The sequence below is a fragment of the Paramisgurnus dabryanus genome, chromosome 3 (genome assembly GCF_030506205.2).
Source record: "Paramisgurnus dabryanus chromosome 3, PD_genome_1.1, whole genome shotgun sequence".
Lineage (NCBI taxonomy): Eukaryota > Metazoa > Chordata > Actinopteri > Cypriniformes > Cobitidae > Paramisgurnus > Paramisgurnus dabryanus.
In genome coordinates this window covers 50,362,306-50,506,484 of record NC_133339.1, presented here as the reverse complement: position 1 = coordinate 50,506,484, position 144,179 = coordinate 50,362,306, and the positions used below count along the sequence as shown (strand labels likewise).

The 144,179-nt window shown below is 39.2% G+C and overlaps 3 protein-coding genes, 4 long non-coding RNA genes and 1 pseudogene across 9 annotated transcripts in view; 6 read left to right on the top strand and 2 right to left on the bottom strand.

The window, feature by feature from the left end:
- LOC135761064 (uncharacterized) overlaps positions 1–5,294 on the top strand; it is a 6,788-nt gene extending 1,494 nt beyond the window's left edge. Inside the window, exons 2-5 of the long non-coding RNA XR_010537691.1 lie at positions 4,322–4,381; positions 4,471–4,561; positions 4,660–4,739; positions 4,927–5,294. This is a non-coding gene — a long non-coding RNA (uncharacterized lncRNA). The remainder of the gene's footprint in view (positions 1–4,321; positions 4,382–4,470; positions 4,562–4,659; positions 4,740–4,926) is intronic.
- Positions 5,295–14,565: 9,271 nt separating this feature from the next.
- LOC135761057 (uncharacterized) lies at positions 14,566–17,024 on the top strand. The gene is made up of 3 exons (XR_010537686.2): positions 14,566–16,359; positions 16,449–16,514; positions 16,730–17,024. It is a non-coding gene; the product is annotated as an uncharacterized lncRNA (long non-coding RNA).
- Positions 17,025–21,969: 4,945 nt separating this feature from the next.
- LOC135761062 (uncharacterized) lies at positions 21,970–24,338 on the bottom strand. The gene is made up of 3 exons (XR_010537689.2): positions 22,635–24,338; positions 22,480–22,545; positions 21,970–22,264 (listed from the first exon to the last, which is right to left on the bottom strand). It is a non-coding gene; the product is annotated as an uncharacterized lncRNA (long non-coding RNA).
- A 4,772-nt stretch (positions 24,339–29,110) lies between these two features.
- On the top strand, positions 29,111–32,538 carry LOC135761060 (uncharacterized). The gene is made up of 5 exons (XR_010537687.2): positions 29,111–29,398; positions 30,941–30,997; positions 31,138–31,201; positions 31,489–31,550; positions 31,710–32,538. It is a non-coding gene; the product is annotated as an uncharacterized lncRNA (long non-coding RNA).
- A 1,034-nt stretch (positions 32,539–33,572) lies between these two features.
- Positions 33,573–51,365, top strand: syngr2a (synaptogyrin 2a). The gene is made up of 4 exons (XM_065249943.2): positions 33,573–33,790; positions 47,752–47,989; positions 49,633–49,769; positions 49,986–51,365. Exons 1-4 carry the CDS (start codon positions 33,692–33,694, stop codon positions 50,187–50,189), a joined length of 678 nt encoding a protein of 225 aa, XP_065106015.1. The 5' UTR covers positions 33,573–33,691; the 3' UTR covers positions 50,190–51,365.
- A 3,034-nt stretch (positions 51,366–54,399) lies between these two features.
- cant1a (calcium activated nucleotidase 1a) lies at positions 54,400–79,295 on the top strand. Of its 3 annotated transcripts, none has more exons than XM_065275149.2 (4): positions 54,400–54,558; positions 74,819–75,480; positions 76,027–76,230; positions 78,330–79,295. In XM_065275149.2, the coding sequence occupies exons 2-4, from the start codon at positions 74,841–74,843 to the stop codon at positions 78,719–78,721; spliced, it is 1,236 nt and encodes a 411-aa protein (XP_065131221.1). In that variant the 5' UTR covers positions 54,400–54,558; positions 74,819–74,840; the 3' UTR covers positions 78,722–79,295. The 3 variants fall into 3 exon arrangements, with proteins under 3 accessions (XP_065131221.1, XP_065131223.1, XP_065131222.1); XM_065275151.2 differs by having other exon boundaries at positions 54,401–54,558; positions 78,351–79,295; XM_065275150.2 differs by lacking the exon at positions 54,400–54,558 and adding an exon at positions 72,697–72,840.
- On the bottom strand, positions 59,856–63,171 carry LOC135761076 (E3 SUMO-protein ligase ZBED1-like). The gene is made up of 3 exons (XM_065275163.2): positions 61,869–63,171; positions 61,245–61,461; positions 59,856–61,070 (listed from the first exon to the last, which is right to left on the bottom strand). Exons 1-3 carry the CDS (start codon positions 62,981–62,983, stop codon positions 60,633–60,635), a joined length of 1,770 nt encoding a protein of 589 aa, XP_065131235.1. The 5' UTR covers positions 62,984–63,171; the 3' UTR covers positions 59,856–60,632.
- Positions 79,296–98,773: 19,478 nt separating the features above from the next.
- Positions 98,774–98,890, top strand: LOC135761085 (5S ribosomal RNA; annotated as a pseudogene).
- The last annotated feature ends 45,289 nt before the right edge of the window (positions 98,891–144,179 follow it).

Sequence of the window (144,179 nt, the reverse complement as noted above, 5' to 3'; positions counted from 1 at the left end):
TAAAACCTCACGGGTTCTAGTCCAGGTGCGACGACACCTCTGAACAAATGCGTGAGCAGAGGGGACCGTGACTTCGGATTCCAGACTGGGAAAAACAGGTGGTTGGTAACCTACACTACACTGAAACGGCGACAGGCCCGTAGCTGATACCGGTAAAGAATTGTGGGCGTACTCCACCATAGAGAGCTGTTGACTCCAGGATGAAGGATTCTTGGAAACCAGACATCGCAACACTCTCTCCAGATCTTGGTTGGCTCTTTCGGTTTGACCATTGGTCTGGGGATGAAACCCGGAGGAAAGACTAACAGTCGCCCCTAGCAACTTGCAAAACTCACGCCAAAATTTGGACACGAACTGGGGACCCCTGTCGGAAACCACGTCTGACGGGAGGCCATGTAAGCGAAAGACGTGGTTTACGACAATCAACGCTGTCTCCTTGGCTGACGGTAATTTGGGCAAGGGAATAAAATGAGTCGCCTTCGAGAATCGGTCCACCACTGTCAAAACAACCGTGTTGCCCTGGGAGGGCGGGAGGGCGGTAACAAAATCTAGAGCGATGTGGGACCAGGGTCTCGAAGGGACGGGCAGCGGTTGAAGTAACCCATCAGGAGGACGATTGGAAGTCTTACCACTGGCGCAAACCGAACAAGCCAAAACAAAACTGTGAATGTCTCGAGCCATACGTGGCCACCAGAATCGTTGCTTGACCAAATATCTGGTTCGACTAACTCCGGGATGACAAGCAATATTGGAACAATGACCCCACTGAATGACATTGGACCTTAACCTCTCCGGCACAAATAAGCGATTCGGTGGACACCCGACCGGAGGCGTTACCCCTTCTAGAGCCGCTTTGACTCTCGATTCGACCTCCCATACGAGTGCGGAGATAACTATCCTCTCCGGTAAAATACACTCGGGAGTAGACAGGCGTTCGGAATGATCAAAAATGCGTGACAAAGAATCGGGTTTGATGTTTTTAGAACCCGGACGATACGAGAGAGAAAAATCAAAACGACCGAAAAAAAGTGCCCACCGAGCCTGCCTGGAGTTCAGTCTTTTAGCCGTTCTAATATATTCCAAGTTCTTATGATCGGTCCAAACGATAAAAGGTACCCCGGAACCCTCTAACCAGTGGCGCCATTCTTCCAATGCTAACTTGACGGCCAGCAACTCTCTATTACCAATATCGTAATTACGTTCCGCGGGGGACAATCGATGTGAAAAAAACGCGCAAGGGTGCATCTTGTCATCTGAGGAGGTGCGTTGTGATAACACTGCTCCTACCCCCACCTCTGACGCATCGACCTCGACCACGAACTGACGTAAAGAATCAGGGGCAATGAGAATAGGGGCTGAAACAAAGCAACCTTTCAGTTTGGCAAACGCAGCCTCAGCTGCGTCTGACCACCTGAACGTAGTTCGTGGAGAGGTCAAGGCGGTCAGAGGTGCGGCTAGCTGGCTGAAATTGCAAATAAAACGTCGGTAAAAATTGGCGAACCCCAGAAACCTCTGCAGGGCCTTACGGGAATCTGGACTTGGCCAATCTACCACAGCCTTAACCCTTTCAGGATCCATACGCACTCCCTCAGTAGAGATGATGTACCCCAGAAATGGTACCGACTGTGCGTGAAACTCGCATTTCTCCGCCTTGACAAAAAGCCCATTCTCTAGCAACCTCTGAAGCACTCGTCTGACGTGTTGCACATGTTCCTGGAGAGATGAAGAAAAAATCAATATGTCATCCAGGTAGACATATATGAACTGGTCAACCATATCTCGCAACACATCATTGACGATTGCCTGGAAAACTGCTGGCGAATTTGATAATCCGAAAGGCATCACCAAATATTCAAAATGGCCGCGAGGGGTGTTAAAAGCAGTTTTCCATTCATCCCCCTCCCTTATGCGGACCAAATGATAAGCATTACGTAAGTCCAATTTTGTAAAGACGGATGCTCCCTGCAACCTCTCGAAGGCTGAAGACATCAACGGCAAAGGATAAGTATTCTTAACCGTGATGTTGTTCAACCCTCGGTAGTCAATACAAGGTCGCAGAGTACCATCCTTCTTCCCCACAAAAAAGAACCCCGCCCCCGCCGGAGAAGAGGAAGGGCGGATGAACCCGTTTGCTAGAGAATCAGAAATGTATTTCTCCATAGCCTCCCTTTCGGGAATCGAAAGCGAATATAACTTGCCTTTAGGCGGAGACTTACCTGACATTAACTCAATAGCACAGTCATAGGGACGATGCGGAGGGAGAGAAGCAGCACGAGACTTACTGAACACTTCCTTCAGGTCGTGGTACTCCGCGGGCACGTTAGATAAATCCACTGCCTCCTCCTGAAACACAGACAAAGGCACAGACGAACAGGCAGAAACAAGACAAGACTCATGACACTTAACACTCCAAGCACACACTGAGTTGCTCTGCCAGTCCACTTTGGGGTTATGAAGCCTTAACCAGGGGTGTCCAAGTACAACGGGTGCCAGTGGTGAGTCCAGAATGTAAAAAGAAATTATCTCTGTGTGATTGCCAGACGTGATGAGTGTGATGTTCTCGGTGGAAAAAACTATGGTGGGAAGATCCTGTCCGTTGAGTGCATGAACTGAAATCTGTTGTGAAAGAGGTCTGAGTGGTATGTTGTGTCTGATGGCGAATGAATGGTCCATAAAATTACCTTCTGCACCCGAATCCACCAACGCCTGGCAATCGTGATGATGTGCTGGCCACCTCAGTCTCACCGGGAGGAGCGTAGATGTAGATGAGGACTTCTCGGCTGAGACCCCGCCCGATAGTAGCCTCAAACTTACTACCGGGCTGGGCCTTTTACTGGACAGTTGTAAGCAAAGTGACCAGTCCCGCCGCAATATAAACAAAGGCCCTGGGATCTCCGCCGCTCCTTTTCCTCCCGGGAGAGTCGGGCTCGACCCACCTGCATGGGCTCGGGATCGTTGGCATGGCCGACCGCGTCTCCACCAGTGACTCTAGGCCCCTCCGTTCTGCTGACGCCGGAGCTGGGTGTGACTCTGCGATTCATCCGAGACAGACGGGAATCGACTCTCAAGGCCAGTTCAATGAGTCCATTGAGTGTAGTGGGTAACTCCGTGGTGTAGATCTCCCTATGGACGCGGTCAGCCAGCCCATGCAGGAACATATCCCACTGCGCCTCCTCATTCCATTGACACTCGGCAGCAAGCGTTCTGAACTCAATCGAATAATCCGAAATGGATCTCTCCCCTTGCTTCAACTCCGCCAGCAGACGAGCCGCTTCCCTACCGGCGAGAGCCCGATCGAAGACTCGCTTCATCCCCGCTGAAAGTGTCTGGAATGAGGCGCAGCATGGATCTTGATTCTCCCACACCGCCGTTCCCCAGAGCGCCGCCTTACCCGTCAAAAGGGTTAACACAAACGCCACCTTGGTACGTTCGTTGTTGAAGGTTCTAGGTTGCAAAGAGAAATGCATAGAGCAACGTGTTAGAAACGCTCTACAAAAATTCGGCTCACCAGCATATGATTCAGGCACAGGTAGGCGGGGCTCCGAGGACGTGTTGTTTTCCGGTGGTATGGGCTGGACGGGCGGTGTGGGCGGCGCAGTGGGCATCTGTAGTTGTTGAAATTGTTGGGTGAGCTCCGATACCTGTGCCACCAACGCTTGGACAGCGCGACCCGTCTCACAGAGATTGCGTTCTTGGGACTCCATACGTCGGTTGCTGCGATCAAAGAATTCCTCCATGGATGTAATATTGGAACTCGCTGCTTCCATCAGTTGGTCAGATCGTTCTGTTATGACACACGAGAGGAAACAAATGCGAGTTAAGAGGTTTATTAAACACAGAGTAAATAGGTGGATGCAAACAGCAGAGCGGGTGACACAGGCAGTTGAGGTGGCCAGCGTGGAAACAGGAAAAACTCCGGTCTGTGGAAATCCAAATCCAAAATCCAAAAACACGACACGAACACGAACAAGAGAGCTGGAACACCGGAACACACAGCACGAGACCTCACTGACATCCACAACGATCTGACAAAGAACATGAGAACTGAGTGAGTATATATGGGTGAGATAATGAGCTGCAGCTGGAGCGAGTTGATGACAATCAGGTGCGCTGGAGGTAAGTGCCACACACACCCACACCCGCACACACAAACACAACACAGCCATGTGAATCAGGAAGGAAACAATGCATTCATAAACCGTGACAGAGATAACCTAGATGCTTATTGTAAAGAAGCTTGGAGTCATAATATATTTAACGTTATATGTTTGCTGTTCTTCTTCTTTTTAAATATGAAGTCTATTCATGTTTGTGTTTACAGAGGTCATGTACACTGTGGTCAACTTTGTGGACGATGAAGAGGTTTCTGGGTAAAGATGATGTATGTTTATTCATTCAATTTTTAAAATCAAACATGTTAGATAGTAAACAGATGTATGTGATTTTGATTTTTAATTCTGTGCTTGCCAGAGAAATATAACGAAGTAACAGTGGAAGCTAAAACATCAGACTGATCCAGACACTGAAGAAATTGATGTCACTGCAATCTGGCCAAAATGATGTAAGTTTAATAATGAAATTATTAAATTAAAGAGGTTAAATAGTTAATAGATGTGTTATGATGTATGTGATTCTATTTTTTTATTCTGTGTTTGATAGACAACAATATTGAACTAGCCTACTGTAATGAAGCTGCAGAACAACACAGAGACTCTGAGGACATCAACACAGAAAATGAAGTAAGAAGATATATATTATGAAGTTCTTTGATCATATGTTGTTGTATCTTTGTACAGTTTAATGTAAACTTTCTAAAATGTACAACTTTAATTCTATGTCATTTGATTTGTCGTGTGTGTGTGTATGTGTATGCGTATATGTGTATTAGTATTATGCCAAATACAATGTACTTTTATATTTCCAAAGGGTTCCAAAGAGATGTCTGTCCAGATGAGGGTGCATCAACTTTACCTTTGCTGACAACAGTTAACTTAACTCAAACCATTTAAGGAAATCGGTTGCCTTAAACCATTAAGTTTTAAAAAACATACATTTGAGTACTGTGAACTTAAGTCTTGTGCAATTATGCACTTATATTTAGGTAGTGTGAACTTAAATATAAGTGCATAACTGCATGTGACTCAATTTTTTTAAGTTCACAGTACTCAAATCTATGTGTTTTAAAACTTGAATGGTTTAATGCAACCGGTTTTCTTAAATGTGAGAAATGACAGTGTTACAGTGAGAAATGTTTGATTAATTCCAAGACAGAGCTCTGCTATTGAATCTACACTGCAAAAATCACTTTCTAACTTAGGATTTTTATCTTGTTTTCAGTAGAAAAACTAAAAATTCTTAAATCAAGATGTATTTTCTTGATGAGCAAAATTACCTTAGAAAATATGTGTAGTTTTTAGACAAAAATATACAATTTAAGTAAATTTGTGCCTAAACAAGCAAAAATATCTTAACAGTGGAGTGAGAAAATTGTGCTTAAATAAAGTTTTTATGAAAAAAGAAAACGTAAGATTTTTTTTCTCACACCATTGGCAGATATTTTTGCTTGTTTTAAGCACAAATTCACTTAAAGTGTGTGTGTGTTTATTTATTTTGTCTAAAACTAGACTTATTTTCTTAGGTCATTTTGTTCATCAAGAAAAAGCATTTTAATTTAAATAATATTTCTACTAAAAACAAGACAATAATACTATGTAAGAGTCATTTTTTGCAGTGTAGGACTGATTTCTTAAAGCAAGATCAATATAGTTGTTGTTCATTTTATTTAGGTATTTACTACATTACAGTGGCAGCTGGTGACCTGTTTTTTGTGAGCACTTGATGCGAAGTTTGTCACAACATGTATACAGCCCGTCATTTGTGTGGTTCCCAATTTCAAAATATGTGTTCTGCGTGTCGAGTGCGTGTATGTGCATCACGTGTTTTGACTAAACACGTGATGCACATGGTTTACATGAAGCAACAAACACATTTTAAAAACACAAGCAACACACATGACACTCCGAACACTTATTTTGAATTTGCAACCGCCACTGCTACATTACATTGTACTGCTTTGAATGTAGTTTTCATTGTTGCTTTTATTTTGTTTTATTTTACTCTAATATTGCTTTCTCTGTCTGTATATTTATAAGTTTAAATAGTATTGTTTATGTATGCAACTTCTAATATTTATGTGTAATATTATTTTGTGATTGTGACAATTGTGGATTGTTCAGTTTTTTTATTAAATAAACATTTCAAACTCAATTCAAGTTTTTTTTTTAAGGGTTTTGGGCATGTATAGTAGGATATAGTGGGGGGGATTGTAGTCTATCTGCATAGCAGGCAAATAACCAATCAAGTCACTAAACTATGAGGGCTTGGGTTGGGCTAAATACAAAGTGTAACCAATCAAATCATCTCAACTGGAAAGTTTCAAAGTTGTGTCCCAATAGTTGTCAGAGTTTTGGGAGGGGGTTTTAAAAGCAACCAATCAGTGTTGGGATCAAACACCAATGGGGACACTAGAATTGTGCAAAGGTGTGAAATCCCAGTACCTCTGAAGGTGTGAAAATGTCCCCTAACAAAATCTTCAATGGGATTATTTGCCATGGCAACAAATGGCTGCATATACCACAGGAATATCCCCTTAGCAAGATACATCCGAATTGGTATCATTACGGGAGTTTCCTAACTTGGTGGAATTAGAAGTTTACCCTCAGTGGAACTAGTAGATACTTCCGAAAATCAGTGGTGTTTACAGGAGTTTCCTAGTACGGATACACCTCTTTTCATGCAGTGTGTAGAATATACTGTAGCATTCCAAACAGTGAACAACCTTGTCAAATTCCTCTGTACACTCTGAAAGGGGTGCTTAAACCACCATTGATTTTTAGTAGACTTTCAATGTCTTGATAAAACCAAAGGCAACAAGAGTCCTCCAAAGATACTCATGTTCAACCCTATCGAAGGCTTTCTCTTGATCAATAGAAATAAGACCCAAGTCAACACCTAAGAAACCTCCAAAATGTCTCGTATCAAACAAACATTATCTACTATTGACCTACCAGGCACACAGTAAGACTGGTCAACATGAATGATCTGCTCCATCACATTCCTCAACCTATTGGCCAGAGCCTTAGAAAAGACTTTGAGGTCGGACCATAACAAGCTCACTGGTCTCCAATTCTTAATTTCATATAATTCACCCTTTGGCAGTAGGGTAATTACAGCTCCTCTGCAGCTCAAGGGCAATTGACCCTCGGTCAAGCTCTCATTGAGAACTGCTAAGAGGTCGTCACCCAGCACTGCACAAAAAGCTTTATAAAAATCCACTGGCAGTTCCAGGAGCCCTGCCACTCTCCATCTTCTGAAGAGCAGCATAAAGCTCCTGCCCAGACAGAGGACTCTCCAGTTCAGCCTTGGAATCTTTACTAGCAAGGCCTTCCAAAAAACAAGCACACAGCTCTTTGTCATCTGTGTATTGACTGGTGTACAACAGCATAATACTGTACAGCCCTTTGCCTCATAGCAGAAGGTTCTGTCAACTCTTGCCCATTTTCAGAATGTAAGGAGTGAATAAAACGACTCTGACCATGTTTCCTCTCTAGGCCAAAAAATAATTTAGATGGAGCATCCATATGTGTGACATTTTGAAAACGGGATCGCACCAACGATCCTCGTGCCTTAATGCCTAACAGGTCAACAAGATGAGACCTTTTAGAGTTAATACTTTCAGTAAGTTGCTCTCCAGTGATATTTGATAATTCTTGTAACTTTAAAATTTAAAATTCAAGCTTTCTCATAGACTGAGTGATGTTACGAGAGACATTAAAAGTGTACTGCTGACAGAAAGACCTTATTTCCATTTTGTCATTATCCCACCATTGTCGCAAATCTGTAAAAAATTGCTTTCTCAACCTAAAATTATTCCCAAAAAAAATTTAAAAACGTCTTTAAAGTTAACATCATTCAATAAAGAGGTGTTAAAATGCCAGTAAGCACTCTGCACCTTTAAATTAGCAATAAAAATCTGACATGTAACTAGACATAGATCTGTGAACCCAACTGGAGTAATAGTAAAATTTTTTAACAATGTTAACAACCCTTGATGCAACATGAGGTTCCATGTGATTTCTATCCATGACATCATTTTCAGTACAGTTAAAATCACCACCCAACAGATTAATCATCAGAACCACAGATCTGCAAAATTGTACTAACATTTTTTAAAAAGCAGACTCTTTCAACATCATTATTTGGAGAATACAAATTCAAGAAAATAAAAGTAAACTTTTCAAATTGTGCCCTTACGGCAATAAGTCTGACTGGAATCACATGTTTAACTTCATAAGTAACAGGTAAGAAACTTTTTGCAAAAAGGATGGCCACCCCTCCTCTTGTTGAACTCAAATGTGTAAACAACACCTCCCTGTCCCATTCTTTCTTCCATTCGATTTCATTAAAGCAGTCACTATGGGTTTCCTGAACAAAAGTTTCATGTCAATTCTTTTGTTTGATTAAAACAATTCAAACAATAAAATTAAGAGTGCCCACATTAACTGCACTCATGAGAGAAGTGATGTAAAAAAACACAAAAAGAAATAGCACTAGACTATTGACAGAGAAAAGCTCATGTTGTTTCAAAGCCATCGTCAGCTTGCAAATCAAGTCTCAGTTTTAAGACAAATTTCTTGAGTCTATATGTTTCCTGAGCTGTAAACTGTTCTTTCCCTTCACCTCTCATAAGCATTGCAGCTGACTCAAGAAACATCCTGCATTCAGGAAAATAATCCACTATATGGACATTCTTCATGTTTTTAGTCTTCTGCAAAGAGGATCTTATTTTATCAAAAGTATAGGCTTTCTGCTGACTTCGCAAACTCCTAACGTCAGCTACATCGCTGTCAGAGTCTTTAACTGTGCTGGAATGTCAAATGACTTAGACCTTTTTCTCGTGACTGGAGGCATCTAAAGGGTGTTCCATCAGTCATTTGTTCAATGTCCATACTCTCCTCTTCCAGCATTGCTTCAGCCAAAGCAACCACCTCATCAGACTTTATACCAGACCCTTCTCCCCCACTTATAGTTTGGAACAATGCAGCATCCATAACAGCATTCTCCACATTTTTCTTTGAGCCAGTAGATTTAAAGCAACACTATGTAGTTTTTTTACCTTTAAATAATGTCTCTAAAATTATTTCAGTGATAGAACAACTTTTAACTGGACAAACTGTACTGTTGCTGCAACCTGAGCAGCCTCCTAGCTGCTACAAGCACACTCTGAAAGTGGCGGTGGAGGGTAGAGCACACAGCCCCGCCCCTCCCCCTGCCTGCAGAAGAGTGTCTGATACCAGGCACTGTTGCGCTTTTCAACCACATGGTGGAGCTGTAAGTCATTTTTACATGGAAACTACATAGTGTTGCTTTAATGGCACTATTATCATCTCCTGCAGTGTGCACCTGTACATTTGCCACCGCCTCAATAATCACTTCAGAAATAGTCACATTAGGTCCTCCATAATCAGCATTACCATCCACATCCATTCTTACATTGTTAGCAGGATCAGCCACATCAGTGTTTACATTAACAGCAACATCAGTGATAGCAGATCTAAAATTGGCAAAAGTTTCAGTCACATCAGTTCTTATATTTTCAGGTTCAGAATCAGAAGCATTAATCCGTCCAGGGGCAAGAGCGTCTAATATGGCCTTCCTGTCCGCACTCAAAACATTTCATAGTTTCAGAAGATGCAAAAACAACGTAGTCAAATCCATCAATTTTAAACTTAAAAGCCACATTTAGATCCTCAATATCATTATTCAAAATCATAAAAACTTGTTGTCTGAAACAAACAACGTGTTTAAGTAGAGGTGATTTGCAATTCAAAGAGATCTTCTTCAATTGCGACACTATCTTACCGTGTCTTGATAGTTCTGTGGTGAGCAGTTCATCCTTAATGAAAGGAGGGACATTAGACAGAATGATTTTCTTTGCGGGTTGAACTAGAGGCATTACCGGCGTGAACGTATCCTGTATGACTACACCGGTTTGCACAACACTGTTGACTTTCTCAATGCTGCTCAGGAAGATGACAAACACGCTGTTCATATGAGATGCCGACAAAATACTGTCATATCCAACCACGTTTCCAATCGGCAAACGGCACTCCTCCACAGAACACTTCATAACAGGCGCGACTTTAACTCCGTGCCTGCAAGAAATCTGTTCAAAACTTGGCCGCACCGGAGCCGCCATTCCGACCAGCGAATGCTGGTTGACGGCAATCCTCCGTCCAAAACTTTTCGTTTCAAGAAAAAAAGCGACTAGCAAATGAAAACTGTATAGCACACTAAAAAAACACTGCAGGAGGAAGAAAAACTTACTTTGAAATGCTCTCACTCACAAACTCACACGCCAACTTCACTCACTCGCTCCACAAATGCGCAGAGAGAGAGAGAGAGACAGAGACAGAGAGAAAGAAAGAGAATGTGCGTGCGTGCGTGTGTGCGTGCATGTGGGTTTGACAAAAATCTTCTCTGCATCAGATTTATGAACATTTATTATGAACCAAAATGCAAAAACAACATCAAATAAATTGAACAATGAAGCAAGAGTAGAGGATGGATGGAGAACTAAACAATCAAACTAACTTTCAGTGTGTATGTGTGCACGTGTGTGTGTGTTCAGTCTTTTCAGCAGGGCTTGCAGCATTATCACTTGGTGCTCTCTGCAAGTGTGTCCACCACAACAGATGCAAGTCCTGACTGTTCTTTTTTTGTTCTGTACACCACTTGCATGTTCCCCCCTTCACTCCTGAGCTGCTGTTGCCTGCTGTCTGTGTCTAGAGGGACAGCTACAGGCTGAATCTCTCTCACCAGTGCAGTACAGTATCAACTGGTGAACGAGGGAGGTGATTCTCAATACTAACCCCCCCCCCCCCACACACACACACACGGTCATAAGAGCAGCATCTGACACTTTGTGTCTGGTCAGAAACTAAAGAAAATAGCTCAATAGAAAACATCAGATTTAAGTGTAACCAGATACATTTAATATATATATAAGATTCTTGTTTGACTTTAAAGAAACTTTTTCATGTTACAAAACAAAAGTTTAGATTCAACAATGCACCCCCGCTGCGAGACACGCTGCGCGTTTGAGAAGCGCAGGGGCGAGAAGGGAGGGGGTGGTAGAGAGACCGCTCATAAAACATGACAGAAACTGGACAGTCTAAAACAATAAACTTTTTTGACAGCAATAAACATGACAACATTCGCATGACAAAAAACACACACGCAGGAAAAACCAGAGATGTTCACAAGTCTCTGAGCTCGAGTCCGAGTCAAGTCTGAAGTCTTTGACCTCGAGTCCAAGTCAAGTCTGAAGTCTTTGAGCTTGAGTCCAAGTCAAGTCTGAAGTCTATGGGCTCGAGTCCAAGTCAAGTCTCAAGTCTCATTGTAACAAATAAAACTCTAATAACAAAAAGAAATTATAAACATTTATAAAAAAGAACAAAGTTGCACATAAAGTAAGGTCAGTGGTGTAGTCTAGATTTTTGTAGTGAGTATACTCTGATTTTTCCCCTCTCACCCTTATGCTCACTCGTCCCAGCGCAACGCACCACTCACACTCACAGATGCATACAGTATGAATCTTCATGTAACAGAGCATTCTGAAAGTGTACTCATAAACACATAAACTGAATGTGTTATCAACATGTCAATTTATTATAAGAAAAAAAAAAAGAGTTTAACAGCCAATGGGTTTACAGCTGGGGAAACTGGACTGATTTTTAGACTGGTTAAGTGTTAATTAACATCTAACTTGGGGCCAAAACTTACTCAACTGTTAATTAAAATTAAATAAACAGTTTACAATCTTCAATCCGTGGCTAACACACGCATTGAAGAAGAAAAATATCCACTCTTTCAATAGCTATTATCTGACAACTATTGATAACATTACCATGTGTAATTTAATGGTGTAAATGTTTTTAATTAATACACATTTAAGATGACCATGAATTAACTCTAATTTGCATAGTCATTGATATAAAAAGCTTATTTTTTGCATATAATAAAAGCATTGTCTAAAAATGAAAATAGGCTTTTACTTTTATTATTACAAGACCATCATGTAGCCTAATATTAGACAGCAAAACCAAAGTGAAGAAAATTATCTTTAATTTGCAAGTCTGAACTGAACATCAACGCAGACATGAATTTCCTCACAGAAGTTTAAGATCATATACATCTTGAACGTAGATATATAAATGAACACAGAGAAGGGAAGTTTAACACTGTGAAGCACAAGCAAACATGCTGAAGGCAGCTAAAAACCATCAGGATATAATCACGGGCTTATTTTATTGCACTTGAAACCTTATCTATTAAACTGGACTGATGATTTAAATGTTGTTTACTCACATGTGCGTTGTTAACTCTCGGATTTCATGTTGAAGCACTGCTCCACTCGTTCACTGCTCCATATGGACAATTCCTGTTTGTTTACAGTGTCGCGTGAGCAGCTACACTGCAGGTTCGAGTTAATTTGGCGCTAAGCAGACCTCTTGGTGATGTCAAAGTACCGCGAGGGCGATTCAAAGCAGAGTTCTCCATGTGATAACTGAAATCGCTTTCGCGGTACTTTGTTGTCACTCGCCTGTGGGTTCTTGTGGCGCCACAGCAGTCTGCTCCCCAGTCACTCTAGATCCGCTATAGTATTAATTTGATTTCATACGCCGATCGGATCGCGCAGTTCGGCAGGTACAGTATGACACAAAGTAGCGCAACTCTGGACCTGACTGGAGCCGGACCGGATACACTGAACCGCATGTGCGTACAGAAATCTGCTCACTTGAGCCCCTTTTTGCATTTAAATTGTTTAACCATTTAAGCAATTGCAAGCCTTAGAAACACGTTAATGATAAACTTACCCTATTTAAATTGCATATTAATCCGCAAATCGCATGCGAGCTGAACCGTGGATCCGTCACAGCACTACCCATAGCTTCAGATGAATGCCACAGCAGCAGCTGCCTGCAGGTACAGTCGACATGTATGTTCGCGGCCGCGTGCGCGGAGCAAATACGTCACGTGTTACGTCGTGGGCAGGTTGTAGGTAACGGAGGGAGCTATGACAGCGAGCTCATCAGACGTTTCCTAAAAATAAACATTGTTCACGAGTCGCGCGGCTCGAGTCGAGTCTGAAGTCTTTGAGGGTCGAGTCTCAAGTCGTGTCTGAAGTCACTGTGTGTGCGACTTAAGTCGCCCTCGAGTCCGAGTCTCAAACTCGAGTCCCCATCTCTGGGAAAAACAACGCGCTGATTGACACGTCGTAAAACATGCTCCGGACAGTCGCTGTCTAAAAGCTATGAAATACGACTCTCAAACCTGGACGGCATGTACAGCTGGTTGGGTACCACCTGTCAAAACCCCACCTGTCAAGGGGGTCATAAATCATACTTTGACGAATGGTGGCCCGCTACAACTACTGCTAGGGGTCAAACAACTAAAAATCAAGTCAGGAATCTTGGTGTGATTCTGGAATATGACCTTACTTTCAGTAGTCATGTCAAAGCAATAACTAAATCAGCATATTATCATCTCAAAAATATTGCAATAAATAGATGCTTTGTTTCCAGACAAGACTTAGAGAAACTTGTGCATGCTTTTATCACCAGCAGGGTGAATTATTGTAATGGCCTCCTCACTGGCCTTCCCAAAAAGACCATTAGACAGCTCCAGCTCATTCAAAACGCTGCTGCCAGGATTCTGAGCAGAACCAGAAAATATGAACATATCACACCAGTCCTCAGGTCTCTACACTGGCTACCAGTTACATTTAGGATTGATTTTAAAGTATTATTAATGGTTTATAAATCACTCAGTAGACTAGGACCTCAATACATTGCAGATATGCTCATTGAATATAAACCCAACAGATCACTCAGATAATTAGGATCATATCAGCTAGAAATACCAAGGGTTCACTCAAAGCAAGGAGAGTCAAAACACATCTGTTTAGCTATGCATTTACTGAATGAGCACTATGCTGTGTCCGAACTGATTGCACTATATTTTATATGCACTATTTTAATTATTTTTATTTCTCTTGTTTTAATTCTTATTTTTAACTGTTTTATACTTTTATTCCTGTTTTATTCTTTTCACACATTTAAACAGTTTTTATTAAAATCACATTTATTTTCTTTTAATTGATATTTTAAATTCATGTATCTATGATTTCTTGTTTTCTGATTTCTATGTAAAGCACTTTGAATGACCTCTGTTTATGAAATGTGCTATACAAATAAACTTGCCTTGCCTTGCCTATGAATCCATTGTAAATTGAGGCCATTGTGATTTCATTTACATTGTGGGAATTGTTCATTTAAAATTTTGGATCTGTAATAAAAGTGCCAGCTGTTAATTAATTGAATATACTTTATCCCAATTCTTTTATTCTTTTAAAATCCCCCTAGAACCTAGGCTTTACTTAAACATTTGTTGAGTATAATATATTGAATACTTACCCATCTGAGTAGTTGTATGGGGGCAGCATTCGTCAAACTTTTATGACCCCCTCCCCCACCCGGTGACAGTTGCTGTCTGACAGGTCGTTTTTATGACCCTTTGACAGGGGGGCGGGACCATCAATCAAAATCTGTACAAGTTGTCAACTTTAGACAGAAAGTATTTAATGGTTTTATTGCCGGTCATTTAGAGTGATTGTTTTTCCTGAGTGTGTTTTATGTCAAGCGTATGGTGTCATGTTTAATGACGGCTCGTGTTTCGACATTTACTGTTTATTGACATTTGATGTCAGATCTCAACCATCCTCCCACCTTTGCTCGCCCCGTGCGCTTCTCAATACTGACTTTCACACCGCGGGTGTGTTGTTGAATCTAAAGTTTTGCAACAGCATAAGTTTATTTAAAGGCAAGCACTAATCATATATATATATATATTAGATGTACCTGGCTACGCTTAAAGCCGATGTTTTCTATCGAGCTATAGTTTCTGATCAGACACAAAGTCTGAACTAAATAAAATTTTAAACGGTTCACGAAGTCCGGGAATCTTTTCATGACCTGGTCTACAGTTTCACGCGTATTAAAGATCCGGCGGTGTCTGACAAAGCCTCGGGTGATTGTTCATATCTGTCATTTAAAATAAAGTTAATAAATGTAATTCTGTCCACTATGGCAAAATAGGAATTTATTTTAGATTAGGGGAATCTTTAACCATGTCTCTGATTAAAACTTTTGATTGTAACATCACAAGTTATTTAATTAAATATTCTGTATACGGGTATAGTTTAAGCAATGACCTGAGCCATTACCTTCGGAGCCGTCAATACTACATTCTTTAGACGATAGTCTAAACTAAATAAATTTTTAAACGGTTCAGGAATTCCGTGAATCTTTTCATAACCTGCACTATAGTTTCACGCGTATTAAAGATCCGGCGGTGCCTGACAAAGCGCCGGGTGAGTGTTCATATCTGCCATTTTAAAATAATGTTAATAAATGTAATTCTGTCCACTATGGCAAAATAGGATTTTATTTTAGATTTAGTGGAATCTTTAACCAAGTCTCTGATTAAGACATATGTATACGTGCACAGATGGTGACAGAGAAACTTATATATGACGTTAATAATCTTTTAAATGTTTTTAAGACGTATTCACCCCATTTTGGGGTTTTATTTTTAATTAAAGGCTTCTTAAAACATGTGTGAATATGTGTATATTATACAAAGAGTCTTATATTGTCTGCTCTGACAAAAATAAAGTATTTTTTAGGTTTAGGGGAATTGACTGCGTGTGTCTTATAAATACAACTTGATAATACGTTTGTTTTGTAAAGAGACTTCTTTAAAGTCACGCAAGAATAAAATATTTTAGTTGTAACTGGTTAAACTTAAAGCCGATATTTTCTATCGAACTAGTCTATTTTCTGTTCAGACACAAAGTTTTCTGATGCTGATATTATGTCAGTGTGTTTGTGTGGGGGTCGTGTGATGTAATCTTTGAAAGTTTATGACCGAACCTTTATTGGGGAGCGACAAGAGATCTCCCGGAATCAGTTTGGATGGAGCAGAGCTGTTATACTCAAGTCTATTGGTATGTATGTGTTTCGCTGTGTTCGTTCCAGTATTTTGTATGATTTATTTAAAAACTAAAAATTCGATCTCTGGTATTGCAGCGAAATTGTCTAAACTGGTATTAACTATTCCTGGTAAATCGCGGAGAAGAGTGGCCTGAACAAAAAAGTCAGACCGAGACTAGAACCTCCCGCAGCGTAACACGGAAATCTTGGAACAAAAGAGACGCCGACTGGCTCGTGTTGTCCGGTGTGTTTTTATTTAATCCTGTTACAATAGATTTAAACAAACTGGTTTGGTTTAATATTTTCTAATAACATGTGTTATCTGTTTTAAAGGTTTGGATATCAGAGGCAAAGCGAACGTTGTGTGTACTATTGCAAAATATATAGCGGATCTCCACGGTACGTTTATCTTGCATAAGAAAATTGTTTTATTTAGATATTTGTCCTAATAACTTGTTTTTATCTGTTTTAAAGGTTTGGATATCAGAGGCAAAGCGAACGTTATGTGTACTATTGCAAAATATATAGCGGATCTCCACGGTACGTTTATCTTGCATAAGAAAATTGTTTTATTTAGATATTTGTCCTAATAACTTGTTTTTATCTGTTTACAGGTTAGGATACAGACCACAACGCTTTGGACGTATCTTTAAAAAAGATTAAAATCAGAGACTTTTTGGATTTGTCTGGGGACATTTTAAACATTTTGTGGCAAATTGGATTTAAAACATTTCGGATACTGGATACCTAGTTTGATTTGTCCACAGAGCTTGTTTAAGACGTTTTCACCGCATTTTAGGGTTTATTTTTAATTAAAGGCTTCTTAAAACATGTGTGAAAATGTGTATATTATACAATGAGTCTTATATTGTCTGCTCTGACATAAATAAATTTTTATATTAGATTTTAGATCAATTGACTGTGTGTGTTTTATGTCAAGCGTATGCTGTTATGTTTAATGACGGCTCGTGTGACAGCTTGTGTTTAGGCATTTGATGTCAGATATCACCCTTCCTCCCTCCTTTCGCACAAGACCTGCATTCTTTCACAGGGGTGCGTGTTGTAAAGCGATTAAAGATTTCTAAAACTCAATGTTGGTAAAACAATCCCCCATTACGGTGTCAAAAAAGTAAAATGTTTATTTTAGATTTAGACAAATCATGAACAATGCTACGATTAAAACATTTGTTTGTAACATCACAAGTTATTTAATGAAATATTCCGTATACGTGTATAGTTTAAGCAATGATCTGAGCCATAACCTTCGGAGCCGGCAATACTATAATCTTTAGACGAAAGTCTAAACTAAATAAAATTTTAAACGATTCATGAGTTCCGTGAATCTTTTCATGACCTGCTCTATAGATTCACACGTATTAAAGATCCGACGGTGCCTGACAAAGCGCCGGGTGAGTGTTCATATATGCCGTTTTAAAATAACCTTAATAAATGTAATTCTGTCCACTATGACAAAATAGGATTTTATTTTAGATTTAGGGGAGTCTTTAACCAAGTCTCTGACTAAGACATGTGTATACGTGCACAGATGGTGACAGAGAAACTTATATATGACGTTAATAAACTTTTTAATGTTTTTAAGACGTATTCACCCCATTTTGGGGTTTTATTTTTAATTAAAGGCTTCTTAAAACATGTGTTAATATGTGTATATTATACAAAGAGTCTTATAGTGTCTGCTCTGACAAAAATAAATTATTATTTTAGATTTTAGGACAAATGACTGCGTCTATCTTATAAATACAACATGATATATACGTTTGTTTTGTCAATAGACTTCTTTAAAGTCACGCAAGAATAAAATATTTTAGTTGTAACTGGTTAAACTTAAATGTACTATTATCTATTTAACTATAAGCTATATTTTCTGAGCAGATATTTTTCTGTTTCTGATGATGGTCTTATAACAGTGTGTGGGAGATGATGGCTGTTCACAGCAGGTGGCGGGTTGTAAACCAGGGTCTTTTTAAAACTGTTTATTTAATGAAATATTCAGTATGTGTATAGCGATGAACGGTGTCAAAATCACCGGGGTCCCAACAATACTATAGTCTTTAGACTAAAGGGTATTTATTTTAATATAAATAAAATCTTAATCTTTTCGTGCACAATATTCTGATCACGCCATTAGATTGTGTACCAGCGTTTACAATAGAGAACATACGCGGATGAGTGTTCATATACACCGTTAAGAAACTTTTTTTAAACGATTAAAGACATTTTCAAATCATCTTATGGGGTTTTGCCCCATTTGTAGATGTATGCATCTTAATTTATATGTGTTTTAACAAACGCATCCTCTCTTGTTTTGCGTTGTTTCATCGCATCTTTGTTGTTACATACAAAAGACTCTACACTTTGTGTTAAAAGGTTTACTAAATAAAAACCTAATCAATCTTTATTATTTTACAGACTTTGTTATGTACAACACGCTATTGGTGGTATCACCTGTTACAGATTCAAACATATTGCTATCCTAGTTTGTTTTGATGTAAAAGATTTATCAAGTAAATCTAAAATACTTTGCATTGTTGTTTTAAACAGATAGTACTACCTTTAAGAGTTTGACAAGGTGTTACATAAACTACAGAAATGAATGAGTTTTGTTTGAATCTGATGAGTTTACAAAATCTCTGTCATTAGTTGACGCTAACAAATAAAAACTATGAACAACTTATGAAAAGACAAACGTATGAACACTGCCTAAGTTTGAACAGCAACATGTTTGTTTAAGAAATACACACGTAAGACCATCTGTTGAATTTACAAAATCTCAGACATCAGTTGACACTAGCTACAAGAAACTTTGAACAAATGTATGTAGAGACAAAAGTATGATGACTACCTGAGTTTGAAAAGCATAAATTTGTTTCAGAAAATACACCTGTAAGAACATATGATGAAATTTACAAATCTCATACATGAGTTGACACTAGCGAAGAAAAACTATGAACAACTTATCGAAAGACAAACGTATGAAGACTGTCTAAGATTGAAAAGAAAAAGTTTGTTTAAGAAAATACACAAGTAAGAAACATCTGATGAATTTACAAAATCTCAGACATTAGTTGTCGCTAGCGAAGAAAAACTTTGATCAGGTGTTTGAGGCGACAAACGTGTGTATCCTAACTAAGTTTGAAAAGAAAAGTTTGTTTCAGAAAAAATACGCGAACCTAGCAACATCATTAACAAACCATAGTTAAAATATAATTTCATGTTTGCTTATTATGCACTGATAGATGTTGACCTTAGTTGTACCTAACCCCACAGGCATACCAAGGGTCTGCTCCACTTCATAAAAATCCTGTCATTGGGGGTTTTGTGCTGTAAGTTGTAAAGCTAAAGACGCTGATTGACCTTAAAACCTAATCTAACCTAATACCAGGTTAGGATGTTCGAATAGTATATTTTTATTTTTATTATTAAGTCTAGTGTGTCTCTGTAAGCCATGGCAATTTTGTTAAAATGTTTTGTCTTTAAATAAATGTTTGTTGTCACGTTAGTGACATCCTGGCTTATAACATCGTCAACTTTGATAAATAATATTTGCTAACATTTTATTGTTCCCTAAATGGATAACAGAGGGTTTTAAGGTTACATTAATTAAAAAACAACACCACAATGTGAGATAAAATGTCTTAAACCTTTTAAGTTTCTTTAAATCGCAAATAATGCATAACATGATTTAATCAGTATCTGTGTAATAAAGCCTACATCTAAAAACCCTTACTTATTGTCAATGAGGACACAGACTTAATATCAAAACTTTAGTAACAAACAGAGACATCATAGACCCCCATGCAAACACACACACACACACACACACACACACACACACACGCACACACACCTTGCAAAGACACAGGCTCATAAACACGCCCACACATAAACAGCCTGGATGCACACACACACACACAGACACATGCGCGATTTGGTGCTGCTCGTGTGACATTAGATATAATCTTACTCATACACACCTAGTTGTTTAATTATGGACTGTGTATAAAACTTTTGGATGTTAAAACAAAAAATTAAGATCGAATAGCTTTTGTCATAAAAGTCACATGGCCGTTTCATTTTAAAACCCTCATGTTTAAATCAAAGGCGTTCTAAATTAGAAATGCTGACAGAATTGCATTTGTTGTATAATAAACACATAGAGGTTGGGATCCACAGCGGACACAAAACCAGGAAATGGGGTCAAAATGTCTTAAACAATAAAAAGGTTCTTAACGCCATAAGAGCGCCTCAGCGTACGTTCTCTGGCAACTGTGGTTCGCGCATTCATGTGTTTTAATCAGAGCCTTGATTAAAGAATTCACTAAATCTAAAATTAAACCCTTATTTTGTCAGAGCGGCCAGAATTACATTTTATTGTGTAATAAACACATATCCCCTGTTGGTTTTAAGATGTCATTAATTTAAAACAAACCCCATAAGATGATTTGAAAATGTCTTTAATCGTTTAAAAAAAGTTTCTTAACGGTGTATATGAACACTCATCCGCGTATGTTCTCTATTGTAAACGCTGGTACACAATCTAATGGCGTGATCAGAATATTGTGCACGAAAAGATTAAGATTTTATTTATATTAAAATAAATACCCTTTAGTCTAAAGACTATAGTATTGTTGGGACCCCGGTGATTTTGACACCGTTCATCGCTATACACATACTGAATATTTCATTAAATAATTTGTTACAACCAAATGCTTTATTTTTGTCAATGTGCTATTACATTTTTTACCACTACAGTTTTAAAAAGACCCTGGTTTACAACCCGCCACCTGCTGTGAACAGCCATCATCTCCCACACACTGTTATAAGACCATCATCAGAAACAGAAAAATATCTGCTCAGAAAATATAGCTTATAGTTAAATAGATAATAGTACATTTAAGTTTAACCAGTTACAACTAAAATATTTTATTCTTGCGTGACTTTAAAGAAGTCTATTGACAAAACAAACGTATATATCATGTTGTATTTATAAGATAGACGCAGTCATTTGTCCTAAAATCTAAAATAATAATTTATTTTTGTCAGAGCAGACACTATAAGACTCTTTGTATAATATACACATATTAACACATGTTTTAAGAAGCCTTTAATTAAAAATAAAACCCCAAAATGGGGTGAATACGTCTTAAAAACATTTAAAAGTTTATTAACGTCATATATAAGTTTCTCTGTCACCATCTGTGCACGTATACACATGTCTTAGTCAGAGACTTGGTTAAAGACTCCCCTAAATCTAAAATAAAATCCTATTTTGTCATAGTGGACAGAATTACATTTATTAAGGTTATTTTAAAACGGCATATATGAACACTCACCCGGCGCTTTGTCAGGCACCGTCGGATCTTTAATACGTGTGAATCTATAGAGCAGGTCATGAAAAGATTCACGGAACTCATGAATCGTTTAAAATTTTATTTAGTTTAGACTTTCGTCTAAAGATTATAGTATTGCCGGCTCCGAAGGTTATGGCTCAGATCATTGCTTAAACTATACACGTATACGGAATATTTCATTAAATAACTTGTGATGTTACAAACAAATGTTTTAATCGTAGCATTGTTCATGATTTGTCTAAATCTAAAATAAACATTTTACTTTTTTGACACCGTAATGGGGGATTGTTTTACCAACATTGAGTTTTAGAAATCTTTAATCGCTTTACAACACGCACCCCTGTGAAAGAATGCAGGTCTTGTGCGAAAGGAGGGAGGAAGGGTGATATCTGACATCAAATGCCTAAACACAAGCTGTCACACGAGCCGTCATTAAACATAACAGCATACGCTTGACATAAAACACACACAGTCAATTGATCTAAAATCTAATATAAAAATTTATTTATGTCAGAGCAGACAATATAAGACTCATTGTATAATATACACATTTTCACACATGTTTTAAGAAGCCTTTAATTAAAAATAAACCCTAAAATGCGGTGAAAACGTCTTAAACAAGCTCTGTGGACAAATCAAACTAGGTATCCAGTATCCGAAATGTTTTAAATCCAATTTGCCACAAAATGTTTAAAATGTCCCCAGACAAATCCAAAAAGTCTCTGATTTTAATCTTTTTTAAAGATACGTCCAAAGCGTTGTGGTCTGTATCCTAACCTGTAAACAGATAAAAACAAGTTATTAGGACAAATATCTAAATAAAACAATTTTCTTATGCAAGATAAACGTACCGTGGAGATCCGCTATATATTTTGCAATAGTACACATAACGTTCGCTTTGCCTCTGATATCCAAACCTTTAAAACAGATAAAAACAAGTTATTAGGACAAATATCTAAATAAAACAATTTTCTTATGCAAGATAAACGTACCGTGGAGATCCGCTATATATTTTGCAATAGTACACACAACGTTCGCTTTGCCTCTGATATCCAAACCTTTAAAACAGATAACACATGTTATTAGAAAATATTAAACCAAACCAGTTTGTTTAAATCTATTGTAACAGGATTAAATAAAAACACACCGGACAACACGAGCCAGTCGGCGTCTCTTTTGTTCCAAGATTTCCATGTTACGCTGCGGGAGGTTCTAGTCTCGGTCTGACTTTTTTGTTCAGGCCACTCTTCTCCGCGATTTACCAGGAATAGTTAATACCAGTTTAGACAATTTCGCTGCAATACCAGAGATCGAATTTTTAGTTTTTAAATAAATCATACAAAATACTGGAACGAACACAGCGAAACACATACATACCAATAGACTTGAGTATAACAGCTCTGCTCCATCCAAACTGATTCCGGGAGATCTCTTGTCGCTCCCCAATAAAGGTTCGGTCATAAACTTTCAAAGATTACATCACACGACCCCCACACAAACACACTGACATAATATCAGCATCAGAAAACTTTGTGTCTGAACAGAAAATAGACTAGTTCGATAGAAAATATCGGCTTTAAGTTTAACCAGTTACAACTAAAATATTTTATTCTTGCGTGACTTTAAAGAAGTCTCTTTACAAAACAAACGTATTATCAAGTTGTATTTATAAGACACACGCAGTCAATTCCCCTAAACCTAAAAAATACTTTATTTTTGTCAGAGCAGACAATATAAGACTCTTTGTATAATATACACATATTCACACATGTTTTAAGAAGCCTTTAATTAAAAATAAAACCCCAAAATGGGGTGAATACGTCTTAAAAACATTTAAAAGATTATTAACGTCATATATAAGTTTCTCTGTCACCATCTGTGCACGTATACATATGTCTTAATCAGAGACTTGGTTAAAGATTCCACTAAATCTAAAATAAAATCCTATTTTGCCATAGTGGACAGAATTACATTTATTAACATTATTTTAAAATGGCAGATATGAACACTCACCCGGCGCTTTGTCAGGCACCGCCGGATCTTTAATACGCGTGAAACTATAGTGCAGGTTATGAAAAGATTCACGGAATTCCTGAACCGTTTAAAAATTTATTTAGTTTAGACTATCGTCTAAAGAATGTAGTATTGACGGCTCCGAAGGTAATGGCTCAGGTCATTGCTTAAACTATACCCGTATACAGAATATTTAATTAAATAACTTGTGATGTTACAATCAAAAGTTTTAATCAGAGACATGGTTAAAGATTCCCCTAATCTAAAATAAATTCCTATTTTGCCATAGTGGACAGAATTACATTTATTAACTTTATTTTAAATGACAGATATGAACAATCACCCGAGGCTTTGTCAGACACCGCCGGATCTTTAATACGCGTGAAACTGTAGACCAGGTCATGAAAAGATTCCCGGACTTCGTGAACCGTTTAAAATTTTATTTAGTTCAGACTTTGTGTCTGATCAGAAACTATAGCTCGATAGAAAACATCGGCTTTAAGCGTAGCCAGGTACATCTAATATATATATATATATGATTAGTGCTTGCCTTTAAATAAACTTATGCTGTTGCAAAACTTTAGATTCAACAACACACCCGCGGTGTGAAAGTCAGTATTGAGAAGCGCACGGGGCGAGCAAAGGTGGGAGGATGGTTGAGATCTGACATCAAATGTCAATAAACAGTAAATGTCGAAACACGAGCCGTCATTAAACATGACACCATACGCTTGACATAAAACACACTCAGGAAAAACAATCACTCTAAATGACCGGCAATAAAACCATTAAATACTTTCTGTCTAAAGTTGACAACTTGTACAGATTTTGATTGATGGTCCCGCCCCCCTGTCAAAGGGTCATGAAAACGACCTGTCAGACAGCAACTGTCACCGGGTGGGGGAGGGGGTCATAAAAGTTTGACGAATGCTGCCCCCATACAACTACTCATCTGTTTCCGTGTTACATAAAGACTAATTTTAGACCTTACTTAATGTGCAACTTTGTTCTTTTTTTATTTTTGTTCTTGATCTATGAGTTAACATTTTAGTCAAGTGTACCTAAACTTTTGAACAGTACTTTCCTTTAATCTAACTAATGGGGAGACCGAATTGAATAGCAGCTATAGCTATAGCTCATAACACTGGTCGGAAGGGCCTCCTAGGAATTTTTGCTTAGGGCCCCCATAGACTCTAGAATCGCCTCTGACCCTGACTATAACTGTCCCCATTTATAAGTCATTTAACTGTATAGCCTATTATTTATTATTTTCCATAAAAACCTTTCCTTTATAGGTTAACTCATTCAGTCAACTGATGTTTGTTTAGGGTCACCCTGACTATAACTGTACCCATTTATAAATCATTTAACTGTGTAGCCTATTATTTATTATTTTCCATAAAAACCTTTCCTGTATAGGTTAACTCATTCTGTCAACTGATGTTTGTTTAGGGTCACCCTGACTATAACTGTACCCTGTATAAGTAATTTAACTGTATATTATTTATTATTTATTTTCCATAAAAACCTTTCCTTTATAGGTTAACTCATTCTGTCAATTGATGTTTGTTTCTCAGTACTGGTTTATCATTGTCATTAGGAAAATATTGGAAAATAATTTAGGAAACAATGGTTATTATTAAGCAAAGCTCTTAATTTCTTCTGTATGTCACCATTCCCTCTATCCATCTTATTTTTGATGTAAACGTGGGTGCAGGCATCTTTGAGCTCTTTTGTGTAAGACTTTCACTTATTATAAAATCCAGAAAGACTGGCATAGTTTGTGCAGTTAGGGGTTCTCATAATAGCTGATACAAACACAGTAAATCTGTCACGGTTAATCCGTGTCATGTCTTGTCTCTGTTCCGATTGTTATCACCTGGACATTCATTGATTAATTACCTGCCTCATCACACCTGTTTGTCATTTAGTCTGTGTGTATATATACCTCTGTCTTCTGTTTGCTCACTGCTGGATCATTGTCATTGCTACCCCGTCTGTTCCCTGTCTTGGATGTTCCTGTGTTCACTGTATTCACCATCTTATCCATCGTGTTTTATTATTAAATGTTATTTATTTTTGAACTTTGCGTTTGCGTCCTAACTTCCTCACTCCTGCATCTCAGTCGTGACAGAATGATCCAGCCAAACTGGACGCAGCAGGTTCATGGAGGGCGGCTCCCCCAGGAGTTTCGTCGAGGGGGAGTAGTGACATCGGGGTTCATTTCCCATCAGCCCCGATGTCTCTTGGGGACCACCGTGAGCGATCGCTCACTCCTGCGGGCCTGCGGGAGGAGGATCGGCCCAGGCGGTCTCCCAACGGTTGAGTCGTCGTCGACGGTCCCTCGGAGGACCACCATCCTGCTCGCAGGGGGATCCGGAACGGACCACGCCCGATCATTTCCCCGGGGTGGCTACCGAGGGTCTCCGTTTCCACGAGGGGATGGGAGATGATTTCCGGGGGCATCTGATCGTCGACGATTCCCAGGAGGGGGGTAATTCATCTGCAGGGACGGACTGGGGCTAAAAAACAGCCCTGGACTTTTTCCCAAATAGGCCCATCATCCGGCCATTCGCCCCTAGCCGTGCGCAACAGACACAAGGATGTCCTGATACTATGCCACAATGTCAGACTATTAGACAAGGATATTTAATATTTTGTCCATGTCATATTAAACTTTGATGTATAATAAGGCTGTGAAATAATGAAAATAGCTAGGCCTATTAATTTTGTCTGTACAGCTTTCACAAACAACCACCAGGTCTTTGCCAATTCCACAATACTAAACACAAATATGAAAGACAAGGAAAAACTGCACTCTGATGCAAGACAGACAGAAAGTGCAAGCTAGGATTTTTTGGTTAAACTAATATTTGGTCAATTATTTAGCCCCCTTTCTTGTACATTAGCACGTTTAGAGTGGTTGCAATGCATGCCTGATATTTACCCGTTTAATTCAATACCTTAGTCTTTATTGTAGCAGAAAATGTGAGCTCACTACAACCTCTCATATACAATAAAGTCAATAAAAGAAATGAAAACCAATGCAATACGATGAATGTCCACCCACAGACTGTTTTTAAACGGGGTTGGATAAATATTTTTTGCTTTGATGTGTGTGATTTTGGTTAGATGACAGCTGTAGGTTACAGTTTGACAAGAGTTTACAGTTTAACAAAAGCAAAATGTTTTGTTTTATTGCGACTGTATACAAATATAAGCAAACACTTTGCCGTTTGAATGATGTCCCATATGAACAAAATGACAGAGTATGTATTGTTTTTATGTTTCCACTGTTCAATCGCTCCCGCTCCTCTCTCTCACACACACACACACACGCGCGTGCGCACACAATCACATCACGTCTCTCTCTCTAACACTAGTTGCGCATTACGTTCATTTTCACGCGAGTTTTATTCATTTTTATATCGTGTACAGTATATTATATTTTAATGTCACATGTCCTGCTACTACTGGCACTTAGCTCTTGCTGATGTGAAGTTAACTCGGTCTGTCCCTCATCATGACCAGGCTGGATGCTCAGGCTCGCAAAAATAGACACTCGCGAATTCCGGGAATCCGTGGACCAATCACGGCTAGTAGGCCGACTCTTTTTCCTTGTTTTTTTACACGTAGCAGCATATAAGTGATCGTATTAGTGCCTCTGCTGTTGGCTGTTCATATTGCGTTATTAGACTTTTTTTGCCATCGGCCGGGCGACGGCCCTCCATTGAACGGCCGTTCTGGACTTTTCCAGAACGCACAGATTGCCAATCCGTCCCTGTTCATCTGCCTCGGTTCTCGGAGCGATCGCTCCGGTTCTCCTGGCGCAGTCCGGCCAACCGTCCTGTTGGTCTCATCCCGGCGGCTGCCGGCTTCGCCAGGGTCCCCAAGCCCTCCATCCCTCCCTTGGACTCTCGCTACCAGACTTTGTTTTTGTTGTGTTTTATGTGAGTGTCTGGTAGCCACTCGTAGAGGGGAGGGTAATGTCACGGTTAATCCATGTCATGTCTTGTCTCTGTTCCGATTGTTATCACCTGGACATTCATTGATTAATTACCTGCCTCATCACACCTGTTTTGTCATTTAGTCTGTGTGTATATATACCTCTGTCTTCTGTTTGCTCACTGCTGGATCATTGTCATTGCTACCCCGTCTGTTCCCTGTCTTGGATGTTCCTGTGTTCACTGTATTCACCATCTTATCCATCGTGTTTTATTATTAAGTGTTATTTATTTTTGAACTTTGCGTTTGCGTCCTAACTTCCTCACTCCTGCATCCCAGTCGTGACAAAATATTTGTTTTAACCATAATCCACACACACGTGCAGCCATGTTCTCTATCCACACATCCATCCAGTAAAACCTTTCATAGACGCTGCCAGTGAACAATAACAACTAATATTATGCTGATAAAAATATGCAGATTTAGCTGGTTTATTTATTCTGCTAGTATATATTATTTAAAAAATATGATTACATAACCAAATATGACATAAACTGCTTATTAGTTACTGTTAATTTGTTTGTGCATACTTTTGTCATATTTAAAAAGAAAAAAAAAGTTTTATATGTTCATTGTTTTGTTCAAATAACTTACAATGTGTTGAATGAGAATGATGCTACTGACTGTCGTGACATGTAAAGCTTGATGTGTTGCCATAAAAACTCAATCAAGAGTCAAGTCAATTAAAAATTGCAGATTAACAAAACCTCACACCAAAGGGACAGTTGTGACATTTTAAACCATCGCCTGAAAGGTTAAAAACACAAAGTCTTGATTTATTCCATGTACAAACACTCAACTGTCTTTCCCATTGTAAAGATACTGATATGCCCCTGTGCTTTAATATTTGTGCATTGAAGACCCGTCACCCCCGAACAACAACACGGAATCATTGAAAATATCTTCATGGGGTGGTTTTGCGGACAGGGATTATCTTAACCAGGACTAGGCCTTAGTTTAATTCGGAAATATAACTAGTTTTAACAAACATACCTTACTAAAAACATTACTGGTGTGCATTTCGAGGCAAAACAAAGGGTACTGATGTATTTTAAGACATGTTAGTGCAAGTTGTTTTCAGTTTGCACAGCTCTTATATTTATTTTAGTCTATGACTAGTCTAATCCCTGTGCAGGAAACCACCCCCATATGATCTATCAGGCCACTTCTGGTGCACACTGGTTTGTAGATGGCAGGTGTAGTAAATATTTACCATAACTGTTTAAATCATGTTTTATGCATGCTCCCAATACACTTTTTTCTACGGGCTGGTTATTGAAATTGACATTTTGCACAAAGAAGGGAAATACGTCACATGACCTACTTCCACATTTGAAAATAAAGAGGATAATATATGAACATGTTTCAAACCCTTTGTTTTCAGTAGACAGAGCCAGAAGTTAATTCATAGTTTAGAGTGGATGTTGATGCAAGTTATAAAGAGGCTTCATACTGACAGACAAAATGGGTCTTTGTGGTTGTGTACATAACAGCATTTCTTTCTTCCTATCTTTATGTACTATTGTTTTAAACATCACTTTTGAAAGGATGGCTATGTCCACGAGTTATAAAAATAAACTACCATCCACCATTGTAATGCACTGTTAGATGTCGCTGTAGATTTAGCAGTACTTTACTGTAAAAATCCACAGTACTATACTGTATGTGTACATTACAGTACAGTACTGCAGTTCATAATGCATTCTGGGTAAATTTGTTTGAGCGGGAAAATTTTACAGTATATTTTGGTCTTGATGTAACCTTGCTGTAGCCATTGCTGTAATGTGCCAGGTGTACTTGCAATAATCAGAGAAAGTGCGCCAGAGTCAAATCACACAGACAGCACAACTCCTGGCTGCAGCTGAAGGAGGACGATTGATTTCTGGCAGTTCGGTAAGTTTGAAATATTTCTGTTTCATGAAAACTTAATTTTTAGTTTAAGAATGTTGTCAATAGTTTGTCACAATATTGTTTTAAACGTGCAATGAGAGAGAAAAACCGTCGCCAACAAAGTTTCAATCTCCCCCAGAAAGTAAGCTTACACACAGATGTCTACCGCTGCTTTAACTCGCTTTACACCTTTTTTTAATGAATATAGGGTTGTTTTAACTAAATTATGAGGGTTTTGGTGAGTTTATATTGTGTTGAAAGTGTGGTGACAATGAAACTATTTTTAACGAAATGGACAAAGACAACCCGCCAGCGCGGTCTTGCGGTCCCAGCATAACGGTCGTTTATCTCGGCGTTTCATCCGTTCAGTTAGCGTCAGAGAAAAGTATTAAGTTCGACTGTTTGGCAAGGCTGACTCGTGGTTGTAAACAGACAGGACTTGACACGCCGTACACATCATACTGTAGTACCGCAGTCCTCCTCCACAGAAGTGAAAACAAGAAACCTCATATTTAACTGGATACATGCATCGATTTCATTGCAGCTTTAACTTCGACCAAATATCAATCAGACCTGGGCTCATCTTAATATCAGATGAACGAAAGGGATTGCCGCGCTTATTGTTGTTGTTATTATATTACTGTATATCAGCAAAAGCAGAGAATATCTTCTCTTAAGCGTTTTACACTCCCAGTAAGTTGTCCAATACATTTTTATGGCATATTGTTTCCACCACTTCAGATGCATACATGCAGTATATATAAGTTTCCAAAACACATCAAATCAATGCACGAAAAGAGAATGGGCTCCGCATTTACGTACCTTTGTCTTTTCGTCTCTGTCATCTGATCCTTCATCTCTGGATGTAAAATAGTCCATAATAACATCGTGTAGGAAACTGGCATCACCAGGATTGCTCAGATTTAGGCGATCATGTTTATCTTTAAAGTGAGCAGCTAGCTACTAACGTTAACTTGTTAAAAAACTTTGCGTGAAATAGTGTTACACCGCAGCCGGTCTGGGTTAAACATTAAAGGGACAGTCTTTTTACCTTGTCACTATAAATCGCTATTTTCTGCACTAAACGAGACATTTTTAGAGATTTTCTGTAGACAAGATGTTATAATTAAAAAAAGACTTATTTAGATATTTATATATAATATATAATATAACAACTAATATATATATATATATATATATATATATATATATATATATATATATTTGTTTTACAACTGACTTAACACTTACAGTAATGTTTTATTTGTTAGCATAGCATGATATTAGATTTAAACACTTAATACATTTTTAAATCAATCAATTTGTCTCTGTTTACATTAGTTAATGCACAATGAACATTATCAAATATTATTAATGTTGTAAAATATATTGTTCATTGTTAGTTCATATTAGCTAAGGCATTACCAAATGTTAAGGAATAAACTCTTATAGTAAAGTGTTACTAAATTTTCTTTTACCATTTCCTTCACAATGTCTATTTATTTCTATGGCTAACAGATCTTGTAACATTTGTCTTTTTTACAGTCTTACCATTGCTTGTAAGCTGGATTGGGTAAGATGGATCATCTTTAAAGGCACCAGGCAAGTACATGATGTACAGTTACAAGTCATGTATTTTTTCGACTGCAATATTAAATGCTTTCACGTCACATGCAAAATTACACAGGAATGTGGCTGACTTTTTATTTGTAGTTTACATGAGTGTCCTTGCACTTTATCAGGAGTTAAGGCAGATGTGGAGGCACAACGGGTGATACCAGACACACACCAAGCACATTATGTTCGGTAAGTTTGCACTTTACCACTACAGCTTCTTTAAATACCCATGTATACACTCATTCACAATTCCCACACACAACACTGTAACACGACCATACACAACATGTACACAATTGTCTTAGTTTGCCATGTAGAAATATACAAACAGAAATATTCAGACTTTGGTTATAAGAAATTTAATTTAATAATTGTATTTATTGAGCAGAGGTGTCCCTGGACTTTATTGACAAAAGATTTTGTTTTCAGAATAAAAAGCTGTGTCCAAATCAGTAACAATTGTACTTTCTGTTCAGGACATTCAATCATGACATGATCCAGGTGGATGCTGTCCATTGAGAAAAGAGTTTGTTCAGCTGTAAGTGAATCTTCTGTATTTTTATGTAATTAGGTGTGGAACAGTAGAATAAGAGTAAAAGGTTTCAGAATAGGAGTAAATTCAAGGCTGAGTTTAATTTTTTAAGAATCTTTTTCTATCTTATATTTGTTGACTTAATGTTTATGATATTTCTAACAGGTTTCTGGATAGAATTAATTCCAAAGATGGGAAAAAGTGCACATCCAGACAAGGAGCAAGCAAAAAGACAAGGAACTTGGTGCAGAGAAAAGCTGTGGCCATTAACCCCCATGTGAACAGCTTCATGCAGTCCCTGATTGAGTTCGAATGGACGACTTCAAAGTAAAGGCCACTGTGGTCTGTCTGCCACAGTTTAATGCATTTATTTTTAGTGTTAAATGAAATTCAAGTAGAATATTTAAAACTATGGGCCAGTGTTGTTTTTACCACAGTGAAAAGTTACCTTTTAGTCGATGATGGACTTTAAACTGAAAACTTCAAACTATGGAACAGTGTTCTATTTGCCAGAGTTAAATATGTTACAGCAGGGGTCTCCAAACTTGTTTATACTTGTTGATTTTATTTTATGTTACTTGATTATATGTTTATTATTGTTTAAAATCTTGTTTTAAATATGTTTGTTTCAATTAAATGTTTTTTTTTAAATAAAATTTTGATACAAACATTGCTTGGATTGCCTTTTAATTCATTATGTTTTAATTTAGCATTTTTACCATATTAATAACTATAGATTTAAACCTAAATCTCTAGCTATTTTATATAATATTATTGTATTAATTGTAATAAGTAATAAATAGTATTTATGGGTCAATATAGACATTACAGTAAATTACTGTAAAAATAGACTACTGTAATAAAATATTGTAAAATTACAGTACAGTACTGCTTTGTAACTATACAGTACTAGTTTGTGTACTGTAAATGGTATTACAGTACAGTACTGTAAAACCAAAATACAGTAACTTACTGGCAACCGTGCTGCCAGTACCGTACTGTAAAAATACAGGGAAATCGTTAACAGTGTGCATATTGTGAAGCATCTCCCCTACAACCGTACAATTCATTTAATATTTCTTTTGAATTGTATTCAGATCAAAAATTGTAATCCTAATTATTAAGATGCAGTGTTTTGCTAAAAATTGTATTTCACAATTTATGTTTTCTTTTTAAAAGGGGCTATGGCTTGTTTTTTATGTTATTATGTGTTTTATATTGTAGGCAAATCGGCGTGCAATTTGAAAAAGTGTGATAAAATACACAGAGGTGAAGTCATGTGTCTTTCCAGATGCCCAAATCAGTACCCTTTAAAACGTAATGAAGTAATAGTGTCATGACAAAACATGAAAACATTCTTAATTCCTTTAAAAGATGTACTTGGGCCACAGTTGTATTTGTATTTCAAACCAAAATATTACATTTATGTTTCCATACTTGTGAAATATGTTTTCCTTTTTAGAACTTAGAAGCTATCAAATGCCATGATAGATGCAGTAAGATGAGCCTGAAGAGGAGATTTGGGAAGATCTGCAAATAAAGACCAATACAAACTGGAACCATCAGAACCAATACAAAACCATTAAAAGTGTAAACAAAAATAAATAAATGCGTAAACAAAGACCAATACAAATTGTAATGGAAACCTATACAAACCAATAAATCCTAATGGGATGTGTCCAAAACACACTACGTTCTGGAAACCATTTGGTAATGGTTTTAGTGGTTAATGGCTGATGGTTTGTAAGTGTTTTGTAATGGAAACCATTCGAATTTCTTTTATGGTTTCTATTGTTTTTTTTCACCAGGGATGTTTTCTGGGTTCGGACTAATCTCCATAGACAGATGAAAAAAAATAAACCTTCAGATATGATCGTAAATGGCCATTGTGACAGCTAGCCCCGCACAGGAGACACTAAAGATTTTCAGTGATGAGGACAGGTGATGAAAGGTTTATACTGAATATTGTGACTGGATGTCCAGCTTACAGTAGTATGTTACCGAGTAACTCGTGACGTGTACTTCCTTGAAGGGCGGCGCGCTGCATTCAGGAAACAAGTGTAAAAGTAAACAGCAGAGGATCAAACTCCCCGCTGCTGAAGATCTGACACATAAAGACACAAACACCGAAATAAACACCGCCAGAGATGGACACCAGCGCGTACGGGGCTTCGCTGGCCGGCGGAGCTTTTGATTTCAGCAGCTTTATTAAACAGCCGCAGACGATCGTGCGGATTTTCAGTTGGGTGAGATCACTAATCGTTAACTAACTAGTTCTAGTACCAGACGGACAGGTTTATAGAGACATTTCTGAAACTAGCATTTGTTAAAGAAACGAATCGCGCAACATAGCAGAGAGCTTACGGCAGAAAGTTTGCTCAGATCTGGGACACGTGACTCAGCAGGAGTGACATCACACTTTTTAATACATTTGGTGAAATGCAGCGAGTTTTGTTTGTGTGTTCAGCATGACTGTTTAGGACTTTACACTTAAATTGTGGAAATGTTACATTATTACACCCCAAAATATCACAAATTACTATTTGTTTTTAAGTTTATAATTATGACAGAGATAATTCAGATCATAACTGATGTTCAGCTTTGGTTTGAATTACTAAAGTAACCATCTACTGAGTGTACCTGGAGATGGCAGCAGTGGTGTGTTCAGTCTCTTTCCTCATGACCATTCACTTCTGAAGGCAGATTAGTGTTTCCTGTAGGAGGCACTACTACAACACTACGTATTTTACACAACTCTTCCTATACAAACACCCCTGACACCACTCATCAGCTCATTGATAGAGATTTCAAGATGGAAATTAATGTGGTCAAGAAAGATGTGGGAGATGTGCAAAATGTGCACTGTTGGTGTGCCTCCTGGAACAGGGTTGGGGAATGCTGCTTTAGATCATCATCATATATAAATGTGACACAGCTTTCTACATAAAATCATTCTACATGATGTAAAAAGCATTCTGTAAAAATATCAACTTGATCTCTTTAACATTGGCTAGTGAGTAAGATCATGTTATAGATTGAAATCAAATTTTGATGCATGATTATTATGAGACTTTAGAATCCCTCTAAAACCAGCCCACTAACCCAGCTTAACAAACTAAAACCAGCCTGCGAGCGCAGCCTAACAAACAAACTGCTACCTTTCACATCATATCTCATGTTAGACTCTAGTAAAGATTGTATGTGTTTCGGTGGATCACCATTGTCATGACTCATGATGTCAGTGTTCTTGTGTAATCGTGTACACTTTCAGGGTGTGCTGTGCAAGCAAAGCATCTGTCTTTCAAATAAATGTTAATTATTCTCCTGGACTTCTCTTACAGTTTATCCTGAGCTGTGATGATGTGAACCACAGATATAAAAAAAAAAAACATAAATTACTGTAACTGTATATTTACGGCATCTGTGAACTGCTAAAGTTAACCTTGATCTGTTTGGTCAGTTCTGCAAGATATTTCTGTGGTGCACAAACAGTCAAGACATAAGAAACAGCTGTATAGAAAAATGACATAGAATACATGGTAATATATGAAGAGTTTGGTTCCAAAACACAAAAAACCCATTTTGACAAATTTAGGTAAAAACATGTTTTCTATACCAAGAAAGTGACAAGATCAAAATCACTATTTTCTATTACAAACTTTCACATAGCGTCTTTAGGTTATAAAAACATTACAAATTCTAATCCATAATTTGATTTTCAAAGATTTATTATAAAAACTGATAATTTTTTCACAAAATGCAATAAATCTATCAAGTCATTATAAAAGTTATTTTTAGGTAAGTTGATCGGCATATGACAGCATCTGAATTTGGTCAATACTAATACCATATACAGTATACAGGCACTGGATCAAAAAACATTCATCACTCCCAAAATGAATTCAACAGGTCATCTTGTGAATGCTATAAATTAATTACAACAACAAAAGAAAATGTCATCATGAACAAGAACAAACATCACATTAGATTACAGAATGTACAAAATGACATTTCCCTTACATTAAACTTCCAAATGTGCATTTATCTTTGCCATGTTATATTCATTTAGTTAATGGTACACGTTGATAAAAAAAACATTAATGGCATTAATCAAAACCAAGGCTTTGAACAGAACGAAAATGAAACCAGAAACTTTTGATGTTTTGCAAGGAACAGAAACGAAACCAGAAACTAAAAAAAAAATAATATATATAATGTGTTCCGGAACAGAACCGTTTATTGAAAATAATGGTAACCGGTTAATCGAGGGTATGCAAATGAAGTCACCGTCGGCTAGAGGGACTGTGGTTACGCCCACTGAGTGGCAAAAGACAGAGCGGCTGCATTTGAGTACAGTGTGACATCAGCGAAAACACAGTGAAAAAAATGCGTCGAAATGGGAAAAAGCTGTTGTGCGATAGACTGTAGGCTACTAACAGATTAACAAGAATTCGGAGCTATCGTTTTACAGACTGCCAAAAAACACCGAAAGGAGAAGTAAATTGATCGTTCATGCCAACGTCCACATACCACAGGTCGGTTGATAAGTTGCAAGGGTCACTATCAAGCAGAGGCTTTACTTTCTACTTAAAAGTATTTTTCAAGTATTTGTATTTTATCCGTGTTTTTCTTTAGAAAACATACATTCCAAAGCATATTATCATAATTTTTATTCTATGACATTTCATAAATACAAGTTTTTGTTTTACATTTAATATTTAAGTACATTAACATACTTTTACTCAAGTAAAAGAACACAATTTAAATCTGCCCTACAAAGGCAAAAGACCTTAACTCGCTAGAGTGTAGAACTGAGAAAATTACTTTAAAGTTTAGACTTTTCAGTGACTTTAGTTGTCAGTTATTTTCTTGATTTTTATTTTCTCAAAAAAAAAAAAAAAAATTGATTCAAGATACTTATCCACATGATAAAGGATGTCTTGAATGTCCCAAAAATATCAATAACTAATTTCCAATCAAAAACGAAGTTACTGCCTTTTGCCTTTGTAGGGCAGAAATGTAATTAAGTATTAAATCAATTTTAATATGCAATATAAAAGAAAAAAATTTTCCAAGACAAACATCCTAATAAAGCACAGATGTGACTGATGTCAGCGCCATTGCTCCTGGTACTTCCCATTCCCCCGCATACTGAACTTCAATTCCTATCATGCACTGTGACCCGCTGATTACACACCAGCTGCAGCTTATTAGCAAGCCTACTTAACCTGGGACTCAGCCTCTCTATCTTCGTGAAGTCTTGTTTGCCCCTAGCAGCATTTCTGAGCGTTTCCCTGTGTTTGCTTCCTGGTGTGATTTGGACTGTTTCTTGGATTATTGATTGACTGCCGCCTGCCCTGATCTCAGACTGTATACTGGATTTACGTTTCTGATCGATATCTGCCTGCCCCGACCTCGGATTGTTACACGTTTATGTTTATCTGGATCTGCCCTCTGTTTCCTGTCTGTTTATTGTGTGTTTACATCAATAAAGAGTTGCAAATGGAACCTAACCTGTCTGCTTCGTCACAGAAGACTTCGCCACAGCAGGATCCAGCAACCTTGGCACAATTTACGGGCGAGATGTTGTCACAAGCAAACATCCTGGCAGCTCACCAACAACAGTTGGTCCGGCTAACATCTCTTATGGAGGAACTGGTCCGCTCTGTTCAGAGTTTAGCTGCATCGGCTAGCACCGCCGCTGCTCCAGCTCACACCCACACCTCCTACGCTACGACCTGTAGCCACGCCCCAAGCCTCAGCGACACCCCGCCTGGCTTTTCCTGAAAATTTCGATGGCACCCCGGACAAGGGGAAGGGTTTCCTGATGCAATGTTAGCTTTTCATCGCCCAACAACCCAACATATACAACACAGCGGTTGGTAAGATTTGCCTGATTTGTTCCCTGCTTACCGAAAGGGCTTTGGAGTGGGCTACGGCATTATGGGCAGCAGGCAATTTCAATCATTGTACCTTTGACGAGTTTAAGAACACCATGCAAGAAGTGTTTGAACATCCAGCGGGAGGCCGAGACCCCGGAGAACAACTGTTCAATCTTCGCCAGGGACGCCGCACGGCCACTGAGTATGCACTCACTTTTCGCACGCTCACAGCTCAGACCAACTGGGTGGAGGACACTTTGAAGTTACTGTTTCGCCAAGGATTAAGTCAAGATCTCCAGTCTGAACTGGCCTGTCGTGATGAAGGGAGGAACTTCGAGGAATTCGTCGCCATGTCCATCCGAGTTGATAACTTAGTACGCAGCCGAAGACCAGTTCGAGGATATGAGACCTCTACAGCATTGTCGTCCAATATGTACGAACCCATGCAAGTGGGAAGAGGCCGTCTCACAATGGAACAGAGAGAACGCCGTTTCCGTGAACGACTATGTCTGTATTGTGGTGTTGCAGGCCATATCCTCGCTGCCTGTCCTTCACGACCCTCGCAAACACGTCTTGGGCGGGTGAGTGCATCAATTCCTCTTACTACATTTGATTGTATGGAAATACCTGTTACGTTGAGATGGCAACAATCGAACATACCTTCTAAGGCACTACTCGACTCAGGGGCTGCGGGAAACTTTATTGATGCTGGACTAGTAAAATCTCATGGAATTGCTGTAATTCCTTGTGTACCCCCTCTCTCTGTCGCAGCGCTAGACGGTCGACCACTGGGCTCCGGTCGAGTAACTCACATCACGCAAAGTGTTACGCTTGTCTCCGACACTAACCATACTGAAGATATCACTTTCTATGTCATGTCATCACCTCACAACCCAATCATCCTGGGGTTTCCCTGGCTCCATCATCACAACCCGCTCATTTCCTGGAAGGAAAGGCGCATTCTGAATTTGAGCGATGAATGTCTGAATTCCTGTCTAAGTAAGTCTCCCGAGCTCTCCATACGTGTCTTTCAGATTAATCCAGTAACCAGTTTACCTGAAAATGTTCCCCACGAGTATGCAGATCTGGCCATCGCATTCAGCAAAACCAAGGCTACGCAACTACCACCTCACCGACCCAATGACTGTGCCATTGTCCTACAACCTAATGCAGTACCACCCAGGGGGCGCATCTTTCCCTTATCCGAACCCGAACGACAAGCCATGAAGAAGTACATCGAAGAAGAGTTAGAGAAGGGTCACTCTACCTCTCCAGCGTCTGCAGGGTTTTTCTTCGTGGGAAAGAAGGATGGTGGTCTACGCCCTTGTATCGATTATCGTGGGAGAACGATATCTCTGTGAAATTCCGCTACCCTCTACCACTAGTACCAGCTGCTTTGGAACAGTTACGAAACGCCAAGATCTACACTAAGTTGGATTTACGCAACGCCTATAACCTGATTCGTATTCGGGAGGGCGATGAGTGGAAGACGGCTTTCTCCACCAGTGACGGTCACTACGAATACTTGGTGATGCCCTTCGGTCTCTCTGTCAGTCCATCTGTATTCCAATCATTCATTAATGATGTTCTCCGAGACATGCTCAACCGCTTCGTAATTGTCTACATCGATGACATCCTGATTTATTCTGAGTCCCTGGAACAACAAATCTTACACATTAGGACAGTCCTACAACGCCTTATTGAACACCAGCTCTACGCTAAAGCTGAGAAATGTGAGTTTCACCAGACTTCAACATCTTTTCTGGGGTATGTCATCAGTCCTGATGGAGTTGCCATGGACGAGAAGAAAGTGGATTCGGTACTGCAGTGGCCCAGACCCACCACTGTGAAGGAACTTCAACGCTTTCTGGGTGTTGCCAATTTCTACCGACGCTTTATTAAGAACTTTAGTATCATTGCAGCTCCTTTAACCTCCCTAGTGCACAAGTCCAACCACAAGCTCTCCTGGTACCCTGACGCTGAATCCGCTTTTAAGGACCTAAAGACTCGCTTTACCTCAGCCCCTATCTTGCATCATCCAGACCCCGAGAAGCCTTAAATAGTTGAGGTAGATGCCTCAAACTCAGGTGTGGGTGCTATAATTTCAAAGAGACAAGGTAACCCAAGTAAAGTGTATCCCTGTGCCTTTTATTCTCGAAAACTGAACCCAGCCAAGCGAAACTATGATGTAGGGAACCGAGAACTTCTGGCGATGAAGGCGGCTCTGGAAGAATGGCAGCACTGGCTAGAGGGCGCCAAGCACCCATTTTTGATCCTCACAGACCATCGCAACCTGGAGTATCTAAGATCTGCCAAGCGTCTCAACCCTCGACAAGCTAGATGGGCGTTGTTCTTTACTAGATTTCAGTTCACCATTACATACCGTCCTGGTTCCAAGAACACCAAAGCAGATGCCCTGTCTCGGATGTATGATGCTTCACCTCAAACCATTAGTTCTGAGCCCATCATCCCACCCTCCCTCATTGTAGTGCCTGTTTAGTGGAACGTCGTGCAAGAGATCAATCAGCTCAACAATCGCAATCCACCACCAGTTGAATGTCCTGCAGGCTATATTTACATCCCTCCTTCCCACAGGAGGCAAATTATTCAATGGGTACACACATCTCTCTCCTCCGGACACCTTGGCATTAACTCTACTCTTCTGATGTTCAAGAACAAATTTTGGTGGCAGTCCATGTTGCCTGACGTCAGCTCAGTGGTTAACGCATGCACCACCTGCGCAGCCAGCAAAACCCCGCATCAGAATCCGGCTGGTCTCCTACAACCTCTTGTGATTCCACAAAGGCCATGGTCCCACATTGCTGTGGATTTTGTGACTGATCTACCCAGATCTGAAGGTAACACAGTGGTGCTTTCTGTTATTGACCGTTTCTCTAAAGCCTGTCGTTTTATTCCCCTGCCCAAGCTACCATCTGCCATGGAGACCGCAGAGCAGCTGCTTCATAGTGTGTTCCGGTACTACGGACTTCCCGAAGACATTGTATCCGACCGGGGTCCACAATTCACGTCCAAGGTATGGAAAGCATTTTTCAAAGCTCTTAACATCAACATCAGTCTCATTTCCGGGTACCATCCTCAATCTAATGGCCAAGTAAAACGTCTCAATCAGGAACTAACCAAATTTCTCAGACTTTACTGCAATAAGAATCAGCATGACTGGTGTTGCTTCCTACCTTGGGCGGAATATGCACAGAATTCTTTGAAGAAAGCCTCCACGGATCTCTCTCCCTTTCAATGCGTTCTTGGGTATCAACCACCCATGTTTCCCTGGGATGATGAACTCACAGATATTCCGGCCATAGATGCATGGTTTACTCGCAGCCAAGAGACCGGGCAACAATCTCACGTTCATCTGTCCCGAGCCATCAAAAGAGTCAAGGAAAAAGCAGAGCGTCACAGAACCCAAGAACCCAACTATGAACCCGGTCAGCTGGTGTGGCTCTCGACCAGAGACATAAAACTTCGTCTTCCCTGCAAGAAACTGAGTCCCAGGTATGTTGGCCCTTTCAAAATCATCAAACAAATCAATTCTGTATCCTACCGTTTAGATCTCCCTCCTAATTACCGTATATCTCCCACTTTCCATGTTTCCCTGCTCAAACCCGCTGAGGACCCGGGAGCTGCTGTAGATTCCGGAGGATCGGGGCCCCTTCCCATCATAGTGGACGGTGAAGAGGCCTATCTGGTCAGCGAGCTGCTGGACTCCAGACGACAGGGCTCCAACCTTCAATTCCTCGTCAACTGGGAGGGGTATGGTCCCGAGGAAAGGTCGTGGGAGAGCGCTAACAACATTTTGGATCCCAACCTCATCCATGAATTCCACAGACTACACCCAGATAAACCTGCCCCGAGGTCGCCCTCATAAGAACACTTCCCGCGTCTGGAGCCGCTCTCAGGGGGGGGGGGGGGGGGGGCTCTGGGACGGATGTCAGCGCCATTGCTCCCGGTACTTCCCATTCCCCCGCATAATGAACTTCAATTCCCATCATGCACTGTGACCCGCTGATTACACACCAGCTGCAGCTTATCAGCAAGCCTACTTTACCTGGGACTCAGCCTCTCTATCTTCGCAAAGTCTTGTTTGCCCCTAGCAGCATTTCTGAGCGTTTCCCTGTGTTTACCCGTGTTTGCTTCCTGGTGTGATCTGGACTGTTTCTTGGATTATTGATTGACTGCTGCCTGCCCTGATCTTGGACTGTATACTGGATTTACGTTTCTGATCGATATCTGCCTGCCCCGACCTTGGATTGTTACACGTTTATGTTTATCTGGATCTGCTCTCTGTTTACTGTCTGTTTATTGTGTAACTTAAGTTTTGTCCACCTCTGCTATCAAGTCCAACTAAATTCAATTTAAGCTGATAATAGTCAGTTTAACTGGCATTTTCGCAGCACCCGCTATGAAAACCAGCTATTTTGTTGCACGTTTTGCCACTTAACCGGGAGAGCTCTCGCATGGTCACGTGGAAAAGTGCCGTCAATGCATACCCTCTTTACCATTACTTTTTCCGTTCTTTGACAAGATTTCTGTGCAATACTCGATGAAGTTCACTTCCGGTCGTCGTTGACTCATTGGAAAAATGAGAAGCTTGCCACCATCAAGTAGCCTACTCAAGTCCAAGTCTCTAATGCTCAGAAATAAGAGGTAAATATTGTAGGCTACCAAGTATCTCAAGATGTTTGTTTTAATACTAACTAGTGGTGTAACGGATCGCAGTTGATCCGTGATCCATTCCTGACATATCACGACCCACGGTTTGGCTCGCATGCGATTCATGGATTAATAAGCAAAAAGTTTATGATTTGCACGTGTTTCAAAGGCTTGCAAATATTAACACTAAAGTGATTTTAAACAATTTAACCACAAAAAGGCGCTAAAGTGAGCAATTTTCTGTATGCACAGACGCACATGCGGTTTAATGTGTCCTATGGAATCAAATAAGAGACATAACTATTTGAAAGGCATAAATAGATTAACTTTGAATGAATATATCAAAAGTGATGCAGGGGTATAGAAGATTTACTGAAAAGATAAACACAAAACCCCTTGACAAACACTTAAAATATTAACAACAGCAGTACTTGTCAACTTGTTTATTCAGATTGTATTTATAAGCTTGATCATGGTTTCTGTTAAAAGTGATTTCGGACTTTTAATGACAAATGTCGAGAGGGCATTATTGTTACATTAAAATGATGCGCGAACCTCTCAGCTGGCGGGTTTCCTTTGATTTTGTGTGCATTCAGGTATGCGCTGAATTTCTCTCCGCTCTTGCCCTGAGAATGTGCACGCAATTTATATCTCTTCAATCACTTCCATGCAATTGTTTTATCTTTCCCGAAGTGTGCACAGCAAAATCAACAGTGTTAAAGGAGACATATCATGCTAAATCCACTTTCTTAGCTCTTAAATGCATTTTGTTGTATATTTGTAGTGTTTAGAAGTACATAAAAGTTGAAATTAGTCTCTTCTGGTGCTTTGTTGATATCTTTATATTCTGTTTTGGTCATATTTTCCAACCTGTTCGGATTTTTCTATTATCTATGAAGTTTTTTGAACAATTACGTCACAGTATTTGCAGCGGAACTGCCAAATAAGGACATCAACACTTCGAGCAATCCGCCATTTTTTATTTCTCGCTGCGATATTGTAGTCCAAGCTCAAGAATGCAGAAGTTACGATAGAGTAAGAAATGTACCCACATCTGTGGGTAAAGTCATTTTTGTGTGCCCGAAGCACTTAAAGGATAACTACTTCAACCAATCTCCAACAGTATAAAGAAGGATTTGCCGATAGACTTCGTCTGATTGAGGGGTCAATTACTTATATCTTTAGAGACGACGAGCAGAGCACTTAGGTAATATGTAAATAACTTTAAAAAAAGTAAAGTACACGGTGGTCATGGTTTAGCAGTGCCGTTTCTCAATCCGAAGGCTGCAGCCTGCGGAGATTGCTTTTGGTCATCAAGCCTGGTTTATTTAAGTTAACTGAGCATTACATTTCCAAGGCAAAAAACTTACGATTAACTAAGAATAATTGTCAACTTTATAATTGTTAATATTCTGAAATAAGACCGTCTTGATGACGTATGCACCCTAGAAATGCGACCTCCGGAGGCTGCAGCCTTCGGTTTGACAACAGCAGTAACACACCATTGCGATACCTCCATATCAAGACGTTGTTCTGCAGGTTCGTTGTCTTCATTTTCATCTCGCTCCGTTTCCGACTCTGGCTCGAACATGTAAGGCTGGATGGACAAGTCTTCCGTTGTTGACATTTTGTGAATAACGAGTGAATAAAAAGTTTCTGTGCCGCTAGATAATCGTATCTCTGCTATAAAACTACAAAAATGGCCGAACGGGGTGGAGTTTAACCGATTGTCACCTCTGCAACCTGGAGAGGGGGCGGGGTATGACGTGTATTTAAAAAAAGAGCACCAAAATGAGTTGCTCTCAGATGCACATCTAAAAAGGGGGCCTGTGGGGCTATAATAATGAGGAATTCAGACCCAAGCATTGCAGTTCCGCTGTATATAGACCACAAATAGATGATTTATATGTAAAAAGGACCGATTTAAAAGCATGATATGTCTGCTTTAAATCTACATTGTTAGTGTTTATATGGGTACCACCAGACCAGGCTTGCCGCGATAGTCGGAGAAACGGTTAGATCACTTGCCCACAGCGACACCGTCTTTCACCGTCGTTTTGATATTTTCGTTTAATTAAATCATTTAGTTTCGTTAGAGAGAGCAAACACTTACAACTGAATGTGTCTGCTGCCTGAATTCAGAAGAGCTGAACGCGCGTCATGTCACAGAGCAGCAGGCGTCAGATTTTTATTTATTTTTGTCAGAGTTTGTGAGGCGAACTGACCGACCAGACGATGGCAGAAGCCGCGTGCTTACTCGTTTTTGTTATAATATACATATATAATGTTTAATATAAGCAAGATCATTTTGTTGTTGTGTTTTTCATCTGCATGCACATTTATAAGCCCCTCCCACCCGGTGATACCGGGATCACCGGGTTTGTGACGCGCTGATTAACCGGTGGGAAAATTACGTCACCGCGGCAACCCTACACCAGACCTGGTGTTACACATATATACACCATGAGTGTACATTTAACACTGGTGATTTTGCTGTGTGTATGCACTCAGACTACATCCTCTTGAGCATTCGCAAATCCATCAGCTCCCGCGCACTCTCTGTTGCACTTTTGTCCGCAACGCTCTGCTGATCGCGCGCGCGTCTCAACAAACGGTCTGTGCATTGCGCTGGGTGCAGGGAGTACTCATAGGAGTTGTAGTTTCCCAGTGTCGCATTGCTCATTGTTTATCAATTCACATAACTTTTAAAGCTCCACTGTGTAGGATCTACTCCCATCTATCGGTGAAAGTCTATATGACAAGCAACTGAATATTACTTTCTAGCCCCCCCCCCATTCGGAACGCGTTTTAACTCGTACGGTGGCCCGGCCGTGTCATGCCAAGGTTAACATGGCTTCCAGTAGCTACAAAGCAAAAGCAATGAGAAAAAAATTAACAATTTGCAATGTCCTTTGCCTGTGATCCATCAAAGCACACAGATTTATGTTTAACATGAAAAAAGTCTGATTGTCATGATATGTCCGCTTAAAATCACATACAAAAAGCAACCATGACGGGTTTAAATGGACGCGAACTAATATTATGTCAAAGTACAATGCTTATGTTTTAATTAAACGTTACATGTCCGTGTATATGTAAGAGCTTTCTCTCATATTGGTGAAAAAAGATCGCGCAACTTTCACAAGCTTGTAAAATGAAACGAAAGACGCGCAGATCAGACGCTTTTATCAATGAAAGGCTAAAAATAGCGCTGTCACCGTGTGTTTGTGCTAGAGGTCAGAAAAGATGAAAAACATTTATCTCAGTACCTCAGATTACATAAATGGGCGGAGAGACGGCATGTGTCTGTTCGAACACATTAAACCACATGCGTGTTTACACTAACAAGTGTTATGCATAATCATGCTAAAGTTAGCCAAGGAACTATAAAACTTCAAGTTTACAACATGGACTGTATAGATGTAAACGAATCTGCTGAATTACCTGTGGAGAATATAGAAAGTGCAACTTCAGTGTCCCTTGAGCCCCATCTTGGAAAACTAACTCCAATAGTGACTTTGGTCTTGATGTTTTTCCTGTCACGTTGTCGTTTAAAATCCCAGTTTCGCATCCTTGGCGATTTGTTTTAATGTCCTCGAGAATATGTCTTCAACAGGCTTTCAAATCAAAGCATTAGATCGCAGGTTCATTACGGTGTGCGGTTGTTGTAAAATCCGAAGGATTCAGCTATGCAGGTCACAGGCTGGATACGTCATCAAGCCTGGTTTATTTAAATCAACTGAGCATTACATTCGCAAGTCATACACATATTACATCAATTTACAATTAACTAAGAATAATTGTCAGCTTTATAATTGTTAATATTCTGAAATAAGACTGTCTTGATGACGTATACCGCCTACACATGCAACCTCCGGAGGCTTCAGCTATCAGCCAGCGTGAGTGTAGAGTGAAAGCGCGAAAGGCGGAGCTTGAATTTCAGGAATGTCCCTCGTCGGCGAATGTATTTCAAAGATGGAGGCACAACATGGATTCAGCCAGAGAGCGCTTCGACGGTATGCATTTTAAATAGCAGATTCTACACTTACGAGAATACTTTGATTAGTGGGTGGGAAGTAATTACACATGAATGAGCACATACTTTTGAAAGAAAACATGGGTTTTTGTTAAGAATTAACTCAATAAAGTACACAGTAGAGCTTTAAGAAAACTACAATAAAAAAAATTATATTCAACCTGCCAAAGTGGCTAGTATGATAACCAAACAATACACTCTCTGTCTCTCTGTACTAAAACTGAATATAAAAGCCAACGGTGACAGAGTTTTCTGGATTCATCGCCGTTGCAGTGGATAAAGCATCTTAAATGTACAAAGCGGTAAAGAGAAATCGCTAGACACTTGTGTAAAAGCTGTTTTGTCAGCCTGTCCACATAGTGACACAGAAAATCATAACTCTGCTCTTCGTCAACACGCGTGTGCACCACCTGCTGGTGAGATCGACTAACAGCAGATGGAGATTATGCTCGGTACTCTACTGCTTTTCCTGCCATTCCGGATGTTACCATGTGAATAATTAACTTGAATTTTTCGATCTGAATGTAAGCAGTTGAATTAGACTACATCAGTCTAATTTGACTGCTTAAATTCAGATCGAAAAATTCAACTTAAATATTCACACGGCAACATCCGGAATGGCCGAAAAAAGTAGTAGAGTACCGAGCATTCAAATTTGATCAACCTGAATCTATTTTATCTGAAATTCTGTAAGCTGATTTTTTTTGTATCTGTGTCCGGTCCAACTCCAATCAAACTAGAATCCCTATGCCCTTCAAAGATCAGAACTCTTGATGTATAAACTTGAGAGAGAGTTGCGCTACTGTGTCTCATACTGTAGTCCATTAAAATACATTTGGCAAATAAAACACTGAAAAACAACTTATTTTCACTTTATTTGGAGCGACTGTTTATGCTGCATCTTCTTCCCGCAGCGCCATTTGAAATTCATCATTGAAATTCATCCTCTGTCTGTGTGTGTGTGTGCGTTTGTTTAAGTGCACTCAACAAATGTAGGCATGTTAGAATTACAGTTATGCCGCTTACATAATGTAGCCTTTTTGTTTGATGACAAGATAGAGACTTAAAGAAAATTATGTAGACTAATAATTTAAGTTTAATGTCCTAAAGATCAGCCTACTTATTTGTATGTCCCACGTGACATGGAACGTTATTAACCGGTTTTTGTTCTAACCGGTTCAGGAATGTCAATTTTTGGGTTGAATCGGAAACGTTAAAATACTGTTCGGAACGAAACCAGTTGGGAAAAAATTCTTGTTCAAAGCCCTGATCAAAACACTTCATATAACTACGTCATATTGAGAACATGCTGCTGTAATCATTGGGATGTCATTGCTAAACTTTTTTGACAACAATCAGCTGTAAAATGTTTTGGTCCTTCTCTATTTTCGTTGACTTCGAGTAAAATAATGGAAAGTTTTTTATTAGATCCCCTTGGATCAATGTGTTAGTATGACAGAAGCTTGCATTTTATTTGGTTATATTATATTTATTGGTTCTTCCTAACTCCAAAGACAAACCAGGGAGGTTAAAGTTTTTTTTGTGTGTGTGTGTGTGTGTGTGTGCGTGTGTGATAATGCCTAACTAAATAAATTCTGTTGACTTATTTCCATCACAGATCTTCTCAATAGTAGTGTTTGCTACCCTAATTTCTGAAGGATACATCAATGAATCAACTGGAGCGGACACTAAATGTATTTTCAATCAAAACGACAGTGCTTGCAGTTATGGAACTTCTATTGGAGTTCTAGCTTTCCTGGCCTGCGTTATCTTTATTGTGCTGGATGCGTATCTCCCTCAGATCAGCAATGCCAACGACAGAAAATACGTTGTCCTGAGTGATCTTGTTTTCTCTGGTAAGATTCTGAGATGAATTAAGCAGCTAGTGATGATGTGGTTTGACCCCACTCATGTTATTCTTTGTTATATCACTTCATCTAGACCCACAATCTGATCTTTGCCTGTGATTTTATGCAATATTAGCCACTGTATATTTTTGAAGTACTTTCAGCAGATTCACATTCACAGTCGTTATCATTAAAGGTGCAGTAGAATGTAAAACTGTATTTATCTAGGCATAGATGAATAAAAGGTGTTGTGTACATGGTATTGACATACCGTGAGCCTCAAACACGATTGTTTCCTCCTTATATAAACCTTGTGCATGCAAAAGACAAACCAATCTCAACATAACACCAGCTGAGACTTACAGTTGAGATGTACGCCTCAACATTAAATTAAGGACAGTGTTGTTACAATCCTAAAAACAAAGTTGTGACTGCTAAGTTAGCGTTTTATGCCATTTAATGCCATATAGCGATTTAGCCTGAAGTTCTACTATTGACGTTACAGTAACGTTTTGCAAGTCCATACTGAAAAAAAACACAAACTTACCACTCAGAAACATCCAAACAATTGATTATTCCTCAAAATTTGTATTTACAGACTCAAACATAAGGTCTGTTTACACACACACACACACACACACACACACACACACACACACACACACACATTCTGGTTTCCATGTTTTGTCGGGACATTCCATAACGTAATGCATTTTATACTGTACAAACTGTATATTCTATTCCCTACCCCATTCCCTAACCCCAACCATCACATAAAACTTTCTGCTACCTTTGATTTTTAATAAACATCATTCTGTTTAATTTATAAGCTTGTTTCCTTATGGGGACCTCAAAATGTCCCCACAAGGTCACAAAAATACTGGTATTCCTTTCTTTATGGGGACAGGCATCCTAATAATTGATAATTACAAGGCCCACTCACACAAACAGTGGCTGTTTCTCAGTGTCAAGGAAGGATCCTCGGAAGCTACGTCATCGACATCCGTCGAAGGACTGTTCCAAAGTTGAGGATCCTCGGAATTGCAACCAAGGAATGAGTCCTTCATTTGAAAAATATCCCATATTCTGAAAAGGATGCATATGTGTATCCTTTGCGCTGTCAAATCACCCACAATCCTATGCGTGCAGCGCCGAAAGCACATCTTTTTACTGACGCATTGACGTGCACTTGCTAGCCTGTTCCATTTATGTGTTCTCCAAATTCTAAAGATGTGCCTCGCCTAGCCTCTGAAGGAAGTGACTTGGAAAGACCAGTCCTGTCAAGGAAGTATCCTTGACATTGAGAAACAGCCACAGAGCTACTGAAGGAGCTGCTCTGAGAAACAGCCAATCAGAGCAGAGTTCCACATTATTATTCATGACCCTTTTAAATAAGGTAATAATAGACCATTTTATTCGAAAGACAAATCCTAAGGTTGTAAATGGACATGTAAAAGATAATATTTGCACTTGATAAAGTCACAAACCTTCTTTGTAGATATCAGAGAACAATTTAACCGATTATTACAATGCATTCTTTGGCACCTTTAAAATAACAGACATTCATTAATGATTCAAACAGCCGTTGTTGTTGTCGTCATCAGTTTTTAAAAAAAAAATCTACTTTCATTTTCTCTTTCACTTCTCTTTAGGTGTCTGGACATTTCTGTGGTTTGTGTGTTTTTGTGTGCTAGCCAATCAGTGGTCCAATACACAGACAACTAAGGGAATCCCCGCCGATGCAGCCCGAGCCGTGGTGGCCTTCTCCTTCTTCTCCATTGCTACCTGGGTGAGAACATGAGAACAATGTTATTGTATGGCATCCTACACTATTTAAAACATTATACACTATAATTCCTAAAGGTCTATAAAATGAAGAAATGTGATGGATTATTATTAAGCATTACTACACAGTATAATACAGTATAATGGCACCAATACTGTGATTGTGGTCATAGCGCCCTCTTCTGGTAGATTTGGTTAAATATCCTCCTTCTTTCTCAAGGCACTGCTCACCGTGTTTGCATTTAAACACTACCGTCAGGGCTTGGACAGCGTTGGGCTGGGCTACACCGATCCAGTCAGTGACCACACCTCACCTTATCCATCTGCATATCCATATCCTCCTGGTGCTCCTGAAGGTTATCAGCAGTCTCCGTTCACTCACAGTTCTGCAGGAGAAGGAGCGTATCAGCCTCCGTCTTACTGAAGCTAACTAGTGTTAAAGAAAGCAGTTTAACACAAATCTGTGTGGACTGATTCATATTCTTCACTTTGTGTTTTTTCCAGCCTTTGTTTGACAGTTGGGTTCCTGGTGTGTTTTCATGTGGTCTTTCAGGAACTTGAAAGCTATTTATTTTTTACTTGATTTGGCTTCTAGCACCTGCCACACGCTTATCCTTAAGTGGGACAGTTGTGTTTTTAACATCAGTGAAAATGAACTTGTTAGGTTCATTGTTGGTATATTCTGAATTGGCTTTCACTAAATGGATTTGACTCCAGCTGTATGTTTTTATATTAAGATGGCAGACAGTCCTAAATTTACAATCATCTAACATAGCTGAACAAGCACTGAATAACTACCTTGATTTTCTTAGGAAGTGGGTTAGTTTCCAAAGAAATGCACTTGGAATAACTAAATCAAAACCAGACTAATTGTGTAAATGTGCCAAATACACTAAGAAGCTAAAGGAATTCTTTAAAAACAACACCAATGCCAAATTATAATAATTGTGATAGGAAAGTCAACATATCCATGTACTATTTGCCAAATAAATACAATAAATGTTGTCTTTAGTCTTGTTGAGACTGAATTAGATGAGTAGTTAGAGTGATGTTGTGAAATTGGAAATGAACTACTGTAAACAAATGCTTGGGTTTCATTTGTGCAAGACAATGGGTTTTGTGTGTGCACTGATAATGCAGATAAGTAAGTGAAACTTTATTCACCTTGAAATGCTTAACTTTCATTTAAAGTTCACTATGTGTGTATTGTTCTGCAAGTGATCTTTAAAATGTTTTCTTTTGTCTCCGGCCAAATTCGATGCAAGGTTTCTACCTCTTACTGAAGTACTTGGGCTTTTTAAGGGGCTTGTAGTAATTAAATGTTCACATCTATTTCTGTATTGACACTTTTTCAGCATATCCCCGAATTGAAACAGGATAGCTCACCAATCTATGTTAGTGTCTAATAATACAGTATGGTTATAATCAAGGCAGAGGTTTTCATTATCATTGTTCAATTCAAGCAAACACTGTCGTCTTGCTTTCTCTTCTCATTCTTTTACTATGCGACTGTTACCGAAACAGCACAGCAGTTTTTACTATATGATCTTGTTTTGTAATGAAACACTGCCCAATAAAAACTTGATTCCATGATTGTTAACTAATATTAGAGTCATTTTTGGTTTAATACAGACTTAAGTCTAAAAGTAACTAACAACAAGATATGAAAAATGTAAAGATTAAACATTAAATAGCTTTAAAGATCTCCTATTATCCTCTACACGATTTTACATGTTCTTTGGTGTGTAAGTGTGTATTAGTTCATGTTAACGATATGCAAAAGGTACAAACCCTAAAGTAAACGATGACGCAAGTTATGTTTTCATACTGACTATTCAAACACAAGTTTGGAACAGTGTAGAGTCCCAGCAAACAATTTCTGGTTCCCAGAACGTTCTGGAAACGTTTGTTTTTGGTTCCCGTAAAGTTCCCAAGAACATTCCCTGCTGGTTAGCCAGGAAAGTTTTCTTAACATAAATAGAACGCTTCCTTTAGATTCTGGGAATGGTTTTCAGAACTTTCTTGGTAGGTTCCCAGAATGTTCTCTGAACGTTTTTGGTAGGTTCCCAGAACGTTCTCGGAACCTAAAGGAAACGTTCTATTTACGTTAAGAAAACTCCTTGCTAACTAGCAGGGAACGTTCCCAAAAGGTTCTCCTAACCTCTTCTGATGCCTGTGCATAAAAGAATCAATCAACAAACCATTTTCTTTACATTGTTTTTATTGTTCTCAATACATAAGAATTTGATAAACCACAAATTTATTTATATTAAAAACAAATATAAATCACATAAAAATACTTAATGATATCTGAAATAAAACATGAACATGTTTTTAAAAACATCTAATAAAATGTACATGAATTTACATTCATACAATTTATACACCGTTTATGGAACAATAATTTATTTAACAAATGGTTTAAGGCATAACAGAAGTGTGATGTTCAGTCCAAATTCACAGCATAGTTCCCCCCATGAAATATACAGTATCAACCATTTTTTATGACTTCAACAGACTGTCCATACGGGAACAGTTTAAAACAAAATCAGTGTGCTATGCGTTAATCCAAAGAACATTTAAACGTGTTTTAAGACATACCCTTTTCCCATGAAATCTCCAAATTACAAAGGCCACATTTGTCTATGCCATTCAGTAAGAAAACACACAAATGTTATTTTTATACTGATAAAACTCGGGTGTTCTTACACCCACAGTCAACCTCATTAATCGTCCTTGCACGTTTGCTTTAATTGATGCCGACCGTGAACTTGCCTCGTATTACATTTTCTAAAAAAAAAAAAAAAAAACTGTATCCTTGCGCCTGGGCGAAGAATCTTGTAGTTTAAATGTTTATAATCCGCCTAGTTTCAGCAAATGTTATATGAAATATGATATTATATTATGTGAAGAAATTCGCAATTAAACCAGGATTACTTTGTCAAGCGTAGCCATGTGTCAACAGTGAGCATTTGACAGAGTTTGGGTATCATTATTGCAATTCTGAATGAAACAGAGACAGGTCAAAGATTTCGGTAAGCTGTTTTTACTGTCTACCAGATTGTGTGTGTAACATTAAATAGCAACAGCCCCAAGTAAAAAAACAAAACATTTGTGATGTTCTGGTATTTTAGATGAGAACCTATTTCGCGTCATTTTAATCTCACGAAGTCTGACTGCTTCATTCATACACTAGCTAGACAGCTGTGTCCCAATTCAAAGGCTGCGATCTATGCTGCGACCTTTTTTTTTTGTTTTTTTGCATATGAACATATATATATATATATATATATATATATATATATATATATATATATATATATATATATATATATATATATATATATATATACATACATACATATATAACAACAAGAGAGTTATAACAATGTATTGTACATAAATGTTGTCAGTGTACATATGTAAATGATTAATGTAATCCAAAATAAAACAATAACAAAGTTAGCCAGAGAGAACAAACACCCCCCCCCCATAAGTGGTGCATATTACTTGTCTACATCAAATTTGCAGATAATATTAGAAGCCCTTAAAGCTTTTTTATTTTTACATTTGTTTACAACATTACAATATTGCTTAAATTCGTTGATAAAATGGAAGAAATTGGGTTTACCACCAGACCATTTCATTTTGTGTACATGAAACTTCCCCATTAAGATTAGTAATTGAATAACATATGCTTTGTCCTTTTCTATTTCACAGTCATTAAAATTCTATACTGCGACCTTCTAAGACCGATTGCGTCACAGCAGCGCGACTTCAGGCCAGTAAGGCCGTCCCATTTCAAAGGATGCTTAGAATGAAGCCTCAAAATGCGTCCTCAATTGTGGACGCACCTTTTAAGGTCGAATGCTCATAAGGTTGCAGCCCTTGAATTGGGACACAGCTGGACTAGAGCAAGCGAGGGTAAAATGACGTCATCGCTCAGTGGGCGGTCACGTATATCGTTAGAAACTCCCTTGCCGCGCTCACGATAATGTGCACGGGCGCCCGGCACGGTCTCGCGTGAACAATTGCTAAACAGCGACAGTCCAAGAATTCGATAGGTCACAGAATTCGGCACAACACCTGCACGATTTCATTTGATGTATTCCTTATAGCCACAAGCGCAGTCTTCATTTGCTGTATCCCTTCTAGCCAAAAGCGCAGTCATGGCGCCCGGCACGGCAGAATGCCAAATACACATATTTTTAACAGATTAATTGTTTAAATGTAACTTCATCTAATGACTATATTTTTATGTAACACTAACAAATCACAGTTAGGCTAGTATCCTGATTACGTAATCCAGTTACGTAGTCTGTACCTTAACCCTGGTCACAGTATTGTATAGCTTTTAAAAACAGAATCCAATTGACACTTTTTAGTGCATTTTTGCAAGCGCGTGTCACTTAACAGGTTGTGTCTGGCAAACAGGTTTGACATTCTTCCCGTAGTACACGGCACTAGCCTACATAGATGTATGATCTAAATACGTGAAAGTGTCATAATTTTTCTTTTTGTTTGTAGTTTTTCTTATATTAGTTGTTAAATCGTTTTGTTATTTTCTATCGGTGCTGTGTGCGTTCATAAAAAAAATGCGTAAAGCTGACGCAAGGATGAACAGCAAAAACTAGTTTTCCAAGCACCACGTGAGCACACCCCTGAATGCGGAAGTAAATAGGAATGTGAAATGCTACTGTATGTGCTGAATGGATCTGTTTGGAATGAGAGTTTATACCATTAAAAAGTGTCGACTTCATCTTCAGCAGAGCACGAGGTCGTATTCTGTCGCGGTGAGTTTGTCATTAAGTTAAAAGAGAAAGAAAATTGCGCTGTGTTTGTGCAGAAACCCAACAATGACAATCTTATTGGGCCAAAGAAACAGCTTTAAAATCAATGTTTGTCAGGTTTATACAAAGTTTGTCAGCTGAATGTGTGAGGCTGTAATCCGAAGTGTTGTTTGTCAAATGTGTTGTAACGTTACTCTCGGCCTCTGAATCCCAGTTTGAGAGAGAGAGAGAGAGAGAGAGAGAGAGAGAGAGAGAGAGAGAGAGAGAGAGAGAGATATCATTACAACATTGCAGGGTTATTTCTGTGGTTACATACAGATAAAGGAATCAGTTATTTATTGTTTACATCAAGTGATATTAAGATTTAACCAGTTAATTCTGTCCTATGTTTACATTACATTTAATAAAAATTTTATAAATGGAAAATTGACTACAGTAAAAATATGGTTTACAGTACAACTGTACAGCTTCAACTAATAGATGCACTAAAATTAAAGTCACAATGAAATTATAAACGTAATTTTTATAAATAATTGTAGTGTTTATTTAATTTTTTAAAAAGATTATCTGTGCAGGGTATCCAAGACTTGTTTTGCCTGGAAAAAGATTGTGTCCATTTGCAACATGGCCCAACTTCCAACGATCCAGTCAGTTCTTGATGGATGAAATCAAGTTTCCTGTCCAATCAAATGCTTTGTAGATTGAAGCAAAGAGACTAGGGAATGATTCAGACAGTGTAATTATGCTGTCCATTGGGGTGAATGAATGAAGTCTGATTTTGCATCAGTATCACACAAACAGCTAAAGCACAATAGCATGGAGCAGGGTATATACAGCAATCCTTAAGTTAAATTTACTACTTTTTAATACCTTTTTTTACTACCTTCAGAATATTTTTTTAAACCATCACGACACTGAATTGCAAGTGTTAATCAGCGACCTTTCTATTATTTACACCGATTTTGACATATATAACATACAAAAGGAATAGACATGGATTAAAGTGAAAAAAAAATTATTCTGACTGAAATGACTGAAATTCTGACAAGTCATATTCCTTTAACTAACACTTTATGTAGGCGAGACCAATAGCATTTTAAGGGGAGATTTTTTTTTACATCAATTCTATATTAAAGTCTCCTGTGGCATAAATAGCTGTAGTTTGCAGGAAATTTCAGATTAAGGCGAAACAGCTAAATAACTCACTATATGAAAATAAAATATGAATCCCACCACCCTTAAAGGGGTGGTGAATTTGTAGATTTTATTGTTTTATACTGTTGTCTGATGTCTACTTATGATGTCCGCGCAGTTTTTACATTCAAAAACATCAAAAGCAATAAGTAATAGGCTATTTTGTAACATGGATTAGTGGCTCTATGGAGAAATGGTTCGTTTGAAGGGGCGGGCCGCATTGAAGACCTGGACGTAAACACCCACTGCTATGATTGGACATCATTACATGTGGGGAAATGTTTTAAAAACATTAATGTGATAAAAATAGCAGCCAAACACAAATATGTTTGAGCCACAAAAGATTCTGGGTGTTAAATATGATACACATAAATGACAATACGTATATTAAAGTAGAAACAAAACTCGACGTGACTAAATTACCGTATACAACACAGTAAGCGCGCATCAGAATCTAAACTGCGGCTAATAAATCCTTATCAATAACTTTGTATATTTCTATTGTGCTTGTGAGGTTGCTTTTACATTCACGTAATGTTAAATACCACAGTTATATGATAAAAAATAAGCTTTGTTGAGTGTTTGACCTTTCAAACGTAACTCGCCTAAATTACCGTATACCACACAGTTAACGGGCATCAGTATCTAAACTGCGGCTCATAAATCCTTCCTGATAACTAACTTTGTATATTTCTACTTTAAATTACAGTCGTATTGTTAAGTGTTGTACCTTTATTAATCGTTTAATGTTTTTAGTAAATTAAAACAGTCAAACAAACGTGTTTAGACACGGATGTTACAACAGGACATATCAAGCAATCTCTTCTAACAAAGCAATAGTGAAACCAGGGTCCGAAATTAACACCCGCCAAGCGCCAAATGCGGGTAGATTTTCCGTTTGGCGACTAAATTCAAAAGGCTACCCGCCACACTGGCGGGTGATTTTCATACCAAAATATTAATGCAGTATAATTTGTTTGCCAGTAACTAAACTGGGAATGAGGTGAGCTAGCCACAGAACGTCTCTACGCTCCAAGTCTCGCACTAGAGACGGTCTGTTGCTAGCTAGTACTGCAGGTAACTTGCGGTCTGCAGCTATCTGCTGCATATTAGCTATCAAAATGCATCCCCGCCATGCCCGTCGGGCTATTTTGACTTATAGAGAGGATTTTTTTTTTTTAAATGCTTATGCATTCTTTCACAGATTTGGATGGGTAATAATGGTGTATGAAATTCAGGCATTGGGTATTTAAATTACATTTGAGCGCGCGCTCGAGTTTTACTTTCACTTTCGCGCGAAAAGACGTAATACAGGAAGCAATCCGTACTGATTTTTCATGGATTTGTTGGGCAAATCCTCCAAATTCGTCCTGTCAGTCATTACTATCCTCACGTAAGAAAATTAAATCTCTCGCAGCAAGCTTTAAAGTATAGATTGTACGGGCAGTGAAGAGAGTGACTCTGTGCAGAATCGCTCTTAAAGCGACAGAAGCCCCTGTTTTTCTGATCGAAAAATGATCCAATCTGTAACTGGATGATCCAAACTGTGAGTTTTGTGACCCACTAAACCACTTTTAAATGGTGAGTATATCTGGTGTGGGGATGAGCAGGAAAAGGTGGTTTACATGGAAATCCAGTCTTTTTGTTTGTTAAAAAAACAACAGCATCAAAACAACAACAAGAATAGCAGATTAAACATTGTGGTTAGAGGCCCTATTGGCTTTTTATTGGCAAAATTTGGCCTGTGGTAAAACTAATTGAATAAGCCTGTGCTATGCCCACAAAGTCAAGTGGCATTTTCTTATCTGTGACTTCAGTTAATATTTCAGATTCAGAATCTGATGTATAGATATTTCACTTCGGTTAGAGGAAAAATTTGTACGGATGATTGATATGTACTGAAAATTGATATGTGTTATTTGTGTTTTGATAGATGTTTTAACTTAATATTCTACATTAAAAGTAATGTATTTTTTATTCGGGCTACTTGCATTCATTTCGGGCTACCAAAAACTGAAGAGTGCCTGCCCGAAGGGCTACCAGGGATTTTGAAATTTTGCGAGCCCTGCCATGAATACAGCAAATGAAATTAATGTACATGTGACAAAAAAAGGCTGTTTATTATTCTGGCCGGTAAAAAATATGCTTGGCTGGTGGATTTTTTCATCTACCAGTCCACGTGGCAGGTGAGCCAAAAAGTTAATTTCGGACCCTGCTGCTATACACAGGAAAGGAGACCAGAAGCCTATTTTACTGAACAGATTAAAATGTCATCTTAAATTCCAGCAAGAAACTGTAAAATGTAAATTGTAACTTACTGGCATTACACTTTGAACGCCCGCAACATATATCACTAATCAGTATTAACTGGCTGAGGTGCTGCACACTAGCCAAATTGACTGCTGCGTGTTTTCTAATGGAAGGTTGCCATCTCCATAATAGCATCTTTGCCGAAAGTACGCTGCAGGTCTAAGCTAAGGTGACGACGGGAAAAGTGCCCTTTGTGTGCTTCTTGGATATAATTAAAACAAACGGTGTATCAACGACTCGGAAAGCGAGGTAAACAACTAGAAAAATAACACTTGATGATAATGAAACTTTTATTTTGACATGTCATGGACGCATGGATATGCGACTGTTGCAGAGTGTGCATGTGAGGTGGAGTTATACACTGTGTCTATTAGTCATTATATTTTATTAGAAGTTAAGTTAAAATTTTTCTCATTTTACAATCCCACTAGCATGTTATTTAGACAAAATAAAATATTTTAATTCGCGTGAGCTGGCGTTTTTTATGTCATTGGCTACATGCCACTGCAGTAAAGGCTTATTGCACTATTACAGTTAACCAGCATTATTCGATTGATTGATCGTTAATTTAAACAATCATCGAATATGGACAGGTGCATAAATTGACATCCCTAATAGGGACGATAGTCCAAATTTTCTACCAGTTGACAAATTTCTACCGGTTTATTATACAAACCGGTTTATCACCCACCCCTAGTGTATGTGGTGTTTGTCTTCTCTTCTATTCCTCAGTGCCATTCTTGTTTCTGATGTTTGATCTCCTCCACATCCTTTATAATACATCATTCTGTCTAGAATCTAAACAGGTAGGATAGGTGTTGTTTTTGGCACTGATTCACGCATATGATCCACTCCATCAGGGTGTCCGCGGGGTTTTAAAAAGTATTAAAAAGTGATAAATCAAACTTGTCAAATTTAAGGCCATTAAAAGTCTTAAATGTGGTATCAGAGGTATTGTTTTTTTCCAAATTAGTTATTATTTTTTCAGACTATCAGGTGTCCTATTCTGATTGAAATGCTATCTGCATTCGTGTTAGTTCGTTTAAATATGGGCTTTAGCATATCTTGGCCCATAATCAAAGATCTTTCATTTCTGGGATGTGATCAAAGCCTGGAGTGGAGCCAAATCACGTTCCTCTCTCCACTGTAAGCGTTCTGTAATCACTACGCACCGGATCCACTCCGGGTTTTCTTGCTGTATCACGTTAAGCTGAGGTAAAACTTTATTTCAGCTAGCATGGTCAAACTTATAATGCAGGAAGGCTCCGATGTTTTGAATATCGATAAAGGTGTAAAGACCAATGAAGATTGACTTGGTTTAGCGAAATGATGAAGATTGGCAAGCCTTTTAGTTCGTGGGCTAAGAAAACAAAACAGCCAGGTACCTTGCGTGTCTTTGCACAGTATGACTAATGTTAGGGCTCCCGTATTTTGGGGGTAAATGATTTCTCACGTACGTGATCATCCGCGTCACATTTTTTAATGCTATGCTGATCTAGCCACTGGCTGATACAACGGGTTTGTTAAACTTGTGGGTAAACTTCATGTGGCACCACAAGAACCAAGAGGCAGATGACATCCAAATCCCGTGAGAGCGATTGACGAGGAATCATAAGAGGAGACTGCTTCCGAAATGCTCTTGCTGGACTTGATGTCATCCACTGTCGGTTCTTGCAGTTGCATTTGCACAAAATTGTTGTCACAAAATGTAACATTTGTACATATATTTAAGCACCGCAGTTTAAAAACAAGGGATTTTAAGCCATTCAAACTAGGGCCGGGACTCGATTAAAAAAATTAATCTAATTAATTAGAGGCTTTGTAATTAATTAATCGAAATTAATCGCATTTTAATTGCATATTAAAATTTGACCTGAGAACAGTGAGAAGTTATTTTTTTCACATGGAGTTTTTGTATACCATTGAATAATGACTGAATACATAAGCTTAAGCAACAAAATATTGTTTATTTTTGTTCAACCAAGTCAAACAGACTAGTGCAATTTTTGCCATTAAGTGTAGCAATAACACATTTAGAAAGAAATGTAGAACATTTCAAAAATTCAGGCAGCCTATAGGTAGGTAGACCTTTTGTAAACTATGTTTTTTTAAGTAAAACACAAAACTTTCAAGTAAATTCAGTCAGAACATTGGAACCCCTGACTATTAGAAAACATCTCTCTGTTGCTTCAGAGGCCATAACAGACTTTGTTGATTTACCAACAGCTGGTTAAAAAATAAAGTTAATTTCAGTCCAACTCTCAATAAACTTGGCCAAACCAATAAAGAGTTCAACATAAAGTGCCAGTTGCACCAACAACATAATACATAGTTCAACATAAAGTGTACCATTTAAAATAAAATAATAAAGTGCCAGTTGCACCAACAACATAATACATAGTTCAACATAAAGTGTACCATTTAAAATAAAATAATAAAGTGCCAGTGATTGACCTCAGTCCCTATTCTTCCAATATCCTGATGAAAAATAAATCTCTCATTTGCTTAGGCCACTGTTTAATCAACATTTCAGTAACAACAACCCCATTGGCCTCAGGATACATCTATGACTACTACTTCTCCTTCTCTTTTAGCCAGTTGCTGAGACACACTAGCCTGTTCACATTTTCAGAGCTCAAGGCTGCCCTTTTTTTTTGAACAATGTTGCCTGCCTGTGAGAAAAGTCTCTCGCAAGGGACAGAAGTGGCAGGGCTGCCCAGATACTTGCGAGCCAGGGCAGAAAGCTGTGGATGTGCTCCCTCATGAGTGGACCACCACTGCAGAGGGCAGTCTGTCTCACTGATGGTGGGCTCTGCCCTGTAGCGAGCCAGAGCCACGTTGTGCCTCTCTTCATCCTCTGATTCAGAGTCTGAATTAAACAGTAGGAGGCTCCTCTTCCTTGCTGGCTCCTCTGTGGGTTCTGGAGTGGCTCTGTTTGGTTCTATTCGCAGCAGTGCCTCAATGCTGGTCCACACCCCTTCTCGCTCTCCTCTTGGTAGACACTTTAGGTCCTTAGAATCAGAATCAGGTTTATTGTCACATCACAGATTTACAGAGTAAAACATGGGTGAAACTAATTTTCATACATGGTTCCCATAGAAAGAGGGGGGGGGGGAAGAGGGGGAGCAGGGGAAAGGGGGTCAAAAAGAAAGAGTAAAAACAAAGAAGACCATTACACATGATACCTTAAAGCGGGGGTCGAGTGCTGTAGCCACCCTGAGCCATCCAAGATTGAGGGTATCTTGGCGTTGAGACAGGTCCTTTTTAAAGTCACCCTTGAACCTCACCACATAGGCTGGGTCATCATCTGAGACCTCCATGATGTGGGTCAGGTGGCGGAGAGCAGGTAACACAACAGAGCACGAGACATAAGTCTCCCCCCCAAGGAGCTCAGTCACATATCTGCAGAGGATAGTTTAGGAAAGTGATTAATTATTGTGCCAATTAATAGTAGATTACTAACAGTAGCAACTTTATACTATACTGCCCTACAAAGGCAAAAGGCAGTAACTTCGTTTTTGGTCAAAAATTACTTATTGATATTTTTGAGACATTCAAGACTTCCTTTATTATTTGCATTAGTATCTTGAGTCAATTTGATGTTTTTTTCGAGAAAATTAAAATAAAGAAGAAATTAACTGACAATTGAAACTCACTAAGTCTAAACTTTAAAGTCATTTTTCACACTCTAGTGAGTTAAGGTCTTTTGCCTTTGTAGGGCAGTATAGTCATAGTGATATTGATTTTTTTTGTCATAGTGATATTGATATTCAGTACAATAAATTTAAAAACAGTGGTTGGGTGTTTACCTGCATGGTTTAAGGAGGGTCTCGAGCCTCTGCAGTCTGTCCCACTCTGCTGTTGTTAACATGGTGAGCTTGTGCTTCTGTTTGGCTAGAGTAAGCTTCACAGCCTCTTGATTCCGCAGCAGACGAGAGATCATAAACAGTGTTGAATTCCACCTTGTGGAAACATCCTGTATCAGTGGCTCTTCGTCTTGTTCTAGTTGTGTTTGCTCCTTGTGCAGTTCCTCTGTGTTTGAGGGGCTGTGTTTAAAATGCCCCACTATTTTACGACATTTTGCCAATGTGGCTGTGAACCCGCTGTCAGCAAGGCAAACTGTGATGGTCCTCTGCAACACGTGAGCAACACACGGCATGTGTTGGAATGTGAGCCGTCTCATTGCAGCCATCATCGTTCGGGCACTGTCTGTTCCGATTGTGGTGACTTTTTGTGTGATTTCCCATGCCTCTGCCACAGACTCAAAATCTTCTGCCACGTTTTCAGCAAAGTGCCTAGCGGTGGTTTTCTGAATAGTTAAGGCAAATGAGTGAAGACGCCACGTGACGTCAATAAAGTGTGCCGTCACACCGAGGTAATTTGAATTGCTTACCGAGGTCCAATGATCCCCAGTCAGGGCAACACACTCGGCTTTCTCCAATAAATTCTCTTTATCTGCCTTTTCAGTGTCATAAAGGTGCTGGACTCTTTTTGTCACTGTCTTTCTGCATGGCAGCTCGTATGTTGTGTCAGACGACGCAATCTGTAGTACTTTTTGCAAGCCTTTATCTTCAACCACTCCAAGTGGTCTACAGTCGAGTGCAATCCAGTGAGCCAGGCCGTTTGTTATTTTTTCAGACGTGGACTTAGTTACCCTGGTCCTTAAACCAGTCATCTGGTGGAGTGTGGGTTGGGTGTGGGTCCTCGAACTACTCGGAGTCGGGCTTACGTCCACGCTAGCTGCTATATGTTTGGCACTTAGGTGATACTTAAGGCTCGATGTGCTGCGGTGATATGCGAATTCCTTGTGGCATATCTTGCATATAACCATGCTCTTATCGACACTTCCATCCGTTCGTTTTTTATAACTAAATTTCCCATCCACGGGGCCAACCAAAGCGGTCTCATCAGCTCCTTCATTCATGTTCACTGCGGTTTGTTGTTGTTGTCTGAACGCTAGTTGGTGCTCCAGTATAATCGGTCTGGCGCAACTCGTCCAGTGAGAAACGTTCCGCGGTGCAAAAATAAGTGCGATTAAAATGCGTTAAAATGTCTAACGCGTTAATTTTTGTGTAATTAATTAATCTTAATTAACGCGTTAAAGTCCCGGCCCTAATTCAAACACAAACAACAGTGCTAAATGCGTCCGCTGTTTCTGTGTCAGATGAGCACGCAAGCCGCGCATTCGTTTCTCATTGAGCTTGTGTTGTAAGTATTTTTGCCGCTTTATTGGCCTTAAATAACACATATGCCTCAAAAATCCCGTCTTTGCAAATATCCTCATATAAACACGACCATTTAGGTCTTAGGAGAAAGTTAACATTGCGCATAAAATAGCACATCAGCGCTGCCTCTATTGTAACATAATATTTTGTTGATAGAGGTACAGTCATCCAATTTACAACTGTCAGTTTACAACTATGGTTACAGGCATCCTGTGCGAATTGTACACGAGTTTGACTCGAGTTACTCGTTCAGGGTTTATATTCATACATAACCTTACTGTATTAGAGCTGTGACTGTTCGAACAGAAGCTGTTGTTTGAACAGAACAGACCCTGGATTATTCGTTTATGTGTACTGTATAATATGATATGAAAAAGTTGTATTTGTAAATGCATTACATAACATGAACAAACAATGAAAAATATAGAGTATATAAGCATTAATTAATTCTTGTTTATGTCATTACAGTAATTGACGGTAGTTCATGGTGCATTCACTGATGTTAACAGTTTCAACTTTGATAAAAAATATTAGTAAATGCTAAAATAAATAAATTTACAATTAATAAATAATTAATAAAAGATTCATTAAAGGAGCGGTGAATCAAATACTCAATTTTAACTTGATAATTTGTTATATAAGAGGTCATCATACTTAAATGAACATCCTGCAAGTTTCAGAACTGAAAACGTCTGTGCTACTGAAATATAACAGTTTTTGGCACCAAGCCAGTAAAACAAGCCAGTGTGGAATTCGGAAAAGTATGACGTGAAAGTAGAATTATAAAACGGGCAGTTCTGGTTCTTCATTCTGATTGGTTGAAACGCGTTCTAAGCCGTGATAAAATACACCGGTAACCTCACGGTTCAGACCACATTACATAAGTATCACTGCGCCACTGTTGCTGCGTACTGATTTATGAAAATAAACAACAGTGTCTTTAATCATATTTTTAATTTGTCTACAATTGCACAATTAATGGCGATATCCAGATAAATGTCAATAAATATTGTTGAGTCATCTCGTCGATAAAGAGAAAACGTTGTCTGAGGAGTTTATAAGTCAAGTTCATACGTCCGCTATTATCCACTGGGTGGCGATCTTACCCAACTTAAACACTGACGCATTCACTCAACACTGAAAACACAGCGTGTAAGTTCTGATGGCTCAATCTGGTCTCTTACAGAAGTTATTCACAAATATGGAATTATCTCCGCTTTTAGCTAAAAAATTTGAGAGGTGATAAGAGAACAATGAAGGTAGGATGAATGAAAGTTTTTTTGTTTGTTTTTGTTTGAAAGCGGATGGTCTGTTCTTTCATTTGATATTTTATGTTTATTTAAAGAAGATAATTTTTCTGCAAGGCATTAAACTAAAACTGGATGGCAACTTAAAAAAAAACGCTGACGGGGAAAGAGTTCAGCATGCTTCCAAACATATTTGATCATCACTTCAACAGCACAATATAAATGTTAATGTATAAATTAGATAAATGGTGATTTATAAAATAAACACCATAGTCTTAAAACATATTTTCACTGTGTCTTTGCTGCATCTCTGTTGGTTGGGAACTGCGCTCTGTTTCAGTCACACTTGATTCGAGGAACTACTTTGTTTGGCGGAAGAGTAATATTTGTACTAATATAATTACAACTTATTTGTGTTTTATTTTATAAAATCCCGCTAACGTTATGCATATGAAGTAACCGTTTTATAAACGCAATAAACCCCTTGAAGCGTTGGGTTACCAGTGCATTTTATAACAGCTAAGGGGGTTTTAGGCACTCCGCTTCGCGTCGTGCCTAACAACGCTCCTTAGCTGTTATAAAATGCACTGGTAACCCACTGCTTCTCGGGGTTTATTGCTTTATTGAAGCACCTCTCCATAGCCAAATACAAGGACCACTTTTGTAGCCCCGCCCACAGCTTCGCGTGACACACGTGTGTCTCAACAAGTAAATATGTCTTTAAAGATTGACAAATGTAACCAAAATGACTTTTAAATAAATTTTTTCGGAGAGACTTTTATTTTGACGCGGTGATCTGTTATGATAGACTAACTATGGAAACGCATTTTCGGTTGTGGAAGAACCGCGTGGGAACAACACAGAAGCTAAATACTTTAATTCGGAGGCTTGGAACATAACATTAGGAATGCGTGGAAAAAGTTTGCTTTTGAAGAAGTTCCAGCTCGTGTGGGGAGTGTTTGTTAACTTTGTGTACACGGATTCATTTGTAAAGAAGTGGATGCTGGATTTGCAGAGAGACTGTGATTAAAAGCACCACTTATATTGAATCTGACAACAGTGACACAGCAGTATACACAGTAAGACATTTTACTTTATTTAAGTTACTGCGTTTCACTCAGGGTCCGAAATTAACTTTTTGGCTCACCTGCCACGGGGACTGGTAAATGCAAAAATCCACCAGCCAAGCATATTTTTTACCGGCCAGAATAATAAACAGCCTTTTTTTGTCACATGTACATTAATTTCATTTGCTGTATTCATGGCAGGGCTCGCAAAATTTCAAAATCCCTGGTAGCCCTTCGGGTAGGCACTTTTCAGTTTTTGGAAGCCCGAAATGAATGCAAGTAGCCCGAATAAAAAATACATTACTTTTAATGTAGAATATTAAGTTAAAACATCTATCAAAACACAAATAACACATATCAATTTCCAGTACATATCAATCATCAGTACGAATTTTTCTTCTAACCGAAGTGAAATATCTATACATCAGATTCTGAATCTGAAATATTAACTGAAGTCACAGATAAGAAAATGCCACTTGACTTTGTGGGCATAGCACAGGCTTTTTCAATTAGTTTTACCACAGGCCAAATTTTGCCAATACAAAGCCAAAAGGGCCTCTAACCACAATGTTTAATCTGCTATTCTTGTTGTTGTTTTGATGCTGTTGTTTTTTTAACTAACAAAAAGACTGGATTTCCATGTAAACCACCTTTTCCTGCTCATCCCCACACCAGATATACTCACCATTTAAAAGTGGTTTAGTGGGTCACAAAACTCACAGTTTGGATCATCCAGTTACAGATTGGATCTTTTTTTCGATCAGAAAAACAGGGGCTACTGTCGCTTTAAGAGCGATTCTGCACAGAGTCACTCTCTTCACTGCCCGTACAATCTATACTTTAAAGCTTGCTGCGAGAGATTTAATTTTCTTACGTGAGGAAGGTAATGACTTACAGGACGAAGTTGGAGGATTTGCCCAACAAATCCATGAAAAATCAGTACGGATTGCTTCCTGTACTACGTCTTTTCGCGCAATCGCGAAAGTAAAACTTGAGCGCGCGCTCAAATGTAATTTAAATACCCAATGCCTGAATTTCATACACCATTATTACCCATCCAAATCTGTGAAAGAATGCATAAGCATTTAAATATTTTTTTTCCTCTCTATAAGTCAAGATAGCCCGACGGGCAGGGCGGGGATGCATTTTGATCGCTTATATGCAGCAGATAGCTGCAGACCGCAAGTTACCTGCAGTACTAGCTAGCAACAGACCGTCTCTATTGCGAGACTTGGAGCGTAGAGACGTTCTGTGGCTAGCTCACCTCGTTCCCAGATTAGTTACTGGCAAACACATTATATTGCATTAATATTTTGGTATGAAAATCACCCGCCAGTGTGGCGGTTAGCCTTTTGAATTTAGTCGCCAAACGGAAAATCTACCCGCATTTGGCGCTTGGCGGGTGTTAATTTCGCACCGTGTATAGCAGCGTTAGCAACGTTGCTATGCTAATCTTGCAGGCTTCCCTGAAGAGGGTCTTTGCTCTTAGAATTCCAACCGTATTTGTATTTTCTGTCGCACCCTATCAGATCCACTGCGAATGCCATTTCGTTGCGTTGTCTGTTTGGCATAGAGCATCGTTGTGATCATGGCTAGTTTAACTTCTCCGTTTCATTTTTTTTCTACGGCTGTATGTGTTTTGCGCAGGCGCCGCACACGTGCATGATCTTGCTTATTCAATAATCGTTAAGTTTTATCGATTTAATTCTTACAGACAATTAATCATAGCCGTGCACATGTTCCTGAAAACGTAATGTTTGTACACGTATTTAAGCACCGCAGTTTTTAAAACAAGTGATTCTAAGCCATTAAAACACAAACAAAAGTGCTAATTGCGCATGCTGTTTCTGTGTGACAGGAGTGCACAAGTCGCGCATCCATTGCTAATTTAGCTTGTGAGCATTTTTGCTGCCTATTGGTCTTAAAGGAATAGTCTACCCTTTTGCCATATTAAACTATGTTATTACCCTAACTTAGACAAATTAATACATATCAATCTTTTTTCAATGCGTGCACTGTACAGCGTGTTGTGAATGTGTTAGCATTTAGCCTACCCCCTAGGGATGTCACGGTACCAATACCACAAAAAGTACACGGTACTCGGTACCTAAGTCGGTACCACAGTGTGTAAAAAAAGAACAATTATACTTAAATTTTTTTATTTTTTATTAAAACATTTCAACATTATAGAAAACTTTTAAGAGCTTCTGTTTAGGTTGTCTGTGTTAATGTTTGTTGACTTTTCTCCTGACTCTCTTGGTGTACATCCTCCTCTGTTTGATACTGTTAAAAAGAGAGAGAATAAGAAACATTTTATTTATTTAACATACTGTCTGACAATGACTAATAAATCAGCTAAAGCTACAGGTGCTAAGGTGCACTTATAAACACACACACGTGCACATACACATACTCTGAATGCAAGCATTAGTTTAATATCACTCACATTGTTGCAGGATGAAAATAGTTATTAAAAACCCTTAACATTTTAATACTTCATCCAGTGACATTAGGCTACATTTTGCTGACAGGATGACTAAATGGTGATGCATGGTCGCCCATTTATAGATAAAGTTGCAAATGCAGCGACATTAACAAATAACTGACTTACACAAAACATTAACATCTAGCATAAAGTTAGCTGGTTACAAGTAGGGATGCACCGATACCACTTTTTTGGAATACGAGTACGAGTATGAGTACTTGCATTTCAGTACTTGCCGATACCGATACCGAGTACTTAATAAAAAAACATGATTTAAATTTACAGGTAACAGCTTTAGTCATATAATTTAACAAAAAACAAAGGACTATTTTTCCAGTTTGTAGTAAACTCTGCCTCTTTGGACAACACAAGAGGCATTAACCCCTTAAACGCCGCTCAAACATAGACATTTCTCAGACTGTGGTATCGATACCAGGTATCGGGGGACTTTTAACGAGTACGAGTACTTTAGAAAATGTGGTATCGAGGCCGATACCAGTATCGGTATCGGTGCATCCCTAGTTACGAGGCATTAATGCCAGCTGCCTCAAACAAACATAATATAGGGTCTGGGTTTCAGTATAAAATTAAAGTTTTACAGTTTGTATATAATGTTAATGTGAATTAAAACTTACCTCGAATTCTTTAAAAAGATCGGGGTGTCTGTCTTTCAAGAGCTTTGCCAAATTCTATGTTTGATAGCGACAAACTACTTTAGAGAGATTCCCGTGTGCTCATCTGAGGCGTTCTTCCTCTTCTTTAACTCTTGTGGAGCGTCAAATACACACGCGCGTATATGCTGCCCCCATCAGTCCCGGAAGAGTATTGCAGCCTCGGTACCTCTGGGAAGCCACCAAGCACTTCCGTGTTTTCCCTATTTAAAGACATGAGGAGTTATACCAGTAAGTATGGTGCCACAAAATAAAACTTTTTTTTGGTACCATAGGAATGAATGGGGCTAGGCTAAATGCTAACACATTCACAACATGCTAGCTGTGTCCCAATTCAAAGGCTGCGACCTTCTAAGGACGTATTTTAAGAGCGATTGCGTCACAGCAGCGCCACTTAAGGCCAGTAAGGCCGTCCCAATTCAAAGGATGCTTAGAATGAAGCCTCAAAATGCGTCCTCATTTCTCCGCGCTGTTAAGGATAGAACGAATGGATCCTTAACAGCCGAGGATATCCCAAGAGTCATTGCGCGTCTGCAACGGCTGCATATAATGGGTGAATATTCTAAAATAAACAATTAAAACCTTTATTAAATAGAAGTGTATTTATCAGAAATTTTTTTTCTTGTCACTGTTTTAGTATTATAAGTTATGTTTTGTGTTAATAATATTCTTAATATGTTGCGTATATTTATAAGGTTGATTAATTGGTATACTGTTGAATAGTTTAATATACATCAACGTGTCATATTTCTAAAATAAATTAATAATTTTTCTGATGTCATATTTATTTTAAAAAGTCAGAAACATGCAGGTGGGCGCGTGCAGCAGGTGATGCTAACTATGGGTCCTCCGAAGGTTAGACCGTCTCATTTCAGTTCTCTTCGCGAAGTTCTGAGGCTTCCACCTTGAAAGACCGAGTGCTCACCTTTTAAGGTCGAATGCTCATAAGGTTGCAGCCCTTCAATTGGGACACAGCTGCTGTACAGTGCACGCATTGAAAAAAGATAGGTATGTATTAATTCGTTTAGGTTGAGGTAATAACATAGTTTAATATGGCAAAAGGGTAGACTATTCCTTTAAATACACATACACATCAAAAAGTATCCTCATAAACACAACTATTTAGGTCTTAAAGGGACACTCCAGTTTTTAAAAAAATAGTTACATTTTCCAGCTCCCCTAGAATTAAACAGCTGAGTTTAACTGTTTTGGAATCCATATGGACTACCGGCACATCCGGGAACTTGACTGTAAATTTTGTCACCGCCCCTTTTTGGGGGAAAATAAACCAGACTTCCCATTGACTTCAATACAAAATAGCGGAACAAAGCAACGTTTGTACACAGCCGGCAGGTGTAAATAATAAAACACTCAGATTAAACATGTTGAGTAATTATCTGGCTATATTATCTATTATGGCTGGACGGAAAAGTGCACTCAGTACTCTAAATATAAAGACATAATATATAAATACGAAGTCACTTTCAAATACGAAGTAAAATCATTCACTGTCTTCCCTGTTGACTCGATGAGGTACGAGTATGTCTGGATAAGACACCTCTGGCCAATAGGGAGCTTTGTTACACAGTGGGGTAATGAAAGAGACGTGTTTTTATATTGACCAAATTAAATGTGTTAATGTATCTTTCGCGCTCTATGGCAGGCAGGGTGGACAGATAATTACTCAACATGTTTAATCTGAGTGATTTCTTAAGTTATTTACGCCTGCCGGGTGTGTACGAACGTTGCTTTATTCCGCTATTTTGTATGGAAGTCAATGGGAGGTCTAGTTTGTTTTCCCCCAAAAGTGGGCGTGAACCTGTTCAGAGAGATTCTATGACGTTGCGCCGGTTGTCCGTATTCAGCCAATCTCTGGGCCTGGCGGTATCACTTTTAGCATAGCTTAGCATAATTCATTGAATCTGATTAGACCTTTAACATTGCACTCTAAAATGACCAAAGAGTTTCAATATTTTTCCTATTTAAAACTTGACTCTTCTGTAGTTACATCTTGTACTAAGAAAATTAAAAGTTGTAATATTCTAGGGAGATCTGACTAGGGACTATACTCTCATTCCGGCGTAATAATCAAGGACTTTGTTGTTGTACCATGGGTGCAGCCAAAAGTGTTCCAGAAAATAGTCCCGACTGCAACTCTGCAACTGCTAAAACTTAGTGCCGGTTACATTGAAAGTTACCTAGTTGGGGACTACTTTCGAGCGCTGCGTAATATCATTGCACCTGCCTGAGTTTTGTTTGCTTTTAATCTTCTTTATTATACTTGTAAAAGTTTTTTTCCAAACAAAGTAGAGTGTTCCTTTAAAGATGCAGTTTGTATAATCCGTGCCGCTAGAGGGCGCACAATCAAAACAATTACAATGACGTAGATTAATGATTCTATGCTGCAGCGTGGAATGATGGGATTTGTTGTCTTTAACTCAAATGCTGATGACCATTAATCAGATGGGAATGGGAAATCATGTTAACATATGAGGTAATCAAGTTTTATAAATGTTGTGTTTGATGACATTATTTTATTTAATTATGTAGAGTTTCCTGCAATGTTAAAACGCAATTGTTAGTCATAGATGTTACAGTATTAGTCCAATATGATGGCATGTTAACAGAGCACAGAATTAAGTGTTCAGATTAGCAAACTTACCATAAACAACCGAGTGGCCCGACAAATGCTACTTCCGCATTTGTTCACAACACTATTGCCGTGGTTTCTACGTCAGTAAAGGCGGTAACAAAGGGTAACGTGGATATTAACGTCATTGACAGGCGACTACACTGCCACATGTCACTGTTTATAATGGCAATTACTCATAATTTACAAGAAGTTGAAAACATTTGAGATATTGTTAGTAATCAGCTGGAAATATATATATAAACACTGGACTAATGGTTTTTGAATATTTTACTGCAAATATCTTACAAATTGTACTCTTGTAAGAGAAAGTAAACAGTTGAAAAATCAAATACATGTGTAACACTATATTGGGTCCAGACTTTGGTCTTAAAGGGGAAGTTACCTAATTTTGCTCCTGTCTGTAACTCATGTTAATTAAACAGCATTGAGAGAAAATCCCTCACTGCTCTTGACTAAATCACTTTTTCTACCTTTAATAAGATATATTATTAATTATCCTTATTTCATCACTGACTGTTTATCTTCAGTGAGCTTGAGTTTTGCTTTTGTTGTGTCTTTTTATATGCTTTTTAAATTATTTGACATTAAATATTTTAATAACATAAAAAACCTTATTAAAGGAAAACTCTACTGTAACCATGAAATAAAATTAATCCTATATTGTGATAGAAGATTTTAGTCATATAGTCCACCCCTAAAATACACACAAATATAAATGACACATCAATCTTATTATTGTTTTTATTCTGTAATTTTATTCTGTTTTATCAGAAGATCAGAACTCTGTTAGAATTCATTTTAATACTGTGGAGCTCACAAACTGTCCAATGCGGTAAGCAAAATGCTATTGGTTATTTTTAAAAGGGGAGGGGATTCTCAATATGTTCTACCCTTACTTTCAGTTTGAGTCCCTTGTCATCTTCTCCTCATTATTGTTTGATTTATATCACCTGCTCCCCTCTTGATTTGCTCCCCTATTTAATCCTCTTGTATTCATTGTCCTGTGCTTGTGCATTGTTTCTGTGATCCTGTGAGTATGCTGTCTTGAAGTTTAGTAGTGTTTATTGTATCCAGTCTAGTTCATTGTTTAATGTTATCATGTTTAATGTCATAGTGTAGTCTTGTATTGTGTCTTGTACAGTTTAGTGTTCCTTATATAATCCTGTTTATGTTGTTTTGCCCCCTCGTGGGTTTTGTTTTTGGTTTTTGTACATATAATAAAAGTCTTTGAGTTACCTCTGTCTGCACTTGGGTTCGTCCAACACCTCATAACAGCTATGATATCCAGTCTTACCTGTTTTCATCATATTTGCCTAATCTCTATTCAGTAAGCCACTCCCTACCTCCACGTATACACTTTTCATTTCATACTCGGAGATATCAGATGGGTTTAGTGTCTTTACTTAGTTATGAGGGACACAGGAGAGGAGCAGGTAAGTGTCTCATGTCTGGAAATATTCTCACACTTCCTAATCCTTGGGTATTTTCTGTAAATTTAGGTTTAAAACTATTTAGGCTTGTTACTTGAGAATTAAATGAATTAAACATTTGAAGAGTTCAGCTGCAAAGCCGGCTAAACGTCATCTTTTGTAAAAAATTAGATAATGATTGTAACCGACACGTACTGTGCAAGCATATGCCCTGTGAAATCATGTACGGAATCAGATGCAGTATCTACTGCTTTATCATTAAAATAGCACAGTTTTATACAGTATGCTTGGATACAGTTTTATTACGGGCATACCACATCTTCCATGTGTTCATCGTCATGTGACATCTGTACGTTCTTTGATTTATAACAAACACAACAACCATGATCATAATTCTGTGTTGTTTACGGAGTACAATTAAATAACAAGAAATACATTTCTTGTTACTTACATGAGAAAAACCAGCAATGTTTTAAAAATGACATGAAGTGTTGGGTGTAACTAGTTACTAAGTAATAAGTTAGTGTAATTTAATTACTGTTCCTTGAAAATGGATTACTCTTATTTTTCCAGTAATTTAATTGGAGTTAATTCTGAATAATGTTAATATGAACATTAGTTAATATGAATAATGGTAACACTCTAGTGTAGTTTCTCAGTATTAACTGGTTGGTTATTAGCATTAATATTACTGAGATATTGGCTGTTTATTAATACAAAGCACATATTATTAAAAAACACATTAATTCCTGATTCTGCAAAACCTTATTCTACATCCTTAATCCTACCCAATTCTTAACTACTTTACAAAGCACTTATAAGGAGTATATTGTGGCAAAAGTAGATAATAGTTAGTATAATTTGTAAGATATTTGCAGTAAAATGTCCAAAAACCACTAGGCCAGTGTTATCTATTTTGTCCAGCTGATTACTAACAATATCGCTAATGTTTTCAACTACTTATGAGAAATTTGCCATTCTAAACAGTGACATGGGGCAGTGCAGTGGCCTGTCAATGACGCTAATATCCACGTTACCCTTCTACTATCGCCTTTATTAACGTAGAAACCACATGACAAATGTGGAATTATGCATCTGTAGTTTACCTCATCCATTAACATGATTTCTCGTTCCCGTCTGGTTGATGGCCATCAGAATTTAAATTAAAGATAGCAAATCCCATAATTTCACGCTGATTCAGAGCACCATTAAAAGACAAGTTGGGTATTTTACACTTAAAGCCCTGTTTTCAGATTGTTTATGACGAAATAGAACGGTTTTGACTGTTTTGATCTTCAAAACCTTTCTATTTCATCATAAACAATCTGAAAGCAGGGCTTTAAGTGTAAAATACCGAACTTGTCCTTTAATCAACGTCAGTGTTATTGTTTTGATTGTGTGCCCTCTAGTGGCAGATTCTACAAATTGGATCTTTAATGGTGAGAATTGACCTTAAAAAGTGTGGCCAGAATAATTAGGGTACTTTTATGAGACTCATTCAAACCGTTTCAAGCCTATCTTTGTATCATTTACTAAATAAGATTTAGAAAGAAAATCTTCGTAGTGAAATTTTATTTTAAGTCCTAATGATGGACACATTAGCGTTGCGCCGATGGATGATACTATCGTGTATTGACCATTACCAGACATATGGCCGATAGTGGGCTTTTATGACGATAGTTGCCGATTGTATTATTATTATTATTATTTGACTTGTAATGTGCGCATCTTGCCCTTTAAATCAGCTTCTTTTTTGTTGACCAATCCCAGTGACTTGTCATAAATTAGTAAAAAAAAACTAATAAATAAATGAGTAAACTTGCCCCGCCCCCCGATTATATTGTGTTTTGGCGATCTTACAGGTTGAGGATAGGATGATCTCAAAATGGGGCATATCGCCCAACACTAGGACAAATCATGTTATGTGTGTCATGGTTACCTATGTGCACCGCTCATATAGTATGTGTTTTTCTACGCGCAGGTGCGACTGCCATCCCTTCCCCATGCCTGTTTCTGCAGGCTATGCACGTCCTAGTCAGAATGAGCCTATGAACTCGCTGCGTATCTCTGTAGGAGGACTCCCGATGCTGGCATCCATGACCAACACCACAGACTCTCGGTTCCGCATCAAATGGAAAGCTATCGTGCTGGTAGCATCAGCGCTAACCCTTGTCCTCCTCATCTACATGCAGTTCTTGCCCTTTCACCCCCGACATAGGGGCAGACAAGGCACAAGGTTAAGTCATCCAGACATCAGAGCAGAACAGGGCTACAACGACACGTACCCGCTGAGCCCGGCAGAACGCACAGAACTGGGCACACGCTACAGGATCGCCGTCATCGCGGACCTGGACACGAACTCGGGTAGTGAAAAGAAGCTAACCTGGTTCAGCTATATGCTTAAGGGTCACCTGCTGGTGTCGGAGAGTGGAGATCGAGTGGATGTTGAGTGGGATCAGGAAAGATCGGTCCTGGAAAGCCACCTAGCAGAGAAGGGTCGGGGCATGGAGCTCTCCGAATTAGTCGTCTTCAACGGGAAACTGTACAGCGTGGATGATCGAACGGGCATTGTGTATAGCATTGAAGGACTTAAGGCAGTGCCTTGGGTCATACTGCCCGATGGAGATGGCTCTGTTTCAAAAGGTTAGTCTTTATGAGAGTCCGATCTGAATTCATTGATGAGCTGAGTACTGATTAAGTGCATTACTACATAAAGCCCAGCATGCATTATATGGGTCAAACACTTCATATATAATGTTTCTTTAGTTGTTGATCGCAGAACACAATAATCACTTCAGTGTGCACATTTCTACTGTCAACATTTCACTCTGCCCAAGGTTTCATGAGGATGAAGTTTTGGGATTGTGTCGAGAAGGAATCCTGATACATAAGGATCCTGTGGGCCATGTATCGACTCAGTTGTTTAGTGAGATTGTTTGTCTTGTAGAGTGTTACAAAATGTAATAAACTGGCTTTTCCTGAAAGTAACCAAGCCCTCTTACTCTTCCATCAACTGCGTTAAACGTTCAACTCTTGATCCAATTAATTCAGCATTCTGTTTAATGTCACGTAAATGTGTCCAATTCTGTTTTTGTGTCTTTAAATATAATCTTGAAATATGAAACACATGTTTAAAACTCAAAATTAAAGGTGGATTAAGTCTTAATAGCTGGTTTCTGTCTTGTTCAGGATTTAAGGCAGAATGGTTGGCAGTAAAAGATGAGCATCTGTATGTCGGAGGTTTGGGGAAGGAGTGGACCACCACCACCGGAGAGGTGCTCAATAACAATCCTGAGTGGGTGAAATTAGTTGGCTTTCACGGAGATGTGCAGCACCACAACTGGGTTCCTCAGTACAACGCTCTCTGCAGAGCTGCAGGCATCAGTCCACCCGGTACGCAACACCTTTATGTGTATTTGTATTAAAACTGAAGTAAACAGCTGTGAAATCTGAATATTTGTTTTTTATTCAGCCTCCTGTGTGCAGATGTGCTTTAAAATGAGATTTGTTTTACAGTGATGACAACATGTGTAAGTCATATATCGGACCAAGACTCCAGTGGGTTCATATACGTCGTCTTATATATGTGAAACTAGGGATGCACCGAAATGTAAATTTTTGGGGCACGGATCGGATTATTTTTCGGATCAGCAAAAAGGGGAGGGAAAAATCTAATAACAAATAAAGAAATTGCAAACATTTATAAAAAAGAACAAAGTTGTACATTAATAAGGTCTGAAATTAGCATTAGGTACAGAAATTAAATGAATTATAACACTGTCTTGTATAAATTAAATGTATTATTATTTTTTAGAGCTACAGAAGTGATTTTCTCTTTGTCTTGGGTTGTTTGATTAACATTAATGACAGACTTAAGTAGTTTAATTGAGGTCTCTTTAAGACCAAATAAGCTTAAGACATAAACAAATATTTTTATTAGAAAAAGAATACTGTGGAGATCATTTTGTTTGTATGTGCCCTGTCAATTAAAAAAGATTTTATGTTTGCTTGTTTTTTTAAACACGTCTCTCTCGTGTATGCACTATTGAGGGCACTTAAACGCGCACGCGCCGCGCACACAGAGACCGAGAGGGAATCTCAAACAGCACAACAGTCGCTCCACATAAAAACGTTACGTTGTTTTTCATTGCTTTATTCGCCAAATGTATGTTAATGGCCTACAGCATGAGACACAGCGCGACTCTCTCTAAAGTTTACACATAAAAAGTTCTGATCTTTGAAGGGCATACTGTGATGATCACGTCTGGACCGGACACATTCAACCGCATGTGCCTAAAGAGTTAAATACATCCACACCACAGACATGTTGCTTCAGACAAGCACGTAAAGGTCGCAGTTTCTGTTTGCGCCATCACAACATTTCGGCCATATTGTTTCGGTTATAAAAATCTTTCGGCAGAAAACCGAAAATGCTCTTTTGGGCGATTTTCGGCCGAATATTTTCGGTGGCCGAATATTCGGTGCATCCCTATGTGAAACCTATATATTAGCCTTTAGATGAAATATTGAAGCACATGGATAACTTTAACACAACTTTTTCACACAACTGGTGGTCAATACACAACATGACAACATAAACATCAGTTGAGGGCTGCAACTCCCCTTTTTAAATGACAATATCTTGGCCCGGACCACTGTTGTCAGTGATAAAAGTATTTGAAATGAAAATGATTTATTTTTGTCTAGGGACATATCAGGGCCATTTTATGATTAATTGATATACATTTCTTACATACTGTTCCTTTAAATGTACTGATGCTAAACTCTTTTAGCTTTGCAATGATATATAGCATGCAATGTTTTTATAACCTTCTTAACAATTCAATCTATATAGTACTGTAGTAAAGGTCAAAGTTGCTTTTGGAGGTCTCATGGTTTGGTCATTTAAACCGATTTGATTATAATTTGTCATATGATGTAATAAAAGTACTTTTAAAGAAAAGAGAAAGTAAAAGTCATTGACACTTTACAGCTGTAGGTTCAAATAACTCCATAGCTGTCAATAAAAGTTAAAAGGAACATTTCTAAAACCTCTTCTCATTTCAACTACATTAAGTGACAGTTGTCTGTAATTGAATCTAAAGAGTGTTTGGATGTCATTCACAGACCATGTATAGATCTTTGGACAAGAAATTTACATGTAGCTTTTTTTTGTTTGTTTCTTTTAGTTTTACATTATAATCATTATAGTAGTTCTTGTACTGAAGCTGGTGTTTGTGCTGGTTTTCATGTAAAACTGTGAATAATGACATTTATGTTAAAGAGTTTAACATTATAGAAATGACAACTGAGGAGCAAATTATGTTGGCAATGTAGAAATTGTCCTCAAAGGCTTTATTGTCTTTATATGCTTAAATGATTTTCATGCAGTCTAGTATAGTTTTTGGGCGTGAACTATGACCTTGGCATGTTTTCGATGCGATAGACTTATTATTAATATTATTCAGTATTGTCTTTATTTCTGTTAACAGTCTTCTCTTTGGTCATCTCAGGATACCTCATACACGAGTCAGCAGCTTGGAGCGACACATTGCAGCGCTGGTTTTTCCTGCCTCGGCGCGCTAGCAGCGAGCGTTATGACGAGACCGCCGACGAGCACCGTGGCACCAATCTAATGCTTAGTTGCTCACCTGATTTCCAGAACATTAAAGTGAGACAGGTGGGACCCCTGAACCCCACCCATGGCTTTTCTTCCTTTAAGTTTGTCCCCAACACAGATGACCAGATTATTGTCGCCTTAAAGTCTGAGGAGGATGCTGGAAAAATCGCCACTTACATTGTAGCGTTCACCTTGGATGGGCGAATACTACTTCCTGAAACTAAGATTGGGAATGTAAAGTACGAGGGACTCGAGTTCATTTAGTGAGGGATCGTTCATATATTGCGAATGCCAAGGACTGAGAAATACTGTCTTCTAGATACGATGTACATGTTCATGTCATGGACATTAAGTGTCTGTATGTGAAAAGAATTGAAAGCCATACAATGATTTGAATCTGAAACGTTGCCAGCTAGCAACTGGCAGCCTTTGTCTAGACATTTGTCCTGGTTAGTTACTGGTTAGTCCTGGTTAGAGACTGAGGCATTTAACTCTTGCTTCATATTTATTTAATTAATATTTTCATTACAGTCCTCATCAAAATCAGATTTTTATTTTAGTTTTATATGGCCAGGGACATCAGACAGGGGGTAAAACCAGTACTGATTACCAGGGCCCCAAAGAAAGAGAGGGCCCTTGAAAAAGTCTGGAATATATTATGGGGGTGGGGCATGGGGGCCCATCAGGCCTGCCTATGCATAGGGCCAGAGATCTTGTGCAATGTCCCTGTACATGCCAGTACTGTATTTGCCATGTCATGAATGTAATGAAATGAAGTGATAGACCATAGAATGCAAGATCAAATGATTTTAATTCAAATACACATCATTGAGGTTTGCCATGTGGTTTGTTGAATGTCATATATTTAATAGTGTGTGTGTTATCCACTTTCCTGATCAGTAATGAACTAAACAGATCAGATACATTTAAAATCAATCAGCAGTTAAACTCTTGCAAAATGTTAAATGTTAGTTTTCCCTGAAGCCTCATCGCTAGGTTTATAGGTTTTTATTTTCTCTGAGAAATGTCAGGTCAAAGTTATTTTTTTCTGTTATTTTGTTCTTTTAATCATGTTTAAAATTATGTTTTATCTCATAAACTGTTTAAATGGTTTTAGGGATTTTGTAAAAAAAAAAAAAATAACAATAACAATAAAGTTAAACTGAGAGGAAGTGTTGCTTGCTTGCTCTGCTCAAATAGTCTATAAAATAATTAACAGCAGATCACTTTGAAGCACACTTTTGGGTAATACTTATACAGTTACATTTGTATTCATTCTGCTGCCTCAATAGGTAAGTTTACATGCAACCAAATAATCTGCTTGTAATCGTATTGATGGCACAATCGTATTGAAAAGCCTTCATGTAAACACCTTAATCAATATGATTGGGGTCGATCATATGCAAATTTCGATCATTTTCAAAGAAGTGGTGTACTCTGATCTGTGATCCGATCATCAGGTAAAAAGTATGCATGTAAACATGCAATAGCAAGGCAAGGGTATCACGCATTATTAAGCTAATGGGGTTACGAGCTGTACATTCTGCAGCGTTCATGTGTACTTTCATAACACGAGGCTCCATAAAGTAATAAAATTGCGGCGTGCCTTTTGAAAAAAATTTCTTTGCCTACATCTAAAACATCTTAAGAACAACTTTCTCTAACTCAACTTTGAGTTTGTACATTTATCCAGAGATAAAGTGTGAATTGGACGAGAGATGTTGTGCGCTTGGTGCGGTTGCCAAGTCATCTGTTTTTTTCAAGTTCAGATTGTTTTAACTGTCTCCGTGGGTTGTTTTTTCCTGCGGGTTAATGATGAAAGAATTTTGTTCATTAGTTACGCAGATGTTTGGTTGGGATTGCAGAGAATGTTGTAACACCACGCCAGCAGAGGGAGCCGTCACCAAAGTCATTCATTCATGACTACCTGTTCCATTCCTTCATAAGCACGCTCACTCCAAAGCCACGATGCAAAAGCGTTTTTCTACATTGTATTCTGATTACCTGTTGTGGCTATTGCCTGTTATCTTGTGTTTATGCCTTTTGGATTGCCCCTTTATTTTGTCTGCCTGGATTGTACTGCCTGTTATTGTTTGACCATTGCCTGTGCCACGGATACCCCTTTGCATCAAAGTTCTTTATTTGTCCCCAATGGGGCAATTTGCTGTTCTAAAATCTAATTAGGGGTCAAGCCCCGAAGGGGCGAAGACCCCTATTGTATTTGTTAGTTTTCTTATTATTAGGGGTCAAGCCCCGAAGGGGCGAAGACCCCTATTGTATTTGTTAGTTTTCTTATTATTAGGGGTCAAGCCCAGAATGGGCGAAGACCCCTATTGTATCTGTTAGTTTTCTTTTTCTTATTATTAGGGGTCAAGCCCCGAAGGGGCGTAGAACCCTATTGTTATTGTTAGTTTTCTTATTAGGGGTCAAGCCACGAAGTGGCGTAGACACCTATTGTTATTGTTAGTTTTCTTATTATTATTATTATTAATCTTCTTCTTGTTATTATTATTATTATTATATATTATTAGGGGTCAAGCCCCGAAGGGGCGTAGAACCCTATTGTTATTGTTAGTTTTCTTATTATTATTATTATTATTATTATTGTTATTCTTGTTCCTCGTTCTTCCACCCAAAAGTCAATGGCAGCCCATAGAACCGTACATAGGAAAGTTATGAAATTTGGCACACATGTAGAGGACAGTCACAGAAGTTACTATAGCAACATTGGTGTGTCTGACTCAAACCCTCTAGCGCCACCAACAGTCCAAAAATCCACTTATGTTCATGCTCACAACTTGTGACCCGTGAGTCCTAGAAAATAAATTCTTGTTTCCTCTGAATCCTTGGCTCATGATGATTCAGTTGCATATGTTGATGTCATTTGTGTCATGCACATCTTTCCGCCATTTTGAATTTTCCGTAAAACCTACTTTTTCGAACTCCTCCTAGACCGTCCGTCCGATTTGCATGTCCTTTGGTATGTAGCATCTAGAGACACCCCAGACAAAAAGTTATCAAAAGCTTTTTGATAGACCAATGCGTTCTCGTATAAATTCACAACATATATGGCGGCGAGCACGCCAAAACGGACGTGTGGCCGTATCTTCGCAAAACTTTATTGTATCGACACGAAACTTGGTATATGTCATTACAGTCATGACCTGAGGGTGCCTGCAACGTTTCGTCACAGCGCCACCTAGTGGTCACGAGATTCGAAAAATGCTTATTTTCGCTTATAACTACTTCAAACTTGAGTCTAAAATCATGAAGGTGGTCTTGTAAGATTCCTTGAGGCATGCCGAGTCAAACGATACCAAACGGTTTTCGGTCGGCCATTTTGGGTGTCGGCCATTTTGAATTTTCTCATTAAGTTCAGTATTTCACAAACAGAATGGCGTATCGCTACGAAACTTGGCATGGTTCATCAGTGACATGTTCTGAGCGCACCTATAAATCTTTAAGACAGCGCCACCTAGTGGTCAGGATATGTAAATAAATTGTTTAAAATCTTTATATCATTTGATTAAATTGCCACACTGACATAAGACTTCACTCTATTGATTCCTTGGCTCATGCTGAGTCTGACTGTACCAAATATGTCTGAGTCAAACCTACTTCCTGTCGGCCATTTTCAATTATATTGAACACCTACTTTTTCGAACTCCTCCTAGAGCGCTCGTGTGATTGGCTTGATTTTTGGTATGCATCGTCTAGAGACACTCTAGACAAAAAGTTATCAAAAGCTTTTCGGTAGACCTATCCGTTGTCGTATAACGCATCAAAGAATGCGAGGGCGAGCACGCCAAAATGTGTTTGAGCCTGTATCTTCGCAAAACTTTTGCGTATTAATATGAGACTTGGTATATGTCATACCAGTGATGACCTGAGGGTGCATGCACCATTTCGTCACACTGCCCCCTACTGGTCACGAGATATAAAAAATGTCTACTTTTGCTTATAACTATTGCAAACTTGAATGTAAAATTATGAGACTGGTCTTGTTAGATTTCTTGTTAATCTTCTTCTTGTTCTTCCGCCATTGAAGTCAATGGCAGCCCATAGAACCGTACATAGGAAAGTTATGAAATTTGGCACACATGTAGAGGACGGTCTTAGAAGTTACTATAGCAACATTGGTGTATCTGACTCAAACCCTCTAGCGCCACCAACAGTCCAAACATCCACTTATGTTCATGCTCATAACTTCTGACCCGTGAGTCCTAGAAACTAAATTCTTGTTTCCTCTGAATCCTTGGCTCATGATGATTCAAATGCACACATTGATGTCATTTGTGTCATGCACATCTTTCCGCCATTTTGAATTTTTCGTAAAACCTACTTTTTCGAACTCCTCCTAGACCGTTTGTCCGATTTGCATGTCCTTTGGTATGTAGCATCTAGAGACACCCAAGACAAAAAGTTATCAAAAGCTTTTTGATAGACCAATGCGTTCTCATATAAATTGACAACATATATGGCGGCGAGCACGCCAAAACGGACGTGAGGCCTTATCTTCGCAAAACTTTATTGTATCGACACGAAACTTGGTATATGTCATTACAGTCATGACCTGAGGGTGCCTGCAACGTTTCGTCACAGCGCCACCTAGTGGTCACGAGATTCGAAAAATGCCTATTTTCGCTTATAACTACTTCAAACTTGAGTCTAAAATCATGAAGGTGGTCTTGTTAGATTCCTTGAGGCATGCCGAGTCAAACGATACCAAACGGTTTTCGGTCGGCCATTTTGGGTGTCGGCCATTTTGAATTTTCTCATTAAGTTCAGTATTTCACAAACAGAATGGCGTATCGCTACGAAATTTGGCATGGTTCATCAGTGACATGTTCTGAGCGCACCTATAAATCTTTAGGATGGCGCCACCTAGTGGTCAGGATATGTAAAAAAATGTTTTTAAATCTTTGTCATTTGATTAAATTGCCACTATGACATAAGACTTCACTCTATTAATTCCTTGGCTCATGCTGAGTCCGACTGTACCAAATATGTCTGAGTCAAACCTACTTCCTGTCGGCCATTTTGAATTATATTGAACACCTACTTTTTCGAACTCCTCCTAGAGCGCTTGTGTGATTGGCTTGATTTTTGGTATGCATCATCTAGAGACACTCTAGACAAAAATTTATCAAAAGATTTTCGGTAGACCTATCCGTTGTCGTATAACGCATCAAAGAATGCGAGGGCGAGCACGCCAAAATGTCTTTGAGCCTGTATCTTCGCAAAACTTTTGCGTATTAATATGAGACTTGGTATATGTCATAACAGTGATGACCTGAGGGTGCATGCACTATTTCGTCACACTGCCCCCTACTGGTCACGAGATATAAAAAAATTCTATTTTTGCTTATAACTACTGCAAATTTGAATGTAAAATTATGAGACTGGTCTTGTTAGAATTCGTGAGGCATGTCGAGTCAAACGATACCAAATGGTTTTTGGTCGTCCATTTTGTGTGTCGGCCATTTTGAATTTTTCTTTAAGTTCAAGTATTTCAGAAACGCAATTGCGTATTGTTATGAAACTTGGCATGGTTCATCAGCAACATGTTCTGGGAGGACTTGTAAACTTTTCGGTGCCCCCTAGTGGTCAAGAGATTTGAAGCTATATTTCTGCATCTCTTTATCGTATTTACACCAAATTTGGTGGGTGTCATCACAATCAAGACCTGAGTCACAATGTATTTTTTGGTCAGTGCCCCCTAGTGGTCAAGTCATTTAAGGCTATATCTCTGCATCTCTTTATTGTATTCACACCAAATTTGGTGGGTGTCATCACAATCAAGACCTGAGTCACAATTTATTTTTTGGTCAGTGCCCCCTAGTGGTCAAGTCATTTAAGGCTATATCTCCGTATCGCATTATTGTATTTACACTAAATTTGGTATGTGTCATCACAGTCATGACCTGAGGCACCAACTATTCTTTCGGCACAGTGCCACCTAGTGGTCTCAAGATACGAAAAAATTGCTTTATTTCATAAAACTAATGCAAACTTAGATGTTAAATCTTGGCAGTCATCACGTATGAATCATTTTTTGCCATGTTTGGCTTGACCCCGGTATCGCTGCTTGCAGCTATATTTCTTCTTCTTGTTCTTCCGCCATTGAAGTCAATGGCAGCCCATAGAACCGTACATAGGAAAGTTATGAAATTTGGCACACATGTAGAGGACGGTCTTAGAAGTTACTATAGCAACATTGGTGTGTCTGACTCAAACCCTCTAGCGCCACCAACAGTCCAAAAATCCACTTATGTTCATGCTCATAACTTCTGACCCGTGAGTCCTAGAAACTAAATTCTTGTTTCCTCTGAATCCTTGGCTCATGATGATTCAAATGCACACATTGATGTCATTTGTGTCATGCACATCTTTCCGCCATTTTGAATTTTTCGTAAAACCTACTTTTTCGAACTCCTCCTAGACCATTTGTCCGATTTGCATGTCCTTTGGCATGTAGCATCTAGAGACACCCAAGACAAAAAGTTATCAAAAGCTTTTTGATAGACCAATGCGTTCTCATATAAATTGACAACATATATGGCGGCGAGCACGCCAAAACGGACGTGAGGCCTTATCTTCGCAAAACTTTATTGTATCGACACGAAACTTGGTATATGCCATTACAGTCATGACCTGAGGGTGCCTGCAACGTTTCGTCACAGCGCCACCTAGTGGTCACGAGATTCGAAAAATGCCTATTTTCGCTTATAACTACTTCAAACTTGAGTCTAAAATCATGAAGGTGGTCTTGTTAGATTCCTTGAGGCATGCCGAGTCAAACGATACCTAACGATTTTCGGTCTGCAATTTTGGGTGTCGGCCATTTTGAATTTTCTCATTAAGTTCAGTATTTCACAAACAGAATGGTGTATCGCTACGAAATTTGGCATGGTTCATCAGTGACATGTTCTGAGCGCACTTATTAATCTTTAGGACGGCGCCACCTAGTGGTCAGGATATGTAATTTTTTTTTTTTTATATTTATGTCATTTGATTAAATTGCCACTATGACATAAGACTTCACTCTATTGATTCCTTGGCTCATGCTGAGTCCGACTGTACCAAATATGTCTGAGTCAAACCTACTTCCTGTCGGCCATTTTGAATTATATTGAACACCTACTTTTTCGAACTCCTCCTAAAGCGCTTGTGTGATTGGCTTGATTTTTGGTATGCATCATCTAGAGACACTCTAGACAAAAAGTTATCAAAAGATTTTCGTTAGACCTATCCGTTCTCGTATAACGCATCAAAGAATGCGAGGGCGAGCACGCCAAAATGTGTTTGAGCCTGTATCTTCGCAAAACTTTTGCGTATTAATATGAGACTTGGTATATGTCATAACAGTGATGACCTGAGGGTGCATGCACCATTTCGTCACACTGCCCCCTACTGGTCACGAGATATAAAAAATGTCTATTTTTGCTTATAACTACTGCAAATTTGAATGTAAAATTATGAGACTGGTCTTGTTAGATTTCGTGAGCCATGGCGAGTCAAACAATACCAAATGGTTTTTGGTCGGCCATTTTGTGTGTCGGCCATTTTGAATTTTTCTTTAAGTTCAAGTATTTCAGAAACGCAATTGTGTATTGTTATGAAACTTGGTATGGTTCCTCAGCAACATGTTCTGGGAGGACTTGTAAACTTTCCGGTGCCCCCTAGTGGTCAAGAGATTTGAAGCTATATCTCTGCATCTCTTTATCGTATTTAAACCAAATTTGGTGGGTGTCATCACAATCAAGACCTGAGTCACAATTTATTTTTTGGTCAGTGCCCCCTAGTGGTCAAGTCATTTAAGGCTATATCTCTGCATCTCTTTATTGTATTTACACCAAATTTGGTGGGTGTCATCACAATCAAGACCTGAGTCACAATTTATTTTTTGGTCAGTGCCCCCTAGTGGTCAAGTCATTTAAGGCTATATCTCCGGATCGTTTTATTGTATTTACACTAAATTTGGTATGTGTCATCACAGTCATGACCTGAGGCACCATCTATTCTTTCAGCACAGTGCCACCTAGTGGTCTCAAGATACGAAACAATTGCTTTTTTTCATAAAACTAATGCAAACTTAGATCTTAAATCATGACAGTCATCACGTATGAATCATTTTTTGCCATGTTTGGCTTGACCCCGGTATCGCTGCTTGCAGCTATATTTATTATTAGTTATTCTTCTTCCGCCATTGCGGTCTATGGCAGCCCATAGAACCGTACGTAGGAAAGCTATGAAATTTGGCACACTGATAAAGGACAGTCCAATGTGTCCCCACAGCAAATTTGGAGTCTCTATCTCTAACCCGCTAGCGCCACCAACAGTCCAAAGTTGAACTTATGTTTTTGCTTATAACTTCTGATCCGTAAGTCCTAGAAACGAAATCCTCTGATTCCTTGGCTCAAGGCGATTCGATTGGACCCTATGACGTCATTTTCCGTCATGAAAATTTTTCCGCCATTTTGAATTATTCGTAAAACCTACTTTTGCGAACTCGTCCTAGAGTTTTTACCCGATTGCCGCGAAAATTGGTATGTAGCATCTGGAAACCCTCACGGCAAAAAGTTATTAAAAGAATTTTGATAAACCAATCCGTTGTCGTATAGTACGTCAACAAATTTTACGTAGAGCGCAAAAAAACAGATTTTAGGCTGTAACTTCGTCAAACTTAGGCCTATTGACACGACACTTGGTACTTGTTATGCCAGTCAGGAACTGAGTGTGCATGCACAGTTTCGTCGCAGCGCCACCTAGTGGCCAGACAGATTTTTTATACACCTATAACTTTGGCTGCGATCAACGTATTTTGACGGGACTTGATTTTTAGGAGTCCTGAGTAGACGCCGAGTCAAACGATACCAAACATGCCAGATTTCGCCTTACGGTTAGCCCTGCGCAGCAAAACAGCACTTAAAAAACATGCGCGAATATCTCCGCGAGCGTTATTCCGATCGACTCGAAAACACCATAGGAAGAACATTGCATTACCTTCTGAACAAAAAGTTCTATTGGCGTTATATTAAAATTTTCATCAGAAATGGCCGAAAATTGCAAAAAACGAAAAATTACCTTTAAATTTTGTGTTTTTTACACATAAATGGTTATAACTTCGCAACGAAAAGAGATTTTTTCACCAGATTTGATACGCTGATGTATGAGCAGAGTCTGAGGCCACACAAATAAATTGGTATGCCTGAACCACTAGGTGGCCCTATAATTGAACAAAATCTTTCATATCAAGCAAGCCCTATGGTCATACAACTACTTCTTTGCTGAACTAAAGTGTATAGTCATGAAACTAGCTAGATGTAACGCAGTCATGACCTGAGGATGCATGCACGATTCTGTCATAGCGCCTCCTAGTGGTTTGGAGATAGAAAATCGCTATATTTTCCTAAAACTACTGCAACAACACATCTAAAACCATGAGTCATCATGGATTCTTCATTTCATATGGCTTGGACTATAATCAGTGGTGAATGTGAATTTACTCTTTAGCAACCAATGAGAATACCTTATCAACTGTTTTGAAAGAGCTTTTACTCTGCATCAGAACATCGTAGAGACATGGGGATGGTCTCTTTTGACTGATTTAACTTGTTCTAACATGTTGTGACATGTTGTGTTTTATGCCACTGCAAACATCACTCACATGTCCTTCAGTGCTCTAATGTTCCATGATTGTCAATAACAGAAGGACGATTGCAGTAGACAAGAACATAGATTATTTTTGTTGATAACTTTTGTGTTTTTTTCATTTGACATCATGAGGTTTACATAGGTTCTTTAGTTTCCTTATCCAAACTCAACTTTACACCCTTCTGTGCCCCTTTCGGCTTGACCCCGGTATTGCTGCTTGCAGCTATATTTATTATTAGTTATTCTTCTTCCGTTTCTTCTTCCGCCATTGCGGTCTATGGCAGCCCATAGAACCGTACGTAGGAAAGTTATGAAATTTGGCACACTGATAAAGGACAGTCCAATGTGTCCCCATAGCAAATTTGGAGTCTCTATCTCTAACCCGCTAGCGCCACCAACAGTCCAAAGTTGCACTTATGTTTTTGCTTATAACTTCTGATCCGTAAGTCCTAGAAACAAAATTCTTGCTTCCTCTGATTCCTTGGCTTAAGACGATTCGATTGGACCCTATGACGTCATTTTCCGTCATGAAATTTTTTCCGCCATTTTGAATTATTCGTAAAATCTACTTTTGCGAACTCGTCCTAGAGCTTTTGCCCGATTTCAACAAAAATCGGTATGTAGCATCTACAGACCCTCACGGCAAAAAGTTATGGAATTCATGTCAATTCGTCAATCTGTTTTCGTAAACCACGTCAACGAATTTTACGTAGAGCGCAAAAAAACGGATTTGAGGCTGTATCTTCGGCAAACTTAAGCCTATTGACACGATACTTGGTACTTGTGATGCGAGTCAGGAACTTAGGGTGCATGCAGAGTTTCGTCACAGCGCCACCTAGTGGTCAGACTTATGCTTTAAACGCCTATAACTTTGGCTCCGATTGACATATTTTCACGGGACTTGTTTCTTTGGAGTTCTGAATAGTTTCCGAGTCCAACGATACCAAACATGCCAGAATTCGCTTTACGGTTAACCCTGCGCGGCAAAATAGCACTTAAAAAACATGCGCGAATATCTCCGCGAGCGTTATTCCGATCAACTCGAAAATGCCATAGGAAGAACATTGCATTACCTTCTGAACAAAAAACTCTATTGGCGTTATATTAAAATTTTCATCAGAAATGGCCGAAAATTGCAAAAAACGAAAAATTACCTTTACATTTTGTGTTTTTTACATATAAATGGTTATAACTTCGCAACGAAAAGAGATTTTTTCACCAGATTTGATACGCTGATGTATGAGCAGAGTCTGAGGCCACACAAAAAAATTGGTATGCCTGAACCACTAGGTGGCCCTATAATTGAACAAAATCTTTCATATCAAGCAAGCCCTATGGTCATACAACTATTTCTTTGCTGAACTAAAGTGTTTAGTCATGAAACTAGCTAGATGTAACGCAGTCATGACCTGAGGTTGCATGCACGATTCTGTCATAGCGCCACCTAGTGGTTTGGAGATAGAAAATAGCTATATTTGCCTAAAACTACTGCAAAAACACATCTAAAACTATGAGTCATCATGGATTCTTCATTTCATATGGCTTGGTCTATAATCACTGGTGGATGTGAATTTACTCTCTAGCAACCAATGAGAATACCTTATGAACCGTTTTGAAAGAGCTTTTTCTCTGCATCAGAACATCGTAGAGACATGAGGATGGTCTCTTTTGACTGATTTAACTTGTTGTAACATGTTGTGACCCATGTTATGCCACTGCAAACATCACTTACATGTCCTTTTGTGCTCTAATGTTGAATGATTGTCAATAACATAGATTATTTTTGTAGATTACTTTTGCGGTTTTTTCATTTAAAATCATGAGGTTTACCTAGGTTCTTTAGTACTCTTATCCAAACTCAACTTTACACCCTTCTGTGCCCTTTACGGCTTGACCCCGGTATTGCTGCTTGCAGCTATATTTATTATAATAATTATTCTGCTTCTTCTTCTTCTTCTTCTTCCGCCATTGCGGTCTATGGCAGCCCATAGAACCGTACGTAGGAAAGTTATGAAATTTGGCACACTGATAAAGGACAGTCCAATGTGTCCCCATAGCAAATTTGGAGTCTCTATCTCAAACCCGCTAGCGCCACCAACAGTCCAAAGTTGCACTTACGTTTTTGCTTATAACTTCTGATCCGTAAGTCCTAGAAACGAAATTCTTGTTTCCTCTGATTCCTTGGCTCAAGACGATTCGACTGGACCCTATGACGTAATTTTCCGTCATGAAAATTTTCCCGCCATTTTGAATTATTCGTAAAACCTACTTTTGCGAACTCGTCCTAGAGCTTTTGCCCGATTTCCACGAAAATCGGTATGTAGCATCTACAGACCCTCACGGCAAAAAGTTATGGAATTCATGTCGATTCGCCAATCTGTTTGCGTAAACCGCGTCAACATATTTTACGTAGAGTGCAAAAAAACGGATTTGAGGCTGTATCTTCGCCAAACTTAAGCCTATTGAAACGACACTTGGTACTTGTGATGCCAGTCAGGAACTGAGAGCGCATGCCCAGTTTCGTCGCAGCGCCACCTAGTGGTAAGACGAATGTTTTACACACCTATAACTTTGGCTGTGATCGACGTATTTTCATGGGACTTGTTTCCTTGGAGTCCTGAATAGTTGCCGAGTCCAACGATACCAAACATGCCAGAATTGGCCTTACGGTTAACCCTGCGCGGCAAAATAGCACTTAAAAAACACGCGCGAATATCTCCGCGAGCGTAATTCTGATCGACTCGAAAACATCATAGGAAGAATATTGCATTACCTTCTGAACAAAAAGTTCTATTGGCATTGTATTAAAATTTTCATCAGAAATGGCTGAAAATTGCAAAAAACGAAAAATTACCTTTAAATTTGGTGTTTTTACACATAAATGGCTATAACTTCGTAACGCAAAGAGATTTTTTCACCATATTTGATACGCTGATGTACGACCACAGTCTGAGGCTACACAAAAAAAATTGTATGGTTGCACCACTAGTTGGCCTTATAATTTAACAAAACCTTTGAAATCAAGCCACCCTATGGTCATACAACTGTTTCTTCACTAATCTAAAGTGTATAGTCATAAAACTAGCTAGATGTAACACAGTTATGACCTGAGGTTGCATGCACAATTTTGTCATTGCGCCACCTACTGGTTTTGAGATAGAATAACGCATTTTTTGCCTAAAACTACTGCAACAACACATCTAAAACCATGAGTCATCATGGATTATTCCTTTCATGGCTTTGACTATAATCACTAGTGGATGTCCATTTACTCTCTAGCAACCAATGAGAATACGTTATCAACTGTTTTTGCAAGAGCTTTTTCTCTGCATCAGAACATCGCAGAGACATGGGGGTGGGCTCTTTTGACTCATTAACACCACTGTAACATTTTGTGAGCTGAGTATTGCCACTAGAAGCACCACTCATTTTTACGTCAGTGTTCTAGTTATCAATGCTCGACGAAAGAGAGGGAGAGATGACACTGAATGAAAACACAGCTTTTTAGCTGATAACTGTTATATTATTTAGTCTGAAATCAAGAGATTTTCCCAGGTTCTTTAAACTGCTCATCCGAATTCAACTTTACTTTCTTATGTGCCCTTTTTGGCTTGACCCCGGCATTGCTGCTTGCAGCTATATTTACAGTTACTTCTGATGTGACTAAATACTGTGTATGGACTCTAAAACAATTATGTATACTATAATACAATAGTGAATTTAACATGGTTTAAGTTTACAATTCTCACTATTAACTGGTTGATTATTAGGGGTCAAGCCCAGAATGGGCGAGACCCCTATTGGGATTGTTAGTTTTCTTATTATTATTATTAGGGGTCAAGCCCCGAAGGGGCGAAGACCCCTATTGTATTTGTTAGTTTTCTTATTATTAGTTATTCTGGTTCTTCTTCCGCCATTGCGGTCTATGGCAGCCCATAGAACCGTACGTAGGAAAGTTATGAAATTTGGCACACTGATAAAGGACAGTCCAATGTGTCCCCACAGCAAATTTGGAGTCTCTATCTCTAACCCTCTAGCGCCACCAACAGTCCAAAGTTGCACTTATGTTTTTGCTTATAACTTCTGATCCGTAGGTCCTAGAAACGAAATTCTTGTTTCTTCTGATTCCTTGGCTCAAGACGATTCGATTTGACCCTATGACGTTATTTTCCGTCATAAAAAAAATTTCCGCAATTTTGAATTATTCGTAAAACCTACTTTTTCGAACTCGTCCTAGAGCTTTTGCCCGATTTCCACGAAAATTGGTATGTAGCATCTACAGACCCTCACGGCAAAAAGTTATGGAATTCATGTCAATTCGTCCATCCGTTTCCGTAAACCACGTCAACAAATTTTACGTAGAGCGCAAAAAAACAGATTTTAGGCTGTATCTTCGTCAAACTTTGGCCTATTGACACGACACTTGGTACTTGTGATGCCAGTCAGGAACTGAGTGTGCATGCACAGTTTCGTCGCAGCGCCACCTAGTGGCCAGACAGATGTTTTTTACACCTATAACTTTGGCTGTGATCTACGTATTTTGACGGGACTTGATTTTTAGAAGTCCTGAATAGTCGCCGAGTCCAACGATACCAAACATGCCAGATTTCGCCTTACGGTTAGCCCTGCGCAGCAAAACAACACTTAAAAAACATGCGCGAATATCTCCGCGAGCGTTATTCCGATCGACTCGAAAACACCATAGGAAGAACATTGCATTACCTTCTGAACAAAACGTTCTATTGGCGTTATATTAAAATTTTTATCAGAAATGGCCGAAAATTGCAAAAAACGAAAAATTACCTTTAAATTTTGTGTTTTAACACATAAATGGTTATAACTTCGTAACGCAAAGAGATTTTTTCACCATATTTAATAAGTTGATGTAAGACCACAGTCTGAGGCTACACAAAAAAAATTGTATGCTTGCACCACTAGTTGGCCTTATAATTGAACAAAACATTTGAAATCAAGCCACCCTATGGTCATACAACTGTTTCTTCACTAAACTAAAGTGTATAGTCATAAAACTAGCTAGATGTAACATAGTTATGACCTGAGGTTGCATGCACAAATTTCTTCATTGCGCCACCTACTGGTTTTGACATAGAACATGGCATTTTTTGCCTAAAACTACTGCAACAACACATCTAAAACCATGAGTCATCATGGATTATTCCTTTCATGGCTTTGACTATAATCACTGATGGTTGCCAATTCACTCCCTTGCAACCAATGAGAATACCTTATCAACCGTTTTTGCAAGAGCTATATCTCTGCGTCAGAACATCGTAGAGACACGGGGGTGGGCTCTTTTGACTCATTAACACCACTGTAACATTTTGTGAGCTGAGTATTGCCACTGCAAGCACCACTCATTTTTACTTCAGTGTTCTAGTTATCAATGCTCGTCGAAAGAGAGGGAGAGATTTCACTAAATGAGAACACAGCTTTTTTTGCTGATAACTATTATATTGTTTTATCTGAAATCAAGAGATTTTCCTAGGTTCTTTAAACTGCTCATCCGAAGTCAACTTTACTTTCTGCTGTGCCCTTTTCGGCTTGACCCCGGTGATTGCTTGCAGCTATATTTATTAGGGGTCAAGCCCAGAATGGGCGAAGACCCCTATTGTATCTGTTAGTTTTCTTTTTCTTTTTTTTCTTTTTCTTTTTCTTTTTCTTCCTCCACCATTGCGGTCTATGGCAGCCTATAGCAGCGTACATAGGAAAGTTATAAAATTTGGTACACTGATAGAGGACTGTCCAAAAAGTCTCCACAGCAAATTTGAAGTCTGTATCTATAACCCGCTAGCGCCACCAACAGTCCAAATTTGCACTTATGTATTTGCTTATAACTTCTGATCCGTAAGTCCTAGACACTAAATTCTTGTATCCTCTGATTCCTTGGCTCAAGACGATTCGATTGGACCCTATGACGTCATTTTCCGTCATGAAAAATTTTCCGCCATTTTGATTTATTCATAAAACCTACTTTTGCGAATTTGTCCTAGAGCTTTTGCCCAATTGCCATGAAAAACGGTATGTAGCATTTAGAGACACTCAGGGCAAAAAGTTATTAAAAGAATTGTGATAAACCATTCCGTTTTCGTATAACGCGTCAACAAATTTTACGTAGAGCCCAAAAAAACAGGTTTTAGTGTGTATCTTCACCAATCTTATGTCTATTGACGCCAAACTTGGTAGTTGTGATGCCAGTGAGGATCTGAGGGGGCATGCAGACTTTCGTCACAGCACCACCTAGTGGTCATACGAATGTTGTACATGCTTATAACTTTGGCTCTGATCTGTGTTTTTTCACGGGACTTGTTTCGCTGAAGTCCAGAAAAGTTGCCGAGTCCAACGTTACCAAACATGCCAGATTTCGCCTTACGGTTAGCCCTGCGCAGCAAAACAGCACTTAAAAAACACGCGCGAATATCTCCGCGAGCGTAATTCTGATCAACTCGAAAACATCATAGGAAGAATATTGCATTATCTTCTGAACAAAAAGTTCTATTGGCATTGTATTAAAATTTTCATCAGAAATGGCTGAAAATTGCAAAAAACGAAAAATTACCTTTAAATTTTGTGTTTTTACACATAAATGGTTATAACTTCGTAACGCAAAGAGATTTTTTCACCATATTTGATACGCTGATGTACGACCACAGTCTGAGGCTACACAAAAATAATTGTATGGTTGCACCACTAGTTGGCCTTATAATTTAACAAAACCTTTGAAATCAAGCCACCCTATGGTCATACAACTGTTTCTTCACTAAACTAAAGTGTATAGTCATAAAACTAGCTAGATGTAACACAGTTATGACCTGAGGTTGCATGCACAATTTTGTCATTGCGCCACCTACTGGTTTTGAGATAGAATATGGCATTTTTTTGCCTAAAACTACTGCAACAACACATCTAAAACCATGAGTCATCATGGATTATTCCTTTCATGGCTTTGACTATAATCACTAGTGGATGTCCATTTACTCTCTAGCAACCAATGAGAATACGTTATCAACTGTTTTTGCAAGAGCTTTTTCTCTGCATCAGAACATCGCAGAGACATGGGGGTGGGCTCTTTTGACTCATTAACACCACTGTAACATTTTGTGAGCTGAGTATTGCCACTAGAAGCACCACTCATTTTTACGTCAGTGTTCTAGTTATCAATGCTCGACGAAAGAGAGGGAGAGATTTCACTAAATGAGAACAGCTTTTTTGCTGATAACTGTTATATTGTTTTTCTGAAATCAAGAGATTTTCCTAGGTACTTTAAACTGCTCATCCGAAGTCAACTTTACTTTCTGCTGTGCCCTTTTTGGCTTGACCCCGGTGATTGCTGCTTGCAGCTATATTTATCTATTATTCTTCTTCTTCCGCCATTGCGTCTATGGCAGCCCATAGTAGGAAAGTTATGAAATTTGGCACACTCATAGAGGACATTCCAAATAGTCACCACACCAAATTTGGAGTGTCTATGTCAAACCCAATAGCGCCACCAACAGTCCAAATTGTCACTTACATTTTTGGTTATAACTGCTGACCCGTACGTCATAGAAACGCAATTCTTGTTTCTTCTGATTCCTTGGCTCATGCCGATTCGATTGCACCATATGACGTCATTTCCGTTATGCTAATTACTTCGATATTTTGAATTGTTTGTAAAACCTACTTTTTCGAACTCGTCCTAGAGCTTTTGTCCAATTTGCGTAAAGAATGGGTGTGTAGCATCTAGAGACACTCATGGCAAAAAGTTATGGAATTCGTGTTGATTCACCAATCCGTTACCGTATAACGCGTCAATGAATTTTACGTAGAGCGCGAAAAAACGGATTTGAGGCTGTATCTTTACCAAAGTTAAGCGTATTCATACGAAACTTGGTAGTTTTGATGGCAGTCACGACCTGAGGGTCCATGCCCAGTTTCATCACAGCGCCACCTAGTGTTCACGAGATTTGAAAAATGGCTATTTTTGCTTATAACTACTGCAAACTTGAGTCTAAAATTATAAAAGTGCTATTGTTAGATTCCTTGAGGCATGCCGAGTCAAACGATACCAAAAGGTTTTCGGTCGGCCATTTTGGGGGTCGGCCATTTTGAATTTTAACTTTTTTTGTAGGAAAGTTATGAAATTTGGCACACTCAAAGAGGACATTCCAAATAGTCCCCACACCAAATTTGGAGTGTCTATGTCAAACCCGATAGCGCCACCAACAGTCCAAATTTTCATTTACATTTTTGGTTATAACTGCTGACCCGTACGTCATAGAAACGCAATTCTTGTTTCTTCTGATTCCTTGGCTCATGCCAATTCGATTGCAGCATATGACATCATTTCCGTCATGCTAATTATTTCGATATTTTGAATTGTTTGTAAAACCTACTTTTTCGAACTCGTCATAGAGCTTTTGTCCAATTTGCGTAAAGAATGGGTGTGTAGCATCTACAGACACTCATGGCAAAAAGTTATGGAATTCGTGTCGATTCGCCAATCCATTTCCGTACACCGCGTCAACAAATTTTACGCAGAGTGGGAACAAACGGATTTGAGGCAGTATCTTCGCCAAAGTTAAACATATTCACATGAGATTTGGTAGTTTTGATGGCAGTCATGACCTGAGGGTGCGTGCACAGTTTCGGTACAGCGCCACCTAGTTTGAGCATGTTGATGAGCATGCTGCAATGGATTTCCGGCTATATCTTCGCAAAAGTTTTGCACATTGGCAGTGGTTCAGTGGTTCAGGGGTTAGTGGTGGTTGTCTACAAATCGGAAGGTTGGTGGTTCAAACCCCAGCTCCACCTGACCAAGTGTCAAAATGTCCATGAGTTATATGTCATAACAGTCATTGAAAAGTGATTTTTTTTGCTTATAACTACTGCAAAATTGAGTCTAAATTCATGAAAGTGCTATTGTTAGATTCCTTGAGGCATGCCGAGTCAAATGATATCAAAACTTTTCTGTCTGCCATTTTCAATAACAAAGCATACCAACTTTTTCAAAACTCCTCCTACAGCGTTCGTTTGATTGGCTTGGATTTGGTACACACAATCTAGACTCTAGAGAAAAAGTTTTTGTCAGTTGTTGTATAGCACATCAACAAATATAATGGCGAGCACGAAAATGGATTTGAGGCTATATCTTTGCAAAGGTTTTGCACATTGATGTGTGTATTGGCAGTGGTTCAGTGGTTAGTGTAGGTTGTCCACAAATCGGAAGGTTGGTGGTTCAAACCCCAGCTCCACCTGACCAAGTGATGAGTGAGACATCTAAGCCCAAATGCTCCCGATGAGCTGGATGGCTCTTGTGTGGCTGACACTGTATGAATAGGTGAATGTTTCACAACTTGTAAATGTCATGAACTGAGGGTGTATGGAATGTTTTGTTACAGCACCACCTAGTTCATCAGTGACATTTTTTGAAAGCCCTTGTAAACTTTTCAGTGCCCCTACTGGTTAAGAGTTTTGAGGCTTTATCTCCAGATCACTTTATCGTATGTACACCAAATTTGGATTTGTCATCAGAATCATGACCTGAGGCACCATATTGTTTCGGTGCAGTGCCCCCAGTGGTCAAGTCATTTGAGGATATATTTCAACATTGCTTAATCATATGTATATAAAATTTTGTGGGTGTCATCACAATCATGACCCAAGGCATCATCTATTGTTTCGGTGCAGTGCCACCTAGTGGTCAAGTCATTTGAGGCCATATCTCCACATTGCTTAATCATGTGTACACCAAATTTGGTGGGTGTCATCACAATCATGACCTGATGCACAATCTATTGTATCGGTGCAGTGCCTCCTAGTGGTCAAGTCATTTGAGGCTATATATCAACATTGCTTAATTGTATGTATATCAAATTTGGTGGGTGTCATCACAATCATGACCTGAGGCACCATCTGTTGTTTCGGGGCAGTGCCCCCTCGTGGTCAAGTCATTTGAGGCTATATCTCAACATTGCTTAATCGTATGTATATCAAATTTGGTGGATGTCATCACAATCATGACCTGAGGAACCATCTATTGTTTCGATGCAGTGCCCCCTAGTGGTCAAGTCATTTGAGGCTATATCTCCACATTGCTTAATCGTATGTACACCAAATTTGGTGGGTGTCTTCACAATCGTGACCTGAGGCACCATCTATTGTTTTAGTGCAGTGCCCCCTAGTGGTCAAGTCATTTGAGGCTATATCTCAACATTGCTTAATCATATGTATATTAAATTTGGTGGGTGTCATCACAAACATGACCTGAGGCAAAACCCATTGTTTCTACACAGCACTCAAGATTTGAAAAATGGCTATATTTGCCTTAATCTACTGAAAACTTCTTAAATCTTAAATCATGACGGTCATCAACCAATACTTCATTCTGTGCCCTTTTCGGCTTGACCCCGGCATCGCTGCTTGCAGCTATATTTAGCATGAGATGTTGGCTGTTTATTAATAGCACATATTAATACCTGATTCTGCTAAACCTTTTTTAACATCCTTAACCCTACCCATTTCTACCAATACTTAAAATTAACAACTTCTTTAGTATTAATAAGCAGTAGTTGGAGTATATTGAGGCAAAAGTAGTTAATAGTTAGTTAATAGAGAGAATTGGACCCTAAAGTTGGACCAGAATTATTGATGTACTTTTATACCAGCAGCCATATCACCCTGTAGCCCAAGACAGCTTGCCCACTGAAGCTAAGTAGGGCTGAGCCTGGTTAGTACTTGGATGGGAGACCACCTGGGAAAACCAGGTTGCTGCTGGTAGAGGTGTTAGTGAGACCAGCAGGGGGTGCTCACCCTGTGGTCTGTGTGGGTCCTAATGCCCCAGTATAGTGACGGGGACACTATACTGTCAAAAAAGCACCGTCCTTCGGATGAGACGTTAAACCGAGGTCCTGACTCTCTGTGGTCATTAAAAATCCCAGGATGTCCTTCGAAAAAGAGTAGGGGTGTGCCCCGGCATCCTGGCCAAACTTGCCCATTGGCCTACTAATCATCCCTCATACTAATTGGCTATATCACTCGGTCTCCTCTCCACTAATAAGCTGCTGTGTGGTGGGCGTTCTGGCGCAATATGGCTGCCGTCGCATCATCCAGGTGGATGTTGCACATTGGTGGTGGTTGAGGAGATTCCCCCATTCATATGTAAAGCGCTTTGAGCACTGGAAAAGCGCTATATAAATGTAACTTATTATTATTATTATATATTATTTATTTGAGCCATTTCAAGCCTATCCTTGTATCATGTACTAAATAGGATTTAGAAAGTAATTATTAATACGTAATTAAATACTTTTTTGGAGAGAGTAATTTGTAAGGTAATCTTATTACATGATTGAAGATGTAATTAGTAACTAGCAATTAATTACTTTTTTTGAGTAACTTACTGTTCGTCATAGATGACAGTTTACTTTTGATCAGCTTTTCAAAACACTTCATCACAAGTGACGTAAGGACTATGGGTTTATAATCATTGTCTGCCAATATTATATGGACCCGGACTTGTTTTAGCTTTGCAATGTTTAAGAGTGTTCGCAAAACTTTGTACAGGAAAACATACAGCTGACTGGTGATGGGACATTAAAAACTGTTTTTGGCCAATCATTTCATTACTAAAATCATGCTTATCAAATCTAGAATAAAAATGTATTCAGTTCTTGGGCCAAAGATATCTGAGGTAAAGACTTACAATGCTACTTTAGTTTTGGTTTAATCATTTCGACCAACCATTATTTAAATACTGTCCCATGCTGAGCCTAGAAGATTATTACTCAGTTTATGCTCCACTTTAAGTTTATAGTCGTGTTTAGCTCTTTTGATTTCACATTTAATCTCCTTACTATGCAATTCCTGAAGATTGTTTCTGCTTTTTATTTTTCAACAAATCTTTAAGTTGTTAACTTACCCAAGGCTTGTTATTGGGGTATATTTTGACAACTTTTTTTTAGGAATTGCAGTGTCCTCACAATATGCAACCCATAAGCTCACCACATCAGGCAATTCATCTAAGTCCCTTAAGGATTTAACAAACTCCTCCCACAAGGTACAGTCCAAACAGCCTTGAAGAGCCAGCGAAGCCTCTTCAGACCAGACCTTCCCTTGCCTTATATCCACTTTCCCCCTCTGAAGGCAAGTGGGATACGCTGGTATAAGAGGCACGCAGTTGTGGTCAGCAGAGCCCAGAGGGGACGACAGGTTAATAGGCCCCTTTAATGGAGCTATAACACTGATCAAGAATCTTCCCGTTTCTAGTTGGGCAAGACACATATTTATAAAAACATTTTAAAATTTTGTCCAGTGAACAATGGTTAAAATCACCTAGAATTAAATTTGGGGCATTGGCTGACATTGCCTGTTGTTTCCTGAACAGTATTATAAATTGTATCTGCGATATTAGGGAAATTTAAATCCGCAGGTGGCCTAGAGTATGCTGGTTGATCAAACTTTACCAAATAAAAGTGCCGCACCAAGCCTCCGCCATATAAACAATTTCCCACAGCAACAGACCATTCATTGTAACTGGTCAGGATAAAAGCGATCACTGCAGAGCTGAACATGCGCATAAAAATATATGTGATAAAAACTACGATCATATTGTTGGACTTTAAATGTCCTGCATGTTCTTTGAATGAGGAGATCAGACACGTAACTCAAATCAAATTATTTAATAAATCTCAAATGAAGTATTACAGAGCTCTGGGTCACAGTTTTCCTGTCAATTATATAAATGCAATGCGAGTCTGCCGACAGCTAACTGTAACAACTCGCCAGATTCAAATATTTATGTGAGTTGAGTTGGGGTGGGTTTCCTCAGATGGAAAGTTTCACTTCTGTTTTTGAAAAGTCCCTTTGCAGAAATAGCTATAGTAGGCTGTGCAAGTCCTGTCTACATCCTGTTCTTCACCGACCTGGCTTTCTGAAACTCAACAAGTTAAACACACACACAGAACACAGTTTCATGCAAACATGACCTTTAAAGGTAAAACGTTATAAGCCCGATGCAATGGATTAATATATAAGCTTTGATTATGCACAGCAAATAAGACTATCAATCATAAGCATAACTAATTTCAATACTATGTGATAAAATGCTAAATATTAATACTCATAACTGCTTTATAATATAAGAAGCAATGCAATTATTAATAATGCAAGGATATACTGATGTGGGGAATGTTCTCATTTTCCTTCATTCCCCCTTTTGATCTCCTTTACAGGAGATCAACCTCTGACTCCTCCTCCCCCTTTTGGTTCCTCCTCGTTTAGCCCCACTGCTCCCAGCAGTGGCATCTGATACGGTGGAGGATCCTTTCCCTCCACCGTCTTCACGATCCCTCTGTTACACAAAGATCTGATTCATGGCATACAACAACATCCACAGTTCATCCATACCAGTATTGCTGCCGCCACCGCAATAGACATTATCAATGAGGTTATCAGCGCGCTGTATCGCCCAAACCATTTTGTCATCCAGCTATTACATGGGTTCTTAATCCCTGAAATTTTGTCAGTTTATTTATTTGTTTATTTATTTTTAAACAGGCAATACCGCGAATTATGATTTCTTGTAAATATTATCTCTGCTTGAAAATATTCTAAGAAGATAGGCACAAACCTTAGAATATAGATTATCATAAAAGAACTGTGAAAAATTTGGTGAACATGTATTATAAACGTCCTGTAAAATATAGCAAAAGTATATCCTCCACACACTCAAATATAACCAAAATATAGTAAATATTCCTCTAAAAACTGTCACGTAATAAAAATGTTAAATATCCCAGAAATAAAAGAATTATAAAACATTTGTAAAAATATAGATGAAGGCTGTAAAATATAGTCAAACTGAATGTAAAATAATTTCAAAACACACATGTTAAAGCAACACTATGTAGTTTTTTTACCTTTAAATAATGTCTCTAAAATTATTTCAGTGATAGAACAACTTTTAACTGGATAAATTGTACTGTTGCTGCAACCTGAGCAGCCTCCTAGCTGCTACAAGCACACTCTGAAAGTGGCGGTGGAGGGTAGAGCACACAGCCCCGCCCCTCCCCCTGCCTGCAGAAGAGTGTCTGATACCAGGCACTGTTGCGCTTTTCAACCACATTGTGGAGCTGTAAGTCATTTTTACATGGAAACTACATAGTGTTGCTTTAAAAGTAAACTGTTAAGCCTACAAATCTATACCACAAGAATATATGTTAATTCAAGATAATTGTAAAATATCTTCAAAATGCCCTCGTAAAATAATCTATAAAAATGTAAAACAATGGTATGGTGTCTTCAAAAATCCTCATGAAAGAATATATGAAAATTGTAGAATGTTATCAAATATTTTCAAACCCCTGAAAATCACAATATGTAGAAAAATGTACAATCTTTGAAATTCTCAAAAAAGAGTAAAATTGAAAAAGTAAAATATGTAAAATCTCAAAAATAATAAAATGTCTTTACTCATAAAATAGTAAAATGTAAAATACTTGAAAATCATAAAGTGGTAGAATGTAAAATCACAAAAAAATAGTAAAATACTTCACAATCACAATATCCCCTTTTTCCACTTATTATTCCCCTACATACACAGTAATGGTTATTTCTGTGTTTTGGAACTCTTCTTTGATTAAATCCCTTACTTTTTCCCACTCTAGTCTGTCCAGACCACACCCAATCCTGGGTATAGCCAACTTTTTACCCTTTTGTTCTTCACAGTGTTTATGGAGTTCTTTTATTGCCTGTCTCAATGTGTCGTATGTGGGCAAATCTTTGGCTTTCTCTTTTGTTATCAGGTGAAAAATTGTTCTTTGCCCTTCCTGTGTTACCGCGCACTGTCCCACCGCTTTCTGTTGTGGAACTACTTTGCTCTGTCACTTAGGATGGTATACGGTACCGAAACGGAAACGCAATCCCAGTGCACTCTCAACCTTTTGCAAATCCGCATTCTTAAAATGTGTACCGGTGTCTGAGCGATTTATTCACGGAAAACCGTAACGCGGATTTTATTGCTTAATTAAACACTTAATCACCGAAATCGAATCTTCCTTCCCCGTGGGCCACGCCTCTGGCCAACCTGAAAACGCATCCACGAAAACCAAAAGATAACGTTTACCTTCCACTCTCTCCCCCATGTCTGTGTAATCAAAACCACTTCCTCACCAGGTCCCCGTGGAGGGAAGACTCCTGAGGCATATTTCACTCCGGCACGTACATTGTGTATGGAGCATACCTTGCAGTTAGCGATAAATTCTTTAACTGTAGCAGCCAGGTATTGGTGCCACCACTGGTTAAGAAGTGATAAGGGTTTTTTTTTGTCATACAACCAGCCGTTGTTCAAACGTACCGCACCCTTTTGAAGCCACATAGCCTTTTCCTCAGGTGATGCTTTGTCTTGTTCTACTGCTATGTCTTGGTCAGGTAAAATGTTATTGGTACCTTCCTGTTCCGCATCTTGCAACACCATTTGTGTAATGTACCCGGCACCTTGCTTTGCCGCCATGTCCGCTATCCGGTTACCTTGTGCCGCATCTGAGTTACTGGTATCATAACCTTTGCACTTTATGATCGCCACCTTCTTGGGTCTCAAAATAGCTGCTCCTAATGCTATGATGTCTTCCTGATGTTTAGTAGGTTTGTTGTTAGCTGCCATAAAACCACATCTTTTCCACTTAGGTAATTATGTTACTACTGAACCCACTGCATAGCCAGAGTCACTTAAAAAGGCTAAATATTTTGCCCTCTCCCTACTCCAGAGCCTTTGTCATTGCCACAATTTCTGCTCTCTCAGCTGACTGATGTCCCTGTGAAGGTTCTGCTATCAATATTTCAATCTCTTCCTCTTGTAGTGCTGCAATTCCAATTCCTGACCTCAGCGTTCCACCTGAATAGGGATAGGGGCGCATGCGCACGTGCTGACCCTAGACGCTGGTGTGCTCAGTTTGTTTGCTTGTCTGTCTTAAACTTGTTTTGTTTGTTTTAAACTGTCTAAACAGCCTATGTTTTAAAAGCAGATATGCTTTTAAAGATAATTATTGTGCTATGGATTTTAAAATGCGCTTTGGACTGCGTGTCTGCGTTGGGAGACGGTGTGGATTCTAAAAATCTAAGGAACAACAATGGACCAATGAGGACAATGTTTTACAGCCGCGAAGATCTGCTGAGATTCCGACATCATGTTAAAACTCCACCAAAGCTTCTTTATGAACCCCCGGAAATAATCCGTTCTATAGATACAGCATATAGAAGGAAGAAACTAAAACGGAGAGGATCTAGAGGCGGAATCCGAAACAGACTTAAATCTCGCGGCAGTCGGTTCCCCCTTCCTACTATAACTAATGCTCGTTCGCTTCAAAATAAAATGTCTGAACTCACAGCACTGGTGAAATACAACAGAGACTTTAAAAGAGCTAACTTGATTTGCATCACGGAGACATGGCTGACGGAGGCGACTGACAACATAAACTTGGAAGGATACTCACTAATCCGTCTGGACCGTGATAGCAACAAGTCAACTAAAACCATCGGAGGAGGACTGTGTATGTTCGTCAGTAGCAGGTGGGCAAAGAATATTACGGTACGTGAAACACATTGTTCTGCTCACTATGAACTACTGACTGTCTCTTTTAGGCCATATTATTTGCCTCGTGAGTTTGGACAAATAACAGTAATTTTAGTTTATGTGCCTGGTCCAAACTTTGCACTCGCTGCCGAATGCATAGCCGCTAGTTACAACAGAATGCTTTGCAATTCTGCCGATAGTCCAGTCTTTTTGCTTGGAGATTTTAATAAATGCAATGTATCTACGCTGTTGCCAAATCTTGTACAATATGTAACCTGTCCGACAAGACTGGTTAAGACTCTGGATAAATGCTTCGGTAACATAGAAGGGGCATATGTGCCAAGGCTACATCCATCTCTAGGACGCTCAGATCACAACGTTATTCATCTGTTACCAAAATATAGGCAGTTATTAAAGAGGACTAAGCCTGCCGTTCAGCAGGTTCAAATATGGTCCAGAGACGAAACAGAAAAGCTAAGAGGCTGTTTTGAGTGCACTGAATGGGACTTGTTTTTTAATGATGATGACTGTTGTAGTAATCACGAACTGTTAAATGATACAATAACCTGTTATGTTAATTTCTGTGTAAATTCTGTGGTTCAAACAAAGAATATCAGAGTGTACCCAAATAATAAGCCATGGATCAACAAAGATCTGAAATATTACTTAAACATGAAGAAAACTGCTTTCTTGCAGAATGATCAGCAGAGAGTAAAAGAGTTAAATAAAGCTGTAAAACGTAAGATAAAATATGCACAGAATGAATATAAAGAGAATGTGGAAGAGAAATTAAAAACAGGGAATGTAAGAGATGCATGGAAGGGATTGAATACAATGATGGGTAGACAAAAGAAAAGAGTTCAACAACATGATGACCCTCACAATCTTGCAAATAATCTTAATATTTTTTATTCAAGATTTGATAATGTTTTTAATGATGATCTGACTGTTAATAATGAATTAATGATGACCATGACCCAATCACAGCCTATGATGACTATTCAGGAGAGAGAGGTTGTCACAGTGCTTCGTAAAGTTAAACCGCATAAGGCAACTGGTCCAGATGGCCTGAAGGGGAAAGTTCTGAAAGAATGTGCAGTACAACTTGGATATGTGTGTACAAGGTTATTTCAAATTTTCATGGACAATGGTTTTGTACCATTAGCCTGGAAAAATTCCATCATTATCCCGGTGCCGAAAATACCAAATGCAAAATTTCCCAAAGACTTTCGCCCAATCGCACTCACATCTGTTCTCTGTAAATGCATGGAGCGCATAGTGTGTAAGGAATTGTTATCACAAATTGAGACATCTATAGACCCCTTGCAATTTGCCTATCGGGCAAATAGAAGCACTGTGGATGCCTCCCTCACTCTCTTAAATAAGGTTCAAAATCATTTAGATAACCCAAACTCCTATGTTCGAATTCTCTTCATGGATTTCTCATCTGCATTTAATACTGTTCAACCACATCTTCTTCTAAAACGGCTCTATGATTTGGGTGCTAGTAGTTGGATGATTTTATGGATTAAGGAATTTTTAAAATGTCGACCTCAGCGAGTCCGTATTAATAATAGTGTTATGTCAGACTGCTTGGTTTTAGATACTGGGGTACCGCAGGGATGTGTATTGTCTCCAATTCTTTTTTCAGTATATATCAATGAGTTGAAGCGTAATGACGATAACCTTACCCTTATAAAATATGCCGATGATATAGCATTAGTCTCATGTCAGAAGGGAATTAATTGCTCCTCATACTTTGAGTCCATAACAGTATTACCTCTTGGTTTGAGAGCAGTTTTCTGCATCTTAATATTGAAAAGACAAAAGAGCTATGTCTGGGAAATAAATCGAAAAAAGTAGGTACTGCTTTTGAATATAAACCAGTTGTCATAAAGGGAAAGACTGTAGAGCAGGTCGCGAATTTTAAATATTTGGGTACAATTATCGACGAGAAACTTAATTTTGAAAGTAATGTTGAGTACATTTATAAAAGATCACGACAACGCCTGGGACTCCTCAGGAAATTAAGAAGTTTCAATGTCAGTCCTCAGACCTTAACTATGTTATATCAATCAGTGATCGAGAGTACACTAACATATAACATTGTTTCATGGTACGGCAATTTAACATTAAAACAAAAGAACAAACTCTCACAAATAATTAACCAAGCAAACAAGATCACCCGGCACAAACAACAGCCACTTCAGAGCTTGTTCGATCATTTTATGGGAAAAAAGGCAATTGCGATTGTTAAAGACAATACACACCCTCTACACTCTAGTTTTGAATTGCTCCCATCTGGGCGAAGACTGAAAATTCCCTTAGCTAGGAAAAATGTTTATAAACGATCTTTTCTCCCAATGGCAGTGATTATTTTGAATCGTACAGTATTTTAAGTGAAGCAATAGAAGGGCTGTTTTTATCTTTTTAAAAGTGTTTAATTGTATGATTTTTGTTGTTGATGTGTGATGTGTTTGTATGTTGCAGTGTCAAAGACAAATTTCCGCTCTGTGAAAACAGACTGGACAATAAAGTTAAAGTTAAACTCAATCTCTGAAACAACATCCATCTGAAAACACCATAACTCCCTCCGGAATGATGTGTGTCAACAAATCTGGTCTAATTTTCTCTTCCTTTTCCACGGTCATACAACAGTCATGGGGTTCTCCTTCTGTCCAATATGAGGCCATGTTTATGCCCTCATGCGTGAAAACCAAATTTGGTTGTGAGAGACAGTTTTCCAACTTTCTTTGTCTCAGAGTGGAAAATGTAAATGATGACGAATTCACATAAGCTACCACAGAGTGTGTGGTTAGTACGGTCAAACAATGTCCCTCACGTGCTCTGCAAGGGGTAAACAGAAGAAAACATTAGCGAGATCAATGCAAGTATACCATGATTGATTTTTAGTGATTTCATTCATAGAAGTGTATGGGTTTGGAACAGGTAATGTTGGAGTTTTAATGATTTGATTGATTGTTCTCAAATCATGTGCCACTCTGAATTGTCCTGTGTTTTGTTTTTCCACAGGCAGAATGGGTGTGTTCCAATTGGAATCAGCGTATTCTAAAACCCCTGCAGTTAACAAACCTTCAATGGTATCTTTGATACCTTCCTCTGCCTTTGGTTTGTGCTTTTATTGAGGCCTCCAAATTGGATCATCACATGTCAGCTCGAACGAAATTTCAGGGTAATTTTTACAAAACCCTACATCTGTGGGATTCTGTGTCCATAACTGATCGGGCAAACTTTTCAACATTGTTTCAGCATCTTTGTGATCACTTTCTCCCTACCATGCCATCTTGTGAGCCTTTCATGTTCCAACACTACAGTGTCTTGTGTTTCCTGTGTGATCAAATAATACCCTGAGCTAGGTGAATATTTTACACCAGGAAGTTGGGTTTCCCTCCAATCTGTTAAATTTATTCCCTTCTTTACCATTGGTCCTAGATCTTTAGCTTGGTGTTGGGGGTGTACTAATAATGATATATGGGGTGATGCCTCCCTCATTCTATAGGCATCCTATACCTGCCACTCCCTCTTTGCCTATCATTATTCCTGCCCCCAAAATTTCCCATTGTTCTCCTGCGATGTTATCAAATTGTTCTTGGTACCAGTACTCTTGTGTTCTATCATAAAACAAAGTGACATGCAGTGGATCTATTAGCTGGGTGTATGGCGCTAATGATAATATCCAAGGTTCCCATTGAGAGTACAGATCGTTCAGGGTGTTACCTGTGTCCCCCAGAAGCACCCTCCCCCAGTAAATGTCAGCTCCCTGTGGAGAGGTGTTTGCAGAAAGTAACCATTGTCCATGCGTTCTCATTGTGGTCATGGTGGAACAGTTCATGGTAATACCATTTTTCATAGTTACTATAATCCCCTACGGGCTGCATATCATTTCAGCTTTGAGTTTCACTAGCAAGTCTCTTCCCAACAAATTTGTCGGCGAGGAACATGACAGCAGAAAAGAGTGAGTCAGTGATTGTTTTTTCATGCACTGCACTGTGAGTTCTTTGGAGAATGGTTATAGCCCTGGAAAACCCCCTTACTTCAGTGGTTTTATCTGAAATAAGATTTTTTGGAAGTTCATTGTGGAATATGTTGCCCCAGTATCCACCAGGAATTCAACAGGACGTGTGTTCACCTCCACAGTCAGCAAGGGTTCCGCCCTAACCCTGCTGAGGTCGTTCCGTGGGCTGTCTCAGTACCACTCCTCTTCCCCTCCAGTGGACAAAGGGTACTGGGAGTGTGGTTGTGGTGCTTTCTCCACGTTAGGGGCCATGTGTGTGTTATGGCCTCTGCCCCGATTTGATCTCTGTTGGGCTCCGTTAACAGGTTGCCGACACTCACGAAAGAAGTGTCCTGGACGACCACAATGGAAACACCAGTCCTGATACTGCACTCTTCCCCTCCCCCTATTGTAATCCCCACCCCTACCTCTATTGGAGTTATACACTGGTCTTTGGGAGGTTCTTTCCCATTTAACATTTGATGGGTCAACTTCCTCTTCTTTGTTATATCTTGGAGGGGTTTTCATACCATACCATTTGTTTATCTTTCTTTTCCCCTTTCTCTTCATTTATTTTAGATCTGGCTTCATGCAACTGTAATTTTAGCAACTGTTTTCATCATATATCCCAACCGTTCCTGCCTCTCGCTCAATTTCCATAATCTGTCCTACAGTCAGTACCTGTCCTTTCTTTGTTGTCTTTATACTAGAGTTATATCTGCTCTCCTCTTTCATCCTCTTACCCATCCTCATTTCTCCTCTGATTTCAACTGGATGTGTTCCCTGGTCTTCAACCTCCGTCTGACTCCCAGTCTCGTCCACTGTTATAAACCTGCTACTCAATGTTTCTCCTGGGGTGCTTTGTGCTCCTGGCTGAAATGTCTTTTCCTGTACTACGCTGTTCCATTGTTCCCTTATTTCTTTCTCCAGTGTTGCTTTCACCTGTTCTGCCTGCACAGCCAGCTCTTTATATTGTCTCATCAGCTCAGCGCTCTCTCTCTTCTTTCTCCTTAGCTTCGCATCTCTTCATTTCCTCTCATGTTTCTTCTTACACAAAAACCCTACTTGTATGTACATTCTTTCTCAGAAAGTTGCAGTTTGCATCTGCTTCCTGTATTCTGACTTCTTTCAGACTTAATTTTTTTATCTTCATATCCTTTCGTTTGCTTCCAATCCTCATATATTTCTTTAAATTTCTGAATTTTCTTCTCCCTATCTTTGTTCTCCCATTCTTCTTAATAGTTTTCATTTTATTTTCCACAGAGTAGTTCTTACCCTGAATATGTGGTTTATTCTTCCTCTCAATGTTATTTGTTGCCAATCCTTCTGTAAATACACAAAAAAATCTCACAAAATTATTTTGTGTGTTCTTTCTTATTCAAATTAATAATAATCACCTCTTTATCAAAATTAAAGTTCACTTTAATAATATTCAATACTTGCCAGATAATAAAATTCAGTACTGTTACTTCTTTATTGAAATGAAAATGTAATGATATTCAACTCTTGCTCGATTACGGTTAAAAGAGGATTCAAGGCGTTGTCAAAACTTAAAGCAAATTCAATTTAGTAATATGTACAGTCTTGTTCAAAATAATAGCAGTACAATGTTACTAACCAGAATAATCAAGGTTTTTAGTATATTTTTTATTGCTACGTGGCAAACAAGTTACCAGTAGGTTCAGTAGATACTCAGAAAACAAACGAGACCCAGCATTCATGATATGCACGATCTTAAGGCTGTGCAATTGGGCAAGTAGTTGAATTAGTTGAAAGGGGTGTGTTCAAAAAAATAGCAGTGTGGCATTCAATAACTGAGGTCATCAATTTTGTGAAGAAACAGGTGTGAATCAGGTGGCCCCTATTTAAGGATGAAGCCAACACTTGTTGAACATGCATTTGAAAGCTGAGGAAAATGGATCGTTCAAGACATTGTTCAGAAGAACAGCGTACTTTGATTAAAAAGTTGATTGGAGAGGGGAAAACCTATAAAGAGGTGCAAAAAATGATAGGCTGTTCAGCTAAAATGATCTCCAATGCCTTAAAATGGAGAGCAAAACCAGAGAGACGTGGAAGAAAACGGAAGACAACCATCAAAATGGATAGAAGAATAACCAGAATGGCAAAGGCTCAGCCAATGATCACCTCCAGGATGATCAAAGACAGTCTGGAGTTACCTGTAAGTACTGTGACAGTTAGAAGACGCCTGTGTCTATTTTCAAGAATCCCTCTGTTAAAAAAAGGCATGTGCAGAAGAGGTTACAATTTGCCAAAGAACACATCAACTGGCCTAAAGAGAAATGGAGGAACATTTTGTGGACTGATGAGAGTAAAATTGTTCTTTTTGGGTCCAAGGGCCACAGGCAGTTTGTGAGACGACCCCCAAACTCTGAATTCAAGCCACAGTACACAGTGAAGACAGTGAAGCATGGAGCATGATATGGGCATGTTTCTCCTACTATGGTGTTGGGCCTATTTATCGCATACCAGGGATCATGGATCAGTTTGCATATGTTAAAATACTTGAAGAGGTCATGTTGCCCAATGCTGAAGAGGACATGCCCTTGAAATGGTTGTTTCAACAAGACAATGACCCAAAACACACTAGTAAACGGGCAAAGTCTTGGTTCCAAACCAACAAAATTAATGTTATGGAGTGGCCAGCCCAATCTCCAGACCTTAATCCAATTGAGAACTTGTGGGGTGATATCAAAAATGCTGTTTCTGAAGCAAAACCAAGAAATGTGAATGAATTGTGGAGTGTTGTTAAAGAATCATGGAGTAGAATAACAGCTGAGAGGTGCCACAAGTTGGTTGACTCCATGCCACACAGATGTCAAGCAGTTTTAAAAAACTGTGTTCATACAACTAAATATTAGTTTAGTGATTCACAGGATTGCTAAATCCCAGAAAAAAAAATGTTTGTACAAAATAGTTTTGAGTTTGTACAGTCAAAGGTAGACACTGCTATTTTTTTTAACACACCCCTTTCAACTAATTGCCCAATTGCACAGCCTTAAGAGCCTGCATATCATGAATGCTGGGTCTTGTTTGTTTTCTGAGAATCTACTGAACCTACTGGTAACTTGTTTGCCACGTAGCAATAAAAAATATACTAAAAACCTTGATTATTCTGGTTAGTCACATTGTACTGCTATTATTTTGAACAAGACTGTAACTCTTGTCAATATTTAAGCTACACTCATTATATAATACTTGTCAACTTTGAAATTTACAATCTGTCAAAGCCCCCAAAAAATGTAATGATATTTAACACTTGTTAAAATTTAAAACAAAATCTGTCAAAATTAAAAATGTAATAGTATTTGATACTTGTTAAAGTTAAAAGTAGAATTTGTCAAAATTAAAAAAGTAATATGTAAAACTTGTTAAAATTAGAAACTACAAATAAACTTCGTCTTAAAAATGTAATGACATTCAATACTTGTTAAAGCAACACTATGTAGTTTCCATGTAAAAATGACTTACAGCTCCACAATGTGGTTGAAAAGCGCAACAGTGCCTGGTATCAGACACTCTTCTGCAGGCAGGGGGAGGGGCGGGGCTGTGTGCTCTACCCTCCACCGCCACTTTCAGAGTGTGCTTGTAGCAGCTAGGAGGCTGCTCAGGTTGCAGCAACAGTACAATTTATCCAGTTAAAAGTTGTTCTATCACTGAAATAATTTTAGAGACATTATTTAAAGGTAAAAAACTACATAGTGTTGCTTTAAGATTAAAAATAAAATTCACATCAATAACATTTATTTCTTATCACTCGTTCAAATGCCAATTTCCATAAAACAACCAGCACTTCTCTAATCTCTTACTGATCTCACCAATTTTCTAACATTTTCCTGAAAGTTACAATACTCTTATTAGAACTCAAAACAATTTGTCTAATACACGTCTCAATCAATTCACAGGCACTGTATACTTTTATGATAGCCACGGCTGAGTTTTAAACCAAGTCGGTTGACTTTTATTAAAAGCTCTTCCAATACTGCAATCAAAATCATTAAATATCAGTAATCGTTTGAATCTTTTTCACTTCTACACTTTATGTCTCTTCTCTGTCTCGGACTGGGTTGATCTCTCTTCCGTACGCCTTTTTCAGCACGGATAATCTATAACATATAACTTCTTCAATTGTATTTTCTCCAAAATGAAAGTAAAAACTACAGCCCCGTCACGAACAGACAACAGAATGAGAGCACTCTGACTAAAGTGAAACTAAATTACGCTACGAGCTAAGAGGTTCACAGTTTTCTCTCCCTTATTTTTAAAATCTGTTAAAAATGAAACGGTCTCTTCTTGTACTAAATTCACCGAAATCAATTCTCAATTTCAATTAATTTTAAAATCAATCACAAAGAAACGTCTCGGTTACGTATGTAACCCTCATTCCCTGAAGGAAGGGAACGGAGACGTCACATCGTGACCGACGAATTGGGAACTCGCTTAGAGAGACCAATCTGCTTCGTAAACTACTAAAACGCCAATGAACTTGGCATTGAGATATTTGCAAACTTAGGGCTGTGACGGTCATTATATAACCGTGAGACCGACGGTTATAGTTGAACACTGTCATTAGAACTCTATAACCGGCAAAACCGTGTTATTAAAATATTTTTAAAAAAAAATTTATCATACAGAATTTTTAAATACTATTTAAAACAATTGTTAACAGTCTGTGTTATACGCCCCACCATGTTCTCACGCAGTGAAAAATACAGAGCGGAGCAGACACTGACAACGCGCTGACATACAGGACAGACCAGGTTACTTTTCGGTTACTTTTGAGATTAAACATATTAAACAAAGTCTCATCTTTCAAATCATCTCTTCCTTCTAGTTAATTTATAGCATCAAATAAACATGAATGACCATAAGAAGGAATGTTGTTTTAACCGCGGAAAGACGTCAGTACACTCCGCTTTACAAGTTCAAATTCTCCCATGCTAATCTACTAACTCTCCTGAAAGCACATTCACTGCTTGTCTTGCTGTTAATTTTAAATAAACGTAGAGTAAGTAGCTAATCAGTGTCTTGTTTATTCAAACGCCGGTTTACTTCGCAAGTGTGAGCACTGAACAGCGCGTACTGTATGTGGAGAGCGTTTGCCGCGCGTGGCCATTGTCGGCTGCGTTTGCTGCGCATACTGTGCAGTTTAATAACAGTATAAAAATCTCAAGTTCATATTACTTTACTTTACATGCATTTATGAGCAAAACCTCTTCAAGACGCTTTTTAACCCACATTCTGGTCCATGTAATGACAGATATAGACACAATTAAATCTGTTTCTCTGAACATTATCAAAATAGATGAGAGAGGATTCATTTATTCTGGGCAGGGAGTGACAGCGCAGTCTTCTGTCAACAGTGTGTTTTTAAATATTTCATTGCTTTCTGTTAAATTGCTTAAAGTCATTACTGTTAAAAACACACTTGGCATCACATTCATGATTTTATGGTAAAATGACACTTTCACGTCAATCCACAAGCATTTAAACGAATAAAACGCCCCCCACAGACGGTTATGTTACGAACCGTCACATTTGACTAACGTCATAACCGTCATCACCAATTCTGAAACCGGCCACCCCTATGCATAATGCTAGCGCTGCCCCGCCAGGTGCGTATATAAGCCACAGGTGGAAATATGGAAATTAGCTTCGTTTCGCTGAGAAAGCCGGAAAGTGTGACCGGCCAATAAACAGCAGGGAGCAGCCCTGTGGCGACGGGACGTGAAGTCTCCGTTCCCTTCCTTCAGGGAATGAGGGTTACATATGTAACCGAGACGTTCCCTTTCAGTCGGTCACTACGACGTCACGTCGTGACCGACGAATTGGGAATCCCTACCAAAACGCCACTAAGGGCTGACCTCTTCCAGTGTCTGCGTAAAGCCCTCCGGTTCCACTTAAGGATAAGGAGAATTAGGTTTTAAGGCAGAAGGCCGGGCATTAGATGTTCCTTTAACCCCACAGTAGTGCCAGCGACTGGGAAGCACCCTATCTGAGCGGTATAGGAACGCTGCGGAAGCCACCGCCCCGTTAAGGGCTATTGGTGGGCGAAAGTCAACCGTAGTTGAGGTATAAATGACAGCCGTGGCTGTGTAAGCAAAGCAGTGCTCTGCTGAGGGAAACGTGGGCTAGTAGGATTAACCTCACGGAAAAATACTCACAAAGGAACCCAGTGGGACGCATTGTGGAAGCCTGAGCCAAACACATAGGTTCGCGAGGATGCAGCTAGTGAGAGGCTGGCAGCGGGTGCTCTGCAACATCAGGCTGCCAAGGCAGCGGATGCTCCGCAACATCAGGCTGCCAAGGCAGCGGAGGAAGACAAAACAAATTATTACGCATTTTTGGCTTGATGGCCTTCCATACTGAGCTCAGTTTGGAGCACCAGTCGGAGGCTGCAAGCCGACCTGCAAGCCTGTTCTCTGTGCTTCCCCTAGCGAGGAAAGGACACGAGAGGAGACAGGCTCGACACGAACACTGTAAAACCTAATGAACGTGTTAGGTGTCGCCCAACCAGCAGCTCTGCAGATGTCTGTTAGCGAGGAACCACGAGCGAGTGCCCAAAATGAGGCAACACTTCTAGTAGAGTGAGCTCTCAAATTAAATAGACAAGGAATGCCCTGCAGATTATAAGCAAGGGCGGTAGTATCAACTATCCAATGAGACCTCCTCTGCTTATTGACAGCTTTCCCTCTCTGCTGTCCACCGTAACAAACAAAGAGCTGGTCTGAGGTCCTGAGGCTTTGTGTGCGATCCACGTAGAGGCGTAACGCTCGTACGGGACATAATAAAGCCATGGTTGGGTCTGCCTCCTCCGGGGGCAGCGCTTGCAAGCTCACCACCTTATCTCTGAAGGGAGTGGTGGGAACTTTGGGCACGTAGCCTGGTCTGGGTCTCAGTGAGACAGCAGAACCAAACTGAAGGCACGAATCGTCAACAGAGAATGCATATAAATCCCTTACTCGCCTCACGGAGGCCAATGCTAGCAGGGTCAGAGTTTTTATTGACAAAAACTTCAGACTCACAGACTGCAAAGGCTCGAACGCGGGATCTGTAGGGCTTCAGCACCATGGACAGGTCTCAGGGAGGAAAAGAGGGAGGGCGCGAGGGGTTTTGCCTGCGAGCGCCTCTTAAAATCTAATAACCAAATCTGGCCAACTGATCTGCCGTTAATAAGTGAGTGATGACCAGAAATAGCGGCGCAATCAACTTTAATAGTGGAGGGTGACAGCCTACCATCTAACCTAAGTTGAAGATATAAAAGCACAATGTTAAGCATTCTCTGGGGTCCTCGCGTTGCAAGAGCACCAGGTGACGAAAAGGGTTTCAATTAAGCGCATAAGCCCGTCTTGTGGACGGTGCTCGTACCGCGTCGATGGTGTTAGATACCGCTTGCGATAAATCACCTAAACCTTGCGCGCTCTCAACGACCATTAGGGGTGTAACGATACACCAATTGCACGGTTCGGATCGGTTTACGTTTTTTTTTTTAGCCACGGTTCGGTCCGATTCGGTTCGGTTTGCTGTAGGTGTAGGGTTCCTGTCATTTTACCAGCAATGCTAAGGAACAATAGATTAACTTAACTTAATAACAACAACAAAAATAACTTGATGTTTTCTTTATTCACTTAAAATCAAACTTTAACTTTGGTAATGCAGGACTGTAATTAGCTGTTTATCAGGTGATAAATATCATTCCTTAGCTAAAATGCTGAAAATGTTACTGTTGAAGTCAACTAATGCATGAAATAAATGTACTATGAATCTGTAAATCTGAGTATAATGTGGGTTTATTATCAGTAATGAACTAATCAAGGTAATCATCACACACACACGCACGCAGGCGCACACACATGCATGCAGGCGCACACACACACTGTTGGACTTTAAGGCGTCCAATTGCATGTTCATAATTTAGAGGAAAGGCACAAGATACAAATATCTAAGTTCAAATATTTATTGATCAGATTGAAAAAGTTTAACAGCGCTGGGTCCTCTCAAGTAGCGAACCACCCGCTCAGGAAGTAACATGCATATTTATAAGATATGTGACGTCGATCTTTCTTCAGAAAATCTCCACCCACAAAGGCCGTTCCCCTCGTCCATCTGACTCCATCACCACACCCAATTTTAGCCTGTAGGCAAAGATGGACACACATAGACAAAGAAAAACAAACTGTTCTCCTCTCATCCCTGGGAGCCCTGCAGTTCCTCTCCAGTACTCCTCCACTTTGAATAGCATGTTATAATGCTTTCTTAGAAACAAATCATTAATAAAACATTCATTTATAAAAAACATAAGCTGTAAGATGAAAGTGATTATTATGTAAAACATATTTCAATATCATGACATCATTTCATTATTTGTAAAATTGGTTATATGAATAGGGCACACATTAACTTCTTTAGATAGATAAACACATATTAAATCTTTTACTGCAATACTACTTCTAAGCAAAAACCATCTGTGAGGAAAGAAAACACACACACACACACACACACACAGGAAATTCTGTTTCTTCAAGGTTGAGCTGCCCTGCCCCCATTAAGTTATTCTGTATGCAACCTTCATTTCATTGGTTAATACACATTTATCAAAGACAACATCTTATATTTACTACATCAATTATTCAATGATTAATACTGATTAAGTAAGAAATACATGGCATATTTTATCCTGTGAATATTAAAGCATTAGTTAATAACATCATTAAATACTTTTCCCCCTCAGACCTCTCTCTTATCTTGATCCATGCCAGGCGTAAATTCCTCAGCATATGCTGTCTCTCCCCCAACCGAAACCACACAGACAACTTTCTTGTATTCAGCACAGAAATCTTTGTTGTAACAATACACATAATTAAGATTATAAACAGCACGATTAGTAAAACAAAATCAAATCCCACAATTCCCTCTCTTGACCTCTGAAAGAGGTCACACATTTTCTCCTCATCATCCTCCAGGTTCTGTAGGCCTAATAGCGGCATGCTGTATTTGGGTGGATTTTCTTTTTTCTCTATTGCGGACACTATCAGTCTGTTACATAGGGATCTCCATTGTTTATGCCAAATATTATGGTGATTATAATTGCAGTTATAACTCCTAGGGCCCACAGAACCTTCCAATTTCCATATAGCTTCATCTCTGTGGAAAAAATACACTTATGCCTATTGGCTAATACTCAAATAACAATCGTAAATTCAAAAAGAAAAAGAAAAATTAAATATGAAATTAATACTGTAGAATTGTATAAGAAACTTAAGAAATTCAAAGATCAAAATTCAAAGGTCAATCTGGTATGTAGTTACCCAGGTTATAATGAATATATGGTAATTGTGATATTCAGGTCTCTAAACACTTCTGTCAGGATTTCCAGCACTTTGTGGAAATCCAATTTATCCAGGCCACACCCCAGCCGGGGAGTGCATACACTTGTTATGTTTTCTTTCTCACACCACTCTCTCATACGTCTTAGGCTGTGGGTAAAATTCTCATATATTGGTAAATCAGTACAATTTTGTTTTGTTATTAAATGAAAAATCAATCTGCCGTCGTCCTCATGGGTAATTGCACATTCACCTGTGTGTTTGTTCTGTCTTACAACCTTTTGTGTACCGTACTTCGCTTTGAACTGTACGGCTATACCTGCTCCGTAGGCACAATCTGTGCTCACACAGTGTGCTAGGGGTTCTGTTACTGGGCTGGAAAAAATGTCACCTCTTTTATGCACAATTTTACAGTGTTTGTTGACTTTGTTGTTAGTGTTGTGTGAGTGTTACCACTGATGTGTTACCACTTCCTGTTTATCCTCTCTGTATTCCAGCTGATTCACTTTCACTTTCAACACTCTCCCTCTCTTGGACCTGAGTCCTCAGGTCCACACCTGTGTCTGTTAGAAACCCAATCATAATTTTTAACAGCTGGGTCGTTCTCACAATTTCTTTTTGTGGTAGCCTGGCAAGAAAAATGTTTAATCATAGCAGTTAGTTTGTCAGATGAAACGTCATGTGTTAGAGGCAGGATGGGATCCTGTACCACGTCATGCCTTGGACCTGGAAACTGTCGACCTGTAAGCAATTCAAAGGGTGTGAAACCAGAAATCCTGTTAACAGAAGAGCGAATAGACATTAATGCAATTGGTAATGCGTCAAGCCATGTTATTTTTGTCTGTGCACATAGTTTGTCAAGTCAAGTTTTAATGTCAAAGTCAGGTTCACTATTTCAGCTTTACTCTAACATTGGGGTGATAAGCAGCCCCGAAACTATATGTCAATTCCATTGCGTGTTTGTCAATTTTGTCAGATCTAACTTTGTCTTGGGAAACCATGGTTGGGGATATAAGTGGTGTGTTAGGCAGTTGACAACAGCCACTTCATTAGGTACCTTCACAGCCTGTAGTATGTGTCAGGCTTTGCTAGCATTTACTATAGGCCGGCCTTTCCTGGTTCCAAACCCACCTATCTGCCATATGGCAGTTCCATATATACTGCACCAATCACATATGCAGATTCACTATAAACAATCACCCTCTCTTCACCAGTGTAGTGCAAGGCTTTGATAACAGCTGTCATTTCAGCTCTCTGTGCTGACCGTTTACCTTTCAATCTACCACTCAGTCGTGTTACAAAATCACCCACAACTTGCTCAACCACAGCAAAGCCTGCCTTGAATGTGTCATCTGCTGCTCTGAAACAACAACCATCTGTAAACAGTTTGATTAACGGTGGGGTAGTTGTCAGTGGTACCGCGAACAAACCATCTCTCAATTTATTTGCTTTTTCAGTCAATGGTATAACAATTATAATTAATTACAATAATAAGAATTTGTATATCAGTCAATGGTATACAATCCTGCGGCTCACCCTCAGTGATTAGATCTGCCATGTGAACACCTTCATGCACATATATGATGTCTGGGCTGGCGATTTCCTTAAATACAAAGTTGGTCACAACAATCAGTTATTTTCTATACTCACAGCTTTTCTTGTTTACCTATTATAGTGTTCTATGGTGTTCTTTTTTCTTTTTCAATTTATTTCTTATATCTATTTTAATTTCCTTTCTGCCATAGCTGTTCTATGCCATATATATTTGCTTTTTAGCCTAATACCATCAGTGGAATTCTGACTTCCTCTGTAGATACCAAATTTAATTATGCATTTCTTCCTGTCAGATTAATAGGAGTCTGATTTGATTTCAGAACAGGTAGTCACACCTAACAACAAAGTTCTTGATCAGCCTTTAAATGTGTCTAGCTGATTTTCTCATAAAGATTGTCTGTGTCCCTATAGTAACAAAGTCTTTACTAAACATTGAACGGCTGTTTACTCTTTCCCCTTTTTCACTCAAAGGCTCGTATGAAGACGAAAAAGTTCAGTGTCCAGTGAAATATTGTCCAGTTTCTCTTGCCTCCAAGAACATTATTGTCTTTGTTAGTCTCTTTCTGGATTCCACTCAGTCTTTTTGGTGTTTCATCCTTGTAAATGTCTCTGACCATATGCAGTGCCCCCTTCACTGCTTGAGTTCAAGTATAGTCCCATTCAAATAGAATGTGTTCTCAGTCCAGTTTATGAGTTACTCCTCTCTTTGCAACTCCAGCACTTTGATATCACACACAGTTTTTCATTGTCTGTTTCTTGCCAGCTTTTTAGTCACTTTCTTGAATGTCAAAGGATGAGAGCTTTCAGCCTTTCAAGATTTAACTTAACCCATTGCAAAATATTGCCTTTCAATTTAAAATAAAATTTATCTTGTGACCACCTTCCACCATCAGATGAAGACTCCTCTTCATTTTGTTAAATCTTTTTGTCCTCTATACAATTTATCTGTGTCATTCACCTTTTAACAACTTTCTGTCCTTGTTTAATTATTCATCTTTATTTCCACCTTTAATAACTTGGTCTCTACTCTTTTCTGTAATTTGTTGTTTTTTCTTTCAAAGCTTCGCTTCTGTCTTTCTGCTAGGTTTTGCTTAATCCCATTTATGGTTTTAACAGACTCACTATATCACAGACACACTACATTTTCATACAAATAAAATCTACATCTACATTTAATTCACCGCTATTGATTTGAAAAACAGGCTGTTTCATTTGGGCTTTGGCTTTCTCATAAGGAGGAGGTGTGTGCAAGGAGGGGTAGATCGATTTCACTGGGGGTGGAACTGGAGGAGGAGCCGTAGGTGTCACACTTGAGTCTGGCTGACTGTTTCCTTGTTTTAACTTCCTTTTGCTTTGCAGCTGCACCACTGCAAACTTCCCCTTTTCTATTTGATTTAATAGCCTGCATGGCACCAGCAACCAGAGCTAATCTCGTCTGAATTCTCAACTCTTTCTCTAAGCTTGTCACATTTGGTCCTTTACCAAACCACTTTTTCCTTCTGCTTTTGCAATCTTAATTTTGTTTACCAGTCTATGTTCCATGGCAAAAATAATAGGCGTGAGAGGAACTCTCTTTTTCTCCTCTGCCTCCCAACAGTTTTCTTCTCTCAACGTGTTCCACGCTAATGCAACCTCTTTTTGTCTTTTCTTTATATACAAAATCATTTGGATCTGTGCGGACCATCCTAAGCCTCACAATCTTTTGCAAATACACATTCACTGGTGGACACTCATACTCATCACATTCTTTCTGGAATTTAGCCATTTTCACACAATTTACAAGCATGCAGAATTTCAAAAACCACAAAACGTCACTCTAATCTAACAAAAGAATATATACACCAGTAGTTTTCAGGGGTTTCACCCGCGCGACTACTGACCCGTCTTTTTAGCGAAAGTTGAAAGCGATTAAATAATATCCGGATTAAAATTAGAATTTACGGAATTTGCATCCGAGGGACTTTAACCCACTTGGTACTTTATAATGTCTAATACATTAATGGACTCCAACCACAATTTACCTTTACGGGACTTTAACCCGAGGGCCTCAAACCCAAACTTATTACTTTATAATGTCTAATACATTAAGGGACTCTAACCCAAACTTATTACTTTATAATGTCTAATACATTAAGGGCCTCAAACCCAATTTTAATAAATCTCTTAATATCTATAAAAATAAAAGTTTTTCACTCTGATCAATTTACAAAAATGTAAATTTGTAATTCAGTTCGGATCTCCTTATCAACACAAGTAATTTGGTATATGTCCAATAGCAGAATTTGATATAACAGGTTTCTGCTTACCTTTATTTTAGAAGACCGGTCTTTTGTGTTGAAATGGAGCCCTCCCTTACTCTGGTTTCTTCAATGTGAAACCCTCCTTCCTCTCACTCTCTCCTTTCCCTCCACAAAACGTCGGCGGTCACCAATTGTTGGACTTTAAGGCGTCCAATTGCATGTTCATAATTTAGAGGAAAGGCACAAGATACAAATATCTAAGTTCAAATATTTATTGATCAGATTGAAAAAGTTTAACAGCGCTGGGTCCTCTCAAGTAGCGAACCACCCGCTCAGGAAGTAACATGCATATTTATAAGATATGTGACGTCGATCTTTCTTCAGAAAATCTCCACCCACAAAGGCCGTTCCCCTCGTCCATCTGACTCCATCACCACACCCAATTTTAGCCTGTAGGCAAAGATGGACACACATAGACAAAGAAAAACAAACTGTTCTCCTCTCATCCCTGGGAGCCCTGCAGTTCCTCTCCAGTACTCCTCCACTTTGAATAGCATGTTATAATGCTTTCTTAGAAACAAATCATTAATAAAACATTCATTTATAAAAAACATAAGCTGTAAGATGAAAGTGATTATTATGTAAAACATATTTCAATATCATGACATCATTTCATTATTTGTAAAATTGGTTATATGAATAGGGCACACATTAACTTCTTTAGATAGATAAACACATATTAAATCTTTTACTGCAATACTACTTCTAAGCAAAAACCATCTGTGAGGAAAGAAAACACACACACACACACACACACACACACACAGGAAATTCTGTTTCTTCAAGGTTGAGCTGCCCTGCCCCCATTAAGTTATTCTGTATGCAACCTTCATTTCATTGGTTAATACACATTTATCAAAGACAACATCTTATATTTACTACATCAATTATTCAATGATTAATACTGATTAAGTAAGAAATACATGGCATATTTTATCCTGTGAATATTAAAGCATTAGTTAATAACATCATTAAATACTTTTCCCCCTCAGACCTCTCTCTTATCTTGATCCATGCCAGGCGTAAATTCCTCAGCATATGCTGTCTCTCCCCCAACCGAAACCACACAGACAACTTTCTTGTATTCAGCACAGAAATCTTTGTTGTAACAATACACATAATTAAGATTATAAACAGCACGATTAGTAAAACAAAATCAAATCCCACAACACACACACACACCAGAGGTCGCGTTAGACTTTCAGTTTTAAAAATTCTGCCATCACTATCACTTATTATTCGTCATTTCATGCTTTAATGATAATACTTTTTTTGTTTACATGTTCATTTTTAATCATGGAGTTACAAAACGAGCATTCAAGTTAAAATGTGTTTAATTATTTGTGAAGAAGAGAACAGATGAACAGAGACCATGTATCACTTTACATGTTTAACATCATGAAACAGATGAATTAATGATTTTTTTCTCACAGTGACAGCGGAGGCGATTTAACACGTGAACTTGTGCTTAACAGGCAAAAATAAACAAATCAAATCTCAGTTGCGATTAAAATGGCAACAAACGTGTAAACCCTCTGTTTTTACCTCAGACAGACGACGTCTTGTTACATTTTTACTTTTGTTCTGGAGAATGATCTCGCGCTCTTCTATTTCACTTCGGTTAACCCGATCTGACAAGCAAGCACACACGCACACAGTTACGACAGATTGTGTGTGATTTGTCTACGACACGAATTCCATTCCTGTACTCCACTGGAAACCCAAAATGCTCCCAAACAAGAGACTTAAATGTGTCCGGGGGATCCGCAATCTCAGGCGGAGCAGCCATCCTGTGACCTGCGCTCACTCCCAAGTCATGTGACATGACATGCACTTGGAAAACAGTAACTTTGGAATTTACTATTTAGAACAGCATTTAAAAAGCTCTTATTAGTCATTACTAATACACTTTAATCAAATATATGCAAATATATTTTTTAATAAATAGATTAGTTAGTCAGAGATAAGTGACATTAACCTCAACAATGGGCAGCAGGAGGCGTGAGAGTACCGCGACACGACACGGGAGGTTCGCGATTCGTATCGTGGGTGGTGTATCGCGATCGTTCGGTTCGGTTCGTAATATCGTTACACCCCTAACGACCATACATGGAAATCCCACAGGTCGGGGCGCGGGTGCCATAATGTGCCCCTTACTTGAGAAAGAAAGTCCTTCCTCAGGGGAATTCGCCAGGGAGGGGCTGTCGCGAGGAGCATTAACTCTGAAAACCAATTCCTGGTCATCCAGTACGGGGCGACAAATAAAAGGCTCTCCTCGTCCTGCCTGACTTTGCACAGTGTCTGTGCGATTAAGCTCACTGGAGTGAATGCGTATTCGCACGTCCCCCGCGGCCAGCTGTGTGCCAACGCATCCACGCCGAGGCTGCCCTCGGTTAGTGAATAAAACAGGCAACAGTGGGTATCGTCCGGTGACGCAAATAGATCTCTGCGCACGACCGAACTTCTTTCAAATTAGCTGGACCGTCTGGGGGTGGAGTCGCCATTCGCCGGGGCGCGCAGCTCGGGAAAGCGCGTCTGCCGCTGTATTGAGCGTACCCGGGATGTAAATGGCACGAAGGGACCTCAGATGCTTCTGACATTTCAAAGGAGGAGATGACGAGCGATATGCGACAGGTGACGAGAGCGCAAAAACCGCCTTAACGGTAAATAACGCAACAGTCGCAATGTTGTCGGTGTCGGCTAATACATCCTTCCCTCGCATCTCCATAGCGGAGCGTACAAGTCCCAGATATACAGCGCACCGCTCGCGGCAGTTGGGGTGCTATGCACACCCCTGAGACTGCAAGCCCGTTATACGTGGCTGCTCATCCCGTGCTGGGGGCATCGCATGTGCTACAGAATGCCAGGAGACCCGACTCAGGGGCATATCTTGCTATCAGAAATGCTGGGTCTGACCACGGGGTAAAATAGAAATGACACGCAGGTGTAATGGTTACACGGTGTATGCCGTTGCGCCACGCTCTCCTCAAGACTCAATCGTAAAGCCAACGCTGAAGCGGTCTCATATGAAGCAGCTCGAGCAGTGTCACAGCCGCAGCTGCTGCCATATGTCCAGGAGCTTCTGAAATTGTTTCAGAGGGACTGCGTACTTCCCTCGAATTAAACCGAGGCAAGTCAGAACTGACTGGTTGCGCGCTCTTGTAAAACACGCCAATTAGTCGATCGAGTCTATTTCCATACTGAGAAAAGGGATCCTTTGCACGGGGCAAAGTTGCTCTTTCCCAGTTGACCTAATGACTTAAACGAGCTAGATGCCGAAGCATTAACTCTCTGAGTTCGCGCACGTCTGCCAAGAACGGGCTATTATAAGTCGACGTAAATATAAGCAGAATGCGAACAACGCTCTCTCTCTGAGATTTTAATGCCGTGACTAGCACTTTCATGGAGAAACGGGGAGAGAGAGACAGCTCGAATGGTGTACTTAGTATTAATATGCCCACCCCACGACGCAGAGCGAAAAAACTATCTAAAGCGAGGGGAGATGGACACATGAAGTACACGTCTTACAGCTCTAAGGCTGCAAACCGATCTAAATATTGAAATACGAGCCTCTGCGTTATCATCCTAAAGGATCACCTTTGTAGAGCCGGTGTGTAAATCAAATCGATCGTAACCCGCCGCGTATTTTGGGTACTATGAGATAAAGGCTGGAAAAACCCTATCATCATCTCGGTAAGAGGGACCGGCTAGAAACATCCTTCGCCAGCAGGACATCGACTTTTGCACGCAGTACATGTGCATCGGACGCTTTCACTATAGTGAAAAGAATGCCCGAGAATTTTGGGTGTGTGCCGGTAATTGTATTTCGTAACCGAGGCGGATCGTGCGTAAAACTCAACGAGACGGCTGGGAACTGAAGCCAAGCACCCAGGAACCGTACGAGGAGAATTAACGACACTACCGAAGTACCCGCGGTGGGGCAGCGAAGCGAGACAGGTGAGACTGCCGGTGCGTCTGCTGTGACAGCATAAACACCTACAGTATTTGTGTGTGTGTGACACTGACCTGAGCCCGCTGAGGGTGACGGTCGTCTGGTCTCCTGCGCGGAGAGCGCAGACTCCGGAAAAACACCTGCTGGCGATAGAGGAGAGGTAGGGTGAGCAGGTGCCCGCTCACGGCTCTCTCGATCCTCCGGAGACCTGGAGAGGAAAGAGGAATGCACTCTTATGTGTGGTAAAGTGGGTACCGGCTGGACAGCCGGTGGAACATATGCAAACCAAGGATTTTCCACCCGGCCCTCTACCGGGGGAAGGAGCGAATCACCGTCTCCTGAAGAGTGGCTGCCGCAGGACGCCGACGGCGAGAGGCAGACTAAGGAGCCGGCATTGGTGGACCAAGGGCAGCTCTCTTCCGCCGGGGCACGACCTAGGAGATCGCCTCAGTCTGCGCAGCGGAGCTGTACCACTCACCGGGCTCGCAGAATAGGCCGGTCTGTGAGACAGGAGCATTCAGGAAATTTTTCTCGTCTGCGTCCATCATGTAAACCAGACACAGCCAAAGGTGGCGATCTTGGACCACTGTGGTGGACATCGCACGACTGAAGGTCGCGGCCTCCCTCGTAAATCTCAAAGCCTTTGCTTGGTGAACCTGCAGCAACGTTATTGCGTGCAGGGCTGAAGCCGCCTCTCTGCATGCCTAATGGGCAACGCCCGTAACCGGACGACTGTCTACAAACACGGGAGGGAAGGGTTGGGTGGTCCCTCCAGGAACGCCTCCACTGAAGGGGTCCACGTTGGTGAGGGAGGTGAGGGGTGAAAGCTGAACGGCAGAGACAGCCGCAAATCACGTCAGCTCTTCGTGCCGTTGGGAAAGAAAGGCACAGGAGGTGAGGACCGAGAGGCCCGAGCAGCTCCGAAGGACCAATCATATGGGCGGGACGGTTCGGGCGGAAAGGGGTTAATCTCTCCAACTGTACCGTTTCCGCCGCTTGAGCGGGCACGGCCGCCATCTCCGGGACAACTCCGCCTCGGAGGAAAAAATATGCACCCCTCTGATGCTGCAGAAGTGACGGGACCAGAAAGAGGTCCAATGGATTCGGCATAAATCGTAGAACACTACTCTACAGTCTCCACCGGAGCCTCAACCGGCTGAGGATAAGAAGGCCGGTAGGTGGAGGACGCATCCTCCGTCCTACTCAGCGCAGTGATGCGAAGAGCGTCCTGCGAGCGCTTGACAGCCGCACCATGGTGGTGTCAGCACTGCAAAGACGCGGACGTCGTTCCCGTAGAAACAACAGTCGTCTCCACAATCCAAGAGGGTTATGCTCTCACAGAGAGAACAAAAGCTCTCCACGAACGCAGCCTCGGAGTGCTCGATGCCCAAGCACAAAGACAGCGCTCGTGACCGTCACTGGAATCCCTGTACTTCTCGCATCCAAGATCGCACAGAGGAAAAGCTATCCTGAAAAGGACGCTGATCTCCGAATATACGAGAGAGTGGCTGTCTTTAAAAAGACACAGAGCTCTCACGTATCACTCTTTAGGGAAATCACTCTTTAGGTGCTCAGCTGATGATGCGCACAGGGAGAGGCAACGCACACACTAAACTCAAAACAAAAAAGATGCAGAGCAGTGGAATTCTGCGAGCGTCCGCTGTGTTAGTACTGCTTGTCAATCAACTTCAGCAACCGTTCCCAGAAGAGCAAGTAGCTTCTCAGTAGCAGATAATGCCGGCTTTCGAAGCGAAAAAAGCTAATTTCCATATTTGCACCTGCGGCTTATATACGCACCTGGCGGGGCGGCGCTAGCATTATGCAAATATCTCAATGCCAAGTTCATTGGCGTTTTAGTAGTTTACGAAGCAGATTGGTCTCTCTAAGCGAGTTCCCAATTCGTTGGTCACGACGTGACGTCGTAGTGACCGACTGAAAGGGAACTACTCTTTTCTCCCGAGTCACACCCCGGAATGAAATAAGAAAATCAACATCCACACTAAAATAAAATAAACATAAAATATACTGCAGAAATTTCTACTCATTTAAACATGAAACAAGACTAAACAACTCCAGAGAATCATACATTCATACTAATAAAACAAAAATAAAAATCGGATCCGTAAAAACATGTACCATGTAAATGAAATTACACTACACTAAATCCCCCAAATATACACACAAAAAAATAATATACAGGATTAAAATATTAACTTTTCCAAAAATTGAGTTAAGATTTACTGACAGTAAATTGCAATAATAATAAATTTTCTAAAGACGGAACATGGGGTTACCATTTAGATTGACTAATAATCCCACAGCTTTTTAAACTAGAGATTTTATTCCAATTTCACTTGCAGTAAAATGATTAATGATTGAACACATAACAACTGAATTATGATTTTACTTATGATAAAACTAGATAATACTCAGATTTTAGAATGCTAAATAAAAATTTACTGATCATAAATCTGAATCAAAATAAAATGTAAAACGTAAAAATATAAAATTGAATTAAAATTTAAGAAGATTAAGTATAAAATGTTTTACTGATAATGGAACTGAATAAGAAATATAGAAAATTGAATTAAAATGTAAGATAGAAAATTAAGTAAATTTTTTACTGATAATAGAACTGAGTAAGGAAAATAGAAAATTGAATTAAAATGTACTAATAGTGAAACTGAATAATAATAAAAATATTTATAAGTATAACACTGAATTGCAATTTACTGGCAGCAAAAATCAATAAAAATATTTGTCCAAAGAAAAAGTTGAATTAAAATATACTCACAGTAAAGCTGATAATATACCGGTAGCAAACAGACAGCACATTTAAAAATAAGCAGCCATTCCGTATTCACCTTATTCCGCCACGCCCCTTTTCAATTCTTCGCTCTTCCGCATTTTGTCAACCGACTTTCGCTGCTAATGTGGCACAGTGCATTCGGTAGCTAGTTTGGTGGTTAGAAGATTGTTTGTAGTTCAGTATAACTTTAGCGAAATGACAAATATCGCAACTGCTGTAAATGTTTTAAATTAGGAGCACAGAGAAAACTTCATACTGTACCACGCTCGGATAGTCTTATAATGTCCCATCAATCGTCTCGTGGTTAGACGATATGAAGCAGCTGCGGCAAGTAACTATTGGACATATTTAATTACCTCGTCCTGTCAAAAGGAGCAGCAATGAAAATTATTAAAATACTTATGCCTACCAATATTTACACAGTGATTTTGTCTTTTTTAAAGCAAATGTGCACCTTAGCCAGTCCAATAACTATTTCGTTTTTATGTGGTAATGTACCATGATTGAATTCATTTGCAAACTTGCCAACACTTATTCCTTCAAATCAGGAGACTTAAATCCTTTTAAGTGGAATCTACAAAGCTCACATATGGTTTAAGAAATTCCTTACAGATAATATCTGATCACACTGTAAAGGTTTATATAACTGCATGACAGGTAACATCTGATGACATTGTAAAGATTGAATATAAATGCATGGCAGGTAACATCTGATCACTTTGTAAATGTTTAATATATCTGCACAACATCTGATCACACTGTAAAGTTTTATATAACTGCATGACAGGTAACATCTTCACATTGTAAAGATTTAATATAACTGCACAATATCTGATCACATTGTAAATGTTTAATATAACTGCATGGCAGGTAATATCTGATCACATTGTAAAGGTTGAATATAACTGCATGGCAAGTAATATCTGACTACATTGTAAAGGTTTAATATAAATGCACAACAGATCACATTTTAAATGTTTAAAGCTATGGTCTACGATTTCAAAGATTGTTCATTATTAATAACCTCGTTTAGATGCTGGTTATGGTTCTACAGTAAAATCCTAACAATATGAAGAGAAAAAAGAATTTAAAAAATCCATTCAGTCTATTGGGTGTATGGTAGCAGATAAGTTGATCAATGTAAACTGTCCGGCCGGACAGCTTACATTGGTTAACTGCTCTCATCCAATCCCTGCTACATTTGAAAATCCACCTCGTGCTCGCATCTCCACCCCATCGCACCCCAACCCCGCCCCTCTCCTGCCTGCGACATGAAATTTGTGTCAGTGTGTGGTAGCTAGCGAAGCAGCAACATCTCACTAATGGAAAAAAAACTAAACGACAGCAGCAAGCAGCCCCTGCTTGTCCCTACAGTAAAGGTTGGAAGAAAAAGGAAGTCTGTTGAAGAAAGAGCAGAGGTTAAAAAAATTTGAAAAACACCGGACTCTAAGTAGAATCAATATAGGGTCCGCCATTGACCGTTGGAGGAAGCTTCAGGGAGATTTGGGGCTGAAAACCGACGCTGACACGGCAGACTTTTTGTTGCACAGGTACGCATTTATTTATACTTTTATTGTGTGAGGTGTTACATAAATATCTTTTTATAAGTCTGACAACATGCTGCCGGTCGGCATCGGAATGTTAGCCGTTTAGCATCGCGTATCACGGGTCAAAGTAATTATATTTACAAAGATTGTGTGAGGTGTTACATAAATATAGTATTATCAATCTGACAACATGCTCATGCTGCCGGTCGGCATTGGAATGTTAGCCGTTTAGCATCGCGTATCACGGGTCAAAGTAATTATATTTACAAAGATTGTGTGAGGTGTTACATAAATATAGTATTATCAATCTGACAACATGCTCATGCTGCCGGTCGGCATTGGAATGTTAGCCGTTTAGCATCGCGTATCACGGGTCAAAGTAATTATATTTATAAAGTCATTTCTTGAAGCTCAGGAGGGGAAACGTATGCCATACGTTGTTGTGAAAGTAAATAACGTCAGTTACAATCATAATTGTAATTGTTCATTCCTTCAAGGCTTTATGTGTTTACTGCTCGGTAAATCTCTGTTCTGATGTTTACTACCAGTGATCACAGCTTGAATGAATGACGTTGTTCAGTTCGTAACTATGGACAAAGAAACAGCTAACTTTTCAGCAAGACAATAATAAGCAATAAATTAAGACGCAGCTTTATCAGAGTCATCAGGTGCTGATCCCAAGCGTATATCTGGAATCTGTTGGTGTATGCAGGGGCGCCGCTAGCAATTTTGGGCCCTATGAAAGAATAGGCGGTCAGGCCCCCACCATACCCATTTCGCACCAAACATACAATCCAACCTACTGTAGCTATTCAAAATCTTTGTCTGTAATTTAATAATACAGAACTATTTATTTTGCTATTGTTATGACCACAATTATCAGTATTTATAGACACCTACAATGTCTGCACTCTGCAGCTAAAATAATTTATTGTGCAATGTAAATTTAATTGAAAAATACATTACATTAATGACTTGTCCTGAACTCTTCCCATGACCATGATTTGCAAGATGGCGCCAGCAGTGTGCATGGCGCACTGTCTTGTTGTCTTACTCTGGTTTTTATTTGTTTGTCTTATTAGTTTAAGTTATCAAAATGTCTCAGCTCTGTTTTTATACGATCGCCAGACACTTCTCTCTGTTCGGGATCAATATGCTTTGTTTCTGAAGAGTGTCAACCATCAATCTTCGGATATACCCCGTCCTCCATGCTTTGATCTGCCGGCGTATTTACAGCGTATACCTAATGCTTCCCAGCGGAGGAAACGCCCTAGAAGACGGAGAAAGCGTGGTGGAGTGGTTGTTAGAGTGAGGGCATACCTGCGTTCGGCTCAGAGAAGTGGATTGGAATTTCATCGCGACTGTCCCTCACGCGCTGCCCTTTCGTCCTTAGACTTTGGGATGCGATGGCTTCGCCCGATTCGATGTGGAGTTGTTGTCACTGGGGACCGGTGGCCTGCATTGGAAAGGGAGTTTGTCCCTCGGCGATCTGGGCACTTTCGAGCGATCAAGCGTGGCGTGGACCAAACAAATCTCCGACCATTGGCGCGAGCCAAATCTCCGCGTTTGGAGGATACCGTTCTTCAGCTAGCACTGATTAACGTTAGATCCTTGACCAATAAGACGTTTATATTAAATGATTTTTTTTTGTCCAAAAGGCTTGACCTTATGCTTCTAACGGAGACTTGGCTTCAACCCGGTGAGTTCATGTCCTTTTCAGAGCTTCTCCCTCCGGCATGTTCGTTTTTTAGCTCTCCACGATTTACGGGAAAAGGTGGAGGACTAGCGACTATTTTTAAAACTGATCTAAAGTGTAAGAGGATTCCATGTGAACATTACGGAAGTTTTGAGTTGCAACTTTTTCAAATTGATCTTAATTTATCATTGCTATGTGCACTTATTTATCGCCCTCCTAAATTTAATAAGGATTTTATTAAGGACTTCTCTGTGTTTGTGGCTGGCATTGCTGTCAACTATAATCACTTTTTAATTGTTGGTGATTTTAATATTCATGTGTGTTGTGCTTCTAAGCCTCTGGTCAAGGACTTTATGAACATTCTAGAATCGTTTAATCTTACACAATCTGTGAATTCCCCAACTCATAATAAGGGACACTCTTTGGACTTGGTCTTATCTTATGGCCTAAATTTGTCCATAAAAGACATTTCTGAGGCAGGCATTTCCGACCATATGCCCGTATTGTTTACGGTCTTTTTGCCGGGTTCACAAAATATACCATGTCTTCCTATGCAGCGGCGGCGGGCAGTTAATTCATCTACGGCTTCACTTTTTGCTCCAGCATTTGACATTCCTCTATTAACGTCCTTGGACGTGTCCTTTTCAACTCTGGATATTGATGAGATGGTCTTTTCATTTGACTCTATGTGCACGGAAACTCTCGACCAAATAGCACCATTTATTCGAAAGAATTCCAACCAAAAGAGAGAGCCATGGTGCAATGATACTACCCGTGCTCTCAGAAGGGATTGTCGACGTGCGGAGAGAAAATGGAAAAAAGACAATCTGACTGTGTCCTTGGGAATTTTAAGAGAGAGTCTGTCTGACTACCAGGACGCTGTTAGAGCCGCAAAATCTCTGTATATATCAAATCTGATACAGAATAATAGCCACAAACCTTATATACTTTTTAATGTTTTAAATAGGTTAATTAATCCTCCAGATCAGGCTGGTATTGTCCCTTGCGCTCTTTTGTGTGACAGATTTTGTAAATTTTTCATTGATAAAGTGTCCAATATCCGAACTGCAACCCATCATGTTGTGCCTGATCCAAGCATTATATCACTATGTACAGCTGTCTTTGAAGATTTTGTACCAGTATCTATTACCGATTTATCCAAGACGGTTCAAGGTTTAAGATATTCCGTTTGCTCTTTGGATAGTCTTCCAGCTAAACTATTTAAAGATGTTTTTGAGACAATTGGGCCTTTTGTTTTAAGTCTGATAAATATGTCCTTATCAGCCGGATATGTTCCAGTGGCTTTTAAAAAGGCCATTGTACAACCCTTACTGAAGAAACACAACTTAGACCCCTCCGTTTTGTCTAATTATAGGCCTGTTTCTAAGCTCCCCTTTCTATCCAAAGTTTTAGAAAAAGTGGTATATGCCCAACTACAATCACACCTAAGTTTAAACAAAATCTGTGACAAATTCCAGTCTGGTTTTAAATCCGGCCACAGTACTGAAACTGCTCTTTTAAAAGTTTTTAATGATCTTCTGCTAATTTCGGATGCTGGTAGATCTGCTGTACTGGTACTTTTAGATTTGACCGCAGCGTTTGATACTGTTGACCACAAGATTCTATTGTCCAGACTTGAGTCTTGTGTTGGCATTAAAGGTACTGTTTTGAATTGGTTTCGGTCATATCTGTCAGAGAGGTCTTTTACAGTGAACCTTGGACCTTTCAATTCAAAAAGCGCCCCAATTACTAGCGGGGTCCCTCAAGGATCAATTTTGGGCCCAGTTTTATTTTCATTGTATATGTTACCTTTGGGATCTATTTTCCAAAAATACAACATCTCTTATCATTGTTTTGCGGATGACGTCCAAATTTACTTACCGTTGAACACTAAAACAAACTCAGTCGAAGTACTGAGAAATTGTTTGGGTGAAGTAAAGGATTGGATGTCACTGAACCTTCTGAATTTAAACAATGACAAAACTGAAGTTATAATTTTTGGAGATGCAGATATCTCAGGCTTGGATGCTTTTGGCCCAACATTTTCAAACTGCTGTTCTTATGTAAAAAGCCTTGGCGTTTTAATTGATAGCACTTTTAAACTTGACAGGCAAATTAGTTCTGTGGTAAAATCAAGCTTTTTTCAACTTAGACTTCTTAGGAAGGTCAAACCCTATCTGCCACATAGCCAACTGGAAAAAGTTGTGCATGCTCTGATTACAAATCGTCTAGACTATTGCAATTCATTATACTATGGTCTTGATCAGGGCTCGATCCGCCGTTTACAATTAGTTCAAAATGCAGCGGCACGTCTTTTGACAGGTAAAAAGCGAAATGAACACATAACCCCTATATTGTCGACTCTACATTGGTTGCCTGTTGTTTTTAGAATCCATTTTAAGATTTTATTGTTTGTTTATAAATCTTTAAACGGATTGGCACCTTTATATTTATCTGACATGCTTACTTTGCATACTCCAAGTAGGACTCTGAGGTCTACTGGCCAGCTGTCTTTAGACTGTCCAAGGTCCAGACGAAAAACAAGAGGAGACAGAGCTTTCTCAATAGCAGGTCCAACACTTTGGAATTCGCTCCCTCCTTATATTAGAGCAGCTACCTCTGTGGAATGTTTTAAATCATTGTTAAAAACCCACTTGTTTGCATTGGCTTTCGAATCATGACTGAGCAGTGACATTTTATTTTTTTGGTTTTTTTAATATTGTTGGAATATTTGTATCCTGTGTTTTTACTGTATTTTATACTTGTACAGCACTTTGGGGCAGTGGTGTCTGCTTGTAAATGTGCTTTAGAAATAAACTTTGACCTTGACCTTGACATTCATCTAATATTCAGAGAAAATGCAACGTTCTTAAAGATTAAAGATAAATGTGACCATGCCTGTGAAAACCTAGCTGAAGTATTTCTTTGTGATTTACTGTTTCCCACATAAATTCATCCTACATAATGTATAGAACATTTTGTGAAAATATAAACTTGATATCTTTAATATTGACTGAGTAATGTCATGTCGGCGATTGAAATCATAGTGAAATTAATGCTTGAAATTAAACTGTGATGCTTTTTATTTCACAGTAAGATTTGAGACTTTAGTCTGATTTTCACAGGCAGTCTCAGTGACATACTGTATACTTGAGCTGTTACACACACCAATGACATTGTAACATTTAAAAATGGCGAACAACAACAATGCATCTTTTCTATACAGTTACCTTATAAGACTGGGTCAAAAATGCTTGACCAAAGTCTGTATTATAATTATTAGCATTATTTATAAGGTAAAGAACAAGTTTCACACACCAGCAGCCTCAGTAAAGCAAAAATAATGACAGGTGATTGAAACTGTGAACTTGAGAAAACAGCTATACTGTTATTAAATGATTCTTCAGACTGTTTTTTAATCAACGGGACTTAGAATAAAATGAATGACAACTATAGCAGATTACAACATAGATTTCCATTGATTTCTTAAACCTGTTGCAAGGTGAGAAGCTTTAATATACATAACTGGACTAGTTTAGCCTTAGTTGCATTTCAGTTTTATCACAATCAACTCGATTCACGACTGCATAAAAATACTTCCTTGGCATATTGTGTTACAAAACATTCGCATTTCCGATCGCATTTCTAGTTTATGTTAATTATCTTATACGGGCCACGTTAATTAAAACAGCTTATAAGGGCTGACTTCGCGTTAGAATCAGAACACAAAACAGGGAACGTATATCACCTTGTTTATTTTTAAACTGAGGTGAACAGAGCGAAGACTTTACAATGGAAAGAAAACTGCATTGTATTGCTCCAGCGTCACATTGTGTAAACTGGATTTATAGTAAGGAAGCGCACATATGCAGATATCATAGCAAATAGCAGTAAATACACACACCTTGCTCTCTTGTGAAGTTCACGCGCACTGTGAGACCGTGGATTGAAGACGGCGCTAACACGCAGAGTAAAGACGGGGCAGAGCTAAGAGGGCTCAGTTTAAGGGGGTTGCGTTTGCGGCACAGTCCTTGGCTGGGGCCCTCAAAAGTTCATGGGCCCTTAGAATCGTCCTAACTTTCCCCCCCCTTACGGCGCCCCTGGGTGTATGTTCTGGTAAAGTGCTCTTGTGTAATGGATGCAATATCAACCCTGTGTAAAGCTGACAAAGATGGTTGTTTCTCAGCAGAGATATGTACATTTGTGCCAGTTCAACACATGAAGCAGAAGCATTAAAGCAGTTTCTCGGACAGGGTTTACAGGACTAGGCCTTAATTATATTAGGACATTTTAGTTTTTACAAACAAACCACATCTTGTGACAAAACAATGGCACTCATATATGTTGAGGTATGTCAGTACAAGGTGTTTTTAAATTATCGTAGCTCAAATAAGCATTTTAGCCTGGGACCAGCATAAGCCCTGTCCGGGAAACCGCAAGGTTGTTTTCCCATATCAGATGTAGGTTGCTTCAGGTTGAGTTGTGATTTTAAAGTGTAGTTGTGTTCAGAGACGGATTGATCCTCCCATTGTGTTTCTGCATCACAGTTTAGGAACACGTTGATTGTATCATCCTCACAGTTGTCCGCTGCATCACTAAACATCAATGCATCTGTGAAAATAATATAACCATAAACATTTTTATGTTAGTATTTAAAAGAAACTTGCATCATGAGAATTAATATATAAATAACATCCATACTTAAACAGAACAGTGTGTGAGAGAGAGATGCATTAAAAACAGACAGTAACGTTATACACACAACCTCTAACTTCAGTGTTAAATAATATGTTGTTTAATAGGTCAATATCATCAACATCTGAATGAGAAATGAACTGACCTTCTAGCATCTGAAATCTCGGTAACTTGTATGAATCACGTGAGATACTGTAATGTACATGTACTATAATATACTGTTGTCTTATCTTAAATATAAAAATATAGGTGGGCAATGAAAATCATTCAAAATAATTGCATTTTATAAACTAACGTTACTGATCTTAAGTTTATTCGTAGAATGGGCATCACAAATCTAACGTTAGGCGAAAGAGCACATTCAGCTAAGATAGCTTACGTGAAACTGACCACCTTTTCAACACCCGGCATGGCTTCAAGTTACCGGAACATCGTAGTCGAACCATTACTTGGGATAAGGGTGTTCCTCAGTCGGCTTCCCGTCCGTTAAAATTGGTAAGAAACAAACATAAAGGCGGTTGAGTGAGCTTTTTAAGTTTAACGCGTCGCCTTCAGTCACTGCCTCAGCTGCTCATCATATGCAGCCGGAAGTACGTTGACAAAATGAGCGCAATGGCGTCGCCCTTGTTGTCGTGGAAAATAAGGTGAATAATCTTCAGTAAGTTTCAAATTCCTACTCTTTAGCACAACTTAACAACATTGCTTACAATAAACCTTTTTCAAATACCAATATTCTCTTCGCATTTTCAACTATTTCGTGGCTTCCTTACCACTTTCACTTTCTCTTATGCGGTCCGACTGCTGCGTTGCCCGTGGTCCCTGACCACTTTCTCGGGTATGAAACACACTTCAATCTCTATGTATCGCGGTCCAACCGCTCTGTATTCCCAGAATACAGTTTTCCTATTCTAATGTAATTTTATCCTGCGGTACAATACAAACCGCTATGTGTTCCCGGAACACGTGTCCAATTTTACTACGCTAAATAACGTGGTACGTGCCCACGTTCGGATCCCGGATCCTACGTTTCTGGAATTAACCAATTTCCAGTGAATCTAAACCCGGAGATTCGACACTCGTCAGTGCCGGGTTTCCAACTCTGCGTTCTTCTCGTTCCAAACGCCTGGTCCCGGACCAGCTATTATAATATTTCCTTTACATTTCTATATTCCTTGTATAGTTTTTTTTCTTACTTGATTTATTATTCTTTTTCTTTTCTTTTCTTTTCTTTTACTATTTTTATTTTCTTTTATTTTAATCGTATTATTGTTACTTCCCTTTTTATTTTATTGACACATTTAATAGTTCATTTGAGATATGAAATTTAGATAAAAATGACCATAATCATTGTATCATATCATTAATCATTCTTCATGACATTTAAATAAAGCAGAATTTTGATATAACAGGTATCTGCTTACCTTTCCTATTTTGCGCAAGTGGAATGTCGAGAAGAAAAATCAATGATGTCCGATTTTCCTCATCACGTCTACAGGTTCACCAATTGTCTAACTTTAAATGTCCTGCATGTTCTTTGAATGAGGAGATCAGACACGTAACTCAAATCAAATTATTTAATAAATCTCAAATGAAGTATTACAAAGCTCTGGGTCACAGTTTTCCTGACAATTATATAAATGCAATGCGAATCTGCCGACAGCCAGTGGCGGAGTGGCAATCGGGAGAGTCGGGACTTTTCCCAGTGGGCCGGTAGTGTTTTAAGGCTGCGAAGGCTGGTCTGATAATAGCCGTGCTTTCAATCTTTAGTCATGCACTCCGGCCATTATATATTTAATATGCTTCAGCGCTCAAAATGTATCTGGCCGCACCGCTCTCTCTATCAAGCCCGTCTCCCCCGGAGTTCTATCAGCCAATCAAAAAATAAAGAAAGAGGCTACACAATAGCCAATCAGAAAATAGGACTGTTGTATCTGGGTAAGATTTAACGCAACAACCAATAAATAATATATAATATATTGAGTCACTTGAATCACTTGAGTCAGTATTGCTAAATCGCCAAGGAAACTCAGTACAGACCCACTTGTAACCGGCTGATCCACGTGACTCGAGATTCTCAGAGCCGGAAACATTGCAGACTCGCAGACTATAGGACTCGCTCTACAGATCCACTAACCGGCTGATTCGCGTGGATCAGCGGGAGCCGGTTAGTGGATCTATAGAGCGACTGAAGTCTCCTCAAAAGCAAATCCACAACAAAAGCCTTTCACTTCTGAGATAACATGCTTATAGGTTTTAGGTTTGGTGTGTATGGTCGACCATTAAAAAAATAGGCCTAATAATAATAGCATAATAATATAAAAAAAACTGTGTCCTGCTTATGCAGCCCCCAGAGGCGGAGAGACAGTTTGCGCTGATCAGCCGGTTAGGAGTTGAAAGATTCTCTAGTCAGAGCAGATCTCTCGAGTTTGCAATGTTTCCGGCTCTGAGTGAGAATCTCGGGTCAGTTCGCGGCTCACGCGAATTCGCAGGTCTCTTGAGTTTGCAATGTTTCCAGCTCTGATTGAGAATCTTGGGTCAATTCGCGGGTCTCTCGAGTTTCGGGTCAGTTCTCGCGCAGATCAGCCGGTTACGAGTGGATCTGTAGTGGGAGCGAAGTCTCATCAATAATGTTGAAAGAGGTTTGTGTGTGTGGTGGCGCTGTTTATGGTTTTACATTGAATTGTAGTAGGACTCAACTGATCCGGGTAAATGACACTAGAGACTCGCGACTCATGAGTTAATTTAAAGATCCGGGTTAAAGATCCGAGTGAGTCGCGACTCAAACAGGTCTACTGTTCACTGACAACACCTGCTCAGAACACGTAAGTTTAAGCCTCGTTACATTTTCGTTATCACACGATGACTGACATTTTGTCACATAAAATATCTCTCTCCAAACAGGCTTAATAATTTTATAAGCAACTGCTTTGCAACCAAAGTAAGCTTTAGCTTACCTAAAACTAGGGAACTGTTGACTTTAAGATCTTTTAAATAATAATTATTACACATGGTATTTCATGTTGTTCTGCAGTCATTTTATTGTAATTTTAGATTTCAGCATTTGCTTATTTACAGCAAACCATTTTCTTTCTTTTTTTTTTTTGACCACAGAGGGCTGTCTATGAAATTTCCCGGTAGATTTTTGGGTCCCACTCCGCCCCTGCCGACAGCTAACTGTAACAACTCACCAAATCCTCTGATTCAAATATTTAATGTGAGTTGAGTTGGGTGGGTGGTATATATAAATTGATATATAGCTATGCCTATATGCCTATAATACCTTCTTGTTTTTCACATCATATTTATAATAAAGGCAAAATAGATGGTCAAGAGTTAAGAGAGTAACTTGTTACAGTTATTCAGTCATCTTAGTTAAACTTTTGCATAGTATTACATTTTGATTAGAAATGTAAAAAAAACAAGTTACTCTTAACTCTTGACCATCTATTTTGCCTTTATTATAAATATGATGTGAAAAACAAGAAGGTATTATAGGCATATAGGCATAGCTATATATCAATTTAACGTGAAAAGCGTGGTTGTTGCCGTTACTTGTCATCCATGCGGTTAAGCTTCTCAGTACTGCTGCTCATTGGTTATATAACACTTCCCTACTATTCAAATATGAGGTTCATAGTCGAATCAGAAAACTATAAGAAGTCAGCCCTATTTCACATCATATTTATAATAAAGGCAAAATAGATTGTCAAGAGTTAAGAGAGTAACTTGTTTTTTGTGCATTTCTATTCAAAATGTAATACTATGCAAAAGTTTAACTAAGATGACAGAATAACTGTAACGTCGTCTGCTAGGGTGGCCATTTGTGCCAGTTCCGCCAGACACGTCCCAAACATGTTTTCAGTTTAAGTCGCGTTGCTCGACCGCATACGTCATCGATGTCCTCACATTTCAGTTAAAATACATAAAAAAATTAAGATTTATTTCTTTTAAGACATACAATCATTGTAGTGTCATTCTTACCCTGAAATGTAACGGTTGCTTTTCTGAAATTGAACCCGAAATATTAAACCTTGATGACATATGCGATCAACCAACCCAACTTCCGGAGAACGCACCCAAAAAAATGTTCGGGATGTGTCCGGCGGAACTGGCACGAATGGCCACCCTATCGTCTGCATCTAGAGTAGAGTTTTTAAAGATTAAAAGTTTTAAAGATTAAGATTACTTTAATTTAACTGATCAACACAAATACAAAGCGCCATAATATAACTGATTGCTTACCAGCATTAAAACCATAAATTAACACAAGATCCTGAGAAAATTGAGTCGTGATCATGAGAAAACAACCTTTGTTATCTCGAGAGAACGAGAAATTAAGTCATGATCACGAGAAAACAAGCCATCAAAAATAATAATAGTGCATGTTCTCTCTCGGCTTCCGTAGCTAACACACGACGTCCTAGTTACGTAATTTATTGGTCATTTTTGGTAATTTCATGACTTACCAGCTGGCAACGTTGTAACAGCTACAGTAAACTGTTATCTACTTTAATAGTTGTAATTTTACTCCCTGCCATTAGAGGGCACTAGGGAGTTATTATTATGGAGAGTTCTCTAGGTTAAAGAGTAAAAGCAAGTAGGAAATGTGAGTGAAGATACCTGTTAGCTGGGAGTGTTTGAAGACATCTTATCAAGGTTTTGATATGTGTTTTTGCAAATTGGGATTATAAACAAGCTCCTTTACAAACTTTGGATTAACATGTGACTGGGAACTACAATCTCACACTCACAACATCTTAAACATCTAAACTGGAGTGAAGGCCAAGGACATTTGTGGTAACTCAGGACTTTAACGTTGGTTGGACATTCATAATGCTTGTTTTCAATGGTGAAAAGGTTCACAATGTATGTATTGTTATTGAGACATTTGTGGTGTTTTGCAAGAATCTATATTTGGCAACAAGGCAAATACACTGTTGAGTTAAGTGGTGTAATAGATCCCTCCTCATTTTTTATGTGACTCCTGACTTTATTATTACATAATTTGGCGCCCGAACAGGGACCTTAATCACCAATCTAGGAACTTTGAATCATATGTTTGTCTCTAGAATATATCTATGTATAAGCATCATTTGTTTGTCAGTGCTGTTTACACAAGTGCTTGATTACAATTTGTAAAAACATACAAAAGAGTTGTAACCAATAACTGCCTTATCTTTTAGTTTAAGATTTGGTTTGGGCTCCTGCACGAGACAACTTTGAGTCTGTTCTCCAAATGGATCTACTTCTGGACTTTACTTCTGAACCTTTCACAGCCCGACGTGAGCCAGTTCAGGAACTGATAAGCTCATTTAGCAGCCTGTATTTAGAATCAGAAGTAGGTGTGGCTGTTCCAGAAGAGGACAATGACTCAAGTTGCCTTCCACCACCACCGGAAGAGGATGAGGAAAGTCTGATCAGTCTTACCATTGCGACAAAAGTGAGACAACTGGAGGACAGACTGGACAAGATTGAGGAAGATGGTGTAGAACGTGTCCGGGGTGTCGAAACATATATTCAGAATGTTCTTCAACAGTTTGACCATTGTTTGATTGCTGTAGAGGGGCAGATACCAGACGTTACAAAGTTAATGTCCAGTCAATCATCCTTATATGAGGAGTTTTAAAAAGTTGGAAGAAAAATTTGTTGCTTTAATAGAAGAGAAGAATAACTGCCTAAAGAAAACCCTAGAAACCCAACTACAAGAGATGGGTAAAGCTGTGATGGATTGCATGAAAAGACGGGACAGCCATCTCAGGTCTATGTTTTGTCTTTCCCCTGGAGCTACCTCTACACCAACTAACACGTCAACACCAGATGTACAGTTAACTTCTATGCTACATCACCTCCCTTATAAAATGGCCGTCAAAATAGAATTTCCTAAGTTTTGGAGCACAGCAGATGAAGACCCAATAGCTTGCTTGGAGAAATGCACAGAATATTTAGCTGTGAGACCCATGAGTGATGCTGAGATATTAGCAACTCTGCCATCAGTGTTGACACATACCGCTAAGGATTGGTGGGTGGACGAAAAAGTGCATGTTAAAACATGGAGTCAATTCAAATATGCTTTCTTGCGATCTTTTCTCCCCGATGATCATGAGGTTGAAGCAGAAAGGAGGATAAGAGGTAATCAGCTTTCGAATATGGGTAGGTTTCTGCAAAAACACCACATTTTGAGCAAAAAGCAGAGATAATTCCATTTTTGTGACGGACTTTTCATAGAGATCCCATTCAGAGCGATCTTTAAAACAGACACGGACATCCAGCCGCTTGCCATAGGGCAATACTTCCGGGTTTAAAAAGTTGCGGAAGGGCGCCACCTGGTGGATAATAGCGGTATTGCGGAATAACGGAAAATCTCGTCATTGGCGGGGAAACGTTTTCTCTTAATTGAAGAGATATCTCGTAAATGGCGGGGAAAGAGTTAAGAGAAAAGGTGTACCTTGGATTTGGACTCAGGAATGCCAACATTCTTTAGAAGATTTGAAAAACGCCCAGCAAAAGGCCCCAGTTCTCATGCCTCCAGACTCAAGTAAGGCATTCAAAGTTCAGACTGATGCGAGTAACTCTGGACTTGGAGCTGTACTGACTCAAGAGTCTGAAAAAGGAGAATATGTCATTGCCTATGCATCCCGGCTGCTTCAATGAGCCGAAAAATTATATGCCGTTTCACAGAAGGAATGCTTTGCTGTGGTCTGGGCAGTTGAGAAATGGCGACAATAGCTAGAAGGAAAACCATTTGAAGTCCTAACTGATCATGCCGCACTCACTTGGGTATTCAACCATCCTCGCCCCACAGGTGGGCTATCCGACTTCAGGGGTTTGACTTTACTGTGAGGTTACGAAAAGGGAGATGCAACATTGTGCCTGATTCACTGTCCCATGCAATGCCTGAAGGAGAGCTACAGGGGAGTGTTGCAGTATGTCAAGCAAAGGATGAGAATGGAGACTTGCCAATAAACTGGGAAGAACTTGGTAGAAGCCAGAAAAGTGACCTATCACTGCAGCCTCTATGGGATGAACCAAGCTTAACCCTATCGACCCCCTAACGTATCCATTATGTTGTACAGAACAGCTTTTTGTTCAGATGTGTGCCTGAAAGTCAAAAGGGCCATTCTCTGCAAGTCATCATACTAAAGGATCTACGGCAGCAATTTCTCCAGTTTGCACATGACAATCCTTTGAGCGGGCATCTTGGGCACACGAAAACATTGCGTAGATTACTCAACGTGGTATATTGGCCAGAAATCCAGCGAGATGTATGGGATCACTGCAAACAGTGCCAAGTCTGTCAACAATACAAGCCATGTATATCCAAACTTTCTAGAACCCTTCAATCTACTCCTGTAAAAGAACCTGGATATATGGTCGGTATTGATCTTATGGGACCATTTCCGAGAAGCATGAAGTTGAATGATTATTTACTGGTTACTGTGGATTACTGTAGCAAGTGGCTCGAGGTGTTTCCCTTGCGGTCAGCCAAGACACCATTGATAACAAATATCCTTATCAAGGAGATCTTTACCCAGTGGGGGGTACCCACTTATGTGGTGTCAGACCGAGGACCACAATTTACCTCACAA

Coding starts and splice junctions, on each gene's coding strand:
- syngr2a (XM_065249943.2), top strand. CDS start 33,692: ATGGACACCAGCGCGTACGGGGCTTCGCTGGCCGGCGGAGCTTTTGAT. Junction 33,791..47,751: donor TCGTGCGGATTTTCAGTTGG/GTGAGATCACTA, acceptor TTTCCATCACAG/ATCTTCTCAATAGTAGTGTT. Junction 47,990..49,632: donor GAGTGATCTTGTTTTCTCTG/GTAAGATTCTGA, acceptor ACTTCTCTTTAG/GTGTCTGGACATTTCTGTGG.
- LOC135761076 (XM_065275163.2), bottom strand. CDS start 62,983: ATGAATGAAGGAGCTGATGAGACCGCTTTGGTTGGCCCCGTGGATGGG. Junction 61,462..61,868: donor ACCCTCCTTAAACCATGCAG/GTAAACACCCAA, acceptor TATCCTCTGCAG/ATATGTGACTGAGCTCCTTG. Junction 61,071..61,244: donor CACTCGACCCCCGCTTTAAG/GTATCATGTGTA, acceptor TCTGATTCTAAG/GACCTAAAGTGTCTACCAAG.
- cant1a (XM_065275149.2), top strand. CDS start 74,841: ATGCCTGTTTCTGCAGGCTATGCACGTCCTAGTCAGAATGAGCCTATG. Junction 75,481..76,026: donor AGATGGCTCTGTTTCAAAAG/GTTAGTCTTTAT, acceptor TGTCTTGTTCAG/GATTTAAGGCAGAATGGTTG. Junction 76,231..78,329: donor TGCAGGCATCAGTCCACCCG/GTACGCAACACC, acceptor TTCTGTTAACAG/TCTTCTCTTTGGTCATCTCA.